At 23.9% G+C, this 131838-nt stretch overlaps 11 protein-coding genes across 13 annotated transcripts; 6 read left to right on the plus strand and 5 right to left on the minus strand.

Annotated features, from left to right (window-relative positions):
* The first annotated feature begins 2619 nt into the window (after positions 1-2619).
* LOC129611905 (probable dual specificity protein phosphatase DDB_G0281963) lies at positions 2620-72644 on the plus strand. Its single transcript, XM_055525329.1, has 4 exons — positions 2620-3214; positions 14937-15053; positions 32376-32600; positions 71257-72644. Exons 1-4 carry the CDS (start codon positions 3148-3150, stop codon positions 72225-72227), a joined length of 1380 nt encoding a protein of 459 aa, XP_055381304.1. The 5' UTR covers positions 2620-3147; the 3' UTR covers positions 72228-72644.
* Positions 72645-76465: 3821 nt separating this feature from the next.
* Positions 76466-78772, minus strand: LOC129611926 (zinc finger protein 729-like). The gene is made up of 6 exons (XM_055525350.1): positions 78572-78772; positions 78159-78516; positions 77725-78103; positions 77420-77620; positions 76950-77328; positions 76466-76864 (listed from the first exon to the last, which is right to left on the minus strand). The coding sequence occupies exons 1-6, from the start codon at positions 78692-78694 to the stop codon at positions 76700-76702; spliced, it is 1605 nt and encodes a 534-aa protein (XP_055381325.1). The 5' UTR covers positions 78695-78772; the 3' UTR covers positions 76466-76699.
* A 751-nt stretch (positions 78773-79523) lies between these two features.
* On the minus strand, positions 79524-81663 carry LOC129612003 (zinc finger protein 626-like). Of its 2 annotated transcripts, none has more exons than XM_055525446.1 (6): positions 81479-81663; positions 81141-81420; positions 80646-81021; positions 80390-80590; positions 79940-80318; positions 79524-79827 (listed from the first exon to the last, which is right to left on the minus strand). In XM_055525446.1, exons 1-6 carry the CDS (start codon positions 81599-81601, stop codon positions 79690-79692), a joined length of 1497 nt encoding a protein of 498 aa, XP_055381421.1. In that variant the 5' UTR covers positions 81602-81663; the 3' UTR covers positions 79524-79689. The 2 variants fall into 2 exon arrangements, with proteins under 2 accessions (XP_055381421.1, XP_055381420.1); XM_055525445.1 differs by having other exon boundaries at positions 81072-81420.
* A 532-nt stretch (positions 81664-82195) lies between these two features.
* LOC129611692 (translocon-associated protein subunit beta) lies at positions 82196-83312 on the plus strand. Its single transcript, XM_055524962.1, has 3 exons — positions 82196-82356; positions 82500-82874; positions 82929-83312. The coding sequence occupies exons 2-3, from the start codon at positions 82500-82502 to the stop codon at positions 83124-83126; spliced, it is 573 nt and encodes a 190-aa protein (XP_055380937.1). The 5' UTR covers positions 82196-82356; the 3' UTR covers positions 83127-83312.
* A 60-nt stretch (positions 83313-83372) lies between these two features.
* LOC129611689 (probable ATP-dependent RNA helicase DDX43) lies at positions 83373-91459 on the minus strand. 2 transcript variants are annotated; one of them, XM_055524959.1, is made up of 6 exons: positions 91367-91459; positions 85000-86115; positions 84666-84922; positions 84221-84611; positions 84012-84152; positions 83373-83956 (listed from the first exon to the last, which is right to left on the minus strand). In XM_055524959.1, the coding sequence occupies exons 1-6, from the start codon at positions 91370-91372 to the stop codon at positions 83552-83554; spliced, it is 2316 nt and encodes a 771-aa protein (XP_055380934.1). In that variant the 5' UTR covers positions 91373-91459; the 3' UTR covers positions 83373-83551. The 2 variants fall into 2 exon arrangements, with proteins under 2 accessions (XP_055380934.1, XP_055380933.1); XM_055524958.1 differs by lacking the exon at positions 91367-91459 and adding an exon at positions 86174-86341.
* Positions 88941-90514, plus strand: LOC129611690 (protein D2-like). Its single transcript, XM_055524960.1, has 3 exons — positions 88941-89138; positions 89228-89458; positions 90086-90514. Exons 1-3 carry the CDS (start codon positions 88983-88985, stop codon positions 90332-90334), a joined length of 636 nt encoding a protein of 211 aa, XP_055380935.1. The 5' UTR covers positions 88941-88982; the 3' UTR covers positions 90335-90514.
* A 1906-nt stretch (positions 91460-93365) lies between the features above and the next one.
* On the plus strand, positions 93366-95597 carry LOC129611691 (protein D3-like). The gene is made up of 3 exons (XM_055524961.1): positions 93366-93643; positions 94907-95247; positions 95304-95597. Exons 1-3 carry the CDS (start codon positions 93512-93514, stop codon positions 95455-95457), a joined length of 627 nt encoding a protein of 208 aa, XP_055380936.1. The 5' UTR covers positions 93366-93511; the 3' UTR covers positions 95458-95597.
* Positions 95598-96464: 867 nt separating this feature from the next.
* LOC129611813 (proteasome subunit alpha type-6-like) lies at positions 96465-97636 on the plus strand. Its single transcript, XM_055525175.1, has 4 exons — positions 96465-96652; positions 96711-96887; positions 96955-97110; positions 97228-97636. The coding sequence occupies exons 1-4, from the start codon at positions 96577-96579 to the stop codon at positions 97554-97556; spliced, it is 738 nt and encodes a 245-aa protein (XP_055381150.1). The 5' UTR covers positions 96465-96576; the 3' UTR covers positions 97557-97636.
* On the minus strand, positions 97625-98190 carry LOC129611814 (probable small nuclear ribonucleoprotein Sm D2). The gene is made up of 2 exons (XM_055525176.1): positions 98061-98190; positions 97625-98001 (listed from the first exon to the last, which is right to left on the minus strand). Coding segments are annotated over exons 1-2 (360 nt in total). The 5' UTR covers positions 98063-98190; the 3' UTR covers positions 97625-97643.
* A 552-nt stretch (positions 98191-98742) lies between these two features.
* Positions 98743-101448, plus strand: LOC129611845 (sphingosine-1-phosphate lyase). The gene is made up of 8 exons (XM_055525238.1): positions 98743-98812; positions 98888-99257; positions 99411-99835; positions 99892-100128; positions 100196-100405; positions 100462-100700; positions 100786-100932; positions 101002-101448. The coding sequence occupies exons 2-8, from the start codon at positions 99107-99109 to the stop codon at positions 101225-101227; spliced, it is 1635 nt and encodes a 544-aa protein (XP_055381213.1). The 5' UTR covers positions 98743-98812; positions 98888-99106; the 3' UTR covers positions 101228-101448.
* Positions 101449-103077: 1629 nt separating this feature from the next.
* On the minus strand, positions 103078-105485 carry LOC129611941 (sodium channel protein Nach-like). Its single transcript, XM_055525366.1, has 7 exons — positions 105208-105485; positions 104919-105125; positions 104487-104774; positions 103967-104415; positions 103718-103850; positions 103548-103657; positions 103078-103484 (listed from the first exon to the last, which is right to left on the minus strand). The coding sequence occupies exons 1-7, from the start codon at positions 105483-105485 to the stop codon at positions 103078-103080; spliced, it is 1872 nt and encodes a 623-aa protein (XP_055381341.1).
* Positions 105486-131838: the final 26353 nt, after the last annotated feature.

Below are 131838 nucleotides of genomic sequence, written 5' to 3' on the forward strand. Positions count from 1 at the left end.
TCTGCTCACATTGGTTTTAGTTACCACATATGCATATGTATGATACTTTTTAGTTGTACCTACCTATTGGGTAACAAAATCAGTTTTTTTCATATTGTTTTACAATAATTTTTTTACTATAAAGAGAATTTTGCAGTTTTTGAAGAGTTTTGCGGACAACAATACCCATCCGGTTGTTAAATACTATGGTAATATAAAACCTGCTACCCAGAATTTACTTAGTATTCACTTGAAAAGTACATTAATATGTATTGAAAATTTACTCTGGTTACGTATAAATACAAAGCAAATGACTGTTACTTTATCACAATCCGAACAATTAAAACAAACGTCAATTTCTCAAAACAAAAACATCTGTACACATACACATAAATAAATTCCATAAGTCCTATAATATTACTGATATGCTCACACTAATATACCTATTATTGCTTTTAAATAATTTTATGTAAACTTACCGATTAAAACTTTGTTCCATATTATTATATTAAACATTGTGATACAAATAAATAACTTCAGTCTTTAACATCTGTTAGTGCCGAATACTCTCTTACTGTTATTGTAGTACAAATGGAATTGTACAAATAAAATATTTATTTAAATTTCATACAATTAATAATTTTACAGGTAGGCAACCATAACTATTTTCATCTCATTTAATAAGTGTAATTTAGCAAATATCAACATAGTTATCCATGTATTGTAAACACAATTAAAAAAAAATAATAAATTTTTAATTTAATTGCACGTTTGCTTTAAACATTTGTTAATAATTAATTAAAAATGCAATAGAACGACGTAGTATGTACATACATGTTTACGTTATCATCAATATTAACATATGTATATTAAAATGACATACATAAATTAAAAATAATATTATTAAAATTTACACGAACTTTACCGAAGCCTTAATTCAATTTTATTTATTCATTTTTTATTATTTATTTTCAGTTTGCTCGTAACAGTGTAAAATAAGTTACAGATTTACTACAATACAACAGACAACAAATTTAAAATTTTTTACTTTTATTAAATTTAATATCAACATCCGAATTAAAAGAATTATTAACAGACTACTCATTTTTTCAATTTCTACTTCAAAAGAAAAAAAAACAAAATAACAGTACTACTTTAACAGAAAGAGAGAATCACACAATCAGAAAAAAGAAAGAGTAGTTGGGTGTATATACAGTAGTGACGCTATTAATATGCTAATAATCTTAATTTAAAATCAGATTGTTCTTCTAATAAATGTTTTATATAGCGAACTGTATATTTAATTATTTTGTTGTATCTTAAAAATGTTTCATAGCAGCCTTTAATAAAATCATAAATTCGGTATGGATGACTAACAGAACAACACACAGTCAACTCAACGAATAATCCAGATTTTAGAGTAACGAAAATATTCAAGAGGAAAATAATAATAAGAAAAGAAAAAAAATGTTTATTTTTTTTTTGTTTTCTGTAAAGTAAACTGACAAAACCAGTCTATTTGGTTCGAATCGTTTTGTTTTTTTCTCTCTTTCTAACTTTTTACTTTTATTGCTATATTTCTATTTTTTCTTTTACAAATTTTTTTTTGCTCATTTTTATTATGTTTTTTTTTGTTTTTGACTACTGAACGAGTGAAGTGCTGTGCTGTTGTGTGTAGTTGCTTTTCTTTAGTATAGCTTGTCGTGTCACTGTAAAAACTTTTCAATTCGATACGAATAGTTGACGGGTTAAGACAACCAATTTTATTTTGTTAAATTAACGGAGGAAATTTGTTTTACGGGATTATTTTTTTCTTTTTTAATTTTTATTTCTATTTCAAATTAATTACATATGCACATATTTTATTTTATGAAAATATAACAAAATATGTCAACCAAATAAATGAAATAAAATTAATTAATGTATGTTCGTTCTGTAAACAAATTTTTGGAGAAGAATCTTAATTTTATAAATTGAAATAAATTTATTTTTTAAGTAAAAATTATTATACCTTTAAATTATTTTTAAAATCAAAAATAAGAAACATAAAATAATTTTTTTTTTTTCAAAAAATTCACAATATAATTTATTTATATTTGATTATAGAGTGAGAGAATTTTGTGAAAAAATATTTAAAGAAAAAAAGATAAAAATTAATAAATTGTGAATATTGAAGGTTTCTCAACAAAAAATAAAGAATAGAAGAAAAAAAAATACATATTTGTATACCAAATAAAAAAAAAAATTAAAATTTCAACTCAATTTAATAAAGAATTTAATGTGCCTTCTCTCGATAATATCAGTTTTATTAATTTGTAAAATAAAAGTAAAAATAATTTTTCACAACTAAACTAAAAAAATTTTAAAACTATTATACTAAAAATAAAACAAAATCAAAAATTCACTGAGAAAAAATAAATCAAAAATTAAAACTACAATATTAATTTTCTGAAATATTTTTCTTGTTTTTGGAATTAATATAATACATAAATACTATATTAATTATTATTAATAAATATATTATTATTAAATAAGTTGATCACATACACGGATATAAACATTATACTTTTATATATTTATAATAAATGTACATGCATACCTAAATATAAAAAATACAAGTAAATCTCATTCATACCTGTTATACAACTTAAATACTCTGTAAAAATAAAAAAAAAAGCAGCATATAAAATTGATTAATACATACATACATACTTATACATTTTTGTGAAATTTCATGAATGTATTTGGATAATATAAAAGTTTTTAATATAAATTACAGTTTATGAAAAATATGAAAATGATTGAATTAAACCACTTAATATATGTAGATTGAGTTATTCAAGAAGAAAAAAAGAATAGCAAAAAAAAATGCTTATATAAATTTAATATTGAAAATATTAACAAATAATTTTCATTTGCTACAAAATATAACCTCAAAAAGCAAAAAAAAATATTTAATTAATACAAAATTTGTAGCCATAACACTACTACTTAAACAAAAAAAAATCATTTATCAAATTAATTATACTTCTTTATTAAAAATAAATAAATAATAATAAAAAAAAAAATAAACAATATTGTAACATCAATATTACATTTTACTAAATTGTGGCCAGTGTGACTCATAACGACAATATCGGTAACAATAACATAAATAATAAAAGTGAAATGAAAATGAGGATAAAAAGAGAATCACCGTGTCTGGTATTAAGGTTTATGCCAATAAATAAATTAGGTAAATATACATATATACATTATTTTTATTATAATTAATTATTTGATATATATATAATTTGATTTTTCTGCGTTTATGTAAGTAGATTATAATTGATTTTATAGTTATGTAATATGTACAAGTTTGTATAATTGTATGTTAGAAATTCTGATGTATATTCTGATTTCTGATGTAAACAAAAATTAAGAGTTCAAGTACTTAATTCTTTTCAGAATTCCTATTAGTAGTACTTATTTGCTATCGCTCTAACTCAATTCGATTGCAAGTTTTCTTTTAAACTTGCGATTTTTTTTCAGTCCGATTGTTTTTTATGCATCATAACACGGGTAAAAGTAAATAGTCGCAAAATTCTATGTCGTTTTAATCATTATTATATTAAATAACAAGTTATTTTGATGATTAAACCCTTAAGTATTTCGATTATTGTTTGTGATTAATACAGATTTTCCTTCTTACAAAAACAGTGCGAGTTTCATTAGTAATTCCTATGTAATATATGGTGGAAACACTATTGATCATAGTGTTTCCACCACATTGTTAAATACATTAAGTGCTTACTTACATATTGTATATATGTATACGTTTTATTGGGAATTTCAGAAAATAATTAAATATTGAAAGCCCTTTATTTAAAATAATTTTTAAATAACAAATTTTCCTGACTTCAAAATTGCAGTACCTATATTTAATACGGTTAATTTAATATCCAATTGAATTTATGATTTATAATTGCTGATTTGTGTAACAATAACACTTAATATTAAATACTATTAAATTTTGAACTCACGGATTAGCTTATAGTTTGTTTATATTTGTAATTACTTGTAAGCATTTCTTATTATGTAAGTACTAGTTACAAATTCACTTAGTTATACTTGTTAATTATAAGCGTGACTAGTATGAATGTGTAACATTATATTATTTCAATCGCTTACATTCATTGATTACGTTTCTAATAAATAAATGTCGTAATTGTCAGTTTTTAATCAATTTCAACAAACAAATAGTTTTCTAATTATTTTCTTAAATGTTATCATTTCCTTATACTACTTACATTACTTAAAAACTAAAGGACATTTCCGTAACAATCGGTCAATAAATCTTTTTGGTTTTATCAACAGAATTTCAATTTTAAAATTATTAATATAAGTACTTACTCATTTAAAATGCTAATTTTTTTTTAAATTAAAGTAGAACAAAAACAGAAACGCTAATCAAAATGATCTCACGTAATGTTTTTAATATTTTTTTGCTTTTTTTTTAAATTCATTTTTTTAATTAATGAGGTTCTGACTATAGTTAGCGGTTCTAAATCTACAATATACTTATACGCATATTACGAATCGGAGTAGTGAATGAATAGTAAATAAGTACTTATGTAATTAATATTCACTCTAAAAAAATGCTGACACTTTTTACATAAAGAGTACCAAAACAAAAATAATAGTGTTGAATACGATTTTTAAACATTTGTAAAATATGACGTCAACTTCTCGGTCCATTTTAGATAAGTTTTTGATTTTACGTTTTTTCTTTTTTTATTTTTATTTGTTTTTGCAATTTTTGCTCATTTCCTAAATTAAACATCCGAACTTTTATGAAAAAAAAACACATATTCCCAAAATGAGCGGAAAGCTTTTAGAAAAAAATTTGGTTTTTTTTTTAAATATTTTTGCATATAACTCGTTTATTTTCATTTCTGTTTACACAAACAACAATAATTTCATAGCATCAATAAACATCATAGCTTTAAAAATAGCCGAGGAACGCAAAGGAATAAAAAAAAAATACTTGGTTTGTTTTTATGATCAATTTTGATTAGCATATTTTATAAGCATAAAACTTAACGTTATAGAAAAACAAATTAAAATAGGTGTGCGTACTTATGCATGCGTACATTACGTAAACATTAGAAAAATATAGGGTATATTTATGTATGTTTGTAATACTTATTATGATTAAAATCTAAAAATACATTAGCTAATGTCAAACAGATTATTAATCAAAATAATATTGTCTAATAATTTTTTTCAATAACAAAAATAAATTCTAAATTATCAAAGTTAAGTAACAATTTTTTAAGTAAACATACGCTTCTCACCAGTTTTGCCCAAACATTTTGGATTTTCTTTCGAAATGCAATCAACTATGAATGAATTTATTATCACAATATATAAAAAAATTGAACGTAAGCCCGAGACATGTCATAATAATTATTTTCCGAAGTTATTAATTAGTTGTTAAATGAAATCATTTCTAAAATTGTATAAAAATATACAATTTGATTATAATATTAAATATTATTGAAGAATCCCACTTACGTTCATTATTTTGTTTTGTTTTTTTAATTTTCATATATAAAATAAATTTGAATATTATTTTATTTAATAATTAAAAAATATTACTTATTGACGTAAACAAATTTACCTAATGAAGTTTTTTATTTAATCACCTAAATAAATTTCAATTTTATTATAATTTTATTCAACATACTTATACAAATACTTACCCACAAATTTATTATTCGACTTGATAGAAAAATAATTAATAAGTATATAAAATGTACTTTTCATATTCAATTAAGTAATTTTTAATTTTATTAATACTTATTAAACAAATTGTGTTTTTGACAGATCTACAAGCCAGACTCACGTTTTTTTCTTTTGCATTTTATTCTTGTTTGTTATTTCATCTCTAAGTAATTATTATTCGTTACTTAGTAAGTAATCGAGAATTATCAACGTGATTGTGAATCATTTCTCATAAGCATACTTAATAATAAGTAAATAAGATGACGTATCAAAAAATTTATGTATATATGCTTCAGTAACATAGGTACAAATGTATATGTTTAAAATATTTTTGCACGTTAATTAAATTAACGGAGTATTTTTAGAAAAAAAAAACATTGTATAAGAAAAGCTTTATTTTAAAACTAGCTTAGTTACTCATTTAGTTATTCCTTTTATCACAATCGTGCTTACTTACTATTAGCTATACATAATATGTATAATAAATATACATGCCTCATACAGTCATGTATAGATTTTTAAGTGTGCTTCAAATTACGAATTTTATGTCTATATAATACTTAAGCATTAGAAATTTAGAATTACGCGCTTCTTTCCCATATTATTTTTTTTTTGTTTAAATGAATATGACATTGAATATCAAATAGGTACTTTTTTTATTCGTATATGTTTGAATATTTATGAATACTTAAGTATTATTATAATATGTACTTACTTAATGTGTGTACATGTATAGGTACATAATAATATTTAAAAAAAAATAAAAATTCTGTTACTTATTGTTTATAAAACAAAACTATAATTTATGCACATATAACTATAAAATATGTAACAAGGGTTATGAAGGAATCTAATTGGCGCCATATTTGTTTCATAATGAATTATTTCTTATACTTTTAGCTAAAATATTATTTTTTAAATAAGTTTTTTAAAAGTACTATTTACAAATTTTAAATGTAAATCTGAAAAATAACAAAAGCAATTTCCTTACAAGTTTCATAATTTAGAATCTAAAAAGTTTTATAAGAATATTATGAGAATATTTACGTTTGCATTAAGTATGAATAATAAAATTGTATATTTATGTACATATGTGTATGTACTTTCTATCTTGTATTCTACATTATTATGCGCTTAAATATACAATTTTTTTTTTTTGTGAAATTTTTAATACCACCACGATGATAAGACTTAAGGAATTTGTTTACAATCTCTTGATAGTAAGGTCAATTTTAATCATTTTCTTTAATAAAATTTTATAATGCTTACTCAAAGAAAAAAAAATTAAATAAATAAATGAAAATCATAATGTCATATGAGTACTTATGTAAGTACATTCTGTTCACAGGGTGTGTTAATATATCCGACATATGATTATTTTTTAATGAACTATTTTGCAAAGTTGTTTGAATTTATCAAATCTCAATTATTTGCAATTACTCTTATTCATATTCATTGTCATTTAAACGCGTTTTCTAAACATTAATTTAAAAATTCAGCTTCTTAAATAAGTAAGAATTTTATTCAGATTTATGTACGGCAAAGCACAATTTACTTTAAAACTAGCAACCGCTGCCACAATGTATTGGATCGAGTACTTACAAACAGCAATTTAGTACTTAAACTAAATCTCGTATTTAGCTAAATACTCATTTGAGTCTAAAATAAACAAAATTCTTAATTTTGAATATTTCTACTACTTATATTTTGGAGTAACCTGTACAGCAAATTCATTTTTGTTATTTTCTTTAAAACAAGCAGTACTTAAGTACTGTTACTCCATACCAAGCATTTACAGTGCACATTGATTAACTCTGTCAAATATGATTGAACACTTATTATTTTTGTAATCATATGTTTTAATAAGTTAGTGCTTACTTATAATCTTTTATAAAAAAAATTAATTAGTGATTAGCGTATTTAATAAATTTGAATTTTTCTACTTTAAATTTATTAATCTTTAATCTTTTATTTCTCAATGAAATTAATAATACTTATTTAAAAAAAAAATTGTTTTTTTGTTCTTTTGTTTTGACCTCCTTTCCTGATCTTATTCAATATTTTAATGTTCGTATATATTTAAATTTATATTTAGAATATTTATTACTTTTTTTATTTCGAAAAGGAGATAATTTTGTAAACGTCAAAAGGATGACTAAATTCCTTTTGAATGATAATGAGTCTGATTCATTTTTTTTTAACTAAGTAAAGTATAATAAAAAGTATGGTAATAAAAAGTATTTACTTATGTAAGAAATACTTTTTTTGTTGTCAATAGAATTGGATTTTCCCAGTTAAATCCACTTATTAACACAGATAAAAAATATTAATTGCATAAGATATTGAACATACTTGTATGCGTACAAATATAAAATTTGTATATTAAAAATGTGAACGGTGTCATTGCCAAATTTTCAAAATTTTGCTAAAAGAGCAACATTATTTTTTAATAAAATCTAAAATTTTATTTTTTAGTGGAAATTTCAACTGCCTCGTATAAAAGAGTGTATGTTTGTTCTACAATATCCGACCTACAACATGTTCACTTTAAAAACATTAATCCTTTGCAACATGTTCCTTTTACATATAACAATCAAACAAGTTTGATTGATATTTATACCATATAACTATTGTTGTAAGACAGTCAGATGTTTTCTCTTGTTTTCTTTTTTTTTGTAATTTTCATGATGTAAGTAAAGTTATTCCTTCAAAATATTCAAAAGATCATGTTTGATTTGATCACATCTTACACACATTTATACTAACTTCGAATTAAATAAATAAAGTTGTATATCAAGTTGTATTTAGTAAAGCTTCAATATCAAAATGTATGACTAATAAAATTACCTTACTACTTCATAAAGCTTTGATAATTACTGAAGATTAAAAGTCATTTATTTGCGTTTCTATTTTTGTTTTTGTTTTTTTTAACAATAATGCACGATACGCTCGCTTTTAACTTTGATAAAAATAAAAAGTCCTAAAAGTTTTGACGCACTATTGTTATTGAAAATTTCAACACCCGTAGAATATGAAATATACTAGTACTTAACTGTTATACTTGGGCTTTTTCTTTTTTTAATTAAAATTTCTTGATAAGGGATTTTAACAACATTTTTTAAGTACGTACACATTTTTTAGCTAAAAATAAAAAGCAATAAATTTAACTAAAAAAATATTATATAGTATCCATAGAATTTTTAAATAAAATTAGTTCAGGGTTTTTGACTTCTACTTCAAAATGTTGCCTACTTACCATTTTATCTTCATTAACTCTATTTTTACCTTGCATATTTTTAAATTCCAAAAGAGTTAGTGTGTTATCGAAAAGTATTCGAATTATCAGTATTAAAAAAAAATTTTTTTAAAGTGAGTTTTATATGTTTGGTGCTATTTTAAAACTTGGAAAACTCATAATTTATTCATCAGCAGAAAAATTATGCAATTTCAAACAACTAAGTGTTTAATTTACGATCAATCATTTTTTGACGTACGTTACTAGGGTTAATTATTAATAGCATACGACAGAACTATTTTAGTTTGTTAATTTTAGGAATGTAAGTAAATTAGAAAATGTTTTTAAGGGAAAATGATGTGGAGGAGAAAATGATAGTTTTTATAAATTTTCGTAAGATTTATGCTAATAAATTAATTATTATTATATATGAATCTGCAAGAGTTAACTGGGTTTTTTAATACTCATAACTTGAAGAGAAAAAAAAAAGGCATAAGAAAACTTGCAGTATAATTTAGAAATTGTTCGTTGATTTGGAAAAAATTACATAGCTAGATTTTTTGTGTTTTTTCAAAATTTCACTTAAACTCTATTTGTCTAATAATATCAATTTAATAATATTAAATTTGTTATACACATCTAGCATATTTATACCAATAAATTGTTGGTTATACTTAAGTATACTTAAATGTATAAAGCAAAATCGTGCTTGATAGATTTGAAGAGTATGTTGCTAAAATTGCAAATAAAGGTACTTTTACCTGTATATATACTTACATACATATTATATAAAATTTATTATACTTATGGCTGGCACAGGGGTATGTAAATAGATTCACATTAAATTTACGTAAACTCTTTTAAATAAGTATATACGTGTATAAGAATTGTTAAAACTTTTACCTTTAATAATATTAAAATTGTCAACATTAACGATAAATACTTACATATATGTATGTACATGTACATACGCTTATACCGTATTATTGAAAAAGAGTTCATTTGCATTTTAAATGCGCGGTGTTTATTTTTAATGAATAATTAAGTAAGTAAGTAAGTGTATGCGAACGATATGAACACTATTTAAAAATTAAGTACACAATTCTATTTTCATATTTACATATTTGTATTTATTTAAAGTAAATAGTTGAATAAATATATTAATGTATATATATATAGAATAATTATATTATATTTAGGAACTAAATATTAAATATATGAACCTTTAGCGTTTAATATACATTTTTTATATTTTTTTTTATATACTTACATACATTAAGTATATTGAGGCCACACCACAATAATGCCACGTGATTATAATCAGAAGCGAATAATAATATTAAAATGGCAAGAAAATAAAAATATATTAATTTTTTTTCATTTCATTCTATTTCCATTACTATACATACTTACTTACTATACTCACATATCGATAGTTCAATCGATCGATGAATAACATTTATAATATACGATATTACTATTGATGATACTCCTATAATGATTATTGGTGGTGATGGGAGCATAGGGCATAAAATTTTATTCAATTCTAATGTTTCATTTCTTTAACATATAAAACGAATATGTGCTGCCGTTTGAATTTATTTAATATTTACAATATAAAAATTAACTATGACGGTTTATTTTCTAATATACTAAATAAGACGCGTTTGTATGTACTAAATAAGTATACATTTGGTTACCTATGTGAAAATTTTTTAAATGAAAAATCACATTTTCTTTCATTTTATTCATTTTTGTGACTTTTTAACATGCGATTTTCTTTTACTTACTCATTTTAATTATTTTTTCTCCCTTTCTTTCTTTCACTCTATTACAGTGTTATTTCTGGTAACGCTTGCAATAAAATATACTTATAGTAAAAGAAAAAAGTTTTACATGCAAAGGTATTTTACTTGCCATAAATTCACACACTTTACCATGTATATATACATAATTATATACAAACAAACTAACTCTGTGTAGACAATATTCGTTCACCCCAAAAATATTATGTGTACACATTTACTCATATACACAATAGTGAAATATTTCCATTTCATTTTTTTTATTTTTTCAAAAAATGAAAATATTCATTGGAAAATACCTGTAGTAAAAGTTAGACTTACTGGGATATGGAAAATTTTTTTCTTACTACTTATACTTTAATTTTTGTTGTTCTTCTTATTTTTAGTTTATTTTAACTTTTCCTATGAGGTAATAGACACTGACACACATACAAATATGCAATAATAGTTTGAAGGTTTTTTATGTTTTTCATGTTTTAAAAGAAACGAAGGAAAATCAATGCATTTTCATTTTGACACAACAAAATTTTTACATGTATACATATACAATTTTTGATGACTCATATTGTTTACTACTATAATACTTACTTACTACTATATTTATAATTTCTCAACTGTCATAAATTGTTTTCATTTTATTACCCATTTAAGTATGCTATAACTGTTCATGTACAATACATTAACGTGTACAATAATAACTACAATTGTTATTGTACATTCGTTCATACTTGTATATATAAAAAATTATTGCTTTTATTCATTTTTATTTATTTGAAATATTTGTAACTAAGTTACTTTACTTTAGTTATAATATTTTTTTAATTAATTCTGAATATTTAAATGAAAAAAAAAATCTGAAGGACATGGAAATTTTTTGTATATATTAACAATGTTAAAGTGTATATATGTACGTTTATTTGTCATCGTATAAGTTTTGTTTTCCATATTTCACAGAGATATTATGGGAATGATATGAAAATTTTATTTAAATTAAAGGAAAATTTATTTTTACTTAAAAGTTTATTAAAATTTTTCAAGAAATAAAAGGTAATATTAAGGTAAATGAGTAATTAAGGAACTATATTTATTTTCCTTTTGACAAATTAGCATGGAGGCATGAAATTTCACAATTTTGTGCAATAATCCACTTATATAAATGCATCATATTCACTTTAATTATGCATTTTGAAAATGCAATATCGATTTGAATTAAAACTTACATTTTTTTTTCAAACAAATTTCAAGGTTTTTGTTTTTCTTTGAGTCTAAGTTTGAGTTTTTCTGAGGTCATTAAGTTATTTGTACAATATGAAAATGCAATTTTAACATAAATATCAAAAATAATAATTAAATTCAATATACTTAATTATACAGAAATTGCCCTACATTTGAAAAGTCTATGTGGATGCAAAACTTTAGCTAAAAACACGATGAATATTAGAAATAACAAAGCATCAAATCTCATTATTTTGAATTCCAAACCAATTTCAATAAAATTTTAAAATTTATGTAAGTTTCACGATTTTTAAATCCTTAAAATTTTCAATTTACAAATTAGTATGGACATACTGTGTAAAAACACAGATAGGGATTTTCCTAAAAATAAGCAATATTTTCATTACTTAAATAAATTTTGAATTTTTTAGAATATGAAATTCTGAACTTCTGTAGCGTACTAGTATAATTTTACTGGTTTCTGAAACCCTATTTAAAAAAAAATCCAAAATTAAGTTTTTTTCCTTTCTTCATAAGTAGCTATATCAAAATTATTTTCAATCTATTATTATCCTTTTATTATTCCACCCCATACGTAACCATGTATTATTCATGTATATACATATATGTAAGGTATCTGAAATATTTCTATTATAATGTCAAGAGTCTTAGCTCATAATCCAAAATTGTATAGATGACGTTATAAAAGTTTATTGTAATAAAAAAAGAGAGAATACCCATTCGCATACTTATTGTTTTTTATTTTTTTCTTTTTTCAATCAATAATGTATTCTAATAGATAAGAGTCCTTTAACTATTGAAAGGATATTAGTTTTTCTTTTTTTGAATTGGTTAAAAAATGTTCAAGAAATTGTGGTTAATGAAATTTCTTATTTTTTATACCCTGCACTTCGTGAAGGGTATATTAACTTTGGTATGGAGTTTGTAACTACTTGAAGGAGCCATCTGCGGTATGGACATATATATATATTCTTGCTCAGAGTAAAATTCTGCGTTGATTTAGACATGTCCGTCCGTCCGTCCGTCCGTCCGTCCGTCCGTCCGTCCGTCCGTCCGTCCGTCCGTCCGTCCGTCCGTCCGTCCGTCCGTCCGTCCGTCCGTCCGTCCGATCGCACGATAACTCAAAAACGAATAATGCAATCGACATCAAACTTTCACAAGTTGCTTCTTTTGTGCCAAGGACGAACCCTATTGTTATTGGACCAATTCGGACAACGGGTTCGGGTAGCTGCCATACAACTCAAAGAGTTTATTTTAATTATTTCAAAAACTAATAAAGGTACAAATATAAAATTTTGTATACATGTGTCCAATTATATTCTACATATGTTATAAAAATTATAATGGGGTAGCTGCACCGGTTCGGGTGGCTGCCATACAACTCCAAAAGCAAATTTTTTATATTCGGCAAAATAATAAAGTCAGATTCATGAAACTTGGTAGTCGTGTGTCCAATTATAGGTCAAAGATATTTCTGAAGTTTTGGTGGAATTGCTTGACAGGTTCGAGTGGCTCCCATACAAGTCCAAAAGCTTATTTTAAATATTTGGAAAAATAATAAAGTCAGATTCATGAAACTTAGCAGTTGTGTGTCCAATTATAGGTCAAAGATATTTCTGAAGTTTTGGTGGAATTGCTTGACAGGTTCGAGTGGCTCCCATATAAGTCCAAAAGCTTATTTTAAATATTTGGAAAAATAAAAAAGTTAGATTCATGAAACTTGGCAGTTGTGTGTCCAATTATAGATCAGATATACCTGCGAAGTTTTAGTGGAGTTGCTTGACAGGTTCGGGTGGCTCCCATACAAGTCCAAAAGCTTATTTTAAATATTTGGAAAAGTAATAAAGTTAGATTCATGAAACTTGGCAGTTGTGTGTCCAATTATAGATCAGATATATTAGCGAAGTTTTAGTGGAATTGCTTCGCAGGTTCGGGTACCTGCCATACAACTCCAAAAGCTAATTTTAAATATTTGGAAAAATAATAAAGTCAAGTTCATGAAACTTGGCAGTTGTGTGTCCAATTTTAGATCAGATATATTTGCGAAGTTTTAATGGAGTTGCTTGGCAGGTTCGGGTACGTGCCATATAACTCCAAAAGCTAATTTTAAATATTTAGAAAAATAATAAAGACAGATTCATGAAACTTGGCAGTTGTGTGTCCAATTATAGATCAAAGATATTTCTGAAGTTTTGGTGGAATTGCTTGACAGGTTCGAGTGGCTCCCATACAAGTCCAAAAGCTTATCTTAAATATTTGGAAAAGTAATAAAGTTAGATTCATGAAACTTGGCAGTTGTGTGTCCAATTATAGATCAGATATATTAGCGAAGTTTTAGTGGAATTTCTTGGCAGGTTCGGGTACCTGCCATACAACTCCAAAAGCTAATTTTAAATATTTGGAAAAATATTAAAGTCAGATTCATGAAACTTCTCAGTCGGATGTCCAATTATAGGTCAGACATATCCGTGAAGTTTCTATAGAATGACTTCACAGGTTTGAGTAATTGCTATACAACAATGAAAGGTGCAGGGTATAATTCAATCGGTTCATACCGACTGAAACGTTTTTACTTGTTTTTTCTTGTCATCGTAAATTTTTCCGATATTTTTTTTAGTGTTGTGCTATTATTGTCCTTGCTTTGCAATTAAGGTTGTAATTATCTTGATGTTGTTGCTATTGAGACTGGTATGAGGGCTACATTGAATATGTTGTATAGTATTAAAAAATTATAAATAAATAAAATTCAAATGTATATGTAGTACATGAAATATTAATTAAATTATGCTCAAGAAAAAATGTTACACCGCTATAAATAACAGGTTTTTAAATGTGTAGGTTACTATTTCTATTTAAATTATTTCAAAAACTCTAAGACTAATTTGGTTAATTAATAATTTTTTTTCATTTTTTAGGAAATCACAATAAGGATTATAATAACAAAAGAACAAAAGATCCATCAACACCATGTGATGAATACGGTAATGGACGTGTACCATTGTCAAGAAGTTGTTCTAGTCCAGCAATATATGGTAAGTTAAATGCATTTTTTTTTAAATCAATGAGGGTTATAAACTGATTTCATTCTTTGATTCTATGGTTTTCAAATTTTCATTTTACTGATATAAATTTGCTACTTCTAGCATTGATTTTATTGAAAATTGAAGCCCTTCAATCAAAATAAATTTTATATATGTGGCATGTATTCATTATATATTTTGCTTTCAGATATAAAAATACAAATTTATTGTTTTCTAAGAGTTTATTTTTAATATTCAAGACCAAAGTATTTAAATTAGAGTTTTTTATTCTCTTTATTAAAACCCTTTTTTTTTATTTTATTAACCCTTTTATAGAGCATCTTTTTATAGAATTATGTAGTTAATGTTTCGTTTTTTTTTTTTCATTTTTTTTTATTAAATTGAATGTTACGCATATTAATCAAAATTTAAATTGAATAAAATTAACACTAAAAATTTAAAATGTAGTGTTGCATATAAAAAATTTTGTCTACAAGTATAAGGCACTTATGATTATTGATAATGTACAAGCATAAGTAAGCAACAATGTGTTTAAGTAGCTTGTTTTTAAATGTTTCTAATTGGAATACATAAACTGTATGTATTCATATGTACTTATGTTATTTAAGTATAGGCACCTAAAATGAAAAGACAAAGGAAAAAAATAGAAAAAAATCTCTTGTAAATGTCAGAATTTTGATGAACATTGACGGTTGCCGGCTACTTATGTACATTATTATGTAGCCAATTACATGTATAATGTCTATATATTAATATTTTTTTTTTAATGTTGACATTATTAGTAATTATGTGTTTGTTTTGCTTATACTTTAAATTTGATCATTTCTTTTACAAAATTTTTAAAAATTCAATTGTAGTTTTGAACATTAAATTATTGATTTCCGGTTCCTTTTTAAATTTGTGTTTAATTTTTCTGCTTTTTTCTCTGTTATTTCGACACCTACTTATAAAAGTTTTTATTGTTCTCAGATTTTTTCAACTATAAGTACTTACATATATTATTTTTATGCTAGAAGCTACAACACTGTTAATTGGTCAGGAAATTGTGTTTTAAATGAAAATGACCTTTTTAAATTTATTTAGAAATTACTTACATAACAATATTTTTGAACCCAGCTATTCTGAATTAGTTTCAGTAATACTACTTGCTTATTTACCTTTATATGAAGGTTAAGATTAATTATTGCTTCATGGAGGATGTTAATTGGATTGATAATTACAATCATCCACAATCATAAAATTACTTTGTACCTACGTAATAAGCACTGATCTTTTAATTGTAATTAAATATTTATTTAATAATTTCAACAACATTATACCTCCATTTTTTGTTACCAATGTGATTGGGTGCCGATTTATAAAAAAGTCCAAAAATTTTAATAAAAAAATCAAGGCAATTTTAATAAACTTAAATTTTATATTTCAATTCTATTTTGATTAGTACGAGCATATATATGTACATATACATATGTATATGTATATATGCAAGAATGTATTTATAAACCATTTATTCATTTTTGTTTTAAAGATACACCCAACTTTTTTCCTCGTTTCCTTTAAAATTTCATTATTTAATAAAAGAAAAATATTTGAACACAACTTTAATAGATTTAATTAAAACTTTGATTTTTGAACAGACGTCATATAAATTCTTTTCAAAAATTAAAGTTTATATACTATACATACATATATGCAAATGTGTACGTATATCTTATATCAGTGGTGAATATAAATTGTAGGTACATATGTACAACTCCATACATTGCGCCGTTGTCGTATTTTTTTCTTTACTCAGCTTGCTTTGTCAATGTACTCATAATAAATTTTTTTAAATTGGCCTAAATATAAATTAAAATGTAAGGAGAAAATAATTGTCACAAAATAACAAATGATTGTAGATTTGTATATTTATGTATGAATGTATTCTTGTTATTTTGTATTGTGCTCAAATCAAAAATTATTTTGATTCAATTGTTATTGAAATAAGTATGTTGGTATCCTAATGCATCTAAATATCTAAACAAATCAAAATGACATTAAAAAAAACTTAAATACGAAACAGTTACGTATGTATGAAAAAAATCATACTCTTTTTTCGCGAGATCACCAATAGTGATAGTAAACGACAAAAAAATCTGCTTTCATAAATTTTTCTACATTGCATGAAACTGTTCAATTTTGGGTATGTATAGGTGCATAGTAACCTATATGTAAATATGGATGCATTTATGATAATTCCATAATTTATTCTAATTTACATACCTACATAAATTTGATTGTGCCATAATAGTATATAAATATAAAAATAAATATTTGTAAGGTTCGACTAGTACTTAAATTGCCAGATGGTTTGAGAGGAAATTGTCTCAGTTTAAAATAATTTTTTAAGTCTCTCTCAAACTTAAATTTTTTTTTAAAGAATTTCATTTAAATAGACCCTATACTAATATTGGTATATTTAACAATTTGCAAATAAAATAGTTCAAATATACGAGGTACTTTAAAGCCCTATTCGTGTAAGTAGTTTTCAATTATACATATTTGTACAATACCATGCATACATTCCAAAACGCTTTTTTTTTACCTGATCTTCTCGGAGTAATAAAAAACATAAGTCAAGAGTGATTCCTGGCAAATAATTTATGCAAATCTATGATTACATTGGTAATTTTCATTCATAATTGAGGAAATGTATTGAGGACACGCACAGGACAATTGAGGACAAACCCCAATTACTTCAAAGTATTTGATCATACAAAATTTTTGTAATGATTTCGAAATCAATTTTTCTCCTGTTGTAATCAATGAGTTTATTCATATAATTTGAATTTTATATTTTCACACATAAAAATATGATTTTATTCATATCATTTTGAATTTTGCTCCGTTTTCTCTTCAAAATATGTATAATTTTTCATCAATCTGGTAATCTTAATTCTACAATATTTACAATCTATCTTTTATATTATGTTCAAATTTCCACATCAATACTATTATTATAAATATATTATAGATGTAGGAAAAAACTACTATATGAATGATTGTGAATTAAAATTAAGGTACAAACAAACAAACAAATATACATAATAATATTGTGTACATATGTACATGTGTTTGCCTTATTCATGTATAAATAAGTACCTACAGTTACTTGGCCAACCAACCAACTGAAAAAAAAAACGAATAGCTATAATAAAATCAACAAAAACGAAAATAAAAAATTAAAAAAAGAAAAAACGAACACTATGAAAAGAAAAATAACAAAAATTTTTTTTTTTTCTTTAGTGAAAATACACCACGAATGACTCATCATCAATACGAAAAAATCACCAACAAAAAGCATAAAATTAAACCGAACAGAGAAAATAAAAGAAAAAAAAAAATAAAAATATAACAGAAAAAAAAAATCACAGAAAAAAATAGCATGAAACCTGCTTAAAGATACACGAAAGCAACCCAACAACAACACAATAACAACAAAAACAAAATACAAAAACAACAAAAATAACAAGCAAAATAAAATTTCTATTCTCGCACTCATAATTTTTTTTTTGTTGTTTTGCTGTTTTTAATTTTTGTTTTTTCTTTTTTTTTTCTTTTTACATAACTTAAATGCTTCGTGTTTGAATTGAATGTATAACAATATTGTGTTGTTGTATTTTGTGCTATACTTAAACATAGTTTATAGTGTGCAATAGATAGAATATGATTTTATGTATGGGCTTATTTTAGTTTACCTATTCTGTTATGTTGCGATATCTGTTGTATATTATGTATGTAAGCATGTAGATTATAATAATAATGTAATGTTATATCTGTTAAATAAACTTCGTGAAATATGTTGTGTTGTCTAATGTTTGGTTCATTTGGAATAATAATAAAAAAAAATTAAAAGCAATTGTAAAAATCAGGCTAATTGAATAATTTATAATGCGGGCCAAAATATTAATCTAAGTAGTTAAAACTTTTAGCTAAATTATGTTGTAAGTGAACGGTAATTATGTTACAATTTTATTTTTTCGCATAATTATTTGACTAATAATGGTAATAACTAAAAAAGGTAAAAAATTAAATTGTGTAGCAGTTTAGGAGCAGTCGGAACTTCCGAAATAAATTTAAAAGGTCATAATTATTTTTCATTAAACTATAAGTAGGTACCAAGAAAAAATTATTCAATCAATGAAGTTGGCAAATTGCTTATATGATTTTCGGCTTTTGTTTTTTAATTATGAATCAAATAAAAGTGGAAGAGCAATGATCTCTGATTACCTTTCCAATGTTGTATAAGTTAAATGAGTAGAAAAATGCACATGCAGACTTTATGCAGTTTCTTGTTTCAAGTACTTATGATTTTCTTCTTTTGGTTTTTTTTTATTAAATTTCTTTGGTTTCTTTTATTTTTAATAAATTTGCTTTTAATATTTTGGTTTTCATACTGTGATTGTATTTTATTGTAGGTACAATACAAAAAGCAAAATTTAAAAAAAAAAAGAAATTATATTTTTTTTTACTGCATTGTTATTAGTCATCATCATTTTCTACTTTTACCATTTTGAATTATGTACATACATACATACATACATACGTTGTATGTGTTGAATGTATTTTTAAAACCAAATCAAGAAATATGAGTTTTTCCGCTTTTTTTTTTAATATTTATTTAGAAATTTTTCTTTCTTTTGATTATTTTACAAAAAAAAAAATTTTCTTTTAAATTTTTTCGTCTAAAAATAATTTTATTTCATTTTTTAAATGATTTTCTTGTACATACCTCATACTTACATACACAAGTACATAATATGTATATTTATTTCTCTTTTGATTTGAAGAGGATTCCCCATTTTTGGCAATTTCTCATCAATGTAAAAGAAAAAAAAAATCCATAATAATTTATGTTGCTTTCTTTTATTATTTTTGTTGTTATTCTTGTGTTTAAAGAAAATTTGCATCCACATATTCTGTAGTATGATGTGTAATTATAGTAAAACCATATTTTTTCTAAAATGTTAAAAATTTCCACAGGAAAATTTTTGTTTTAGATGTACATATGTAAGATTGCATACATACATACTTGTATGTACAAACTTACATAATAATGTATTCAACACTCCATAGTTATATGCATATTTATAAAAGAAAAAGTAAAAACTAAAAATAGATTTTTTGTATTTTAAACATTAAAAATGAAAATTAATAAAAAAAAAAGCAAAATTCATAAAACACAACTAACACAAGTAAAAAAAAAATTGAAAAAGACAAACCGAATAACATGAAAAAGAATTACCACATTGACTTTTACATCTTCCTGACTATTTTCACATTTGAAGAAAAAGAAAAACAATAAAAAAAGCAGAAAACGAGTAATTTTCTGGCGAGGCGATGTGATATGAAAAACACTTCAAAAATTTTGTCATATTTTCTTCTTAGATGCCAAAAAAAAAAATAAGTGAAAAATTACAAAATAAAGAGAAAATTTTAAATTCATTTTTTTCTTATTTTGACAAATTAAATAAGAATGTTTTGTTGTGAATGTATTCTATAGGTGTTCATGCATTTTAACATTTGAATTTATGTATTAAGATATACACCTACATATGTATAATCTATAATATAATGCACTTACATAAACTGATTGTGATCAACTCCTAAATCGAACTATAATTTCAACATTAAAATATTTAATTTAAATGTATAGCTAATTCTGTAAAATTAATGTTAAATCTCTAATAAATAATGAGTTATTAGAGATTTAACATTAAAAAAATTTATAACGTGAATTGGTATTTGTGTCGCTATGATTAGAATTTTTTAACGTGACCATTATTCGATTGTAATACGAGTAATAAATTTTAAATTCATTTATTTTGTTTCGCTTATACAAAATTTTTTAAATTTATCAACATGTTTTATAATTTAAAGAAAAATTTCAAAAATAATTTAAGAGTTAATGATCAACTAAGAAGAATATAAAGAAAGCTGCAAAGATCATCTTCGTGATTTGTTTTAAAAATAACACACCATATATTTAAAAAATATTTATTGTTTTTGAAATACTCTTTATGTTGAAATTTGAAATATTTGTGTGAAATTTTAATTATTTGAATGAAAACGAAACAGCAACAAATTAATATTTAAAAGAATAATTGAAAATTAGTGGAAGAAAAAAACAATTATGTTGTTTATCGTGATTACCATAAGAATACAAAAAACACAATAAGTGAACATTTTTGTACAACAAATAAGTAGAGAAAATAATTTAACTTTCATTTCTAATATTTGTTTGCAAATACAAACGACTGATAAATTTTTATAAAAAAAAAACTTGTGTGTTTAAATAATTTAAAATTTTTTTTTTTTAGTTTTTCATGTTTTGCAATCAATCATTAATTTCATTTATAATTTTTATATTGAGGTTTTCATATTCATTTTTTTACGCTTTCTTTTCAAATTTATGATGATATTAAGTTTTGTTGAAGTAGGAATTAAAAAAGAAATGCCTAAGGTAATTAAAATTGATGAGAAAACGTTTATTTTAATTTCTTCAAACATTTTTCGAATACAAATTTGAACACACTTACATTTCGGCACAATTTTTTTCTTTCAAACACACAATTTTCTGTTCTCGTAGAAAGCTAACAAACTATTTTTGTACTTATTTAATAAAATAATGAGATTTTAATAAATTTCACCTATTATAACGTAACAAATTTGAGTTTTCGAGGTTTTGCATACTGTATAGATGAAATAAATTAATGTACTTGTAGAATCAAATATGAAGGTTAAAAAAAAAAAATTGAAAATTAAATTGGTTAGTTAATTGTTGATTTTATTTTTTAAATTTGTTGAAAACTTTCAAAATTTGTTAACAATAAGAATAATTAGCCTGGGGAATTTTTATGATTTTCTTTTTGGTTACTGGCATCATTTATTTGATTTTTTAAATTAAATTTAATAATACGAGTAAGTTGTATAAATGTTGTCCATATATATTTTGTTAAAATTTATTGTAAAAATTTTGTGAAATTTAATATGAGTTCAATATATGTAAATGTTAGTTGGAATTTTGAATTGCTAAAATTATTAAATAATTCAAACTTCATTACTATACTGGATAAAAATATTAATTTGAGTTAGTAAAAGAATTATTTTTATGTAGTATTTATTGAGCTGATCACATGCAATCCCAATATTTTTAAAAAACATTGTAATTACCATTTTGCGTCTCTTATTTCTATAATAATATTAAGTATAAGAGTAAAATTTCCTACTGAGATAAATTGAGTGAAAATCAATTAATTGTTTATTTTTATTGATTTTAATTGCCTTAATTTATACCTACCTTGGTTTATGACAAATAAAATTTCTCTTCATATAAGAACAAACGATTGACTTCAAAGTCAATGTAAGTACATACAAACATTGACATATAAATATGTACATTAATATACAGGCTTATGCAATAATTTTGTTTTGTTTTTCTCTCTTTTTTTTTTAATATTACTCATAAAATTTTAATAATTAAATAAAACAAAAATTTCGATATTATCTATCAAACCAGCGGCATCATACAATATAAAACTCCGTCTCGCCTTATTATTTTTTAACCTATATTATTTTGTAACACACATGTCTACATTCATACATACTTACTTTTACTATCATTATTATTATTTTTTTTATTACATTATTTATAATAATTATTTTGTTACTTAATATTATTTTTATTATTATTTTTATTTTCATTGTTCAATTATTATATTTACCGTTTCACTCTACATATACATACATATGTACATTGTATGGACATGCATACAAACGAGTATAAAATATGATAAAAAGTAGTGTTCTTATAAAAATCAAATTAAAAAAATAAAAACAATAAAAAATAATAAAAAAATTTCAATTGTTTTATGAGCTTGAATTTGATTTTATCATTAAAAAAGTATTGACGACACACCCCTGCTTCAAATTTCTAATTTTCTGTCATTTTTTTTCAAACTATAGATCATTTTCTGTTGTTTTGTTTTCTTATTATATTTTATTGTTCATATGATTGTTCTCATTTTTTTTATAAAATAAATATTACGCGATATTCGAATAAATATTGATAGCATCTTAAATATTTATTTATTTTTCAATATACTGACATACTCACAATTCACAAACATATGTACATGTTTGCATAAAAATCTATAATGTATATGTATGCATGTATGTGTATGTAGAAATCTATTTTATATTTATCCGATAAACAAAATACGACCATTATAAAAGATTATAAAAAGCTTAAGTAAAATAATTTTATTAAAAATTTTTATGATCATGATGATGATGAAGTGGTTGATGATAATGATAATGATGATGATGATGATGACGATGATGAGTCATTTGCGCAATTATTATAAAACGGCGCAATTTATTTCTACTCAAAATTTTTATTATTTGTTTTTTTTTTTTTGATTTTTTGATTTCCTTTTTCTTATTTCTCTTTTGATTCCAATTTAATTTCAATTCAATTCGATATAATCAACAAATTATGAGAAAAAAAACAAGAAATAAACCAAAAATTTTGTATATTTACTTGTACATACAAACACGATATAAAGTATTTGAACATGTAGATCTCTACAAATTATGCTTATGTATGTATTAATTTTGAATATAAGTATGTACATACATACATATGTGCAATTATTATTTAAATTAAAAAAGAAAAGGTTTAGTGATTGTGATTCTAAAGGAAACAAAAATTCGAACTAATTTTTAGCATAATTTTGTTGAGAACCTTATTTTTGTAGCTAATAATTGAGTTACAAATGACTACATAAAGAATACAACAAATAAAACGTACGGTCTTAATAAAAATTAATTAAAAACATTTGTACAAGTCGTAATACAATTGATTACTCATAAATATGAGTTTGTTATAACTTCCAGTCAATTATGTGTTTAAAACCTAAAACAATTGAAATACGTATCCATTTAGTTATTTGCTATTTTGCTGTACTAAAAAAGAGGACTTTGCGAAATGTGAAAACTTAACACATATAATCAGACATACATATATCTTATACATTATTAATATATCTTTGTGCAGATACATATGGATATGAATATCATTGTTGCCATATTTTAATCAAATATCAAAAAATATTTTTTAATAAAGCAATACCCATAATACGTTATTATAGACTATTATTATGTCGAAATTTGATTTACCACAAATCAAAAAAAAAAAAAAACACAAAATTACACAAGCCTTTAAGAGAAAACAAAACCAATAAAAATTTTCGTTACACTTTTAATCCCACATAAATATTTTTTACTAACGATATTATAATTTATGACAAATATGTACATTTGTACATAATATAACCATATGTACATAAAATATTAATTATGGTATGGAATATAACATGAAAAATATAGAAATTCGATTAGGTTACGTTATACAATAACCAGCGACAATAATTAAATTTAAATAAATTTTGAATAAAAAGAGTCTTTAAAACCTTTTACAAATATTAAGTTTTCTTAAATTAGAAAAAATTAATTTACATAATTGTTATATTTTATTAAATAGACGAACTATTAGTATACGAAATGATTTTCAATGAATAATCTAAGAGAATAGAACTTTTTTATGAAATAAGAGCTTGCTAGGTTTTGCTTGTAAAGTTATGTGCAGGTGAATTACAATTTTTATAATTTACAAAATTATTTGAAAATTTTATCTGTTTTTCCTCCCCTATAGCTATTTTGCTTTAAATTGTTTTGAGTAACCTGCCCCATGTCACTGAATAAAAAATCTTAAAAATTAGGATTAAAAAATTTTTAGTAAAATTAATTTTGATTGGAAAAATTAGAAATATTTCTAAAATTATTATTTATAATAATTTTTGTGTAAATAAAGAACTCATTTATTTTTTTAAGATTTTTTATAAATTAATTCTATTTTGTGAAAAAAAATACCTAAAATATAAATTAAAAATTCGGATATAATTGAAAATGTACTCAATATACGCTCAATTTGTAAAATTTAAGTAGTATAAATTTAGTATCTTATACACTTGCTTTATGTATTTAAAAAATTCTTAAATTTCGAAGGTCTGGTAATTACAACTAAATCCAGTTTAAATACTGAATTCAGGTTATAATTGAAAATGAGTTACTTTTTTTTTTTAAAAGAATTTGAAAATGTGCTAATCAAAAGTAAATTATAATTTAGTTTAAAAATAAATATCAAAATAATTGTATAAATTATTCAAAAAATTTTCTTAACATGTTAACAATTTAGATTTATTATTAAAATAATAATTTTTAATATTGAATATTGTTATATATGAATATTGCATGATAGACGGGGAGGAAGAAGTTAAGTAATGTTAACAATGTTTTTTTAATATTTATAAATAATCAGTTATAATTGGCTTAAACTTCATTTAACGGCAATTGAATTACTAAAATTACTCATTAAATTATTCCAAATACGAGAGCGATGAGAAAATGTCACTCAATATATGAGAAATTATTCATAAAATAAGAGAAATTTGGCTTCTCTTTTTTAATTTTTTCAATTCAAAAATATTAAAACATTCAAAATTCAAGCATTTGTACTCGTAATTTAACAAATATTTTTTAAATTAAGAATTTCATTAAAAATTTTGTCTTATTTTTTTTATGTTCTAATAAAATTTGTTTTTAAAAAATACAAAATACTATTTAAATAATTTCATACTAAAACCTATAATTCAATTTTATCAAAAAAAAAAATGAAATTCTTAATTTTATAGTATAAAAGTTTATAAATCTATAAATTTGCTTTTATAAAACGAAATTGTTTTTTTTTTTTTCGCTATTATTATATTGTATAACAGATTTTATTATTATTAGTATAATTTATACAAAAATCATTAAATAATTTAATGGGTAGCACGTTTTCTCATATTTTATTTTTTCATTTTTTTTTTAATTTTTTTAATTTCTAATTTTAAATTTAAGAAAATCAAAGAAAAAAAATTAAAAAAAAAGTATAAATAAATAAAATTTAATTCTTATTTTTTAATATAAACATATGATTTTAAAAAAATTTCTTCCTCTTATTAATTGGATGAAAAAAAAAACATTTTTAAATGTTTTCTTTTAAGAAACACTTTACAAAATCAACATTTTAACAAAATGTTGTATTGGAACCAATTCAATTATTTTTTGAATATATTAAGTATGTATACGTGAGTATATGACAAACATGCTGTTATGTATAAATTCTTAAAAGTACGACGATTTAGTAGTCAAGCTACTTCAAAGAGAAAGGCCCAGTAATTGATAAAAGCGCTGTACTATTAACAAAATCGCACTGGCACTATAGAAATCTAATTTCAAAATGGTTTCCTCTATTTTTTCATTTCTCTGTTTCACATAAATAAAAAAAAGAAATTAACAGTTTAAACCACATCAATGGCAAATTCTACAATATATTAAAATGGAAATTGCAATAAAGTTGAAATGGTAATGATATTTAACAAAAAATGGTCATTCCTTACTTTCATGTAAGATAAAAATATTTATTATTATTGAACGCCTAACATATTGAACAAGTCTCATTTATATTCAAAATTCACAACAATTTTTGCTTCATTTCTTGAAAATTTGTGTTTTTTCAATTACTGCGTTTTGTCTTTTGATAGTGATGTATTCATACATATGAATGTTCTCAAAATATGTTATAATTGTACCATACCCATGGAATGGCACCATGTACAAATTTTAAACAAAATTTGACTAAATGCGTACATTTTTATAATCATTCACTTTCATATGCGGGCACATATATATACATAAAATATTTCCAAAATAATTTAAAAACAAATGAGCCAATAAAATACAAGAAAAAAAAAACAAAATTGGTTAAAATTTTAGAAATAATATAAAATTAAATTTTTTTTTTAATTCAAAATGATTTATATTACTCATATGCTCTTGGGATATTCTTTAAATTCTACGTTTTATTGCTACAATCATCACTATTCAACAAGCATACTTAAATATATTTACTTATTTATAACGATATAATATGAATTCAACTATATGTACATATACATACATATATGTATATATCTGTAGTCTACTTTAATAAACATTTATTAAACAATAAACATTTTGGTGCTTAATTAACTAATACATAGGTACCTATTCTTAATTGTATATAAAATTTTACTTTTATATCATAAATAACTAATAAATATAGACACATATGTGAGTACGATCTACATATATATGTATATATATATGTATATAGATTTAAATACATAATTTGTATGTGTTGAACACAATAATATGAAAAATTTTCTCAATGTTATCTAATTTTAATTTGAATATTGTTTTAAAAATGAAAGAAAAAAAAATTGTATTTTTTTTTTATTAACCTTTAAATGTCGGTCATACATGCAAAAATATTAAAAAGTTTTTTGATTGAAATGAACGGAATTTATTATTTTAACTTGTTATTTCACTAAATATCGCACGCCATTCATAAAAATATTATACATTTTTGCTTTTATAATAAAATTGTTTTGTTTCTTTGGAATATCTCTGCAATTTCAATATCACAATTCACCGTTTTCGTATTTTAAATTAAAAAATTAAAATGTTCTTGCCATTATAATCTGAAGTCTTCATTAGTTTAATGCCTGTTTATATGTTGTAACTCCTTATTTATTAGAATTCATTGTATAATTTAACCAGATTATAATATAAGGTCTAAACTTGCGATACTTTTTTATTTAATAAAACATTTCTTTATACTTGGCTATTTAAATAGTGGGTAAAATAGCCCTGACTTAATGCTTAAGGGATAAATACGAAAATTAAAAAAAAAAACAAAAAAGTTGACACGTGCGATAACCACTACTTTTAAAGACTCGTCGGCATCCCAATATATTTTTTATTGTTATACTTATAAATAAAATAGAATAATAACATATTAATGTAAATGTGTTTAGATACGCCATATTTATATATACGATATAAAGTAATATAAAAACTAGTAATAGAGTTTAATTACAATGAGCAGGTATAACGTTTTGTGTACATACAGATATATACATAAATAGCACAACTTTTAATTTTTTATAAATTGTTAATCCATTTTTGTACTATTTTTAAATTAAGTTGTTATATATTCTTAATTCATTGATCATTATTTAAAATAATATATTTGGACATAAGCGAAAATAAAAATAAAATATTTTTAAGCTTTTTAATTTCAATTCAAGTAAATAACACAATGTTGTATTAGTAAAAATCAACTCGAAATTTCGGAAATTTATAAATTATATTTCTAATCTAAATTTAATGATTTCCCACTGAAATTTAATTTAATGATTTGATTGTAAATGCCCCCAAAAATATGCAATTTTCTTTTGGATTCAAAAATTATGTGAAAATGTATTTTTAATTCATTAAATTTATAACTCTTGAAATATAAAAAAAATTGGAATTTTTTCTACTTGTACAAAATAATTGCTCCAATTACAGACTCAATACACTCATATAAATGTTTTAGCCTCTTATTATAATAATTGCAAAACATATAATGGCTTAAACTGCACTCTTTCAATATTATATATACAACAGTTTTCATACTCCAATTTTAATTTTAGTTTTAGAATCGATATTAAACCTCCTACAACTCATTTAAAATTCAAATTAAAAACTTTCGAAAAAACAATACGAAAAATATTTATGATTTTTAGAGTGTCTTCATCTACTTAGAAATTAAATTGTTATACAAAACTAAATTTCTAAATATAATAAGTGCGATATAATAAAAAACTATAAGACGAATTTAAATAAGTAAAAATAAAACTCATTTGAATTACTCATTCAAATTTATTATGAATAAAAAAAAACCGTCTAAATTCATCTCATATTTCATAAAAATTCAAAATAAAACAAAAATAATGAAATTTTTATAAAGTATACATAAAAAAACCTTCCCACTTCAAAAAACAAAAAAAATGCACATTATGCAGAAATTTTCATAACTTTTATTATATAAAAATTAATGCACATATAAAAATGTTCTTAAAAAAATTAAAATTTCTTAATGATTTTTCATTTAATAGTTCGTGTCATTTTATGAAAGAAAAATTGAAATTCGCTTAAAAAACACACACGTCTAAGATTACATTTTTTTTTGTCAACCTAAACTAAATCGTATTATTATACTTTTTTAGTATACTACATATTATGTGTATACGTTACAGATACATTGTTATTATTCATACATTAAATCGCATACAATTTCCACACAGGAAATATATCCCAGAATTTGATCTTTATTATATTTCGAATACAAAATACATACTTGTACAATTTAATAATTATAAAATGGATGTATGGTATTAAAATATAATGTTATTGTTAATGGTGTTAAATGAATATTTGGTGTCATATATTAAGTGTGTATATGGTAGGAAAATAAACTTACAGTCTAATTAAAAATTATGCAAGTTAGGCAAAATATATTTTGGATATTAAAATACTTTAATTTTGAAGTTAATGTGTATATACCTACTATTTGCAAAATCGATTAATTTTGTAAAATTTGCAAAATTTACTCTTTGCAAAATATATAAGATTTTGGTGGCGCAAGAAAATTACGTTGTATCTGCTCGGACTGCCCATTATTAATTGGAGGTTAATAAAATTAGCTTTACTAAATAGTTGAACAATTTATTTACATATGTAGTTCTGATTGAGACTAATGGAATATTATAAGTACTTTTCTTTTTTCTACTAAAAATTAAAATATGTTAGATTTGAGCGTCTTATTAAGTATAAACAAAACTATGATTTTCTTTAAAAAACAATTTTTACACTCTACTGTATATATACATACATATATAACAAACATATAAATATTATGTATTCGTGTACAAGGCGCACATGCTGAATTTTATGCTTATATTCAGCAAAAAAAAATTAATGCTGTTTTTTTATAAAATAAACACAAAAAAATGCATTGTGACAAAATTATGCTTTTTATGCAATTGTTTTCTGTTTTTTTTTTGCCTCTCTGTTATTTTTATTCTTGTTTCTTCGTTTAATTTTTTTATGCTTTCCTGTGACAAATTATTATAGGAAAATAAAAAACAGCAAACACATAATGAAAAAGAAAAAAAGAAATTAATTGTATTTTTTTATTTTTATTATTTTTTTGTATTATTTCATTAAAGAAAAATCAAAATCCCACTCCAATGAAATTTTAATAAAAGAATTTTTTTTTCCAACTTTTTTGAAAACAACAATCATTTTAATTTTTCCTTTATTTTCATATTTAATACGGAAATTATGTTGTGACATAATTTAGTTTACTGAATTGAAAAAGTTTTTATATTAGGGCACAACCTCGGTATACGTATAAAAATGAAGTTATTGAGAGTAAGACCGTGGCATCGAAATTGGCAGAACACCCTGAATTTTGAAATTGTTATAATTTCTTAATTATGTATTATATTACAATACATACTAGACTTCCGATACCATGAAGTGTTTAATACACAAAGCAACAATAAAATTTGCAGTTTGTTATTATTTGGTCAACAACGAGCAGTCCCAGCACATATTGCATACTTGCATATATGTATCTAATTGCATAAAAAGTATTTTAACCTAATTTTTCGGCTCTTCCACTTATGGAACGGCTGGTTACTGACTATTTTACCCTTCTAATGCAAATAAAATCATTTACAATTGATAGGTCTTCACTTATCGAAGTAGGTACCTGTAATTCATTTCGTTGATAATTTCTTTTAAATTTCATTGAAATTGAGTAAGTACATTTTGTTCTTTAAACATTTTCTCGATTTTGTGTATAAACTTGCCCATATTGTTATTCCTTTCAAAACAAATCTCAATATTAAAAATACATGCAATTTTTTTTATAGGTACTTATGAATGAAATTTAATAATATGGCACCGTACACTCACCGTTATAAAATCCATACATATTAACATATTGTATATATGAATATTTATATACAAAATATATAAAAGAATTCATTCATAAAATGAAAATATTATTGTTTGTAACTGTAATGTAAAAAAAGAATAACAACTATTATAAATCCTAGCCAATCCCTCTCCACCATCCGTCGCTCAGTTTTTCCTCATCACCTATATCTTTTTATGTCCCCTAATATTAAAATCATTAAATTTTGTTTTCATTATATGCATGTACTTATTACACATATACACATACGATATGTATTATTAAAGCCTTAAAATAATAGGAGAAAAAAAAAGTCTTTCATTAAAAAACAAAAAAAAAATAAAAATTGTAAAAATCGCGTTTTGCATTGTGATGATTTAATTTACAAAAAAGAACAAAAAGAAAATCAAAAAACACAATTATAAAACACAAAATGAAAAAAAAAATACAATGAAAAAAAAACGAATAAAATTCGTTAAATAGACATGCTGTCTGGTTAGCATAGTATCGCCTATATATTGCCTATTTATGTCTCGCTTTCAACATACGTACAAACATACATATGCACACAATATGCTTATGTTTTATTTTTAAATAATATAGAAATACATAAGCTTGCTTATATTTTGCAACAATGCTACTATTTATTGTGTTTATATCATTAAATTTTAGTTACATACATGCATACATGAAAACATACAAAAATATATAATTAATATAATTTACATACATTCAAACATTCGCATTTACTAATGTTCACTTTTTATCTTCATTTTTAACAAAAATTTTCTTTTTTAATAATTTTTTTATTTTTATCAATAGACCGGAACTTTGATAGACAAGAAAATAATATATTGTGTACACATCTTTTACTGTCAATACATATATTTATACATCTATATATATGTATATACAACGCAAATATATATAGGCAAATAATGATATCAACTCCAATGCTACAGTTGAAAAATGACAGGAGAAATTTTAATTTTTTTCTCTCATTTTATTTTTGTTATTTTTATTTCTAATGATAATTTATGAACTTGAAAAATTAAGTGAATATTCGTTTTCGCAAACATATACACACATACATACAGGCATACATACATGCATACATAAATGTTCACTCACTCAATATTATCTTAATTATCTATATTACATAACACAATTTATATGAGTTCATTTGCACTTAAAATATTGGTTGCGCCTTTATGAAATTTTCTGACATTAAAAAATAACAATTTATTTTTTAACTTGATTTATAAAATCTTATTTAAAATCATTTTATAATTTTTATTTATTTATTTATTTATTTTCAGACATTGAATCACATCCAGCATCACCAGTTTTTCCACATTTATTATTAGGTAATGGACGTGATGCTGTTGATCCAACATCTGTTGGAGCTAATTGTGTATTAAATGTTACCTGTCAGCCACCACAAAATACACCAAATCCTAGTTTAAAATATAAACAAATACCAGCTAGCGATACACCACATCAAAATATTAAACAATATTTTCAAGAGGCATTTGATTTTATAGGTAAGTTTAATTGAAATAATTTTTAATATTTTGTATAAAATATAAAAAAAAATATTAAAATAATTAATGAGAATCAGAAATTAAGGAAGAAGAGAAGAGAAAATTTAATAATTTTCAAGATCAATTCCAATTTTTTCTAATTCAAAAAAAAAACTAAATCAATATTCAATCATTTGAATACTTGGTTATGTGTACTCAAGTACTTTATTACTATGCTTTGTATAAAGATTATCGAACGAATTTCAGAAAAAGGAATTAAGATAATTAAAACAATAATGATTTTTTTTTAAATTTATTGGAACTAAAATTGCAAACGTTCTCTAAATGAAATTTTATCAAGTTTAAAAACAAATTATTCTTACTGTGTAAATGAAATAAAAATATTAAAAATCTTACAAGTACTTGTTTGCTTGTACTCGTATAGGTAAAATGTAAATTGAATATTTAGCACCGTTGAACAATAATTAATTATTTTAGCCGTAAAACGTGTCATCTCTATATAAATTTTAATTTTGATAAAAATATTATTAAGCACAAACACATTGTAAATTCTTTGGATTAGTATAATGAATTGTGGCATTATAAAAGGTCCATGTACATATATACAATGTATATAGACTTATTTTGCATATGTAGATATATATGAACATATAATTATCAAGTTATTTGAAACAATAAAAGAAATGAACTTAAAAGAGACTTAAAAGATAAGATAAAATTTTGTGAAATTTTATTATTTCTAATAAAAACTTTATTTTATCATGTTAAATTTTAAATATAGACTCTAACTAAAGCATTACCATATGTGAATTGTTATATTAAAAAATCATCTGGAAACAGTTTTTATATCATATGATTAATTAATGACGTTTAATTATTGATGACGCAAGCTGTTATTTAAACAATAGATTATTACTTATCAAATTTAAGTAGAAATTTATCATGTTACTTTTTAAAAATCATGCTGAAATTGCATTAATAAAGTACAGTGACTTCAAAATTACAATAAAATTGTAATTCTATTTAATTCAGCAATTACAACTCATAAGCTGAATTGTGTAATAACTATCGTATTACTGTTATTTTGAAGTCACGTGTATTTATACAAAATTCAGCATAAGAGTTGTGACGACTGAATTGTTTTGTATTACAGTATTAATGCAATTTCGCAGTCATAATTATTTTCTATTACAAAACCTCCTAATATATAATAGCTGAATTCAAGTAAAATTAATTTTCGGGTCATTTATCAAAATGATATAAATATAAGTCATAGAAGGTTGCTATTGGAAGTCACAACTTAAATTGTTTTCAATTCGATAATTAATTTTCAAAATTTAATAACAATTATTACTTATAGCTGGAAATTTCAAACAAAAATTTATTATAATCTTTTCCTTTTTTTGTGCGTGTGTGTGTTCTCCCCAAAATACAATTTTTTTTCTCAAACTTGATTTCATTGAAATTCAATAAGGAAATGTTTTTTTTTGTTTTTGTATTTATTTGCACTACACTACAAATATGCAATTTAATACTCAACTATATTCAATAATCTTTTCATAACATAAAAAAAATATTAAAAAAAAAATTTGTTTTTCCTATATGACCAAATTTAATCTGCTGAAAGTTTAAGTTCAAATGTCAAAAAGAAAAAAAAACTTCCTATATTTGGACAATATTTATCTATAAAAATCTATTAAGACTATTACAACAACAGTTTGTTCTGTTTCTTTTTTGTATGCTTATATTATTGCCTTATTGCGCTTATAATCAATGTACATTTCCTTCGAATCTCCTTTAAATTTCATTTCTAATTGAATTCCTTTCTCATGTGTTTATTTGGCTAATTTAATATCCATTAAAATGAATCCACAAACATAACATCCGCATATAGTCAATTATAAATTTTGTAAATATATATTTTATAAATCATACCATAAGTACAAACAAAAAAAGGGGGATAGATAGTTCTAATCCCTTATATAATTTGGAATTTGCAGTAATAACAATATGAAAAAATTTCTTACATACTTTTTCAAAATGTTCTTAAAACCATCATGTCAGTATCAATTTACTTCTGTTGTTTTATTTAATAAATTATTTATAGGAAGAAGATGAAATTTCGACATTAAAAACATTTAGAGGAAAATAAGAAATTGTCGTTTTCATACTAAATAACATGATATTTCTTTGTACATATGTATATATATATATTTGACTGTCACTTTGTGAGACTCTTATGAAAAGAGAGGAAGTTATTTAAAATCGATTTTATAATATGAAATTTACAAATAGTGCGTTGGTGTGTATTAAAAAGTTGTATTGTATTGTTTTGAAAAGAAGAAAACCCTTTGGGGATTTAGTTTTCCTGTTAAAACACTATACAGTATTAATTCTTTAGCACTTCAACTATGAAAATAAAGAAAAAACAAAAAAATTCACTTAAGGATTTTATTGTGTCTTCCTTTTTCCTCATTGCCATTTAATATTTTTGATCTTATTCATACAAACATATCATACAAACATTATTAGTACATACATGTTATGTATGATTTATTCTTATATTTTTTTAATCACATTTTTATAATAAATGGCGACAAAATGATTAATGAAGATTTTTATTCAATTTTTTAGATATTATTTTAACAAGCAAGAGGATTTAATCTATAATCTTCCCTTTGCGTATAAATATATTATAAATATTCATTGTTTACCAAAGGATTTGACATGTTTAACATAGAAGTATAACAATACAAAAATTTCTAATATTTCTAATAGTTTTCAATATTTTTGTCTTCAGCAATCAAATAAAGAGTAAGCCATTATTTATTAGAAATTAAAGGGGTGACATCGTCTCTTATTAATGATTCTCTTGGACATTTTAATAATTAAAACGTTATTTAAAATAAAATTTATTAATACTTAAATTTCGTTATTTGAATATAAAAGAGAGGCAAAAGAATTTTTATTAAAATTAGTTAAAAAATTATAATGTTAGTGCTAGTTTATATACTTATGTAGTAGACTCATTTTGTACGTTTGTTCTCACACTCTATTTAATTGCAAGTAGGATTAACATATCAATGCATATTTATTATAACGTTGAAAGAGTTTAAAAAAAATTTTTGAATCTCGTGTAAATATTTTGAAGAATAATCAATTTTTTTCTACCATATTATTGCAATTTTTTTTACTATTATGGAAAATTTATTGAAGAAAAGCTTTTTCCTTCTCATTTTGTACAAAAAATTCTACCCCATAATTTACCTATTACTTATTTTCATTTAAATCTTTTATAACTTTACACTTACTCATATTCTTAAGTGTTAATAAATATTCCGTATACAACTATTCGCACTGTATAAGTATATTCATTTTACTTACGTATAGCACTGGTGCTATTTACGTACATAAAGTTTTTCGTAATATTCCATTTGAAGCATATACAAACTATTGATGACTCATTTTGATGTAAATTTTCATTTTGTTTTCTTCTCTCATTGAATTATTTTTCATAAGTTTTTTTTTTCTTACTTTATACTCATTTAACTGTCGAGGTTATCAATAATATTTACTGTTTTTTAATTTTTTTTTATACACACATATATTTTTGCTTTAAACCATATTTTTTGTTTATTATTGCATTTATTTCAATCATTAATCAAATTTACAATATAATTAAGTTGTGTAAACTCAAAAAATAAGAAAAGGAAAAATCTGATGTGGTCAGCATAAAATAGACCGCATTAAATTTATTCTCCGAAATAGCGTACTTTAACATATCTACTCGTACAGTAGTATGACGACTAATTAAAATGAGAAACTAATTTTTAATTTGAAGATTAGTGTAGAAGATACCTGTTAAAAAAATAAAAATTAACCTTCATTAAGGTTCTGTTTTACCTACCAGTTCACAATAAAACTGAAGGTTCTACAAACTGCCAAAAAATAAGCAATTTAACTTTTTTTCAAATAGATTACATGCATTACCATGTTTCTTTTCGTTTCCCTATGACATTAAGCATTTCTGTTATACATTCAACATATAATTTAATATTATCACAATACCTTCCTTACTGTTTGCAGCACGACTGATGAAAATATTATTGTTTGTTCAAAATTTAAGTCAATATTTTTGTTGCAACATATTTACAATGCACATGCCGCAATCATTTCAACCGTATTCTTACGTAATTTTGACAACAATTTTTTTTAAATTTTTGTAAACGTTTAAAATATTATTTTGTATTTAATAAATGTTACATAGTTAGTTAGTTTTGATAAGAATTAATTAAATTGTTAATTAGTAATGAAAGTAACAAAGTATGTGTAAATTTTTTTCAAATTAGCGTTTGATGAGACAATAATAACTATAATGCTTCTTCCACAATTAGTTTTGCACAAATAATTGAATATTTCATTTATTATACTTGTACTTTTGTATTATGTAAGCTGATACAATTTACTATGAGATTTTAAAAATATTTTCAATACCTCTTACGATAACAGTATAATTAAGTCTACCGTAACTACAATTCACAATGTTCAACCCCAACTTTAATTCTGTATGATTTCAAACATGTATGATATTAAAATTTAATATTTAAAATTAAATAAGAAGAAGTAAATTATGGAAACTCAAATTATATTTTGAAAAATTTGTTACACTTTTATTTGCTAAAACATCCTTGATTTCCTCCCAAAAAAAAAAATAATTTTTTTTATTAATTACCTATAAATACTCGTAAATACATTTTTAAATTTTATTCATTGATAAGTCTGAACTCATCACATCAAGTCTTTGTGTAGATATTATATATATAAGAGCTTTATATATATATATATACCCTCATTATATTCCCATAAATAGTAGTAAATTAAAATATAATAATTGCTAATTGTTCTCCTAAACATACTCCAATTTTTTGTTTTGTCTATTCAAATTTTGAATTTGTTTTGTTTTTTTTTAATTAAATTATAATTAACAATGGCTTTATAATTTTAGTTTTAATAAAATCACAATTCAAATAATATGCTGTTTAAAATTTCGTTTTATCTTTTTTCACCACATATTCATATACTTACATATTATGTACTTATATAGATTTACAAGCCTACTTATATGGTCTTGTATATAATATATATTAATTTGTAAATATATATACATACATATACCCAAATACTTATTATTAATAACAATTAGATTAAAATTTAAAGCTTTTCACCTTCATCTATTTTCATAAGCATTTTAAAAACTTAATTATAAACAAAATTTTATTTTATTGTTATAAAATGTTTACATACACATATATATATGTAGAAAGTTTAGATACAAATTTATAAATATATGTATATATATATAACAAATTTGCAATTTTGAACTTTTCAAGTTCAAGGTGACTATACTTACATATATGGGGAGAGAGAGAGATAGAGAACAAATTATATATTAGAATAATAATTATTATATAAATATGTTTATAGTTTTGTTATACAAACATGAACAGTGTACATTATATGCACATACAAATAATTTATAAGTTACACACATATTATATAAAATAAATATGTTAAAAATTTAATATAGAAGAGTAAGCGCAGTGACGTAGTACTCTTCTATATTACGCCACTATACTGCGCTGTTTATAACATTCTTAATTGTTGCCATTTTCATTTAGAAATTCGCAAACATTCACTTTTGATGTTTTATTTTTATTTTCTAATTAAATTAAATTTTTGTTAAAGAAAATTTATTTGTTCTTATTTTTTTGTTTAAATTTCTATAATTAAAAGTCTATTATCTAATTATAGGTTAGCTAAGCAAGCATATTGCTATGCGAAATTTATAATATAAATATAACATTAAAACAATAATTAATGTAGGTACTAAATATATATTTAGAAAATCATAAAATTTTATTTTTATAACATTAATTTCATTTTTTTTGTTTTGGTTTTTGAGTTAGTAATTCGAAATGAATTTTATTAATTGTATTTGCGTATATATAGGCATTGAAAAATGATTAAAAAATTCGAAGGAGGTCACCTAAAGATAATAACACTTACTGCTCTTCATTCCAAATTGAACAGGTACATGCACTTTAGGTTAAGCATCCAATAGAAATAAAATTTAACGCAAATAAATTAAATACAATATTAAAGCCATCCAGCAGAATAACTAACAATTTTTGAGTTTTGGAATATTGATTTCTGCGACAAAAAATTACTATGTATTAACAAATTATTTTATTAAAAATGTACTTTTTCCTAGTTCGCCACACTAACTCCTACGATGCTTGGTTTCATACCGCATTTCAATATTTATAATTAACTCTTATATTTGTCATATAATAGAAATTACTTAATACACTACGCCTATTTTCTCTCTATTCTATAAATTAATTTAAAATATTATAACACACAAAAATCTAAAGAATAGCCATTGGAAAACAATAGAGATTACTCATACTCTAATACCACAAGAACAATTGACAAAAACAAATAAAAGAAAAATAAAACAACAAAAGCATTTTAAGGATATTCTTTAATCAGCTCAAACATTAAGAACCATTAAAAATGAATAATCATAATGTATAAGATAAATACAGAAAAAAAACAACAAAAAAAGAATAAAAATGCATTTTTCAACATCTTACTCATCGTCATCCATCATCATCACACGCCATCTATGAGAAGAAGAGAAAAAACACAAGGATGTGCATTTTTCTGCTATTTTTCTAATATTTCTTTTTTTTCTGCTTTGAATAAGAGGTATTCATACATATATACAGACATAAATAAATTTCTGTTTTTAATGTGTTATCCTTTTTTGGCATTCTGTCACAACCACCCTCATTTTACTGTTTTTTTCTGTTTTTGTTATTCTAAATTTAATTTCATATCGCTTTCAGTCAGTAATTTGTTGCAGACAAAACCACTTTAGTTACAAAAAACAAGCAACATATAAAATATTAAAAATTTATACAAGATACGGTAACAGTATCGGGAAAGAGAGGATAGAGACAGAGAGAGAATAATTTTAAATATTGTACATAATATCCCTTCAGGATATTATTTTATGTGGTTTCTCATCCTTGCTATATTCTTGTACTCGTTTTATTTACTTTTTGTTATTTCACTCATCTGGCAACAAAATTTGATGATTACGGTTTATATCAGTGTTGAGTAAGCATTAAAATTGTTGTATATTTTGATGTCTGTTTACTATTTACATCACTTCCTTTTCATGTTATTGTTATGCTTTTGGTCCTTTCATTTAACGAATAAATAAGAAAAAAACATCTTCAAAAGGAACATTTGTACATGATGCATTTGTACATTTTATATATCTGTACATAATGTTGACGTATTACTGAAAAAGAAGCGAAAGGGGGAAATTAATTTTAATGTGGAACTGTGGGAGAGATAAAAAAAAATTTATTTTATTACAAAAGTAAAAGGAAGATGCAGATAGTGAAATTATTTGAAAATTCTAAAAGTAGATAGGAAATTTTATATTTGTTGTATTTATTACGTGTAATACGGTAGATGAATGAATGCACGCGGTATATGCACATAAAAGGAGGTATGTGTTTACTTTAAATAAGATAATAAACATTTATAAGCATTTTGTTGCTATAATATGCTTACGCATCAGAGTAAAATGTAAATGTATGCACAACACTGTAGATAAGAATTTTTATATTCGGTTAATGCGTTCATATGCTGTAAATTAGTGAGACTGCAGAGATAAGAAATAAAAACAAAAATAACAAGAAAAATATTGAACTCAAGAAAAAAGGATATTCACGGTTGAAATTAACAGAAATGCGTTACAAATCGAGGGATGAGATGAACACAAAATATGAATTTTTTTCTTTTTTCCATTAAGAATTTTGTGTTTTTCCATATTTAAATGTATGTGCTTTGTAAAAATACATTATTTATTTGCCTTCAAGAAAATTTTATCCCATCTTCCTTTTTTATGTTTTTGCCATTAATTGAAAATTTTATGTTTGTAGAATGATAACTGGTTGACTAGTTGGTGTTGTAAACAGCAAGCAAAAATAAAAAATATTATATTCTAGAACTTTGATATTTCGAATGATTCATCATCAACTCTACAACAGCAAAACATAGGCACACACTGTTGTATTGTAAATAATGATTCTGTATATACGTAAGACAAGATTGCATCATGGTAATTAAGGACATTTAATATTTTTGTTGTTAATATTAGAAAAATATTTAAAAAGGATATATGTAGTCTGTCTGTTGATATGATAATACTAATGTGTATGCTTTCATGCTGTCGTAATTTCTAGGGTGCCATTAAAATATGTAAAAAAGAATCAAAAATAGAAAATAACAGAAAAAAAGGACATAATAATGTATGTAAGCCATAAAAATGTTAATAGACTCTCATTTTATAGACTGTAACACAGTAAGATTTTAAAGATTCAATTCTTGATTTGAATTATAAATGTTAGAAAATTAAGTAAATTTTCAGGCTGACTCATAATTTTTAAAGAAAAATCGAAACATATTTTATTGGAACTTTAAATATTAGTCATGTTTTTTAAAGGAAAATCATAGAAACTTACTGGAACTTTATATGAAAAATAGTGTTAAGTGATTCATATATTCTGAGTCAAATACTTAAATGTGAGCTAGTATTGCTTCCCAATTCTCATTGAACAATGTCCATAAACAATAATTGCTGGCTAGCTTGTATTTTAGTCCAACAATTTAATAAAATCTGTCAAAAGCTATGTGTTCACGTATATTTTATATATATATAGAAATATTTTATGCAACTCGACAAGGAAAAAGGGTGAATTTTCTGTCATACCTAATAGCGAATTTATATAAAAACAAAATGAGGAAAATTTTTTTTTTATTTTAATCGAGGAAAGGAAAAACATGTCACGTGTTCCATTTTAATTTTATCTTACAAAATGTGATATATTTTATGACTTTAGTCATTACCAAATGGATGATGATTAAATTACACAGCTTTGTCTCTGTATACTTCTATTGCATTTTAAAGATAAGTAAATTCAGAAAAGATTATTACTAAAGAAAATTTCTAGTAAATTTCCTCCAAATAAATCTTGATAAAAATAATTCGATAATTTGTAGACTAATAGTATTAAAATAGGGAAATGAAATGCGGTTTATTTTATCAAAAAACGCAATTGTAATAAATTGATGGATTAGAAAAAAAATATCAATAAGAAAGCAGTGCCATTCACAAATAAACATAAAAAAATATTTAAATTTGAAAAATAATCTTTGAATTCTCACTTCTGCAACAATAGGCAAGATAATGGATAATCAGGATTGGCAGCAGTAAGAATAATAGATGATGTAAATCTATAAATTATAAATTTCTTAATTCCAGCAATTTTCACAATTTTAGGAACCCAAAAACTTCACATTTTCTGCATTTATGTAACCTTTAAATTTTAATTTGTCGTAACTTTTGTCAGAGGCATGTTGATTTCTTATTTATTAGTGCTGTTTGTGCCTTAATATACATAAAAAATTCAAATTTTATCTTCAAATCTGAAGTTCCAATTCAATTAATTTATTGTATATAGACAAACCTATAATTTTTGTAAATTAAACGTTTACATTCCAACATATATGATACCTACAAGAAGAAAATTATTCTAGCTTTAAATTTCAGCTTCTGTTTTGAAATTATTTTAAAATCAAAATGAAAATTTTATAACAAAAAAAAAAAACACAATATAATTTTTTCTTTTTTGCTTCCACATTTAACACCTATGTATGTTTCTCTCTGTTCTTTTTTTTTTTTTGCTACTCACTATTGCAATATTTAATCCCATAAAAAAAAAAACTTTGAATTTAGAAAAAAACCTTTTTTTTAATAAATTTTCTTTTTTTTTGTTTTCTACAAAAACTCGTTTACATAACGTTAGTATGTTACCCATTCGTAAGTACGTTGCACATATACAATGGTAGGTATGTGTAGCTTAAAGAAAACACAAAACAAAAAATTACCTTGCATTCAGCCTTGCCTTTAGGCCTCGTACTAATAACTTGGTAACTTTTTATTACATTTACACCGAAAACAAAACAAGAATAACAAAATCAATTTTAAAATCGACCAAAAGAGCAAAATATTATTGGTATTCGCATTCTGTGATAGTATCGCTTAACTTGTACTCCAAAAATAATTTCTGTACTTTTTAATAACAGTATGAATACATTAAAATACCAAAGATATACCATAGTATTTAAAAAAAAAAATAGAAAACGGGTTTAATAAACTGTGTGTTTACAACAAGAAATAACTAAAAACAAAAAAAACTTGGTCTGAATTTTAGATTATCGCTATTTTTTCTCCTCTTTTAAATTAAATTTAAAATACAAAAAAAAATGGCGATATTTGCATTACAATAACAATTCATTCAAGCATAACTAAAATTTTGTATGCAATTGTAATAGGCAAAATTCTATTCACTTATACTTAATATACAAGTATAAATATATAAAATAATTCACACATATGTGTATGCAATTTTATAAAAGAAAATCAAAAAAAACATTTCTAAACTCTGGAAACAGCATTCAGACAACCTTGCCGATTGCGCAAGATAAAACAACAACAATAACAGCAACAGCAATACGAAAAATGAATTATGTGTGCAAATGAATAATAAACGAATTTAAATTTTGTTTTCCCTCCCAAAATAGTTTTCCTCTTAAAGTACCATAAGCAAGTATAAACAACATTTTACCACTATTTTTCTTCTTAAACTTACATTTTTTTTTCTATTATTACAAAACATAATGCACATATGCACATACATATGTCTAAAAATTTAAGTATTACATGTAGGTACGTTAGATTTTTATCCAAGAAGCAGAAACAATAATATAAGGAGCTGCTTAATATATAAACTCTTATAATAGTGCAAATAACCTGCTTTATGTAGGAACTTAGTGTTGGCATACAATAAAAAGCAAAGCAAAGAATGAAAAAATAAGACAGAATCTTTATGATCGTTAAAATGCATAACAAACTTAAAATGCACAACATTAAATAAATAATAATTAATGCATTTGATAGCATTTATATATTTACAATGTTGTATATGAATGTAGATGTATGTATGGTAGATGTCATGTATAATATTTTTGTGTAAATACGCAATGAATTTTATATTATGCATACCTTTATAATGTTTTTTGTATTTTTATGCTTGTTAACAATGTTGAAATAGAAAATATGTACATGCATAGTTGTTTGATATAAGAAAAATATTTATGAAAACTAAATAGTTTCACTGGAATATGTTCCGAATATTTTATTCTCTGCATGATTTTCTATCCAAATTTTAAAATAATTGTTATTGTTTTTGATAGCATTTTAATATTTTCAATGCATCATACTCAAAATTAAATTGATTTCAAAGCAATTGTTTAAGTTTAGTTTAAATCAAGTGTTAAATTTGTCCTGTTTCATTCTGCATCTAGAAAATAAGAATATTTTTAAAATGATATGGGGGTATTGTTCAAAAATATTTATATTTTAAATTGAGATTTTCAGTATAGAATCTCGTAGAATACTTCGGGAATACAGTCAAGTCTTGGACAGTTTATTTACATACATGCATTAGTATTAATAGAATTTCGATTTATAATTTTAATATTACAATTATTTAAAAATTTTAAAATACATACATACTTGTACTACTTTCTATTAAAAAAACATACAATCTATTTAAAATTTCTGCCACATAACATACAGTACATAAATGTCAAAATCAATTCTACACTCAGCAAAATATTTCATTCAAAACAAATATAAAAAAGATATAGACGTACATTTTGACATATGCAATTTAGTGGGTAGATGGCGTGGAATAATTCTTTTATTTTCAATGTTTATAATATTGAAAAATTTTCTTTGTTTAGGAAAAAAATATTTAAATACATTCTCTTTTTGCACTTATGTGTGTCATTTATAAAATTAATAAAATTTTTGTCAATAAAAAAAAAAGACATTTTTGTGAATCATTATCATGAAAACAAAAATGTCAAATACAACATCGTAATAAAACAAATCAAAATTTTTGTCTTAAAGGAAGTCTGTGTTGTCCGAAAATTATTACTCTTCTTGTACATTTTTAATATTTTCTGTTTTTTTCTTATTTTGTCTCTTATATATTTCTTTTCTCTTATATGTCTCTTTAATATTTGAACGACCAAACCAAAAGTGGAAATTGCGGTCATTTAAAAATAGACCATTTTTATTATTCATGATTTTTATTTTTATTAAAAGAAAAACTTTTTTTTTTATTTTTGCAAAAAAAAACAAAAGTTTTTCCTAATTTTTCTCACACCCAAAACAAATATTTTCATTATTAGCAATTATTATTTTAAAGTACAATTCACACTAACATTGTTTTGAATACTCTCACACTTTGATTCACAACAAATTTTTCTTTTTTTTTCACGCATACGGTCAATGCCTTCATAACTAATTTTACCAAATGTGATCTATTTTTTTTCTAAAATAAAATATATGTAATAAAACCATTAATATAATTTCCATCGGGTATAAATAATTATTGTCAGTTTTATTTAGTCCAAAAATGAGGAAATTATTCTGTCAAAATTCATTTGAAAATGTCAAAAATGTGGAAATGTCAATTTTAAAATTTAGTTTAAACTAAAAATTTATTACTTACCATAAAATAAATTTTATAATTCTTTCAAGTTCAGTTATTTACAGAAAAAAAAAAGAAAAGAAATTTATAGGAAAGAAAATATTTTGACATTAAATTGCAGTAAATTTCGAAAGTAATTTATTTGATTTCAACAAGAAGGAAAAAAGAAAGAGAAAGAAAATGTACAAAAGCCTTTATTATTTTGAAAATCTCTTCCTCTTGGAAATTTTAATTTATTTCTGTTTTTCTGCTTTTACTCTTTTAGCTTTCGTGCTTTTATTTTTTTTTTGTTTTTTTTTTTGGCATAAATTCAATTAAAGTTTATAATACTTTTCGAAATTTGTTATTTCATATTATATGATTAACGAGTTTTTAAAAACTCAAAATAATTAAATTAGACATATTCTTTTAAAATTAGTTTTGCCTTTATAATAAAAAATTTAAAACACTTGGTAAATATGCAATGACATTTAAGGTTGTTTTTAGTTGATGAAATTAATAAAATGTAAAAATAATTAATTTCATTTATAATATATATATACATATATATACATATATATTATATTTATAGCTACCCAGTTTATTTTAAAATAATGAAAATGATGACAAATAATGATGTGTTATTTTTTGTTTTATAACAAAATAATTTTTAAATTTGTATAAAAAAAAACAATAAATTTTAATTTTAATCAAAAAAAAATTAATTTTTTTTTAAATTAAATTATTTTAAATCGGGTATATAGTGACAATAATAAGCACTTTAAAATTTAGTATGAAAAATTAATATTTTTTAGATTTTATTTTAATAAGTTTTGCATTAGTGCCCTTATTTTATATACAATTATTATAACTGTTATACAAAATCACAATCTTTCCATATTAGATTATGAAAGAATCGGCCAGCTTCATATCTATAAGGCTAATGCCATTTGTAAAAAAATTATTATTTAAGTATGACATGAAGTCTAGATCTACTAATTAATAATTAAAGTTTTCACATTTACTCTATTTAATCAAATAGTTAAAAATTTATTATAATTTATACGAGATTACAATGTCAAATCATAATGGAAATGACATTTGCTACATCATTAACGCTCTCTTTATACTCATTCGTATTTACACTCTCTCTATATTAATTGTGACTACTCTATTTTTAAATAGATATGAATAAATTAATATGCATATACTCCTTTTATATATTGACATTTGTGCACAACAGCAAGCCCTAAATTATTATTCTAATAATTGAAATACGAAATATATGTATACGTAATGTACTAAGGACAGCCTTTATATTTAAGATTTAGTCATAACAACGATATAAGTGATTTTTCATATTTTATTCGAAACACAAAAAAAAAAATTAAAAATGGAAAATCTTTGTATTCGTCATAATAAATTACGCAATCTGTGCTTCTCTTACCGTTATTATTATTATTATCGTCTGGTAAACTCTATTAGCATTAATGGCGACAGAATTCTTTCTCATTCTTTTTTTTTTTTAATATTATTTTTAACATTTTCTGAATAGAATTCAAAAGGGTTTGAAGAACTTTATGAAATATTTAGAAATCAAAAGAATCCTTTTGTATTATTAGAAAGTAAGATAATAAAACAGAGAAAAAAAAAATTCTTGATGAGATTATTTTGGCTATACGCCATTCCAAACAATTGATGCAACAACCTATATGTATGTTTATTTAAATACATAGATACACGAAATAAAAAGAAGGCATTCCCAAAAGGATAACATTAAAAAAAATGGATGACTCATACAATATCATTTTCCTCTTTTAATTTTGATACCGGAAACTGTGTTTGCCAACCTAATACTTGTGTTTTTTATTACAATTTTTTTTTTTTGCGTTTACTACGAGGGTTTTTTTTTTTACTTTTGTTGTGTAATATTTTTTTTTTGTTTCGTCTCATTTTCTCTTTAATAAATGAATAGATCTTAAATTTAAATCAGTTCTTAATATACTTCTCTTCCTCTACTACTCTACTGAATATTTTCTAATATTAGTAAAATAATACATAAATGATGTTATTATATGCCTGAATAAAACTAGATAAAAGGTACAGAATTTATTTAAAATATTTTTAATTTTCTATTTTAGATTCAAATACATTTTTTTAATAATGAAAGACCCCAAAGAAAAAAATTCTTTTCTATTATATTTTTTTTTTTGTAAAATTCTCACAAATCAATTTTCTTTGAGGGCAAAAAAAAAATTCTAAAATACTTTGCCAAAAGATGTACACACTTTTCATTAAAAAGGGGTTGTTTTTATATACAAAATAGAAAAATAAAGGGTCTCTTGAACGCGTCTTGTTAAATCCGAAAAAGTAAAATCCTGACAAAAAATCATCAGAATATTTACGTTAAGGCTTTATTTTGATATTTTATGGTATGTTACTAGTATTACTCATCCTTTTTTTTAACAAACTTATGTTGTTTAGATTTTGATATTGTTAGTACGTTTTCCTTTTGTGGTAAAATAAATTAATGAAAATTTCATTAAACAGAAATTGTTTACGTACTTTCCTTTTTTTTTTTGTAATTTTTGGAAAAAAGACCCCCTTTTTACACTATGACAATTTATGTTTAGACGCTTGCATAAAAAATTTGTGTATTTATTTGTAATTTTGAAAATTTTCAACAAGAAAAACACACTATGACAACACTTGTTTTTTTAATAAATGCTAATGATATGCAAATATCATTCTTTAAATTTATGCTAATAAATTTATCTCTAATTGCTTTTAATTTTATTAATATTTCCGGGAAAAATTAATATTATAAGCCTTAAATTTGTTAAAAAATAAATTTTGGAAATAAAAAAACAGCAACATAAGATTAAAAGATTTAGAAAATTTGCCAGATGAAACTCGTTGGAAATTCTATATTTTTTTTAAATTAAAATATTCTAATAATAAAATAATAAACGTTTACAATAAAGTTCAATATAAAGAAATTGTATCAAAAATTTAATACGATAAAAAATATTAAAAAATGTAAGGTTTTTTATGTCTAGATCTTGAATCTTAATACTTCTAGTTTAGTTAAGGTTGTTATTTTAACTAGGCAAAGGTATAAATCAGCAGTTCTCATTCACTCATTCAGAGAGAATGGGAGCTCGTAGAACTTTCAAAATAAAATTCTTCTCCTACAAACTTACGACAACGCATCATGTTGGCAAAATGGAACGCAAATATTATTACATTATAATAGTACATTATAATTATTATCAAATTACCGAGATATAAGTACAAACGATTTAAGAAAAAATCTCTTCAATATGCAAGTACAAAAAATTTTTCAAACGTCAGAGAAAAGGTATAGTGCGAAAAAACGGGTTGACGTTATTATTTTTATTGCATCTTGTTAATACACAAAAAGTGTTGACGTTTGACTATTTTTATTTAATCGTTTTTTTTTTATTATTATTATTGTTATTATTTAATATTTAAATAACTTGTTTTTTTATTATTATTCTTCTTTAAAACTTTATTTTACAAAATGAAATGAAACGTTGCAAAAAACAAAAAAAAAAATAACAAAAGATGTGAACTCTTTTTTTTTATCTTTTTAACCTAAATTTATTCTTTATATTTACTGAAATATTTTAATATTATAAAAAAAAAAATAATATAAACAATGATGATAGAGAAATTTTATCTACAAAATACTTTTTTATTTTTTAATTTTTTTCTATTTTATTTTATCTAGAAATAGAATCTCTTATTTTAGTAACATAAAAAAATTCTACAGCCTAAATTTTTTCTGGACAATGATCTTTCATATTTTGTTATTTAAAATATAAAATATGTATAGGTACTTTATGTATGTACATACCTACATGCACAATATCCAAAATGAAATATGAAAATGTTAAAAAAAAAGTGTTTACACTCATCTATTCGAAGAGAATAAAAAAGATCATTTATATTTTGTTTTTCAAAAATGAAAAACAACAAAGCAATACCAGAAAAAAAGAAGATGTACACGGCCATACAAAAAATGGATGATTCATATTTTCTGATTTTAGATGATCTCATGTCATTATAGATATTTTGAACTGCTGAATTTATTGAGGTTTTTAGCTTATTTTTTTCGACTATAGTCGATTTCTTATTTTATTTTTTGTTATTTTTTTTTCGCAATATTGAAAGAAAAATGAAAGATTTTTTTTTGTGTTATTTTCCTTTAAACATTAATTAAAAAATATTTCAAGCATTTTATATATGTACATGCATATAGTGTGTATGTATACCTATACAATATATATATACGCAATATTTCGGAAATATAACAAATTGTGTATAACTAAAATGTATATGAAAAAAAAATATTATTTTAAAAACATTTTTACAAAAATAAAAATAAAAAACTTAAAGAAACGAATAATGTGTGTATAATATAATAAGGTGGGTGGGTGTTTTACCCTACAAAGAATTCTCATATACAAAAATAGAATAAAATTATTTTAATTTTGAAATTTATTAAAAATAAAAAAATGTATAAAAAAATACAAAATTCATACATAATTTTAAGAGAGAAAGAGAAAAATATTGAATATGTGCGGTGCTCGGTGCGGTACATACAGGCATTGAAAGAAAATTAATGATTGATCTAAATTCAATTAACATGAACATAAAATATCTAAATTATATGTAGTAATGTATGTATATAGGAGAGTATGCAATAACAAAATGGTAAAACGCGAAGCAACTTCAAACCGGAAAGAAAAATTTTCAAATAGAAAAAATAATTATAAATGAAAAATGTTTTTTTTTTGAATGATTTTAACAGATTTTATATTTTAAAATTAGATAAAATTTAAATGTTTATTTTTGTAGGTCAAGAGTTGTATATTTTTATAAAAGGTTAAAATGCAAATAGAAAAAATTTCAAAGCTCTTAAAATAAAAGTGAAAAAAAATATTTAATTTTTGAATGGGATTGCAGACTTTTTTGGTATTGGCTAATATTTATGCAGACTTATTCAGCTTGAGCTGAATAATTTTTTCTTCCACATTACTCAAAATTACAGCTATTATTACATATATATGAAATTTTTGATGTATTGTTTTGTACACTTAAAATTAGGTGCAAGCATTGTTAACTTTTACGCTGCTGTCCAATTGCTTATGTTCCAATTCATATTAATTATTAAAGTTAAAATTGCTGAATTTCACATAATTTTATTACAAGAATATTTTCATTTTAAATACAAATAAATATTAAATTATCCCTTAAAACATTACTGTTTAAACAATAATCTATAAATAATTCAAAAGATGACTCATTTTTTGAATATTTCCAATTTGATACAATTAAATAAAATTGATAACGATTTTCACCTATATATACGCGTTTCTTATATATGAATAATTTGTTATTATAAATAACAAGCACAAGCAACTGATCAAATACGAAAAAAAAAAACAAAAAAAAATAAACCAATTTCTATAAGGATAAAAATCCCTTATTTACTTGCATACAAATTTAAATGAAATTTTTCATCCCTTTTCTACAATGTTTATGAAATTTAGTGCATCTGTGTACCTACAAACGTATACAGAGAATAATTTAGACACCCTTTTTTATTTATACTTCCAAATGTCATTTTACTTGTAACTTACTTGCTTTCTTGTTATTTTTCGTATATGGCTAATAATTTACCGAGCAGAGTTAAAAAAATAAAAAAAGGAATAAAGCCCAAATCCTTTGTCAATAATAATTTGTGCGATAGCATAAAATAAAGAGTACTTATATGATAATGAATTTTTTTGTCTTTGTTTTTGTTTTTATCCTTCATGCTTGATAAATTCTATACATTTGTATTCCAATTCCTTAATATTCTTACATTCAAATTTAAAACGAATCCTTGTTATTTAAATTTCTATTATTCTTTACTTTTTTCTCTTTCTCCGGCATAATCTTAAATATAAATTAAAAAACGTTTTATTCAGATTTTTATAACGTTTTTATTACGCATACACACACGCTTTTATTTTAAATGAAAATTTGACATTTTCCTTTTCCTTATTTCCTTTACTTTACTTTTTATTTTTTTATTCTTTACTTATTTCCTTTAAGAGGGTCCTTGTTTTTGTCTTCATTTGCATTTGATTCCCCAAAGGAGAACTTGATGTTGAAAATAAAAACCTCTCTGAATATGGTGAAAAAAAAACCAAAAACAAAAAAACTTATTGAATACTGTTTTGTATTTTGTTAAAAGGATATGAAAAAAAAACATGAAACATTTCCGTAACGATCGCATAATACTTGCAAATGCATTACAAAAAGGTATAAAAATATATACGAGTATATATACGAATAATATTAAAATGCAAGGATATTTGATATCAAAAGTAATTTTAATAATAAAAAAAAAACAAAAATGAATACGACATACTTACATAATATTGTCTGTTTCTACATGATAGACTTTCAATTGAAAATTTTTTTTTTATAACAATATAATTGTAATTAAAATTATAAAGGTTACGGTCATTTTTGGTTACGCTCTACTGAATTTGAGTCATTCATTAAAGAGACAAGAACCAGACAATATGAAGAACTGTTGAATGAAATTTGTAAATTTGAGTATTTTATATAGTGTAGCTATATGTGTATTGTTTCGGATTAAAGAGTGGTTTAAATACGCAATTTAAAGTATGAAGAGTGTATGTATACGCTTTATTAATGTATGTGTACGTGTAATTTTTTATTTTTATTATCCTTTTTTAAATTAATGTGTGTAATAAATATAAAAATTTTTATTACATGAAGAGTATTTCCGGTTTCATGACATTGTATAATAAAATTTTAAATAAAGTTTTAAGGTTCTTCCTACCTTATAAAATTTCGAGTGTACCCATTTATAGTTAATAATCTCATATTAACTATTATACGCCTAATTTTATGCATTTTAAAAAATTTTGACGTAGTAATCGAAATAATACTGGTGTAATAATGAAATCAAATTGACGTACGATCTACATTTAACTGTTCATTCTTGATATTTTCATAATAAATTAGCTATTTTTAAATGTATATACGTATATTTTCGAATTTTGTTGAAGACCCGTATTTTACATTATTCAATATAGTGACCATGTTTCATATTACACTAAATTCCTAAGCGACCAAAATAGAAATCAAATTTTTCAACTAAAAAAAATAATAATTTTTAAATTGCATTTTTATTTTACCATCACTATAAAATTGATTGACTTGTTTTCACAGTTCATTGTACATGTACATATACAATAATTCATTTTAATTCACAATATTTTTCTATAATTATCTTGAAATAAAATGGTAGAATTGGCAGACAATACAGCGAAGAAGAAATAGTGCCACTTATAAATTATGACTCAGAGAGTATAATGAAATAATAATTAGTAATAAACTTTTATAACATGGTATATTAGTCTATCTATATGGTGTTGTGTATACAGCATAATAATATAAGACAGAACTTCAATAACTCAAAAATAAGTGGTGTTACTTCAACTCTAAAATGAATACAACACACAGCAGCAAATGCAAAAACAAAAACTTAATGAAGAAACAATGAAGAAAGAAAAATGAATTTTTTTTTTCTTGTATTATAATTCGGCCTTTCGAGGTTTTCTGGTTTTCAACATACCATACCATACATTTTAAGAAATTCGATTGCTTTTTTCTTTTTGTTGTATACCTTTGCTTTATACCAGTTACCTATCTCTAAAGGTATTTTACCTTTATAGAATTTAATTTTTTTTTCCATTTCTTGTAGTAGTAGTAACATGAATAGTATGTAGGAACATAAGTACATAACTGGATTTATTATATTTGCTTACTACAAGAGAAAAAAATATATTTCTCATATTATTACATTCACCTCTATTGTATTCTCATACTACATACATATGCATTTATGTGTGCTCTTGTATTTATGCTTTTGAAATAATTTAAAAATTTTAAATCATACTTTAAAAATTGCAACCATCTTTTAAATTCATATTTTATGTTGGTACAACAGCTTTATTTTTACAGAGATATTGTTGATGCTAAAAAAAAAGTCATCCACTATTTACCATTAAAACTATACAGTACAGTAATTTTTATATTATTGGCCTTCGAAGGTAACAGACAAAAACCAGGCTTAGGTCAACATTTTTTAAAATGTTAAATGTTAAAATATTTGTGTATTAAAACCTGTTAACATGTTTTTTATGCTATTACATTATAAAAGTATTATCAAAGTATGTTGAAACACTAAATTTTTGTTTTATTGAGAAATACTGTTCACAATGTATGTGGCATAACAGTTGTGAGCAATGGTTTTGTTAAGTCATTTAATCCATAGTTGTGTTTGTATTTTATGTTTTAACATTTTCGCATGTATTTAGAGCGTGATCTGTTTTAAAATTTTTCATAAATGTAGTTAGTATCGCTATGAGAAAATCAACATAAATAGAATTACTACAATAATACTATAAAGGCGAAATATCAACATTTAAAAACTTCAACTACTTATGCTTAAAGAGAATGGTTAAATGGCATTTTGTTTTTGTATGAATGAGTTTAAGAGGTTTTTTTTTTGTACTGTTAAAATGTTAAAGTATATTAACAGAATGACCTTTCAATTACATTGACGTCATTTTAAAGGACGTTGTATCACTTTAGTTTTTGAAAAGAAACAAGAAATATGAAACTTTTAATACAAACACACATTCACCAAAAAAAAAAGGTAAAAGGTGTCAAATCTTGTTAAGATTTAGTTTTTGTTTCTTTTCTATATTTTATTTGTTCTTCGTGTCTATGCTTTGTACATATATTAATAATAATGTTGAATGTGTTGGTAAAATTATGTTGTACTACCGCTTTTTATGCTGTAGCACTAGATTTTTTTTTCTTTTATTTAAAATGTCTTTTGTTTTAAGAAAAAAATGAAAATATTTTCTGAATTTTAAGAAAAAAAACTGAACTGAACGAAATTTTTTTCTTGAAGTCATAATGGATGTTGATGTTTTATGCTTATTTTCTTATATGAATGTATGTGTATTGTAAAACTTTTAGCTAAGTTTTTAAAAATTAAAAAAAATTATTTGTATATTGTAGAGGTATTAGACTTTTAAATACATACTCGAAGACTTTCTCAATGGTAAAACATTGTTGATGAAAAATTAGAGAAATTAAGAATAAAAAGTGGAATAAAATTGAAATAGGTATAAGAGAAAATTTGTTATAAAAAAATAAAATGTAAATTTTTTTTTAAAAAGTATAGCTATCCCCAACTAGTAACACTTTTGATAAATAGCATACATAAATTGTATGAAATATTATACTTAAGTACCTACAAAACATGTGTTTGAATTTTTGTCTAAGAAGTTGAATTGAAAAGTTTAGAAAGAGGCGAGGCGAATGTTCTCGAAATTATGTTGATTTTTTGTTCTCTTCTCCAATTTTTTATAATTTTCATAGATTTCAGCAATGTATAAGTGAGATATTTAATGCTTCTCTAATGAATTTATGCTTTATAACCATAATGTTAGAATTTGAGATATAAATTTTCATTCAAATTAATAAAAATTGTTAAAAAAAATTTTACTAATGCAAAATTTTTGTTGAAAACATTTTTTAATTTCATTTGAAAATCATCCTTTAAAAATTCAAAGTATTTCAAAAAATTATTCTTAACAAAAAAATTGAATTAAATCAAGCGAATTTTTGTATAAATTTTTGCAAAATATTTTCCGTTTTTTTAAATCTATCAATCATAAATCCATTCAATTGTATACAAGATAGTTTAAATGTTATACATACTTATAAGGACTTATGTATGAACATATTATCATACATAATACCATTCTTTTTTCTTGGAATTTTTTTTGAAATTTTCTTATATAATTCGATAAAATAACGAAAATAATTTTTTTTTGTTCTATTTTATTTACAATAATTTTAATCTCATCATCAATCTAATATTCATTGAATTGGAGAAAAATGTCAAAATAAAATTTGCAATATGTACCCTACATGTACATTACATTCATACATTCATACTAATGTAGGCTAATTTGTTCACCCATCTGCTAACGTGCACATAATATGTACATATCTATGTACGTTCTGAAAATGTATTTTGCAAAGGTATTTTGCAAATTTTCAAAACTTACATACATTGTACGTACTTTCAATATTCATTACATATGTATTTAGTATTTGAAACCGAAACGATCCAGTTTTATTGCATAATTTAGAAATCACAAAATATAAGCGGAAATTTGTATTTATTTCAATACCTTTTACCACAATTTTGAAGTTAGGGAATGTCATTTGAAATCTTTGATGTCAGCGAATGCTGCAGCAACTCTTGCAGCGATTGTTTATTGTCAGTTTTTTTTTTTTTTAAATCTTATCAAATCTTATAAAGTCTTTAGAAATTAAAAATTTCTTCAAAATAACGAAATATGCAGCTAATAAATTTTAAAATATAGTCCAGATAGGTGCATTATATTATAATAATTGTAATATTATATATATTGCAGCTATTACTATAATTAATAATGCAATCACACTTTTATATTTTTCTTAATATTAAATAAATAATTAAATCTTGACGAAAATTATATACAGCACATAATGTTTGTATGTATACGTATGAAATTGTGTAACAGTATAATATATGTATGTACGTATGAAAAAATCACCTAGCCAAAATTATTAACGCACCAATTAACAATGAATTATTCATTATAATATTATACAAATTGTACTAAAATTTACAAAAAATTTAAAAAAAAGCAAAAAACACAATTAATGTCCTTGAATTCTAAAAACTAAAATTAAATTAATTCATACGCACAATATTTACATTAGAAAAAACGTAATTTAATATTTACAAAATCTTTTTAATTAAGTAATTTAATTACGTTATTAATATTTTACGTTTAATATTGCTACTCACTTATTCATGATATAATAACAATTTTATAGCATCTTTATATGGTTTTATTTACATGCCTAAGTATAATTTGAAATTCACTAAAAGACACAAAGACTCTCAAATTCTCAAAGATGATGATTCAAAATAAAAAAGCATCAACAAAACCTCATTTTTACCATTTCATTTAAAAAAAAATTTTTTTGTTCGTTTGTTCGTTCTATTTTTTTTTTTTTTGTTATTGCTTTTGCTCAAAATGTCTCATTCTATTGTGGCGTTGATTGTTAATTTTCGGTGAGGCTGATACTGACGCTAGAGCTGCTGCTGAATCATTCTTAACTTTTAAGATAAAATAAAAAAAAAGAAACGAGTACAAATCAGACAAAAAAAAGTATTGGGAAAGCAAAACCAAATACAAACAAAACATCAAAAAAAAGAAAAAGAAAAAAAGTTCAAAGAGCTTTTGTGGTCGTTGCCAACGACAATGGCGATAAAATTAATTTGCGCAGATAATATTCACAGATTTATACATGAATTTACATATTAATTTATAAATACAAATGTAGATATAAACATAAATATGTACACAACACTTTATCTTACCTTTTGATTATTTTAAACAGGAAAGAAAAAAAAAATCACAAATTTCAATAATAATTTCAAAAGGTAAATTAGAGGAATCACTTTTTTTTTTAAATATCAACACACAATTTAACAATAAGAAAATGAAATTGAATAAATAAATAAAGAAAAAAAAAAATATTCGAGGCCGTCTCCAATAAGCATTTAATTTCTACTTATATTTTATGTATGTATGTATGTATGTACTTGAATTCAGCCAATATTCAGTTCTGTCCATATACACACACCTAAACGTGTGTACATTGTACATACATTATGCATGCCCATTACATTGTAGAAGTGTAAATTTGAATAAATATTTTTTTTTTTTAATTTAATTTTTGTCATTCAATTCGAATGAATCACAAAACTTCATTTTTACTTTTTGCTTTTTTCGTAAATCTCAAATGTACAGATTTAAAAAAAAAATAATAATAATTAAATACTTTAAAACGTGAGCAATTTTATAATACAAATAAAAAAAAATATGTCAAAAAAGTGAATATCAGTTTGGCAATGAATTTTGAATGAAAAAAGAAAAGATTCACCTTCATATTAACCTGTAACTGTTAAAGCAAAAAAGTATGCAAGCAGTAAAAATGCATGTAAAAAATTCCAATTAATATTTATCTTTTAGTTAAAACAATTAAAATTTTTTAGGAGAACAACAAGTTTTATTTTTATTAAGTTTTGTTGAGTATGATAGTTAAGTATGTCATACAAATATGGTCATTATTGTGTTTGAGGTTAAAAATTTCAAGAAAATAAAAAAAAAGATTAGCGGAATCCGGTAGAAGATCAAAATTTTTTATTTGTAATTTGATCACCATTCCGAATTGTACGTACATAATTATCAACCATTAATAATAATCGAATAATAAGCACATTTAGCTGATTTTGATTTCTCGAAAATCAGGACACCGTAAGAGATTTTCCTGTACCAAGAGAATCGTTCATAATGTAATTATAGATTTTAACAACATAGATTCAACGAAATCATCTTTGATTCAAAAATATTACTAAAATACGAGTATATAGGAAATAAATTGTGATTCCAGTTGAGGGTTAAAATACAAAAATTTCATTAACATTTTTATTTTATTACCTGTATTAAAAATGTTTACAATTTTTAAATATTTTCGTTTTATTTTTTTTTCTTTTCACCTCTACCTTCATTTTACCCAAAACTAAAAGAAGTAAAACGTTTTTTGCTTTCAAACTCTTTCTCATTTGTAAACAAAACGTGTTCATGTTATTAGCACAATCGTCATTCACATATTTGTATGATAACAAATTATTAAAAATAAATAAAAGCAAAGAGTACATACATGTGTGTATATACAATGCAAACATGAAAACTCAACTCATATGGTCACAACAATTTTTAATCAATCATTCAATTTTTATAGACCTATCAAAAATATTTAAGCTACTTACTTTAAATTTTTTTTTTTTTGAAACGAAAATGATTTGGATTTGAAATTTTTACTTTTTGATTTTAGATTCGTTTTATGCTTCTGAATTACTTTAATATCAAAAGTAAGACATATAAAATTTTAAAAAAAGGTTAAAAGAAGGAGGAAATTATTACAATATTAAATTCACTATACTTACTAAGTTTGTTTAGTCGAAATTTCGTGATAAAATGCACTCTTTTTGAAAAAAAATGAAAGAAAAGAAAAATAAAATGAAATCAAATAAAAATGACTAAATACTTGTTTTTTTTTGTTCTTGCTGTGCGTTTTTTATTTGAAAATCTTTTGTATGATGAGTTGATCTTGTTGATTATAAGTTCAAGGAAATTTATTATTTAATTTTTTAGATTTTATTGTTCACGTACGCGCTCGTATTATATTTAATGAATAGCTATGATGAATAATTAATTAAAATAGATATTCTTTTATGATATTATTTAAGAGTAAATTATTTTCCCATAATTGAATTTTGTATCTCCTCATATTTAACCGACATAACTCCAACCCTTGGATATTCACATGCATATAAGCATAGAGGGTATACGGTCAGAAATAAAACTCTGCAATAGTTTTTTACTCAAATATGCGTAATTTCAACTGAATATTTTTTTTTACAATTTTCTTTTAAATAAAATTCAATGTGTAAATATTTGATTTAATATTTATTAAAACTTTCCCAAGAATACGGTTAAATTTCCTATTAAAAAATAAAAAAATAATATAAAAAAGCATGACTCTACCAACCAAGTAGTCAGAACTGGGAATGAACACACTCTAAAGGCAAAAAACTCATACTTGAAATATTTCCGGTTAAAATAAAAATTTCTATATAATGTACAACATTTTGTGTGACGTGCTTAATACATATGTACATATACAAAAGGTATTCCTTTGTACAAAAGGAAGTTATTTTATGAATAGTTTATAATATTCTAACCGTTGTACACATACATACATGTACATTAAAGGCTCAGCTGATCAGATATTCTTAGAATTTTTAGAATTATTCTTTAACATACATTTATATATGTATATAACATATTGTGTGTTTTTGTTTATTTATCTTTATGATCTACAGATTTTCATATCAAAAATTTTAGAATACTGTTGACTGATAAATAATTAAAGTATATAATAATAGTCTACTTAATTGTAATATTAATAAATATATTATAACAGTTATGTACACAATAATATTGTTATCAAAAATTATGATTACAATATAATTTTTCTCAGTAATTTATTATTGCAGGTTCTCCATTTTTCTTTTTTTTTTTGGAAATTATTACGTACATTGCAAATATTAGTATGATAGAATTAGATTAGAACTAAATAAATAAATATCAACACTTCTTTACTTTCTATATACGCGTTATTTACTTAACAAATTGTATTGTATACGAATGTTTCAAATTTATTCATTTTTTTATATAAATTTCTATTAATAAATAAATTATTGAATTTATAGAATTTCATGTGAATTTTATAAGTTTATACCATACACATGCCATAATCAATAATAATTAAGTAAGTATTAGGAATTGAAAATTTAAACCATCGATAAAATTATTAGAGAAATTTCTAATGTATATGAAATAGTAATAATTTTAATATTTAATATCAGGAGCCACCATTAACAACAGTTTAGTACGAAAATTATAATCTAATTGATTATATTTTATATTCAAATTTGAAGTACACACTATTATTATAGGTAGGCACATGCTTTTTAAAAAACGTATTCAAATTTTTAATTTTCATACATTCACTAATATGAGTATAAATATAATTTTAGTATAACAGTAACAATGAGTGGAACATTCTTTTTATAATATGCATAAAATAAAAATGATCAAATAAATGAAAAATGTTAAATTTAATTTAATCAAGTTTTAAAATAATTGAACCCCCTAAAACTTGCTTTTCTCATTATTTTATTAAATTAATTATTATAATACAAGGAAAAACAAAACTTTTATAATGACTCAAAATAATTTTAATGTAAATTAATCCAAAATATTTCTTATTAAAAAGTATATACGAGTATATAAAAGTATATATATACAAATATTTCATTTAACAAAGAAAATAAATTCTAAGTGAATCATTTTAAATGTTTTATAGATTTTTTATTATTCAAAATATTAAATTAGTATAAAAGAATGCCGCGAAATTAAAGCTACATGGTCGTCATATTGATGTGTTCATTACTCGCGCACTGTCATTTTATTTTGTAAATCATAACAAAATAATTATAGTCTTTACTACAAATACATACCTATACACAACACACTTATATACTTATACCAATATACTGAAATCATGCACATAGGGTATAAATGATTCTAATTTATTCTAATTAAAAACAAAATACATACTTACATATACATTTTACGTTTGTAAATTATATTCAATTCTTAAAAATTCAATTATAGCTTAATTTTAAAATTAAATTTTATCATCTTCGAATAATTTTAAAATTAAATAATTTAATCTTACTCATAAATATTATAAGCATAGCACAGGTAATTTCTTGTTCAATAATTATTTTAACCTTTAATTTTTCAAATGAATTAGGCATGCAATATATTCCACATATATTATATAAGTGTTTGAATCCAATACACACATAGTTGTTGAATAATAATAAAGGTATTAAATTTAGTTACTGCATAATATTTTATGCAGATACACACATGATAAAAAATGTTAATTATTATTTATTTTTACTTATTAATAAATTAAATAATCATAATCGTTCAAATAACACTAATTAACATTTTTTTCTTAAAATACAATTTAATAACTCTGCAAATATGTAGTTTATTTATTTTTACTTAAATTATTTGATTTTTATTTGAATCTAGCAAATCAGAATAAAAATACTAGTTATAAAAGAATAAAATATTTGAGAAATAATTTTAAAGTAATTATTATTATATCGATTATAGTAGAAGGAACCTAAAAATTATTTGGAAAGAATCGAATGAACTAAAGTTTTAAAATTATTTTAATTAACATTTAATACAGCAAATTTTGTTTAATTAAGGTCTCTTAATATTTTTGAAACAAGGTCTAAGAAATCTCAGTAAATAATTATTGCAAATTCATACATAATTATTATTAAATGTTACAATTATTATGAATCATTCACATGATTGCTGTTTAGCATTGAATAGGAAAATTTTGATAATAATTAAAATTATAATAATTAAATGGGAATTCCATGAATAAATAGTATTGTAGACGATTTCAATTATTATGAATTTCCTAAATTAACTTTAATTATTGATCAATTGTTAATTTTTTTTGAAATGATTAAATCATTTTAATTAAAACACGGTAGAATTAAATAATTTATAATGAAGCTGATGTACTCATTAATTCGCATAAACTTATAAACAATGTCACGGTATCTTTTAAATAAATGGACATAAAATGCAAAATTATTAATGAAAATATTCTAAGAAAAAAGTTAGGTTTTCTTGTTTTAGTTATAGACTAGCAAGGCTATTGTAGTTGAAATTTCAATCATTCAGAATATTTTAAGCAGAATTTCGGCACAGTTGAGAGTTTTAGAGTTATTTCAAAAAACGTTGTTATTAAAACCACGGCATAAACATTCTTATCACTTCAGACCTATTACCATTGTTTAATTACACATAACGTAGCTATATGTACATATATTTTTCGCTTTAACACAAAGTATTCTTAGCAGTTTTCAGTTAAATAATTATAAAAGTTTGAATTTACTATGGCAATATAAAGTCTTATTGTTTGCTGTAAAGAAATTCAATGTGATATTCTTGCTTAATGTTTTAAGTGTTGCACTTAACACAGCATAATTCATCTATTTGTACAATACAATATTGGTATACATATGTATATGTATGAGTCCATAAAGGCACTTTACAATAACATTTTTTAATTTGAAAAGCGCATATTAAATATTTCTTTTTGATATTTTTTTTTTTAAATATTAATTTTGATATTAATTCCGGGTATATACAAACGCTGAATTTAATATGAAAAAAATAAAAAAAAAAACAATAATCGTGTTTTCCATTACAATATTCTTACATACCTACATACTTATGGATTCCCTTATTGTTTTGTACAAATAAAAGCGATGAATCATAATTTTATACAATGCAAATTTCTATAAAAGCAAAAACAAGAATAAAATTAATAAAGTTGAATATGAAAATTATAAATTCTTTTTTAAGATTCTTAAGAATCTTCTTAGAAATCAAACAAAAAATAAGAAATAAAGGGAAAATAAAACACGACAACCCTTGAAAATCTCTTAAAATAATCTAAAATGAGGAGCTTAGACTTAGTTTTACTTGCATTTTAGAACATATGATATTCATAATTTTTATTAAAAAGAAAAGCAGAAATATAAATTAATTGCATTGTCAGGAAGATCTAAGTTCTTAAGAAAATACGAATTAATTTTGAATAAAACTATGTAGGTAGGTATAGATATGCAGTGTACTAGGAAATATGTATGTATGTTTGTATATGCTAAGATAAAATATTTGAAATTTTGGCAATTTAGAATTTAAAAGGAAAAATTTTTTTTAGAACTGGAGGGGTTTTGTTTTACACCCTTTACTATTATATTTTAAAAATTTCTTAAATTCTTAACCCAAAATCACTCATAAATCAAAATTTTACATCATTTTACAATTATGTACACATCTACATATGTACATATCCTGCAGTATACATATATTTATTTAAAAAATCTATTTTAAGGAACAAAATATGGATGTATATATAAACACACCTTATATAAATATACTAACGATTTATGAGTGATGTGTGAATCTGGTCCCGAATACGAGTATATAAACTCAGATGCATATGACATAATATAAAAATAAAAATCTGATTCTTTTATAATTTCAATATAATTTCAAAGATTTAATAATAAAAAAAAAATTTTTTTTTTGTTCTTATAAATAAATTTCCCCCTTTTAATTTTTTTTTTCTAAAAAAAATTAATTCTTTTGAATAGAATGCGCTCAGGTTCGCTTATGAAACAATACATAATAATATAGGAAGTCATCAGTATCGTCATCATCGTCATATGGCAGTATGGCACATACAACATTTGTCAATTATTATATTTTTTATTATTTTATATGTACGTATGTATTTATGTATGTGCTTATGTAACTGAAGATTTTAATTTTATTTTTTATTACATTAATAAATTTTATGCTGTTTTCATATAAACCTTTTTGAGAAAAGAAAGCACAATAATAAAAAAAATATAAACAATATAAAATTTTTGTTACGTAAACTATGTAAACATATGTACGTACATATATGTATATGTATATATGTACATACAAATACAGTTATTTTTTTAAAATACATTTCAATTTCCTTAATTCAAATTCGCAAAGGGACCGTCAGAACCATAAAAAAAGAATTTTTATTTAGAAGGAAGACAAAAAATAACTTTTTAATAGGGCCATGGAACATCGAATTTTGAACTTCCTGTATAAATTTGTATGTATGTATGTCAGTGTAATGATTAAATTTTTGTTAAATCTCATAAATTTCTTATACCAATTATAATTGTTCTTATTTCTTCAATACACGCAACTCCACAAAATTTCCGCATTTTATAGTTTGATGGCAGCACTAATTAAAAATTTTCATTTTAAAGTATTGTAAAATGAATTGACTGTTGATTATTGTAATAATTATAGTGATTTTACTACATTTTTAATTCTTGACCCAAAATTTGATTGTCATAATTTTAATAATTAATAATTAAATCTCGTTCCGTTTATAATACGTTTAAAGTATTCGTAACTTATATTACGTGTATAATTTTTTTGATTTAACAATAATATGTACGTATACATATTTCTTTACTATTGTAATATAACATATTTACAAACTCATATTTCATACATACATGCCTTCATACATATTTACAGAAAATAAAATTTTCTCTTTTTTAATTCAAATTTCACGCAATATGATTATTTTTTATTACATTAATAAATTTTATGCTGTTTTCATATAAACCTTTTTGAGAAAAGAAAGCACAATAATAAAAAAAATATAAACAATATAAAATTTTTGTTACGTAAACTATGTAAACATATGTACGTACATATATGTATATGTATATATGTACATACAAATACAGTTATTTTTTTAAAATACATTTCAATTTCCTTAATTCAAATTCGCAAAGGGACCGTCAGAACCATAAAAAAAGAATTTTTATTTAGAAGGAAGACAAAAAATAACTTTTTAATAGGGCCATGGAACATCGAATTTTGAACTTCCTGTATAAATTTGTATGTATGTATGTCAGTGTAATGATTAAATTTTTGTTAAATCTCATAAATTTCTTATACCAATTATAATTGTTCTTATTTCTTCAATACACGCAACTCCACAAAATTTCCGCATTTTATAGTTTGATGGCAGCACTAATTAAAAATTTTCATTTTAAAGTATTGTAAAATGAATTGACTGTTGATTATTGTAATAATTATAGTGATTTTACTACATTTTTAATTCTTGACCCAAAATTTGATTGTCATAATTTTAATAATTAATAATTAAATCTCGTTCCGTTTATAATACGTTTAAAGTATTCGTAACTTATATTACGTGTATAATTTTTTTGATTTAACAATAATATGTACGTATACATATTTCTTTACTATTGTAATATAACATATTTACAAACTCATATTTCATACATACATGCCTTCATACATATTTACAGAAAATAAAATTTTCTCTTTTTTAATTCAAATTTCACGCAATATGATTATTATAATTTTTTTTTTTTTTTTTGAAAGAATAACGGAAAAGATGAAAAGGGAATATTAAAATTTATAACTCTTTTAATTTCTTAATAGAGTAAAATTCACAACAAACCGTTACATACTTACATTGTACATATGTACATACATACAGATATTACATGCTATACGTAATAAACAAAAAAATAAATGTTGTTATGGACGAAGTCTTATTTTACTTCATTATTTGCTTTATGCTTTTTTGTTGTTTTTTTTTGGTATTTAATCGTATGACTCATACGTACAACTCTTACGCAAAAATAGACGTGGGCATTGCGTTATGATGTTTAATTTATTTGATTTTTTGTTTATTTTTTAATTTGCTTTTAATATAAAATGAAAAAAAAAAATTTATAAAATGAGATTCTTCTGGATCTCTTCATTTTTATTTCATCTATAATATTGGAATAAAAAAAAAATATAGGAAAATAATTGAATAAAATTACCTACTTTAAAAAAAATTAAAACGATTAAACGATTCTCTGATGAAATTCACATCGGCCTGATTTTTAATTGATATATTTGTTACATACTAATAAATTAATTAAATTTAATTAGATCTACATATAAAATTTATGTATATAAATTGCTCTTACATAATTGTTGTACATGATTTTAAGTCAAAATTATTAAGATTTGTAAGATAAACACATTTTTATTTTTTTTTAAATTTTATTAAATATTTTTACACCAAATTCCAATTATTTATTATAGAATTTTATTAGACACAAAAGTCTATGGAATAATTTGTTCTATACTGAATTTACTTTGAGCTTTTACTATTAAAAAAATTTAGTTATATTTGGCAACTCTTGTTCTTTTACAAATACCATAAGTACGTCAATTCCAACGAACCAACTTTTGCATGCTGGAATTCCTAAAAATTATCCATACTTACTTATACCTATTTTCTTAATGTTAATGTAAACGTATGTAAGTCTATTTATAAATGTGTTCATGACCCAAAATGCACTTTAAATACTTATACTATACCATAAAAATAAGATACTCGTATACTGCCTTATTAATAATTTTACACTAGTATTTATAGTGAATGTACCAGAAAAAATTTCAAATATTTAATTAAGTGTTTCTCTTTTTTTCTTAAAAAATTTAATACGATAAATGAGAACAGATGTTAAAGACTCTATAGTAAATTATCATAATATAAATTTTCTACCAAATTTTCTGATATTATATTTTAAAATTATTACATAAAAATTTTTAATATTTTAATTGCACTTATCAGCTTAAATACTCCAAAGCAGCAAGATCATTAAAACATGTGTATGTATGTTTTTCAATTCAAACACATCAAATATTCTGGATTATACCAAATCAGCAACATAAATTACAAACCATATTAATTACTTAATAATTAATTTAATTAAGTATATAAATGAATTAAAAAATATTCTTATTTTTTTTTAGAATTTCTCAATTAACTTTCAATCAGATATGATTTTTTATTTAAAATTTGAATAAGAAGTTATGGAAATTTTTAATTACTTTAATTATATACAAATATTAAGCATAAATTAATAAACAACGTTTAGTCATCACAATTTAATTGTATTCATATTAATAATTTAATATACATATATATATACATAGATAGTAAACACAAATTATTAATCAGTGATTAAGTTATCTAGGTATTTTAAATAAAATCACAATGTTTAAATCATAAGGTATATTATACTTGCTCATATATTCTGTATGCATGTCCATATTATAGTATAACAACTTAAAAACTTTGTAGAATTTTAAATTGAAATTATAATTTACTATCTGTGTAATTTATTATAAATTGCATATTTTTATATTTAAGTAAGCATTAGAATCTGAAAATAAATATATTAAAATTTCAACTAGTATGATTGAAGGTCAATTAATTTTAAGTTATGGGCATTATAAAAATTATTCTAAGTAATTGTATATAAAATCGATGACTCAGTAAATAAATATTATATTTTTGTGCGTCCAATTATTGTTTGATTTAAAATATTGCTAATACATACTTACATGTATACAAATAAAATATTATATAAAATTTTAAATTTTCATTAAATTAATTCAATCACTTAATTTATAATAATTTTTTGTAAATATACAATAGAAAATATTCTTATTTAATTTGAATTATTGATTAATTCAAAAAACGCGTGTATTTTTAATAAATTGTAATGATAATTTTATTTTAATAAATCGATTACTAATCAAAAATAATACATTTACTTATATTGAACAAGTTTAGTACACAATGTGATTATAACAAATGGAATGTTACTCATTTTTTATAATAATATACAAGTTATAATAATATAATATTAGTTATATTGTAAATTTTAAAAAATTTTGTAATACTTACTATTTGTTTACTATATTTTCAATTCATTGAATATAATTTTGATTTAAAAAATTCTTGATTTCATAAATATATAAATAAAAATAATTTAAAATTATTTTATAGGCGCTCATATTTCTATATTGTTTAATATATGTATACTAAACTTAATTTTTAAAATTAAAATTCTTTAAATTAAATATTCTAAAATCTTGTTTAATAAAGAATTAAAAATATACATATATTTGTATGTATGATTTTTGTTCTAGATAATTATTAAATAAAAATAACCAGATTTTTTTTTATTAATCATTGAATTTTCCGAAGCTTTTTCATGCAAAATTCCATAAGAAACAGAATATTAATACGATATTTTTAATTATCAATAGAAATATTAAAATAATGATTAAAATAAAGTGTTATATCTATATAAAATATATTTAGAATTATTATACAAATAATTAAAAAAAGCAATATGTTTAATTAAAAAAATATTAAACTAACCTCAAAATTTATTTAAATAACAATAATACTAATATATAATTTTAAAATTCCGCCACCAGTTCTATACAAATTTAAATTTATAAGTGTATTATCAGTTTAAATTGATTTCAATGAATTATTTAAGTATCTTAATGGAATTTAAATATAAATTTTGAAATTTTGAAAGTGAATGACTTTCAAATGATTAAGAAAATATTCTTTTCATATATTTAAATTAAGTTTTAAAAATTTCATGTGATTTTCAATTTCCAAAATCAATTCCTCCTCTTAAAAATAAGACAAACAGAATGAATTTATATTATAAATAAATTCATAATATTATTATCATCATTTATTAAATAATTATTTATATCCGTGTTATAAAGATTGAAAACATAAAATTTAAGTTTAAGCGACACCAAAAAAAAAAAACACAAATTTGGGTCTCTAAGAACATCAAAATCTTGTATCGTAAATTTTGTTTTCATTTAACATAAAGCATGAATACATAGTTTGATATACACGTTTACTTTTGCTCTCATACTTATAAATACCAAAGCCTCTACTACAATAACAATTTATAAAAGGAATGAACTTTTAATGAGAAATTATTGTTTCCCATCATTAAAAACTTAACTTTTACGTCATATAACAATTTAAAAATGTACTGAAAGCATTTTACTTCATTAATGCCATGATAGCAAATCGTCGCTATAAATAAAAAGTAAAAGAGAGCGGAATCCCTTTCTTTTATTGTTGTTGATTTGTTTTATATATGTACGTTACGTACGCAATTTTCTTATATTACAACAGCTTTTTTTTTCTCTTATTTAATATTAAATACATACATATACATATAGATACATATACATATTATTGAAAAAGAAATAAAAAAAAATTTTGTATGCTATAGCATATATTTTCATTCAAAAGTGTAATTGAATTAATTTAATTGGAAACGTATGTATTTGTAACGTACATACAATGTACGTGTAATAAACGTATACTATGTTTTGATAAACGTGTCGTATGTTTTTACTTCAACTTTCTAAATGAAAACGCTCAGAATATGTTCATTATTAAATAAATTTCTTAAATTTGGATGGAGCCTTCCATATGGGTTTTTGGATCCTAAAAATATTAAAAAATTTAGAGCATCAAATCGTAGCACATTTAGATCAGTAATAATCACTAGTAAATATTAATTATTTGTAGAATCGGCGAATTAAGTACATACTTACATACCTCTATTTATTTATTCACCACCCCATAAAAATTTATTTAAAAAACCAGGAGGTGAAGTTCATTTTTCCTGTGTTCAAAAAAAAAAACGTAATCCGTACAACAATCCATCTCTTTCAAATCAATTCGAATTCAACAAAATATTTTAAGAATGTCCGGAAGTTTTCTTAAAAAACTTATATTAATTTACTTGTTTATTTTAAAATTATAGGAAAACAAAAAAATTTAAAACAACGCATATTTTACGCTTTATTTTTATTATATTCTTTATAATAGAACAAAAAAAAACGTAAACGGAAGTGAAATTGCAAGAAATCTCAGTATACAAAAACAAAAACATTAAACAATTTTTCATTAATGCAACAGAAAATCAAGTTTATATGCGCATTTGAATGTTGTAAATTATTAATTGTTATACAATAATTTTACAATTTTTTAGTACAAAATTTTTGTATGTATATGTATGTGTATAAAGTGTAAACAAAAAAGTTGCCATATTAAATTAATTTGATAACATAAATTCCTGATTAACTTCAATTTAAAATGTTCCAAGTCATATACAATATTCTGTTATATGTCCATATAACAGAATATTTTTAATTTATGTGTAAATTCAACATAAATATTATGTTTTTTAATTAATCATGCAATTTCCTCTATCTTGTTTTCTTGTTTTTTTTTTTTAATTTGATTTCCTCTATATTTTAAAAAAATGTACACGCTCTATTTAAAAAATCTAGACAAACTATTAAGTATGACTCAAAAATCACCTGTAATAAAAAGCTTTTAGCAATGTACATGCATACAAAATTACAATTTCAAAACATATAAATAGCTAATGCTTAAATAATTGGAATAAAATGGATAACTGAATAAACTCTAGCATACACGCATACGTATAACACTTTAATAAGTTTTAGTTGTCTATTAGAAAAAATAATTTTATGTTTGTCTTACAGTTTACGAAATAACGTTTATAATCTTTAATATTTTAACAATATTATGTAGGTTATGTTAAATACCAACGGTAAGCCTCAATATATTATAAGTTAGATAATAGATACATACATGGCTCTCCAACAGGTCCACAAACCAATAACAACGTAGGACGACTTATTCTTATTCATATTATTTTCTATGTACTGCCAACTGCTACTGTTCCTGTAGCTTACAATAATTTTTAATTATAACAAATTTAATATTAAAAATTTTCCTTTAGCATTATTTGTATATTATAATTAGAAACAAATTTATTATACAGATTGGATTTAACTTTTTCCCTATAGAAGACAGTAATTTTCCAATAATAATGGAACGCTTATGGAAAAAAAAATTTCTCACTTTCATGCTAAATTTAATAAACAACATAGAAGAGTAAAGCATAACCTTCATTTTTACATTATTAATATTTTGTTGCTTTTCTTTTATTTTCAAATTATTACTTAGTTGTTAAAAGTTTTTAGCAAAAAGCAAAAAAAAAAATTGTTAAAATTTTGCAATGATAATAAATTTATTATATAAAAGTTAAACAAAATTATAGACAGTAAAAGAGGCATTCGAGGCAGCGGGATTTGTATAAAACTTTTTATATCTGAAAATAATATTATTAATCATAATTGTTTTATCGTAGATAAAGGCTACTCGTGCTATAATTTCTTGTTTTCATTTTTAATTGTGTTATTATTAAAGTGTTAATTTTTTATTTTTATTATGGAATTACAAACAGTTTTATATAAGTTTGATTCATAAGTAGGTGCAATAACATATGATTAATTGGCATGACTAATGATGAAATTTCTAACTTGAATGTAATAATAATTGAAATCGTAAAATGATAACAAATCCTTAAAAAATTCATTAAATCGATTTATTAATTATTGATTTTGTAACTCTTCTTCCTTGATTCTCAAAATTATAAAATAATTAATTATATATCAAGAAATCTTTTAATAATTGTATTAATGGTATATTTTTTATTTCTTTATTTTTTGTAGAAGAAGCACGTAAGAAAGGATCAACCGTTTTATTGCATTGTCAAGCTGGCATATCACGAAGTGCAACAATTGCAATTGCGTATGCTATGCGTTATAAATCACTATCATTAATTGAAGCTTATAAATTAGTTAAATTAGCCAGACCAATAATATCACCAAATTTGAATTTTATGGGACAATTATTAGAATTGGAACAACATTTACGAGAAAATGGTACATTAGAACCACAAAGTGCTACACCACCACCAATTCCAACTCAATCACAACATTTTGAATTCAATTGTAACACTAATAATAATAATACAAATAGTATCGATAATACAGAAAATCAACAAGAAGATGCCGAAATGGAAAGCGATAACGATTATGATATAGATTCAATGACAAAACATAAAAATCAATTAAATTTAAAAAATAACAAAAGAAATTTATTTAGTAATTATGAATGTACATTATCACCAACATTAACAACAACATCATCATCATCAACATGTTCATCACCATTTTCTGGTGCATCAACATCATCAATATCATCATCATCATCACCGGCAGCTTTATTAACACCATCACCATCATTATCATCATCAGTAACATTAAACTCAAACAATGGTACCTGTTTTCCATTACCACCACCAATTGGTATAGAACAAAAATTATCGGCAGTTCAAGAAGATAAAATATTAAATAATTTTAATATAATGGGAACATCATCATCATCGGCTGCAGCAGCAGTAATAGCAACAACATCAAAACATCATAATTTTAATAATCATAATAATAATAATAATAATAATAATGAAAATTGCGATTCAGTATCCGTTGATATATTAAATGGAAATAGTATGATAGATGATGATGTTGATTCAGTTGTAGAGACACGTACAATAGCACCGTTAACTAATGATGAAATCACATTAAAAATAATTAATAGTAGAACAAAAAGAAGGCCTAGGCCGTCATCTCTAAATTAAATTGGAAAGGCATACATTTAAAACAATTTATCTTTAAATAAAACAAAAAAAAAATTCAAATACATACAATTGTAAAATTTAAAATATTCAATGAAATGCATATATAAATTTGTTTTTTTTATATAATTATGTAATAAATTTTGTATCACCAATTCTACCACCATTATCCAGCTTATTTTAAAAACAAAACGTAAATTATAAGATTATAAAAGTTAAATATTGAATAGAATAAGCGAATTTTTAACGAAAATTGTAAATAGAATATTTTTTTTTAAATCAAAAATATAAAAAATAATTTGAAAATAACTACATATACTTGTATATATGTGTGTTTTTCAAAAAATTGACCTGACCTTATTTTCGGTATTATCAAAATTTTTATTATTTTCAAAAATTATAAAACACAACTAGATTACATTTTTAACAAAGCCTCGTAAAATTTTAAATTTTAATAGCTATTGTATTTGATTTAAACAGTCTATAACTACACTTTATTTTCTTAAAACAATTATTTCCTTTTTGTACATACTGTATGTAATTAATTATTATTAATTAAAAAAATAAAATAAAAATGAAATGCAAAACTATATAAAAAAAAAATCATTAACTTATTTATTTTAGAGCTTAAGTGAAAATAAAAACAACATAAAATTAAAAAAAAAATTACATATTTTAAATTATAATAAATTAAATAATAAAAGATAAATATGATTTTGATATACACATGTATAACAATAATTATTACTTATTCAAAACCTTATTATTGCAAAAAAAAAAGAAGAAAAGAACAAGTCCCTTCATTATTGGAAAATAAAAAGTTAAAGGGAAAACACTTTTTGACCAATTTAAAAGTAAAAAGTCATTCAATATTGAGTAACTAAAATATAAAAAAAAATAACAATTAAAAAAATTAAACTAATTAAGAATAAAAAAAAAAGTTTTATTTTTTAATTATAATTTTAGAACCTTATAACTCTATATGTATTCTATATTTTATATAAAACGAAATTTTAATTACACAGAAGAGGAAAATTTTAACTTGGCGATTATTTTGAAAAAATAATGTTATTTCTTTTACTTGGATCCACATGCACCACCCCTTCTATTTGTTTTTTAATCAATTAATCAAAAATTTTGCAAAGTTTGTGTTGCATCAAGAGTCAAAACACTATTGAAATTTAAAAAAAAATATGTAAATTTTTTTTTTTAATATTAAAATATAAAAATAACAGCAAAAATTACTTTTCCAAACATTTTCAATTTTTTATAGTAAGTTTTTGACCAATTTATATTTTTAATAACAAGTAAGAGAAAGATCCGTCTTAAAACTTATTCTGTTTTTGGTAAAATTTCAGTAAAATAAATTAAATTTTTTATTAAAATAAAATTCCAATAAAAATTAAAATTTTATTTATTTTCATAAAAAAAATCTTTAAATTTTTAATTTTTCTTGCGCTCAAATGATATTTTAAAATGCTTGCCTGTTTGAGAAGTTCCAGATGTAAACTGAGATTATTAAAACAAAATCGCAGGTTTACAATTTTTATTTTATAGCTGCATAAACTCTTTTCTGCAGAATATTAAATTTGGAGTCATAGAATAATACTTTTGCTGTTAAAGTTATTTAAATTCGAAGTTAAAAATGCAACCCATATTCTTCTATGTAATTGAGATTCATTGATAAGATGTAATGTTAAAAATATTTATGTTTAAAATACAAAAAAAAAAAATTTATTCAAACATAAAAAATAAAATGAAAAAAAAAAAAATTAAATTGCTTTATATTTGCCATATCACTTATTTATATAAGATGAAAGAAAAAAAAAAAGCTAAAAAATTTACTATTTGTTTTGATTATTTTTTGTAATTTTTTTTTTTTTTTTTTGAAAATGTAGTACAAAAGAAAAAATATTGAAAATTCTTATTGAAAAACAAAAATACATATTTAATATTTACAACCTTTAACAAAATAATCAATACACACCATATATAATTAATTATATATAATGATATATTTGTAAATATATACCTATATAATGCTTGTTTTTAATTTTTTCTAATTAATTTTACTAAAAAAAAAACTTACAACCATTATAAATATTATAATATCAATTATATAATTAAATTATATAAAAATTTATACTATTTTAAGGCAAAATTAAAAAAGAAACACATACACACACACATTATTGTATAAAATGATTTTATATTATATAATATTATAAATTTTTGCTATTCTGTACTTAAAAATGAAATTATTGTTACAAAAATAGAAAAAAGAAAACAATCCTTATGTTAAAATTATGATAATAATGATTTTACAAAAGAAATTAAGATTGATGACTGCTCATTTGATAACTAAAAATTTTAATAATATTGTATTTAATTAAACATTAATTTCAAAAAATTAAAAAAATTTAAACAGAATGAGATGTTTTTGTTAAATAACTATCAAAATTATTTATTAATTGCATAATAAATTGGAATTTGTTCTCAAATATAAATTAATGAAAATAATTAAAAAACAAAATTTTAATACAACTTTTTAATATTTACTTAAATTTTCGCAAATATTTTTGAATTATTTATAGTTATTTTATATTGTGCAATTATTTTATGTAAAATTAATTAAATCATTTTACTCTATCTACTTGGTTTCTCAAACTATTCAATAAGAATGTTCATAATAAACGTTAATTTTAATTTCCTTATTAAATAAAAAAATTTCAAATTAAATTCTCATTCTGTTTATTTTTATATAAATTAAAAAAAAAATTAGAAAGAAATTACTAAAAATTAAAATCATACAATACTTTTTACATACATATATATGTATATATATACGATTTATATATCAAATACATTATAACTATTGAAAATCACAAGATTACTATTATTAATTTAATCAATTTAAAAATAATTCTTTAATTAATTTTAGTTTTGTCTTTGTAAAAATATACTTTCTTTTTGTGTATTCCTCAAAAAAAAAATAGGAAGAAAATGACTACCAAATGATTATAAACTACAGACTATTAATAAACTGTTTTAAGTTTTTAAAAGAAAAATTGTAAAAAAAAAACAAAAATGCCCCTCCCGCCCCCCAAACCCCTAATAACATATTATGTAATTTAGAATTAGACAAATTAATATATTAAACATAAATATTTTAAATTAGCAAAAACAAAAATGGATAATAAGAGTATAAAATAAAAAAATTCAATAAAAATGTGACGAACGTTTAAATTAAATTTTAAACTCTGTTTATAGCTGAAAAATTTTTAAACAACCTGTAATGAAATTTTAAATATAATTAAATTAATTCAAATTACAATTTTCATCTATTCACCGCTTTAATATTTTCGAATTTACACCAATTTTTAAAAAATTTGCGTCACAAGCACAATAGTTGAATTAATAAAAAAAAATTTTTCCTCAATCTTAAGTTATTTAACTTCGTTTTGCTTGAATTTTTATTTTTTAATTCTACTATATATTTTATACAATCTAATTTATTAATTTTTAAGGAATCTAAAAATATACGTGTCAATATATTAAATGAAAACAAAAAATTAAAAACTAAAACTGAAAAAAGATTTAAAAACTAAAAAAATTTATATTGAAAAGAACTTGTATGCATGTATTTATAAGTATAAGAGTATAATGAGAATGTTAAACAAAAATTTATAATAATTTTAAAATTATAGTATGAAACCGAATTGAAAAAATATATATACAAAAAAATTTAATTTTAAAAAAAAAATTAGTGTTTTCTTTAAATTTAATTTTAGTATTAGAGAATTTCGAAATTATATTAAGGGTGCGCCCTTAGACCCTACGCCCTTATTAGGCAATAATTAATAACTGATTTTATGTTTCTTTCTAGGACATCGGTCATCACTTTATTCGAAAACTTTTCAAAAAACAATTTCACACAACAAAATATTGTTTCAAAATATTGTAAAGAATCTAATAAAGAAATATTCCAGCACTATCTGATTATGTAATATGTAATTTTTGTTTCTACATCGTATAAAGCAGTAGTTTCCCATCACTAAATAAAAAATAAATTGCCCTCATTGTTATTTTTTTCCAATAAAAACCTTTTAGAGTTTTACATTATAAATTCTTTTTTATTATTAAACTCAAAATTACATTTTTTTCAAGTTTGCCAAATTACATAATATGTAGGGAAACATACATATGTATAGGAATTTATTTAATTATAAAACTTGAACTAAACACAAATATGTTTTAAATATTTAATAAAATTTGCTTTCCAAATTAACTTAAATACATTACGTATTTAAATTACTACTTACAAAAAGTTGCATACATTCATCCTTAGAATACGTTTTATTAAATTACAAAAGAATTTTATAAAAACTAACGTAAGCACTAAATATAAAGTATCCAGCGCAATGATGATTACAATAAAAAATTAAAAAAAAAAAATAAAAATTCTTATATTATTTTCACTTATTGTCCTTTAAACTTAATAATTTAACTCTTTTTTCTTCTGCCCATTCCTCTGCATGTTGACTCTTCTTATGTTTTAAATAATTTGATCCATGTTGGAATGTTCTTGGACAATAATTACACGTATATAATGGTTGGCCGGTATGACAAGCAGTATGTTCCTAAAATATACGTGAATATACCCATGTATATGTATAAATAAAATTCAGTTTGTTGAGATAATCACAAAAGATTTAATATTCTTACCAGCAAAAGTTTTCTTCTCTTAAATGCTTTATTACATATATTACATAAGAAATTTCTTTTTTCAATTCTATGAGCTTTTTCTTGATGGTTTCGTAATGCAAACATTGTTTTCAATACTTTATCGCATTGCTTACATTTAATTATTGTACCCTCAGGTGGATGAACCATTTTTTTATGAAATGCTAATCTATTAACTAATTTACCACATTTATCACATTCTTGAAGTCCCTCTACTTTTCGTTTATGTACTTCATTTATATGTTTATAGAAGCCACTTGAACTTTTGTAAATTTTCCCACAAAAATCGCAAACCCGCGGTGCCCGCTCTCTATTGCATATTTTTTCCTCATGAAGTCGTAGATTCATTTCACCTTTAAATCTTTTAAGAAAAATTTCCAAAATAATTATTTAAATTTTTAGGACAAAATTACGGCTAATCCCCTAACGATAACATGGAGAAAAATACTTACGTTCTTTTACATTTTAGGCACTCATATTTACTAGTTGTATGCACCTCATATTTGTGTTTCTTAAGATCAACACGATTAGAAAATGATTTGTCTGGGCATATCTCGCAAGGATAAAGTTCTTCCTTTTTCATTTGATGAACACCTATTAAATGTCGCTTCAAGCTTCGGGTGTTGACAAGTTTTTTGTCACATAAATGACACCTAAAAAAATAATGGAAATAAACCGTATAAGCAACACAATATCACTGTATATATATTAAAAAACTTTAATTTCGTAAGATTAACTACAACTATAGATATCTTACTTCAGTCTATCAGAATTGAAATGATTGCAATCAATATGATCAATTAGTTCTTCTCGAGTGTAAAATTTTAATTTACAGCAATTTATAAAACCTCTTGTTTGGTGTATGTTATTATAGTGTCGTTTTATTCCATTGAATGATGTAAATTTTTCATTGCATATTGCACAAATGAGATTCATAAAGCTACAAATCTTATTATCCTGATCTTTATCAGTATCGTAATCTATATTTTTAAAATTTTCTTGCTTTAAAGATGAAATATCCAATTCAAGTTCGTCTTTTATGTCTGTTGGATCGATATCTTCTTTAATCTTAGTTTTACATCGTTTTTTCCTACTTGGAATTTTCTGACTCTGGCTCCAAAGTGGATTAATTTTGTCTAAAATAAATAACATTTTAAATTTTTTTTTTTTTTTCACAAACTTAGTAGTTACTTTTCTCCGGTTTTACATCCAAATCACTTTTACTATCCTCACTTTTTCCGTCATCCACAAAATTATTTCCGTCTATTTTTCTAACTTCAACATCATTAGATTTTTCAGATTGAATTAAGTGTTCAATTAAGACATCAAATATCTCATTTGGCTCCTCTTTCACACATTTTATGTTGTAACTTCCCGCTGAAGAAGATACTTTAAAGTCCCCTTTTGTCTCCTCTTCATTATTATCAGCACTAAATTTGTTTGTGTTCGAAATGGAAAACGTTTTTTGAGTTTCGTGAACTTTTTTGTAATACTTATGAAATGATTTTATTTGTTCAAAACATTCTACGCACAAGAAACTACTTTGAGCCTAAAATAAACAGGGTAACATTTTTAAAGACTTTTGAAATTATTTAGTTGCTTACCTGAATGTGTAAGTATTTTGTAATTAAAACGTTAACAGTGCTTTCTTCACAAAAACTTTCCAAAATATTAAGTAGTTCACAAGAACTTTTAACGCCACATAATGTACAAACGCTTTCAAGCATTTCAAAATGTATTTTACTTGTGAAAACCAATTTTGAATATTAAACAATTTTTCCAATAACAGAATGGATAAAATTATGTTTTTCATTTGTTAATAACAATACGAATCAGATGTTAATCTGTCATTAACAGAATCACACAAATTAATCTACCAATATATAGATTCTCCCAATAAACCATTTCTGAAAGACATGTGTCGCCTTATCTCAATCAAGTATGTACCAATAATTTCTCATTCCCTTCTGGTTCACACCATATAAAATTGGTTTTTTTTTAATCGGTTTTGAATTTGAATTACAAGTTCGAAAATGTTTTAAAATTGAAAACGTTATTTTTAATTTATATTCACTTTTCCCAAATTATTTACAAGGATTTGCGTATAGTCTTAAACGCAACTTTCTTTACATGCTGCACAAATTCAAAAGTTTAGTTTGTCATTTATCGCTTTTTCAAGTTCAACAAAAAATCCGATTTTTAATCTGCAAATGTTTTAAACATGTCACATAGAGCAAGCAATTTTGTATTTGATTTTAATATGAAACCATTTGTTGCATTTTAGCAAATTTTGCAAGGATTTGCATAAGTACCATAAAGTAGATGCTATTAAGTATTGAACGCAACCAAAAACCCCAAAAAAATAGCACCTGTTTATGGTTCTTAAAATAATTTCTTTTAATATACATATATGTGAGTATTCATACATATGTGAGTACATACCTGCATTTCTAAAGATTCTGTTTCCAACCTTAAGAAAAACAGAAATTTTGTAAAATAAATTTCCTTTTAATTACATTTTATTTTTAATATAAAAAAAAATGTTTAACACAAAGTTTATTTTTTCAATAATTTATATACAAATAGAAAAACTTATTCTTCGTATCACAAAATTCTCATACTTTTGGAAAAATTTAGTTTTCGTTGCTTAATGAACATTGTATTGTTTCCAATAGTTCTTAATTCTGAGTTGTTTGTGAAATTTTAATACATATATACATATTTAGCTTTTTTTTTCTTTTGCCCATTCCTCTGCATGTTGACTCTTTACATGCTTTGAATAATTTGATCCGTGTTGAAATGTTCTTGAACAATAATTACACGTATATAACGGTTGGCCGGTATGACAGGCAGTATGTTCCTAAAATATAAATTTTTATATTGTGTTATGTATGTATTTTCATAACACAATATATACATATGTAAGTAAAATTCAGTTTGCTCAGATAATTAAAAAAATTTGATTTTCTTACCAGCAAAAGTTTTCTTCTCTTAAATGCTTTATTACATATATTACATGAGAAATTTTTTTGTTCAATTCTATGAGTTTTTTCTTGGTGATAATTTAACGCAAACATCGTCTTAAAAACTTTATCACATTGCTTACATTTAATTACTGTACCTTCTGGTGGGTGTACCATTTTTTTGTGAAACGGTAGCCTATTAACTAATTTTCCGCATTGATCACATTTCTGAAGCCCTGCTAACTTACTTTTGTGTACTTCATTCATATGTCTATGAAAACGACTTGAATTTTTGTATATTTTTCCACAAAAATCACAAACACGAGGTGCAGGTTCTCTATTACATATGTTTTCCTTATGAAAACGTAAATTTAGTTCACCTTTAAAACTTTATAATAAAATGTTCATGTATGTATGTATTTCTTCCAAACTTTCAAGAAAATAAAAAAGCAAACTTACGTTCTTTTACATTTTAAGCACTCATATTTACTACTTGAATGCACTTCGTATTTATGTTTCTTAAGATCAACACGATTCGAAAATGATCTGTCAGGACATATATCGCAGGGATATAGCTCCTCTTTTTTCAACTGATGAACGCCAATTAAATGCCGTTTCAAATTTCGTGCGTTAACAAGCTTTTTTTCACATAAATGACACCTAAAATAATAATTGAAATAAATCATATAATCAAAAAAATTTGTGGATATCTTACTTCAGTTTATCAGAATTGAAATGATTGCAATCAATATGATCAATTAGTTCTTCTCGAGTGTAAAATTTTAAGTTACAACAATTTATGAAACCTCTTGTTTGATGTGTGTTATTATAGTGTCGTTTTATTCCATTGAATGATGTAAATTTTTCATTACACATTGTACAATTGAGATTCATAAAACTGTAAAGCTTGTTATCTTGATCTTTAGCAACGTTAAAATCAATTTTAGAATTTTCTGGCTTTAAAGGTGATACATCGGGTTCAGTTTCATCCCCTATAATTGTTAGATTGGAATCTTCTATATTCTTAGTGTTATATTGCTTTTCTCTTATTAAAGTTTTGTGGCTTTCATCTTGAAGTTGTGTTATTTTGCCTAAAGTAAACAAAATATTAAATTTGTTTTATATTCATATGGATATTAACTGTTTTCGAGTTTTTGTTCTAAATCATTTTTGCTTCCTTCGCTTTTGCTATCATCATTCTCATTATCACTTTCTTCAACTTTTATAGATGTGTTATCATGCGATATTTCGGATTGAATTGAATTTCCAACAAAAACATCAAATACTTCATTTGACTCTACTTTAATAAAACCCTTAGCCGGTGGAGATATTGTTAAATCCTTAGTTTTATGCTCTTCATTTTTATCAGTGCTAAATTTGTTCGTTTTGCGAAAGGAAATATATTTTTGAACTTCATGAACTTTTTTGTAATATTTATGAAATGATTTTATTTGTTCAAAACATTCTATACACAAGGAAGTACTCTGAGCCTAAAATAAACAGAGGAACATTTACAAAAAAGAACATTTTAGTTTTTTGGACACTTGCCTGGATGTGTAAGTATTTGGTAATTAAAGCCTTTACATTGGTTTCTTCATAAAAACTTTCCACAATATTGATCAGTTCATTAGCGCTTTCAACGTTGCACAAAGTGCAAGCATTTTCTAGCATTTTTACTTTTTTAACTTAGGTTACTACTTTTCAGTTTTTTTACAGTAAAGAAATTTAATGTTGCTTTGGTGTATAAAAATCATATGTGTACTTGTAAACATGAATTTCATACACAGCAATTTTTTGCAGCTACTTAATAAGTATGTCAATTTAATTTGCTTACATTTGGCTGCGTTTATATTGCAGCTATTTAGTTAAAGGTTACTTTGCCACATGCATCTCTGTGGCTTAAGCGGGCATTTATGTCGATAATACTCGTAATTATTACGATAATTACATAATGGTGATTTATGATAAGTAACGCAAACATTTAAATTTTGCATACGTTTTTTTTTATTTTGGTGTCGTTATTTTCTATCCTTTTATCTTCTGAAGCACTTTCAGAACAGACTTCGTATATTTAATCTTAGTTTTTGTCGTGTACGTAAACCATCAGCATCTCAGGACTCGTTTTTCATAGTTTATTTGGTATATTTACATACATTTTTATAGAACAAGTACTATTGTGAATGTAAAGAATACAGACAGAGAAATTTGTGTTGGCATTTTTACAAACTATATGACATTTTACAATGAGTTGGCAGCTGGTTGGCATTTTGGCAGTATGTCGCTAACTCTGACTGGTTTCATACAAAATAATCTTTCCATTTTCAACACTTTCACATTTCACATGTAGAATCGGTCAGGTTGTTAATAATAATTTGAATTTAAAGTAAATAAATTTGTGGTGATAATTTGTGAATGAAATATAAAAGGTTGGCATATTTTAAAACTTTAAATGTAATACTGAAAAATTAAAAACATAATATAGCTCTTTAATATTTATGAATTTAAACTCATCCTTTGGTTTGACTTCGTCATCAATTTTTTATATAATTACATTTCGTTTTTGTTTTAGATGTTCAGATACGGAATTTTAAGTGTTGTTCTGATAAGCTGTTTATGCTTCGCTGCTGCTGAAGATGAGACCAAAGCACGCCTTTTGGTCGCTAAACAAATTATGAATAGATATCTTGTAGAAAAGAGCGATATTATAGTAAAATATACACTTTACAATGTTGGTAATGGGGCTGCTATCAATGTACAGTTGACTGATAATAATTTCCATCCAGAAGCTTTTGATATAGTTGGTGGAAAAGTTAGCGTAACTGTAGATCGAATCGCTCCACAAACAAACTATACTCATGTTGTTGTCGTAAGACCAAAATCTTATGGATATTTTAATTTCACAGCAGCTGAGGTTAATTACAAGCCTTTTGAGGAAGCAAAAGAAGTAATTTTAAAGCAATGTTTATATTTGTTAATACTTATTCAAAAATAATTTCAGATTCAAATTGCTTTAACTTCTGAACCAGGAGAAGGGGGTATAGTTGCTTTGTCTGAATACAATAAGCGATTTTCATCACATTTCTTCGATTGGGTTGCATTCGCTATAATGACTTTACCATCATTAGCAATACCATTTGCGTTATGGCATTCTTCAAAAACAAAATATGAAAAACTTGTGAAGCCAAAAAAGCACTAAATTTGCTTTGGATTAGAACAAATTTATTTTCAGATTTTTTAAATTCCTTCATACGTTCACGTGTTAAACTAGTTGAGTCTGTACTCTTATTTTGAAATTTGTACTAAATTATTGCAAATCTTTGATTTAAATTAAAGTTCAAATTCGTTTTAGATTTGAACAATTTTTCAAAACAAAACGTTGTTTTTTTTTTAAATAAAATTTGAAAAAATAAAAAAAATAATTTATTTTGATATTTAAACACTGGTATAAATTTTTATCCATTTATTGCATACATACATAACTATGTATTTTTAGAAAATACAATTATGTATGTGTATCAAAAAAAATTTTATAATAGGAAATTAATTAAAAAAAGAAGTACTTCAAGTAAAAAACCTTAAAAATGCACGTTCAACAGTATTGTTCCAATGAAATATGAAAAGTTAAAATCCTTTTCCATGTCTGAAACCTCTACCGCCTCCCCTACGATTGCGTTCTCCAAATGAGGACAATTCGTTTGCTCTTCTTTCACGCATCGCTTGATAACGTGAAGCCATATCTCGCAATTCCCTCGGTACTTCTTGATTAGCTTCTTCTAATATTTCAATCAAATCCTTAGCGGATGCCCAATCTTCACGAGTCAAATAACTTATCGAAATTCCTTTACGTCCAGCACGCCCTGTTCGGCCTACCCTATGAACATACTCTTCTATGTTCTTGTTTGGAAAATCGTAATTTACAACATGTGTAATATCTTCGATGTCGAGACCTCGAGAAGCAACGTCGGTAGCAATTAAAACACGTACTTCTCCGGAAGCTATATCAGCTATAGCTTGTTCGCGATCACACTAATAAAATAAATTTGTTTTAAATTGTAAATTAATAAAATTATTAATTTTTTACTTGATCCCTGGAACCGTGTATACATTGTACCATAAAACCTTTTAAGGTCAGTTCACTAGATAAATCGTCAGCTCTAGCTTTTTTGCCACAAAATATAATTGCTTTATCTTGAGGTTCCATATTTTTTACGAAATCGATTACCTATTAAAATAATTGTTATGCCGTTAATAATAATTGCGAAATCCAGAATTATAAACTCCAATATTTACCCTGCAATATTTTTCATCTTCATCCATTATTTCAATGACTTGAGTAACAGTTTTAGCAGCTGCTAAATCCAAGCTACCGATACATACCTGAACTGGATTGTTCATATACTGTTGCGCTAATCTTCGAACTCCAGGAGGCCAAGTAGCGCTAGTCATTACAGTTTGCCTATCTGGTCTTATATCTAAAAGAACTTTGCGAATTTGGGGCTCAAATCCCATATCTAACATTCGATCGGCTTCATCTAATACAAGATATGTAATACTGCTAACGTTAATAATTTCATTTTGTACTAAATCGTTTAAGCGACCCGGAGTAGCGATTATAATTTGCGTTCCTTTTGTTACCAAGTTTATTTGATCTTTTCGACTACCACCACCATAAACGCAAACACTTAAATATTTTATGTTTATAATATTATTGTTGAATACCTATTTTATTGCTTACGATTTTATTCCTCTGAAAGAATACTTTGAAACTTCTTTCTCTATCTGCAAGGCTAATTCTCTAGTAGGAGCCAAAACTAAAACATTTGGACCCTCTCTTTGATTTCGAGCTATTGGTTGATACTCCGTATGTATAAACGCAGGGAATAAAAATGCAAGGGTTTTCCCCGTTCCAGTCTGAGCAATACCAATTAAGTCTTCCCCTTTTAGTAAAACCGGCCAGGCTTGCATTTGAATGGGAGATGGCTTTTCAAATCCCTAGAAAATCGTTCAACAAAAGAATATATTATGAAAATACCTATACACTTTAATGAAAAATCAAGCGATATGCTTACTTGTTTTTTAATTTCTTGCATAATGTCTTCATATTCTTCAAAACAATGTTCGAATTTCCAAATAGGATTTGGAATTGGTTCAGAAGATTCTTTATTTTCCAAAAATAATCTCGAAGCAACAATATTCATGTTTTCCATGCGCATTCTTGAAACTTCTTCTGCGGGGCAATTTGATACTTCAGCATGTTCTTTGTAAAAATTTTTTAATAATGGTGGACATTTCGCCCACTTTTTACGGCGTTCCTCTTCTGATTGTATGTAAAGTGCATGCCAGTCTATTGGGGCGGAATTGTCGTTATCATTATATGACTCTTCTTCATGTTCTACTTGAGCATATTGTCTTTCAGAATTATATTTCGAAGAGTTTTCATTGCTAAAATCATTCCTTTTGTACTCTCGATTTTGATTGCCGCTTGATAAGTCATCTTTATAAAAACTTCTTTTTGTTTCGTAATTATCTCTATTAGAGGAATAATTTTGTGATGGTTGTTTATACCTATTTCCAGTTTGGAATGCAGTTTTTAATTGATTTTCAATATGAACTATTGCATTATCTATATCTAACTTGGAACCACCAGAAATATTAACTTTGCTTTTGCCATTATTTTCATAATTCCTATCAATGTTTACTCGTACATGAAATTGAGATTCAATTTCTTTTATGTTTGAGCCTTTTGAACCAATCAAAAGACCTTTTTGAGAAGAATTGATCATAATACATTCATTGTTTTCATTGGCCATATCAATTTTCTCTTTGCTATTCCAATTTGTACCTTCCTTTCTGAAACCTTCATTTCTATCTGAACGGTTTCTGTTATCACGCCTTCGATCAAAATCATTTCTATAAGATGATCTGTTAGAATTGTCTGAATTCCAATTACTATTATTTGATTTTGAATAATTTTTTTCAGTATCATTATTATCATCTTGGGTCCAATCTTCTATTTGGTATTTTACATTTGAATATTTTGGGCCACGATGCCCTCGATTAGAATATGATTCATTCAATTTAAAAGCATTATTTTGGAAATGTGTATTGTTCGTGAAAACCTTGTTATCAACTGTTGTTTCTTCTTCATTATCCCAATCTTCAGACATTTTACGCTTCCGTTGAACCTAAAATAATTTTTAAAATAAATTTGATAGTTTCGATTTTCAAATTTTATAATTTTACAGAATCAGATTTCTGCGAACGCTTTTCAAAATTATTTAACATTTACTGTTAGAAATATGTAGTTTTTTCAGCAAATACTAATCAAGTTTCCATGCAAAATATGTCGTTAGCAAGTGTCAAAACATCACTTGTATATGAGTATAATTTGCTATTGTTACTGTACGTACTTTATCAGCAACGAAAAATAAAAATATATAATTAGTGTTCAACTTGCTTGACATTTGAAGGACGATTTTGAACTTTTATGAAAACAAACATTTTTTTTTTGTTTTTGACACATGGAATAGCATGAAAGTGCAGCAGCAATTCGGAGAATGCATGCAATATATTTTTACATTTTTCTTTTATTTATAACAGTGCTGCAAGTTTAATATCAAATATGCTATTTGAGAATAAAAAAAACGGAAATTTAATATAAATCAAAAGTGGTAATTCGGAAAATTATTAAAATATGAAATTTTACTCCCAAGTTGGGAGTCGCAACTGGAAAGAGTGTTGTATTCCTAATTGTTCCAAATTATACTAGTCATAAGTGAGAATGTAGTTTGTTAGAATAGCTCAAAAAGTTAAGTGAGAAATAGTTAGTTCCATTCGCAAACTACTCCCTACTAGCACGTTTCTCTGTACGTTTAAATATAAACGAAAAGAATTAAGTTAATAACACTCTAACTTACGTATTAAGTTGAAAACTCTTCTTCTGTTTACAAATGAAACAGCAACAAATGTTAAAATTCATATAGAATACACCTGATATAAACGGGATCGCTCAAAATGAAGCGAAATTTCCGCAAATTTTTGAACAATAGTTTTAGTTGTTCTGGGCTAATAACAGAAGTTTTTCACAGTTGCCGTTCACTGCTTTGGTTTTGCTTTTACAATTTAGAAATTCATAATTTTCTAATTCTAACATTAGAGAAACTGTAGAATAGAACATTATATATTAACTGATTAATAATAAGCTTTGCCTCAGTAGCGTCTTTTTTCACGTTTCACGTTTTCCAAGAATCAAATTATTATTTAATTTTTTGACAAGCCTTATTGCATTAATTTTAACATTTACTTTGACGTTTTCAAAAAATAACTCTTTGTTTACCAAGGTATTTTATATCTTGTTATAGGCTTAGAGGTTAAAATAAAGCCTTTGTTTTTTAAAATTAAGAGGAAAATTTTATGTTTTAAAAATTATACAGTATATTTCTAGTTCACTGAGTAAGAAGGTGGTTAATTCCTTCCCTCTTTCCTGAAATAGAACTGGATGACAATAGAACTAGAAAAATTCCAATATAGCAAACTATTAATTTATTATTAACTTTACCTCGTAGATATTACATCTACGTTAATTTTTAGTAGGTGGATTAATACTAATACGTTAATGTATTTTAAATTTTGAATAAATTACATAGAATTATATAAATTGAATATAAATTATCTGCGTCTATCTTGTTATTTAAAAACAGTGCACGTTGCATTTAAATAATTATTGTTTCGATTTAATTAAGTTATTAAAATTGAACATTTCACTTCTGTATGATGCTACTAGAAGCAAATAATGAATCGTTTATTAAAATTTCTTCTTCATTTCAATTCTCAGTAAAGCTTTTCGTTCATTTAAATTTTATGTTGTCTTTTTTTTAGCAAATTTTGTAAAATAAATTTAACAACTGAATGGTAACGAAATAATGTAGTCGATATACCGTGATAAAGCTTAAATAATCTTAATATAGGGAAAACTTTTGCATATCGTCCAGTTATAATTTGCTTCATATGCCGCTTTTAGACCTAATGGTAACTTTCTCCATTTTACAGCTAGTTTTTTTCTAATGTCGTAAACAAGGGGTCTCTATTATAACTGGTTACCAAGTAATTGAGTTAAGTCTGCCCAATATGCCTCAAATTTTTAAAGTTATCGCATATTACCGAAATGGGACAAAAGAGGGTTTATTTTGTTTATTTGCTTCGTGTATGTATGTGTATATAATTGTATATATGTAGGTATTATATGCCAATGTAGTAAGAATCTGAAAAGTAAACTTTTAAGTTTTGCCTTCAATCATTTGGTCTTCTATCATGTTGACCATAAATCCTTCGCCACTGAAGAAATTGCATACTCTACCTAAACATGTATGATATTGGTCACATTTACTTTGTTTGTAATACAGATCGAGTACTTGACTTGACTTTCTTTTTCGATTTTTTAATAGAAATAACCGGTAGAAAGTCAAGCTAATAATTTTATCATCCGACTTGAAAATTTCAAATCAAGTAGAGTTTATGTGATCTCGAAATTTGCTTGAAGGGTGCTTCAAGCTGCATATAAACGCAGTAATTGATAAAATCTTATAAATTTTTCAAAAAAATGACAGCTGTTCTTTGAATATAACGTACGTAGTTGAATGAGTGATGCATCAAATTTGTGTAAAATTTTAAAAATTGACTTTTTGGCGCATGATGCAACCACTTCCTGAGGCGTAATATACAAAGCTGTACATATATTTTTTCAATATAAAAATTTTAAAGCAATATGTACATACATACTTATATCTAGACACGTACATTCATACAAAACTTCTCAAAACTTTATATAATTTGTTTGCCTACATACATACATATGTACATATTTGTATTTCCACAATCGCGGTTAAATTAGTTTTAATTTACTTTTATAGTATGAATGTTTTTGACTCAATAACTTTATTTTGTGTTTTGCTATTGAACTATCAACACTATACTTATTCAGCTCATAAAATTTTATTTCTTACAAAGTAGAAAAAATATTTAATAATAATTTTTGGTTTAAGAAATTTTAAAAATGAAGTTATACTTAATTTTAATTTCAACAATAATTACTCTAGTTAATTCTCATGAAGGTGGTCATCATAATGAGGATTCGGATATTACGAAATTTATGAAACACTTGGAAGTTATACCGGATGTAATAACGGAAGGACCAAAAAATTTTTTAACAGTTAGTGCACTTATATAAACTAATAAAGTTATCGTATTAAAAGAATATTTAACAAATTTATGGCTAATCATTTTTATCAATTTACATAGATTAATTTTGATAGCGGTGTTCAAGCCGATAAAGGAGTTGAATTAAAGCCTGTTCAAGTTAAAAATCAACCAAAATTAAAATGGGATGCAAATAAAGATTCATTTTATACAATAATAATGACCGATCCAGATGCACCAAGTAGTGAAAACCCAAAGATGAGAGAATGGCATCATTGGTTAGTTGGAAATGTTCCTGGTGATGATATTGAAAAAGGAGAAATTTTAAGTGAAGTATGTTTAAAAAATAAAATTTTTACTTTATTGATTGATTATTTAAGCATACAGTGTGTTCTACCTACTAAAGGCAATTTAATTTCAAATATTTTAATTGGAGTATAAAGATTTTCTTTTCAATTTTCTCCGATTCTTTAAAAACAAAATCTTCACAGTGTTATTTTTTAAATTATGTAGTATTTTTAAATGCAGAAGCCTATATGAATTTCATATTACATTTCTATCAGTTTTCTGTTATACACGCTTTGTAACACAATGACTTATTCATTTGCAATATACGAATTAAGAAATTATTTTTTTTAAATTAAAATTGTTTTGTATTCATTTTACAAGGTGCTTTATGTTCCATTACTATAAAATATAGTTATATTTTACTTACGTACATACATAGATATCTCAATTATAAAATTAAATCAAAATTATTTTAACAATTTTTTGGAATTAAGTTCATTCAAAAGTATTTACTTTTAGAGGTACAATATACCTAGATTCATATTTTTTGAATGTATTTTAAATCCTATTTAAAAGAATTTTATCAGGACCCATTCCATTATTACATGGCATATTAGGTACATACGCCTAAATTTAAATTAAGTTTCTTTTATATTTTTTTTATCATTACAGTTTGTTAGCTCCGCCCCACCAAAAGACACTGGTTTACATCGTTATGTATTACTTGTTTATAAGCAACCAGATGGTAAAATTAATTTTGATGAGCCACGTTTAAAAAATAATAGTGCTGAGGGCCGTGGAAATTTTTCAACTAAGAAATTTATTGAAAAATATAAATTTGGTGCTCCGGAAGCTGGTAATTTTTATCAGGCTCAATATGATGATTATGTACCAACAGTTCATAAGCAACTTGGTTTTTAAAAACACACACATTCTAAAGAACCGTTATTTCTTTTATTTCATTTTTGTTTTTTCTGATGTTTTTTTTCTAAATTTTTTTCAAAATCTAGTTTAATAAAAAGCAGATATTTTTTTATTTTTTGCTTTCTTTGTCAAAAATTTTCAATATTATTTGAATACCAATGTGAGGCTATAAAAAAAGTATGGCTAAAAAATTTTGTTTTTCTTTTTTTTTTGTTTTGTGTTTTTGTGATATTTTTGTTTTTTTATAGTGACTTGTTTGATTATCACACTATATGATTATAAAATTGCTTTTTCTAAAAAATTAAGTAGATTTAAAATTAAAATTGTGATGAAATAAAAAGATTCGTAATTAAAAAGAGAAAAAGAAAGAAATAAATCGTATTTTATTTATTAATTAGCGAGTTGTGCAAGTTTTTTACTTTTTTTTTTTATGATAATATTAAAATTAAAAAATTCGTGTTATCATCAGATTATAACGATTGAGTTAAAGTGTAGACTAGTAAGAGATAATATTGAAAGTATCTTAAAAATATGGTGGTGCTACTGTACACCAAACGAAAGATTAACAAGCTAAGAAAATGCAAATTTTTTTTTTGTTAATTAATTTTTGTTTTCATTAAAAATATAACGGTATACCGCAATATTTAAAAGATGAACTGAAAGTGGGTACCGAAATAAAATTTTTATTTTAGTGGATATTGTTATGTAACCAGGTGTGTTGTCTTGAATTTTAATTGTGAATATTATTTCTACAAAGTAAACTAATCATTTAAATAAGTTAAAAAGTATATTATAATATGCCTACACAAGTATAAAACAAAAATATTAAATAATTATATACAAGTGTGTATGTATGTACATGTATTTTAAACTTTTGGAATATTTTATTAAAACTAGTTCCACCCAGCAAGTAGCAATTATTCAAAATTGTAGGAATTAATTTTAGATCTATTCATAAAATATAGCATAAATTCATTTAAAATAGATTCTTAGATTCATAAGAAAATATCTTTGGAAAATTATATGTACCTCCATGATCCTGTTTTAAATTTTGAGTTATTGTTTCACTGCAGCCTTAGTAAAAGTGTACAATTAAATATAAAACTTTTTATATAAATTTGTTATGTAACGGATTTTTTTTGTTTTATTCCAATTCCTAAATTTAATATAAGGAATAACGCATCGCTGTGATATAAATGATTCAATTCAAATGATTCCTTACTGATGCTGATGCAATCTTGATACTGTTGCTTTACTTGATGATTGACGTTTTTGGAAATTCTTTTTTCCAATTTTGATAGTAAAATCTGATTTTGAATTCCGTAAGTTTTAAATAAATATGGACAAGAAAATTATTAAGGAAGCAAGTGTTCTTAAAAGTACAGTTTACCTTTTTTCCATAACTATAACACTTTTTAAACTAACGCAAAATGAACAATAAACACAAAATGAACAAAATCTGCAAATTAACAATTGCACGTACAAAATCGAATGTATTTTGACAGCACCCAATAATGTATAGTTTGCTTAAATTTGTACACCAGATGCAATTGTGACGAAAAAGAATTTTAAACTTTATTGACATGATGCATCAAAATATTTTTGAATTTTAAACTAATGTGATACGCTCCGTCACTGTATTTTTCGTTCCACTAATTAAACCGGGTATTTTTTATTATAACAGAAAAATTCAATAAAATTATGTGAAGTTATAAATTTGTAAAGTATTTGAATTTAATTCTAGATATTTTATTCATAATTATGGAACAAGTTCAAAATTTAATATTGAAGCACTTAATAATGGTACGTCACTGCATTTGACACTGCATAAAGACAAATGTCTTTACATTTTTGCATATATTTTTTTTAACTTGTAGAACACTTAATTAAGACCCTATATAACATACTTTTTTTAATTTAAAGTTCAAAAATATCAAGACGAGAAATTTATGTTTTCATGCATTCATCAGTGTATATGCATTTATAAGTATAAGTATCTATACTTTTGTAAAATAAAAAACCGGTTAAAGCTTTCAATATGTACATACATATATATAAAGTATGAGCACTTTCAAAATGAATAAATTGATATTAAATTAAATTTCTTCACACCTATAATGTTAATTTACCGGTTTTTATTTTTACGCAAACTTCGTGTTTATAACTATGTGTATATTAATACTAACATTCACCTACAGCCGTTATTCGACTTGATTTTTACTTTTTTTATAACACCTACAACAAAATCGTGAAATATAAATACTTAATAATATCAATATAAAACCACATTAGCTATTAGGATTGCCAGATAAACAAAGAGTAAAACGGGACAGATATGTATGTATAATCGGCGAGTAAGTGTTTTTTCAGTATTTTTCAGTCTTGCCAGTTTGATGTTAATTTGTGAAGAAAATGTTTGTTGTAAACATACAAATGCCTTATTTCGAATAAACTAAAATATTTGAATATTGGTTAATTATTGAATATTATATAAAGTAAACCTTTAAAAGTGAGTATTTCGCCACGTAATCATTAAGCATCTCGCCGAAAAGCGAAATAAACATCTTATAACGGCAAATAAGCAACTATCAGTTCAACAAGTAGCAGACGTCATCAATTACAGGAAAGGTATAAAAAAATCTAAGGAGCATTCTGCAAAATTAACTCTAAGAAACTAGCGAATTCAATAATTCTATTACCATTGGTTACGCGACATCTTTTGTATCTATGGTTGATGTTTAATTCCTCTTGCTTGCAAAGCTGATGTTTGATTCCTCTTGCAAATACAACATTTAATAAACGTTAGAGAAAATTTAATATTATTAAAATTGAAGTACATTTGGCAGTTCTATTCCATGTTTTAGTTTTGTTATGTTTCTTCTATTGTACTGTAGCAAATATTTCTTGTAGATTCATCTATGTATTTATGTATATATAACACAATATTACTTAATTTATTACATCTTAACTGGGTTTGGGTATCAAAATAAACTTGTAACATTTTTATTTTAGTTGCAAAATAAATTACAAATAGAATAAGTCGGGAGAAGTTAAAAGACAAATTTTTTAATTTTAGCAAAATAAAAGTAAAAAAAATATTTGCAAAAATATTTGCTATAATAAAAAAGAAAAAGCTTTCTTATCATCATACCAAAGCTCCGAAATATTTGAAAAATGTTGAAGTTATTTACAATTTTTATAGTAGTCGGCTTAGTAAATTCCAACAAAATGGAAGTGGATAAAGTATTTGTTGAAAATGAAATTGTACCTGATGTTATTGACGTTGCACCAAAAGAAATAGTTGAGGTATGTATGTACATATGTACATAGGTAACTAAATTACAAAAAACTATATTTAAAAATTAGCCGGAGGAATAAATAATATGTCAAAGAACAAAATATTTCGTATTTATGTTTCTAAATGTACTATATGGACTGTATGACTTTAGCGCATTCATTTTAGTTACTCAATATAAAAACTCTAATTGCTATAAATAAAAATCAATGAGCTTTTATAATACCGGCGTTTCACATTGTATAACATATGGAGTACTTTACATTTCATTTCACACTCTAAACTCAAAAAGGGAAAAAATTACTTATATGAGAAAGACTATGTGAAATTACTTATAAAATCACGCAATCCCGTTGGGGAGTTGTAACAGGCAAGTAGAATTTTATATCTGTTTAAAAATATTCTGTTTTTACATGTATGTACATAGGAATGTATAAATTTTATCAAAATAAAAGTGAAAGTATTACAAAAGCGATTTTACTGCGAATCGCAAATTTCAGAGGAACATCGAATCGCAAATTTTGCAGGAAAATCGCTTTTTCTGCCCAAAATGAAGCGAAATTAAGCGCCGGCGAAATAAAAGCCTGAAATCCTATTTTTTTGACATCACATGTTTCCATGTGTACAAAATACTGAATAGTTGATTTTGCCGTTCCTCTGTTATTCTGTGTCAACAAAGGAAATCGTCTGCCGTTTTTCTTCTCCGCTTTGGTTCTGTTTTTATTTATATTTGTTTTTAAATATATCATAAAAAATACGAAAGAAAAAATTTTTTATGTTTATTAACAAGCTGTGATTTAAAACTTTTGTTGTATAATACTGTATAATCTATTCTATACAACTTAATTAATCAGTATCTAATTGATAATGATAGTCTATTGAAACTGCACGTAAAACTTGACTTCGAGTTGTGAATTTTAAAATTATTTCTATTAATTATTTTGCATGACTGTCTGTTTATCTTCTGAGTGAGAATTAATGTGTATAATAGGTTTTGATGTACATATGTATGTAATCTTGAAAACAAGTAAACATGTATATACATACATACATATAAGTATATGTATGTAACTTGATTATATGTAATCGTATTTTAATAGACGAGGGGACCCATAACCAATCAAAGTCTCTGGTAACCGTGAAAAACAGGGAAATAAAACAATTACATTAAATCAAAATGTTTTCCCTTAATTAGTAATATTAAATTTAATTTGCTTATTGTTACTGCTGTTTATATGAATTTATAATTGTGCTTATAAAATAATTAATTTAAGGTTTCGTATCCAAGTGGAGCAAAAGTAAATTTGGGTAAGGAATTAACTCCAACTCAAGTCAAAGATATTCCTGAAGTAAAATGGAGAAGCGAATCGGATGCTCTATATACATTGTTGATGACTGATCCAGATGCCCCAACACGTAGTAATGCGACATTTAGGGAAGTACGACATTGGCTGGTTGTGAATATTCCTGGTAATGATATTTCGAAAGGAAATACTCTATTTGAGTATATTGGTTCTGGCCCGCCCAAAGATACTGGTTTACACCGATATGTATTTTTAGTGTTTAAACAAAAAAAGGCGATTGAAACTGACAATTTGCCAGTTACATCTAACAAGTAAATTAGTCGCAATTGTATCGCTTGCGCTTTTTCATATTTAATTTCAATTGTAGATCTCGCGAGGGACGATTAAAATCTAAGGCAAGGGAGCTTATTGAAAAATTCGAATTACAGGATGTAATAGCAGGCAATTTTTATCAAGCTCAATTTGATGATTACGTTCCAATACTACACGCACAATTAGGGGGTGCACCACCAAAACCATGATTTTTTTTATGAATATTTTTATAATTTGTTTGTCTGTTTTAATCGATTTGTACATGCATGCATAGCTAAGTATTTATATGTACGATGTAATTTTTTTTATTAAATAATTTTAATAACATTACTTTTGTACATATGTATGTACATATATCAAAAATATGTTTTTAACTAAAACTTTAATTTAACCACACGCTGATTCGAGGCTAAAATACATTGTATATGTTCGCTAAAGGAATGAAATTTATTAAAGAAACCTGGAATAATTTGAGATTCTTTAAATAAGTTATACATTAAAAAGTTTCATCTTTAACCAACATTTTGTCTTTAACTTCTGGCTTAACAAAAAATTGCAAACCCTTGGAAAAGAACAGGCCCTAAATATTGCGTCAAGAGATAAAGCTTATTATTTTTTACTATGATTTTTAAAATTTGATGCAGTAAGCAGTATATTATTTCCGTGAAGTAGGGATGCAAGAAATTATTTTTTTTTGAAAAATCGCATTTTGTAATTCGTCACCATTATTAAAAAAAATTAGTCCGACGGTGTAGTTGCATATTTAAACACAAAAAATAAGTCTTGGAGCGCTAAATTTTTTCCCTTATCACAGATATTTAATTTCTGGATACCTAATAGTATTGGAAGAGTACTCTATTGGAAAAATATAACATTTTTCGACCCATTCTTTTCCTATTGCTCTTTATTATTTGAAATAATTTCGATCCTAATTTTTAAATTTTTACGAAAACAAAAAATATGCAAACGAGGGAATCATTTATATCAACAAATAAAAGAACAACAATGTTTGTTGCATTTAACAATATTTGTTTGAAAAATTATACAATTAAAATTCAAAAGCAGAATAAGTGTTCAGGTTCTAAAATTATTTGATTTGACGTTTTGACGGTTATTTTTTAGTTTTGTGTTTTGGTATCTGGCATTGCTGACATTGTAGAATTGTAAACAGGCAATATTGTTGAAAAAAAGTATTTGTAGTTGAAAATAAATGACAAGTTACTTTTATTATTTTACTTCAATACAAAAAGTAATTTCAGCTCACTGGATTTTGTTAATATTATTGTAGTGTTTTAGGAAAAATACGTAAAATATAAATTTTTATTACAATGTCAAGAGGAAGTTCAGCAGGTTTTGATAGACATATTACCATATTTTCCCCGGAAGGCCGTCTATACCAAGTTGGTAAGTTTATAAAGAAAAATTTGCATCATCATCGATTCTAACCTCGTATTGTATTCAGAATATGCCTTTAAATCAATTAATCAAGAAGGAATTACTTCGGTTGCTGTTAAAAGTGAGGATACTGCTGTAATAGCTACACAGAAGAAAGTAACAGAAAAATTGATTGACCCTTCAACTGTAACTCACATGTTTAGAATAACTAAAGCTATTGGATGTGTTATGACTGGAAGAATAGGTAAGATATTAGACGCTTTACTAAAATTTCACCAAAGTCTTTGTTGACTAAAAACTGTTCATTTTAGCTGACAGTAGGTCTCAAGTGCAACGTGCGCGATATGAAGCTGCAAATTGGAGATACAAATTTGGATATGATATGCCGGTTGATGTTTTATGTCGCAGAATTGCTGACATAAATCAAGTTTATACGCAGAATGCTGAAATGAGACCGTTAGGTTGCAGTAAGTATTCACCTTCAAGATTTAGCAATTAATTCGTTATTTATACAAGAGCTTTTGTGCTTTGGTTGACAATTTAGTTTTGTTAGAAATCTAATTTTTTGATATCTCAATTTAAAGGTATGATTTTGGTTGCTTACGATGATGAGAAAGGTGCCTGCATTTATAAAACCGATCCAGCTGGTTATTATTGTGGTTTTCGCGCTTGTTCGGTTGGAGTAAAACAAACAGAAGCCAACAGCTACTTAGAAAAGAAAATGAAAAAACCTCCTACTACTGGAGAGGAGGCTATTCAAATGGCTATTACTTGTTTGTCAACTGTATTAGCTGTAGACTTTAAACCAAATGGAATAGAGGTCGGTGTAGTTACAAAAGATGACCCCAGTTTCAGAACTTTAACAGAAAAAGAAATTGAAGATCATTTAACTAAGATCGCAGAAAAAGATTAATATGTAATCAACTTTTTATTTTATATTGGAAAGGAAAAATTCTTAAATTACAATAAAAAATCGTGTAATATACATGAAAATTTTTTTTTATTTCCCTGATGCGGTGGCGAGAGGATTTCTTAAAACTAAAATTACTGAATCTCCTCTTAAGAACATTTTCGAGATGAACCTATCTTTATTTACAGGTTTGATTTTCTTTTTTCCTTTACCGGTTCTTGGAACTTCTGTCCACATTTCTTTGACGTTTTCTAGAACCATGTTACAATGGCGGTCAAAAGCTTTAACTCGCCCCAATAATTTCTTATTATTACGGCAGTTGATTAATACTTGAGTATTATTTTTAACAGATTGTGTTAGAACGGAAAGTGGTCCTGTATTGAACTCCTCTTCCTCTTGTCTAGCAAGTTCTTCTGGTGTCAATTCCGATTTTGGTTTCACAAGAGCCCTGTAATATTATTTTATTAAATTTTACTGATTTTTTTTTAAATATTATTATTCACTTACATGTTAAAATACAATAAAATATGTACTTAGAAAATATAGCGGCTTTGGATTTATAATTTGTTAAATGGAGTTGGAGCTGGGTTATGTTATTTGCTAATACTATGTATAAATTTGATTGATATGATGTTTATGTCAAGATGTTGTTTTTTTTTCAGTGCTGCCGCTAGTTTAAAAACTTTTTTTGATAGGGTGCTTTTGTTAAATGGATGCAAATAAATTTTTGAGTACAATATTGTCTTACTTTTTCCCATTTACATTTATTAAACATTTATAGCTTTTCACAAAAAATTTTTTATAAATGGTTTATATACGATTTGAATTCCCTTACAATAAGCTTTGTAGTGGTGTAGACATAGGCAATTATCTAAAAAAAACTTTCCCATTTTTTTCTTAAACAACATACAGTAAAAATGTAAAAGAAAAGAACATTTCACGTTATTTCAAGGTGTTAATTTTTATTGCGTTCCTAGATGTAAATGAACATAGCATATTCATTGTTTTGAAGTTAATGATAGAACAGTGTAAAAATATTTATAGCTATACCACGGCGTCAAATGAATTAAATTGGATTTTTCAAAACCAAATCAATGCGTCACACAAACAAATTTTTGGGATGGCAATACTCTCCTTCACTATTGTGAATTCTAATTCATTTAGTTAATCGTGACGTTTTTTACCCTGGTTTTGACATTCTTTGTTGTTTACATTTTTTTTTGTGTTATAATAACTAAGTATTTATTTCTTTATTTTCGGTAATTTAACAAAAAAATAATTTGCATAAATGTATTTGGCTTATATATGTATATATTTTGATATATGATTCATAGATAGTTCAAGCTTCGTTTTGTGCAGTTAAATACTTTCAAAAAAGTAAGATGAAACTATAGGTAGACTACACCAATAGCGCTCGAAATAGTACAATCACCCTATAAGGATAATCTTATCAAAAATAAACTAATTGCCGCTATAAATTAATCTTTTTTTAAATATTTATAAAGTTAGACTGAATATTTTCAGTTTAGTAAAAGCGCAATTATCTAACGCAAATGATGCAGTATTTTTCGGATTGCGGGAAGTTTTTAGCAGAGAGTATAAATAAGATTTTTGGTGATAGAGAGCCATGGCAAATAGCAACTTTAACTGCATCGGGTGTAATTAGTTTGCATTGGTTATGGAATACTTTAATTCAAGATGAATGTAAGTAACTTTTATAAATTTCATTTTTTATACTATAAAAATCGACTTTTAGACCCCCCATAAAAATTATATAACAATCTGAAATAATATAACAATATATACATACGTATGTAGCTACATAGGTTTTTTATAAAAGTTTTTTATATTTTGTAGGTTTATATGAACGAAGTAAAAAATGTTTTTTTAGTTATGCGAAAAAAATTCCATATGTGAGGGCCAAAGTCGAGGCAGAAATAGATAAAATTAATTCCGAATTTCAAAGAAATACATTGGAAAATACAAAAGATGTAACGTATTTGATTAGATTGCCTGAAAAAGGACTAAATTATCAGGAAATATCCAAAAAGGTTGATCAGCATTTAAATTTGGGATCGTATGATTGGAGAAACGGTCGTGTCTCTGGTGCTGTATATTATTATAATGAGGATTTAATAAAATTGACTACGGAGGTGTATGGGAAAGCTTCTTATACTAACCCATTACATGCAGATTTATTTCCAGGCATTTGTAAAATGGAATCTGAAGTTGTAAGAATAACTGCAACATTATTTAATGGTGGTCCTAGTGTTTGCGGAACCGTAATATATTTTAAGATTTTCTGTATTATCGAAACTATTGTGAAAAATATTTTTAGATGACAACTGGGGGGACGGAGTCCTTGTTAATGGCTTGTAAAGCTTACAGGGATTATGCAAAAGCGAACAAAGGAATAACTAAACCAAATATTGTCGCGGCTACGAGTGTTCATGCAGCAATAGATAAAGCTGGACAGTACTTTGGAATTCATATTAAATCAATTAAAATTAATGAAAAAACTATGGCTGTGGATGTTCGTGCAATGGAATCAGCCATTAACAGAAATACCATAATGGTAAGATTTTTAAGATAAATTCAATGATTTTTTAATGAAGGAGTGAAACATGTTGTAATTTTTGTAGTTAGTCGGTTCAGCTCCAAATTTTCCTTACGGAACAATGGATGATATTGAAGCAATAGCGAAACTGGGTAAAAAGTATAATATTCCTGTGCATGTAGATGCATGCTTGGGTGGATTTGTGATAGTTTTTATGAAGAAAGCGGGTTATAAATTACCTCCGTTTGATTTTAGTATTGATGGTGTAACAAGTATATCTGTCGATCCCCATAAAGTATGTGTAGATTTAACGGAAAGTTATTCTTATTTGTAATTTTTTGTAATTTCAAGTATGGTTTCACCCCCAAAGGCTCATCTGTGATTTTGTACTCAGATAAAAAATATCGTCACTATCAATATACGGTAACTACTGATTGGCCTGGTGGCGTTTACGGATCACCTACTGTGAATGGTTCCAGAGCTGGCGGTGTTATTGCTGCATGTTGGGCTGCCTTAATGAGCTTCGGTGAAGAGGGTTATATTGAAGCAACGAAATCTATTGTTGATACAGCCAGATATATAGAAAACGAGTATGTATTATCAAGCAAATCAAAATACTTAGATCAAACAAATTTCTACATTTATTTAATTATTTCTTCTTAAAAATACTTTAAGATTACGAAAAATCAAGGGGTTGTTTATTTTTGGTACTCCAGCTACAACCGTTGTAGCAATGGGTTCACACGATTTTGATATTTTCCGTCTATCGGACATGTTGTGCCATAAAGGGTGGAACTTAAATGCGTTGCAATTTCCATCAGGGTAAAGCAGACAAAAAACCTTTGTAAATCAATTAATATTTGTAATAAATTTTGTCAATTATTATTTTAGAATTCATTTCACTGTTACTTATATGCACACAGTTAATGGAATTGCTGAAGCTTTTGTTAAAGATGTTAAACTTGCTGTAAATGATATTCTAAAGAATCCAAGTGAAAAAGTCGAGGGTAAAATGGCAATCTATGGCGTAGCACAAAGTGTACCTGATCGCTCATTAGTTGGTGATTTCACAAAAGCGTTTATTGACAGTATGTATTATGTCCCACCAGAATTATAGAGTAATAAAAAATTTATTTTTAAAAATTAATTTGAAAGAATCACAAATTATTTAGATGAATTGTTATTTTTGTCTACATTCCTATACAATACTAAATAATTTTGTAATAAAATTTTATAGATACTTTAAATAATAAGCTCAGATATTATATACATATACATCTTCTATAAAAATCACACATTTATTTTATATACAAAATTGGTTTCTATGTACTTTAAATGTCATTTATAAATGAAATGTTGTATACCAAATGTAAAATAAGTTTTTATTAGAAATAAAATTAAAAGATTATTGGTTGGATGAGAAATTAGTTTTTTTTAGACCTCAAACCTTAACATATGGACCAAAATTTTGCGTATTTATATAAAAATATACATCCACCCTTTAAGATATAAACTAAAAATTCTGAATGAGTTAACCATTAATTTAAAATTTCCAAATTAGAATGCTAAATATTTTTAATTAACTTGATGTCGGGACGTAACTATAAAAATTTAAAATGGCTTTAAGAAGACTGCAAAAACAAATGAGTTCAACGCAGTTTAAAATTTAATTAATTGATTGTGACCTCTTAATGAATAAAAAATATAGTACATATTCGCATGAATACATGTATACATATTCGCATGAATACATTTGTATTTTTTATTTTTTGGGTGTAGCCACTTTATTAGAAACCTTTTAAAAAAGTTTTCAAAAGCTTTCTCAGTATGTTTAAATAAAAACGTTATAATTATAACGTCTTTAGTTCAAATTGATCCATTATATTTAAAATTTGGCAGGAAGATCAACAGATTAATGTTAAAAAATCTAATATGCAAAGGTGTGACTTTCTTGAAAATAATTTAATTGTGTTGTAAATTTTTTTCTCCAAAATTAAATGCTCATATTATTCCTGAGTTAGGTTTCTCTTTCTGTTAGGTTCTGCCTTGTATATGTATTATTTTATGGTTTTATTTAATTACTAGGTTTTATTTTTAAATAATTAAGTAAGATTATTATTTTTTTTTAAAGACAAAGTTTGCAAACAAATTGAGTTGCGATAATTACTCAAAAGTTGTTACTGAATTTATATGATTGTGTTTAGTTAGTTTATACTCGTAGTTAATTTTTTATATCACAAATGGAATTGTGGGAATTTCATATACCTTAATTATGATTCTAATTGATTATGATACTAATGTTTCAAGAATTAACACTCGGTAATCCTTAATGCTTTATGATGGTTTAAATTTTGTGTTTCTGATGTAGTAATAAGCTAGACAAGCCTACGAGTTGTTATTCAATATTTATCTACTGGCGAACTCTTTACTAGCCGAATATTTTGTTGTCTAAACTTCCTATATTGTCACTATACAATTCAAATAATATACCCACACTATTCAATAGAGCTCTCTAACTCGCAAATTAGAAAAAGAAAAATTTTTTTTAATATTTAATAACTAAGAATTTATTTTGTTTTTTCTCCTGTTCAACCCAGGTGGGTGACAAGCCTATCGTAGTAATTAAGAATTTATTAATTTAATTTAATTAAGTTTCAGTTTGTGCTATATTATTTGCTATGGTACTCATCTGGATGCTTAGGTGTATGTTTTTTGTGCATAAATTTATTTGTACAAATATCTTATAAGGTTATTTTGAATCAGAAATTTTCAGTTTACTTGTGAATGATCAAAGATTTGTAATAGATTTACAATGATATTTACAGATTTAAATATTTTATTTTCCACTTGTTCATGTTCAAAATTTTGTTGTACAATTTCGATATTTTTACAATTTTGCCGTTATATTTTAATTCATAACGCTTTGGTTCTCGTATTTTAACACCCCATTCTCTCTTAAGAATTGAACTACATTTGAAATTTTATGTTTCCATTTTCATTTTGAATTGTTTTATCTTCATTAGTACTATTTGCGCTTCTGTTTTTGTTCTCCTTCTTGTCATAGTCCGGATTTTTCGCAAAACTTAATTCCTTCTCGATTAAATCTTCAATGTTTAAAACCTCCATATTCACTTTATCAATATCAAATTGATTACCGCTAATGGTATTGATTTTGATAACCGAAATATCTTCATCATATTTTACTTTTTTAAGATTTGGTTTCTCAACTACTCTTAAAAATGCTGTAACCTTATTATGACATTCCAAATGTTCTAAATAATTTCGTCGCAATACAAATGTAAAAAAATATATAAATTCAATAGCTGAAACTGTACTAATACCCAAAAATAAACTGTAAGAACCCCCGAAGTTAGCTAAAATGAAAGAAAAAAAAATAATGTACGAAATGAATAAAATTATTGTTATAAATTACTCACATATCAAATTAATGATGTTGTAAATAAGATCACGTCGAAAACGGGTATAAGTTTGGGAATCCATATAGATATGTATAACTGTATTATTTGTTTTATCTTTCATATCCGAACTAAAAATAAATTTTAATTTCAATAATGGGATAAAAAACCACAAAAATTTATAGTTTTACTAGAAAGGTTCAACACATTCAGGCATTTTTTCCAATGGTACTTGACTTATAGTTGTTTTATAGGTGATATCAACGCAATTTGGTAGACATGAACATTTATAAAACGAGGTACCTTCTTCAGCAAAATTTAAATCTTGAAATTATATTAAAAACTGATTTGAATAGTATTGTAGTAATAAATCTTTAATAAAGAATTAAAAAACTTAACAATTTATTAAATAAAAAAACATTTATTTTAAATTGTCTTACCATAGTTTTCCACTAGACAAGGTACTTTAGAAAAATTACAGATCTGATTTGTACCAGCTATTCCAAAAAAATATGGTGAACAACCACAATTTTGTATAACATTATTTATCATACATTCCACTTGGCAATTACTTGAATCATATTCAGGAAAGAAAGCCAAGGGTCTTTCATTGCGAAAAACACAACCACGATCTGATACTGATAATTGCTTAACTTGATTTGAACAAATTATTTCTTGAGCTTGAATACCAATAAAACTTTCTAATCCAAGTCCAATAAATAATGGATCGTCAAAATGTGTTGGAAAAACATCATTTTTATGTATTATTAATCTAAAACCACGAGATTCAAATTCAGTTACAGCTTTATCATCCATTATTGGTGATAACATCACTGATAAACCACCAAAAATTCCAGCTTCTAAAGAAAAGATGTTCTTGTATGGAATGCTAGTTAAATATAAGATTTAAGAAATCTAAATTAAAACATTTATTCATATTTAATATTCTGATACTTTTACCCATCTTGTTTAATATTAAATGAACAACATTCTCCAAAAAATGTTCTTGCTTGTGTAAATAATTTATGACAGGGTATAATTTCTAAACGCCAACGGCATTTAACAAAAAAATCTTCACATTTTTGACGTAAACTTGACATAAATACTGGAATTGTATAACGGTTTGCTTCCATAATTTCTTGAAGATCTACTAGCATATTTTCATCATAATTAGCTTTTAAATCCATTCCAGCAGCTTGATAAACAGTATTTAAGGCTGTCATATTGGTAACATTTTTTGGTAATTTTCTAATCAAATTGAAAATTTTAGAAAATTAAATAGGATAAATGTTTTAATAAATTCGAACTTCATTTGCTTTAAGGCTGTTGCACATACAAATATATTTAAACTGAATGATCTTTAAAAATTCAATATCAATAACTTCTACTTACAGTGCATTAACTAGATCTTTTGCCACCAAATAACTTATAACGTCTGCATTACATATTGTTACTGCTGGAAATTCTAAATTTGGTAATTTTGCATGAACTGTATCGATATTAACTCTCGTAGGATTATTTATGAAATCACCATAAAATGTTGAAACCAATTGATTAGCACAGCAAAAAGATACAAAAACTATAACAACCCACACTCCTCTGCCCAAGTACGATGTAAGCATTGATTTAAAAAAGAAAATTGTAACTTTTTTTTTATCACCACAAAATATAAAAATTTTACCGCCAAAAATTGCTTGCTTCCGGATCAGTAATATATTTTAAACCTTGTATACTTGTTGTTTGTGTAAAATCAATAAAAGTTTTTTTAAATGCTTCGAAAAATATGTGACGTTTTGTCTTGTCCGGTTTTTTATTTAGTTTCGGATCAGTTGTTTCAATAGATTTAATAGGATCTAATTGTGTTTCCCATGGTTTTAGTGTATTATCTACTATGGTTTCTAAATCTGTTTTTGGTTTTGTATCCAACTGTGGTTTTGAAGCTACTGTTTCTGATTCCATTCCAAATTCTTATTTGAGTAATTGAGAACAATATAGTGTGTGTAATGTGTATACACCAACTTAAAAATTATAGTATCGGTGAATTATACTCTGAGTTATTCTGAAATTTCTGCCAGATCTTAAGTGGTGCTGTTTTGAACTAATTTACCGACTAATTCTTGAAAAAATTTTATATTATTATATTGGAATTGTATGCAAAAATGATCCGCCTTTTTGCTGTAAATGGAGTGTTAATTAAGTTAGTAATCATGTACGTACACATATACATTTCTACATTATGTAATCGCAATTATTGATTTGTAATTATTACAATATGCACCTCTTATTCTAATTTTTATAGATTTTTGGGTGAAATGTGAGGCAGGTGGATCCTGTTATTCTTTCAATTATAATCATGCTAAATAAGAGTTTTATTCTGTTAAAATTTGCCTTATAAGAGTTTTTCCGAATAAATTCCAATTCGAAAAAAATGGTTTCGAATAAATATGGCTAACATTGAAATAACTACGAAAAAGCTGTTCATAAATAGAACATTTTGGAAATGATATTAAAATAAACTAGAAAACCCTATACTCGTATTTAAGAGTTAAGTTGAAAGGTATGTAATTAAATTTTATATAACACTATTAAAATTGCGGTTTAAATTCTAATTTTCTTAGCACCTATATCTAGAAGATACTGAAATTATTGCGAAAACTTTTTTATACAAACTAAATCTTAGTATTAATGTGTGTTATAAGTATTAATCTCTTACGTATTGATTGGCTTTAATTATTGCTATTTTTAAGATGTTTGCTATTTAACCCTCTAAAATTAGTAAGGAGGTAATTGCGAAAAAAATATTTTACATATTTTTTTGTGTTTTAAATTATATATGTTTCCTGTTTCACTAATTTTATATAAGATCAAAACGCTTTTGGCATATCAAAAATCTACAAGTATAATGTTTGGCCGCTTTATTCATATAAAAAATTTACTACAATTAACATTGTTTTCCCCTTGTGTTATTGATTTGTGGTTTCAAATTTGATTTTAGGTATAATAATTATCTTTAATTAAAATACAAATTGTTATACCATTTAAGTTCTTGTATAATAATAATGTACATGTGTGCTTATGATATACTTGCTTTTGCAAATTCGTCTTCTGTTTCTGCTTCTTTTATAAATCATTAAATTCCAACTATCTTTATATGTATATGTACATAATTATAAATAGTCCCAAATTTATTTTTATATCTTTTTTATGTAATATACGTATTCCAAGTGAACCTATGTATAAAATGTGTTTTATGAATTATAACGTAGATATTTATTTATAAATGTATATTGAATAATATACAGTTTTACGCACAGGATATTATAATAAGTATGGCTCGTTAGAGAATTACACGAATCGTTAAGTTAAATACAAAATTCACTATTAATAACTGAAATTTACATACACAAACAAGTATTTATATAGGGACATAAGAAAAGGATAATGTGGAAATATAATGTGTATGATATAGTGTTGTATATTTTGATGAAAAGAAAACCTTAAAAATGAAAATACTTAGTACATAAATGTATTGTTATATAAGAATATTTCAATTCTTCGGATTAACTTCGTATTACAAGCTTCTTAGAAAAGCTTTTAGGAACTCTTTTAAGATTTTATTTAAGACAAAGACATAGGAGTTAAATCGAATGTCATACATATTGGTAATCGAATTACATCTTTATAAATGCCGGTGATGTGTGTATAATGCGGTTGTTTAAGGTGTAAATGGTCTTGTTTTCACTGGATTCGATTGGTTATAAAATGAATTAGAAGTAATTAATTTTAATATAAAATTAATGTAGTCAATAATATCGCCAAAAAAAAAAATTACTTTATTACTCATTAATGGTTATGCATTTCATTTGTTGAGTATGCTTGAAAACTATTGTCTATTGGCAGGGTCTTAGTAATTTTTTGAAGAAGTTAAATAACAACGTTTTAAATTTAAAAAAATTACAGCATGAATTTGGGCGTCAAATAAAATTTCTTTTGCTTTTCTACGATGATTTCTTTTCCTTTTAAGAATGTACTTTCCCATCCCACCTTGTAATAGTTTTTGGATTTGAGAATAACATTTATATATTTTGACGAAACAATATTTTCCTGACATTTCCATGACTTACCCGTAAAGTAGTTATTTTATATGAGAACTTATTGTAAAAGAATTAAATTTTAAACAATTAAAATTGAAATTTTATTGCAAATCTGTTGAAAGGAACTGATATAGAAGAAAAATATTTCATTGTTTAACCGCAGCCGCATAAACAAAAACTATACATAAAATAAATAAGATAACCTTAAACTATGAAAAGCACATTTTATCCAAATACCACCATAAAGGTGGGTGATCCTTATCAAAGCCAAAAGAGAAAAAAATACAAAAAAAAGGAAAAATTAAGAACTTACAAAAGTCACTATCAATGGAATTTAAGGACACATAAAAAGGAGACCAAAATAACCACAACTGAGAAAACTATGCATAACTAGATAATCTTGACATTGACAGCATAAGTAAATTTTGGTGGCTAACAAAAAGAACAAAAAACATAACAAATAGAAAAAAAAATCATTTTTGTTTTTGTATTCGACCCATTTTCCTTCTCATTTTTGGTTTTTCCTTTTAAATGTACGAAACATCAATTCTGAGGCAAGTTCTTCAACAAATTGAGAATAGGAAAAAGGATAATAAAAAAATATTTTTTATATTCTAGTAAAAAATAACAATAACAGGCGGAATTATTTAAGTTATGGGTTTAAAAAGATTTGTACACTTTATGGTATAAACTTTTGGTGACAGAATACAATGGTTTCCATTTCTTTATAAAGCTTATGCTGTGTTAATTTCTTTAATGAGTTATGAAGCTGTTTTAAGAGATTATTTTAGTAAAAATTTTTTTTTATTCTCAAATAACTTTTATGATTATTACCAGATTACATGGAATTAGTGTTTTATATGCTCATTTTTTTATTACAGTCATTTTGTTGGTATGTAGAGTAGTTAAGAATTTATTTTACAAGTTCTTAATCTATATTATCACCGGTAATACAAACAGGATGGGTGATTATTATAACCATTTCATGTATGTGAATTTATTAAAAAAATTTATACATATATACTCATTCATAATTGAAACAAATATCGTATAATTAGCTACTACTAGAAGGTATAGTTAATTATATTTTAATATTATTGATATTTTATTTTTGATTAGCTTTAGTTTGTTATTGAAATTGACGCAACTTTGAATGCATTGTTGAGACGAAAATTGCTGGGGGAATTAATTAAAAGAAATATTCTATGTAATGATTTTTGTTTCCTACTTCACCCTTGACAGGAGTATAGGACTGGTACATAATATCGTAGATAACTATGCCCCAGTTTCTTGCGTCATTGGATTTGATGAGCTCACTGTAGTTTTTTCTTTATATGGAATATTTAAGGTTTAAATATTGAATATTGTGTAAATATGGTAATTAGTTAATATTCATTTTGTTTGTTTGAAGAATTGAATATAATAGGGTATAATATGGGTAATATAATAATGCAAAGGTAATACAATATGGCTAAATGCAGAAATAGGGGAGTACATTATACAATAAACAGTGCAATTAATCATAAATAAACTATAAGAGTGCCTTCAATCAAAAAACCACACGTGCATATATTTAGGCACATTTTGCCTAACTTTTCTATACCCGACGGAAAGTTTACAGAATAATTGAATAATATATTGAAAGATGATCCGCTAATAATTTGAAATACCCAAAATTTTATGTTTACTCAAATCACATCAATAATTAGACAATTGATAAGCTTTTTAAATAGTTTTCTTTTTAAAAATTCGGTTTTTGGATTAGTTTTAATATTTCGTTATTAAATTCTACAAAAATTTATTTAATTCTAGTATCAACTTAAATACTTGTTCAATGTTAAAGGAAATTTTTTTTAAATTTTAAAAGTTTTGTGTGTCTATGGTATAAAGTTGTCATACCTTCCTTTCGTACTTTTTACTTTTCAAAATATTTTATTACAATCAAGTCTCCTTATGACGGTATCATGGCAGTAAGTCAACATTATCTTATTTTATTTTCAGTTTGAGCACATTGATGTTATAAATATTAAGTAGCGACACGTTTTTTTTTTGAAGTCCTGACAGAGAAAATTTAAGATTTCTATGTGTGTCGTTTTTGCTGTTTGAAATTCATGTTTTCGTGTCTAAATTTTTTGTTGTGAGGAATATTGTCTCACGATGAAAAATATTAAAGAAAAAGTTTGTAGAAAATAAAAGTTTAAAGAACAAAGTAGAGCACGAAATTAAATGAATTTAATTTATTTTTACCGACTGTATTGCATACCACAAGGGAGGTTGTATGATGGCAGCAAATTTATAAGATGTAGAGTTGTAGGTGAGAACGCACTTCTTCATGGCAGAGAAGCATAAATAAACTATTCTAAACTAGAGAGATGTCGGTGTGTCAGTTTGCGGGTCTGTCTGTCGGTCTGTCTATATCTGTGTGTGCACAAATTTGATATGTGAATTTATTTCGGCTATGTCACGAATTGATCAGTTTTGAAATATACCAGGATTCGTGAATATTTTAGTTCTAGTTGCTATCGAAAATAACTGGCGAACTGTCGTTTAAATTCAGATGACCCAAAGCAAGACTCTACTAATAGCCAAATTTACATTTTTCTAGGGATGTTAATAAAAAGCTTGCCAACTTCTTTCAAATTCGAAGGAAGTGTTCAAAAGGCATTTTAATAATCTTCTGTAACACCTTCGTCAAACTTGACAATAAACATTGGTTATGTGCTGACCACACCAAATTTTTTTATTGTTGTTATAATTTTTGATGTTCACTTTTTGGCGAATTTAAAAATTAAAAGTTGTCAGCATTGGTTTTTTTGTTTTTGGAAATTAAATTTAAAGTTTGAATTGCTTTTTGGTTGAGTCTAGAATTTTAGACAATAATGTATTATTTAAATGATAAAAATGAACTAAGGATAAGCGTGATTGAACTAAGAAAAAATTCAGATTTAGATTTAATTTTGGAAAAAAATCATAAATTTTTGCCATATAGTCGAAAAATATCAAATTAATTTAAATTGATCAATGTGACTTTAAATTGAGAATATTCCACAAATATAAGAAAATTAAATACAGAATAACATACATTTCGAGAAAGTGAGCTGCTAATTGCAAAAATTGTAACTTATATATTAAAGAAATAACAAAAAATTCTTTAAAACATCTCGTTTACATTACAAACCTTTACAGTCCATGGTATGTTGAATACGAGCTGTTAAGTGATTTAATAAAAGTTCTAAAATATCAGTGGTAAAATCACAAACACAATGATGCATAACTCAAATTCGACTCATTTTTTACGATTTCTTTCATTGGAAACAAAAATCAAATTCTATAGATTTTATATAAGTTTTTTTTTTGTTGAATTTCAATAGGAAAAGTTTTACACTATACAGGTGCTATTACAAAAAAAAACAAAATAAAATTCAAGTTCCTATTTGAGTCTTAAAACTTTTCGATAAAGAATGGGGAAAAATTTTTTTCTTTATTTTTTTTCGATGATAATGGTAATAGTGTCAAAATCAAACGTGCGGAAAGGCGGAAAAACAAATTTTGAACAATTTATTTTCTGTTTCGATTTTTGGTTTTTCATTTTCTCTTCAATTGAGGAAGGAAAGATAGATATCTAGTGGCATACATGAAAAATCAAAAATAAAGGAATTTATATTTCAAAATCTGTTCAGATTTAATCCAGTTGGTGATTTTCTAGTGTTAAAAATTGTTTCCACTATGTTGCAAAAACAAGTGAACTGTAAGCTGTAAGTTATGATGAATAATTACAGTTTCTTTTATTTAAAATGTAAAAATATTTTACATTTTTTAAAATTTTGGAACGATTTTTTTTTTTTGTGTAGAATTTCAACTGACCCATATCAATGACCAACTGACTGAATTGTACTAGCAAGATAAATTTCAATTCATTAATATGCAAACCTTTTAATTTAATATGTAAATGATTCCACCTAATTTTTCCATAACATCAGCAGATCTTTTCACACGAAATTCATAAATAATGGAATGTTGTTGAAGAATTTAAGGGTCAAGGAACTTTAAATACTTAATTATTTTTATAATTTGACCAGATATGAGCATTTATTTTCAGATCCGCCCCAACAAACAAAACTATATTGAAATAAACTATCCTCGAAGCATTTATAGAATAGTGCTAATTTAGTTGAAAAAGGTTTCTTACAAAATTTCCAAAATACTTATTCAAATAACGTGAGTGTTCTGACCGATTCGTCATATTTACAAAACAGGATGCAATAAATATAAAAGCGTATGATAAAGATTTAATGAAATCACAAATCGTTTTGGTAAATGATGAAAGAAAGTTCAGAATCCAAGTTAGACTTGTGATGGAGCCATAGACGTAACCGGCATTTAATAAAAAGGACTTATATCCAAAACTACACACGGTCATTTACTAGAAATTTGAGAATATTGAACTTAATAACTTATTCTGTCAATTTTTAATATACATACATAGTATATGTATGTACAAAAGTTTATAGGTAGGTTCATATACATTTTACGATTATTGATTTTTTTAATTTTCAATTGAAATCTTTAGCAATATTTTTTTTCTTCCGAAAATGTGATTATTAATTAAAGCCACATAAGGAATTCCTATACATACTTAAATTCATATACTTGTAAAGGAAACAGAAATAAAACTGCATACTTACATATATATGTATACATAGTGTGTAAAATATGTTACCTGTGTTGTGGAAAAAGAATGAAGTAGGTTAGAGATTTGTCATTGATTTATTTTTATAATAAAGTTATGGTGTATAAGAAAATATTTTTGCATCCTTTTTTAACTTTCTCATTACTATATAAGTAGAATTATATGCATAATATATTAATATATTTATATATTGTATTCAACTCATAGTTGTATAGTTAGGGTATGTATACAGTGTACAATATGGTCTTTGATGAGATATTTGCTCCTTATTTTTTACACTCTTAACACAATATTAAATATGTTTTCTTATTTTTTTATAGGACTTTAGTTTGTATGTACATATACAATACTCTTGATGAATACCCTCATACATTTACTTGTTAACCTTTCAAATATTTTAATGAAAAATGTAGTATACAAGAAAAACAACAAAAATGCTCTTTTTTTTTTCTCCTATAATAAAATTTATTGGCTAAATTCCCATGATAAAATATCTGAATGTGGCTTTTGACGAAGGTAATTTATCCATTGTAATATTATTAGAAGTGAACTTTCCATACAATATTTTTTTTTAACTGTAGATAAACACATAAGGGTACAAGTTGTCTAATTAAGAGTAGTGGGAGTGTATGAAATTATCCGAAATGAACAAAATGTTGGCAATACCAACGTTCAAAATGTTTTTTTTGACAAATTATTAGAAATGTTTCTGTTATTATGTTTTGCCTTATTTAAGTTTTTTGATTTAAAATAAAAATGCTTACGTCGTGTCCAAATCATCGTGCGGGTCATTGTGATCATTCTTCAGGTTACTCGAGGGTATAGCTACAGCATATAACATGTATTCATTGTAAATTCGAAAATTTTTCTTTAACTTTCATTTATTTTGCATGTCTGGCGGAAATGTTAAAAGCAAGAAACTTCGAAAAATTTGTACTAAAATAAAGTTTGAATTGCGTTTCTTGTCAAAGAATAGGGGTATAAATTTTGGGTAGTAGAACTTTAAATGTTATATTTTTGCTTCTACAGCAGTTCGACAGAGCATAATAGTGCCAAAATATTAGAAATCGAAAATTGTCATTTTGAAAACTTTAACCTTTAATAATTTAAGAAGGGGAGAAATTCCAAATAAATTTTGTTCCGATTAAATAAAATGTTTGTTGATGCCTATGTAAACCGTTAAAATTTGAGACAAATCCGAATTTAAACAAATTGCACTAAAAATTAGAAATCAGGTGTGTAAGATGTGAAAATGAAATACTCTGTCTCCGTTAAAATCTATTCAACTTATTGAGGTTAAATTGTATCATTTGTATATTAGTAAAGTTTACGATAAAATATTCTCATAAGGGAATGTTTTACAGTGATGGGTTTCTCACCCATCAGAAAGTAGAAAATGAAGAAGAAAATATAAGAATACCTTAATTTCCGGAAAACTTATTTCAATTATTTTATAGTATTTTTTTTTTCTTTTTTCGTTTTTCTTCTTATTCTATATAGCTTATCCGTTTTGTTAAAATTGATTGACTTCAATTGTTTTCACACCGAATAAATATCAGGTGAAATTATAAAGAAAAAAAAATACAAAACACCTTTACATAAAAAGGAAAAATATAATGAAAAGTAGTTAAGGACTTCAAGTTTATGTAGTTATTGGCACTTTTGGATGACATTTGGAAAATTTTTTTAAAATTAAAAAATTTCTCTTTGTTAAGAATTTAAGATTTATTATATTAAATTAAATTCCAAATAAAATAAAATCAAATTTTGTCAGGAGGAATGATTTTGCGAATTTTTCGAATTAAAAAATCAAAACTTCAATCAATTGAATATAAAGAGAAAATTCCTTTTATGTCACAATTATTTTATTTTTATTCACGGACGTCATTCTCATTTCAAAACTCAAATTTTAACTTTAAACTTATATTAGGAATTGCTTAGCCTCTTTTCGTATTGAGAATTTTCGGTCCTGGTTTTGTAAATTCCATTCAATTCCATTTGTAACAATTCAGAAGCTTGTGCACTAGTATTTTTGACAACGAGTATTCTAAAACAGCGTTAAAGATTTTAATATACAAAATTTTAGCAGACCTGACCTTCTCTTAGAAGATTAAAAATATTATTCAACATATTATATTTAGAGGCACTATACGTAACACTTAGGTAATTCAATATTTTGAAATAATTACCATTTAAGGAAGCCAATAATGTTCTCTTCAGAGCAATTTATTTAAGGATATTGTTACACTTGACGCCTTCATGAATTTCTTTAAAATAAATAATGTCAAACACCTGTTTGATTTAATCTTTTCGTCAGATTTTCTATAATACAACATTTTTATAAAAACTCAATATAATTGCGAAAAATTCTCAATTACTTAATTAAGCATTTAAAATACTTAGGATCTGAAACAAAAAATTTCCTTAAAATTGCCACTTTTGTAATTCAATTCCTTTGATTCTCAAAAAATTTGAGTGAAAAAAAAAGAACAAGAAAATGCTTTAAGGCAATTTTTACTTTAATTTAAATGTGAAATCAAGATCACGTGTATGCAATTAAAATTAATTTTTTATTTGAAAAAAGAAAAAGAAAAATATCCGAAAAAAAAAATAATATCCTTGTAGGCATACACAATTATAAATAATAATTTTATGCATAAATATGTATGTACGTATGTATGTGAATGCGAAATTTTATTTTTTTTAAGAAAACTTTTGTGATTATTTTCATTCTGAATGAATAGAGCCAGAGTTGCCTTTAGAAAATAAAAGTTTATTCTAGCAAAAAATAAATTAAAAAGATTCAACTACTTATAATGCGCACATTTATTAATCATTCATGTGAAATAATTGGAATAATATTGAGATTAAAGTCCAGCCATATAAGATTTTCTCATAAAAAAATGAAAATTGCTTCAAAATTTAATTCATAAAGGTTAATAACCTTTTAATTTTCGATTTTATAACACGGAAGCAAAATAGAAATTAAGAAATCAAACATTTCACTTTTTAATATGGAAAATAAAGGTCAATTCTTGCATATTTAAATTTATAAGGCAGGTTTTAATCCTTTATAATAAGATTTTCAAGCAAAAGAGCAAATCAATTACAAAATTGCTCCCAACTACTTTGGAGCGTTATATTTTTAATTTTATTATCGTTAAAGGGAACATACCATTTATATCACTTTATGGGTAGATAATTTATAAGATTTTTAAAATTCTGTAATTACTGATGGCTTCCAAATTTCATTCAGATCAAAAAATATTAATTTGTTCCATATAAAGTTGTATTGTATGAATAACATTTAGTATTCTTGTCTGGTGGTTTTAATTATGGTATTTAAAAAATTTTGAATTTCAACATCTCCTTATATGTAATTTTATACAATTTGACGCCATTAATTTAAAAATTTTTAATTATGGTTTTTATCTTGAATGTCATGTAAAGCACATATTGTGATAAAATATACGAATATTTCTTTTAAATGCATATTGCAAACAAATTATAAATTTTAAATAAAAATTTTACATATATTTCTAGGGAAAAAGCGAACAAAATTAAAGTTTCGATATTAAATAATTTGTTTCGAATTTTATTCTGGTTGCATTTCCAATTAAATCATGAATTACATTTAATTCTAATTTAACCCCTGAAGACTAGGTATGCTATAATTTCATCTTCTGAAGGCTTTGTGTTATGCAAATGAAGAAACTTCTTGTGCGTAGTTCAGAAAATTTCTGAAAAGTGTAATATCCCAAAAAATATTTAATTTAAAAGCTACACATTTTTCATTAAACCCTAAATGTAGTATTTAATGTGTTGTTCTTGCAAAAGAAGGCGAGAAAACTACAAATATTTTATGGTTTTTTTCACCGACTGAATTGCTCTCACTCTTTTATTTATGTATTTTTTTTTCTACCACATTTTTCCATCGCTATATTCATATTCACACATACACATACATAAATTAACAGTATATATTTTTTACGAGATCATTAAGCTCATAGGAATTAATTTGGACCACTGCTATAACACAATTATTTACTCTTTTTTGTTCTTTGAAACCAAAAACCATAAGTAAAAAGGAATCTGGGGTATATGGTATGAATCATATTTTTGAATGGAAGCGAAAACTTTCATTTTCCGCAATTGTATATGAGATTTCCGAAGGTTGGAAAAAGTTAAATAAAAGGATAAAATATCAAACAACAGGAAGAAAGAGAACTAAATACAAAAAAATGGAAAAGCCAAAAATAAAAAGAATGAGAAAAATTATTTATTCACAGCTTCTGTTTTAAAAATTTTCATTTTGCGGTAAAAAGAGCCTTATGATTTTTAATTTTTAAAGTGTTTTTAAAAGTTAAAATAGAGACTGATTTCCAACCTGAAGTAAATATGGAAAAAAAAAACGGAATGGAATACAATTTTAACTTGTCATTTTTTGAGGGAAAACAATAGAAACTCACAAAAAATAATTTTAACATACTTTGCTCTTGTATTTATTTTAATTTGAGTAAGAAGAAATGGAAAAGGTGGCTAGCAATTCAAATGAAAGTTAACAATTACCAAAAAATTAGATTGAAATATTTTTAGTTTAAATCTATGCAAGGATATAATGAATAGCGCAGGATATACAGGGGTGCAATTAAAATATTAATTGCAAAATGTTACTTTATAGGCAATAAGAGGGTGCTGTACTTTGACAGCATATAAAACTTCTTAAAAACTTCCAAACTTTGTAAGAATTGAAATGAAATCATATCGGATTCTATACACTTTTTAAGTTTAAAAAATTTTGTACGAGAATTCACTTATTACATATATATAGAATTTAAAACTATATGTGTTGTGTTTGACAGTATAAATATGCATCTTAATAGTGGTTTTAGTGTCTCTGTTATGTTTCATAAATTATTTTCTCCATATATGCAATAACATTAAAAATATAACCATATATTATATAATATAAATAAAATTTTTTACCACAAATGTTACAAATATATAATAATTAAAGTGCTGATAAGGATAATGACTTTAAACCAAATTTTAGGGTTTAATAAACTGATTAACACCATAGCTCGTTATTGACCATTACATTAAAATTGAGTTAAGTATTTTCCTTACCAAATTTATGTAAATGTGTACTATGTAAATACATACATATATCTTAGTATACATAGTATATGTAGTACATATATACATTCATTAATTTAACTTATAAAATTTTGGACAGATATTTTGTTTGCATACATAAAGGGATTTTCATGATATATGAATAAGCTGCAGAGATATTCGTTTCATACGTACTGTGTCTCCATGTTTATGTATATATAAACTATCGATTATGTAATTTTTATGTTGCGGTTTTTTTATGTATATGCGTATACATAGTATATTGCACAAATATCCTATATATTTGTTTTCAGGACATTTTGTATTTAAGGGTTTTACTTTTTAATGCAATATTTTTAAAAATTGATTTATACTTTAATAGATAATCGTATTTAATGTATGAAATGAAATTTTTGACATTTAATCACAATAAATAAAAAATAAAAAAAATCGGGAATGGTATTATGCAAATGACATGTAGGGACATTCAAAAATTTAAAGTTTTTTAAAGTCTATAAGCAATTAAATTACAATTTAAAATTTTATCGTAAAAGTCTTTAGTTTCTTTTTAATTTAGAGTAATTTGTTAAAGCACTTTATTGGTCCGGCGCAAATATATTTGAAGTACAAAAATTTGTACTATAGAACTATCATAATTGAATAGCATCTCTATTCAAAAATATTTAAAAAAATAACAAGAAGGACTAAATTTTCAAAATTTGAGATTACTGCTGAAAATTGCGGGTGAAATTTTTGTTTCTGGAGCTTCTGTTCATTACTTTCATTCGTGTAAGTTTATAGTTGAAAATAATACTCTATTTAAATATTGTGCATTTTAAATACAAGAATTTGAGTTGAGGCCTTTATGTTTTAAACCAAATCGAAATTCGAAACCGAATTCATTTTTTTAATTACTGACGCGAAACTTACAAAAAGTCTTTAATAAATTTAAAGGTATTTCTGTTCGAATGGGTTCCTTATTTTAAAAGTGAGAAACTGGTAAGAAGATTCGAGTAAGGAATGAGCATTTTTTTAATGATTTATAAAATATAAGAGCCGAAAAATATACGACAATTGAAAAATATACGACAATCTGTAATTAATAATCAATGTGAGTATACGGTCAAGAGGGCAATTTGTGATTCATTTATATTTGGAAAATATTGCAATATCTTCAAAATTTGAAACGAATTCATTAAACATGTTGAGTTAAAATTGCTAAAGTTTTAATAAATTTCGAAATAATATTATAACAATTTGTCTTTAATAACAAATAAATAAAAAGTCAAATTTAAAAGTAAACTGTTATACAAATTAAAACTTTTCTAATCACTCATATATTCCGCAGCATATTCTTATAATATAAAAATTACAAACAAAATTTGTGACCTTAATTTAAATTCTATGAATGAATTGACTTAAAAATTTCCTATTAAAAATCATTATAAATAAAAAGAAAAATCAGAAAAAAAAATGGTAATGTTTTGTTTTTCTCATAAAGCGTATAAATTTCATTATTTAAATAAAATGTTAAATATCAGGTAATATTTTAATTTTATAAGAGTTTTCAGAAAAAAAAAAATGGAGAAAAAAAAAACACAAAAAATATCTTTGTTCCTTTTCAATTTTTATTCTTTTATCCTTGAATTCTTTTTTGTATTAAAAAAAAAATATAAGTATAATAGGGTAAGTAAAAATTTTGTATACCTCTGAGCTCATATTACAAGAGTATATGTACGTTTGCAATTGAAAACCTCTCAAATAAGTAAAGAAAAAAAAATTTAATTAAAAAATTACACGAATATATTACATAATATTTATATATCCGTTTATATATGTACGTTTAAATATACATATGTGTATATGTATGTGTATCAATATTGTATATGAGCTTTTATAAATTAATATTATTACTTTACATGCATTTAAATCTAAAAGTCACAGAATTTATTAAGTTTTTCATATTAAAAATTATTTACAAAAAAAAAATTTTATACCAATATTTTTTTTTTGGGGGAGGAAAGATCCTATATATAAAGGTATATATATATACCTTTTGTTTATTGTCTTCTATTCAATAATTTAAAATTGCATTTTACAGAACAAAAAAAAAAATTCATATAAAATTCAGAAATTAAAATATCATCGGAATAGAAGATAAAACCAAAAATGTTCTTATTAAAAAATTATTCATAAAAAAATATTTTGAAATCCAAAGAATAAAAAACACAAAACTCACTTTTATATACCTATAAAATATTTAATAATGTACATATAGTTCAGGGTAAAAAAAAAAGGATATTTTCCATAAAATATACATGAAAATATAATTTAATCCAAGCCTTAGGCATATTGTAATCATAGTGAAATCTTTTGACATGGCATATTAAAATTTTAAATTAATAATCTCAGTCGATGAAATAATAATAATATGTTGTTGTTGTTGTTGTATAATAAAACATTAAAATTGAAATTTTTAACCTATTTCATTTAAATTTTTTGATAATAAATTAATTTAAATATTTTAAATTTTAAATAATATTATTTAGGGTTTAAAATTTTTTTTTGTTCTAAATTAAAGTTTTTGATTTTATAGTTATTTGCAGCTATTTAAATTGTTAAAAATGAAAGTGTGATTTAATTGATTCATAAATTTGAAATTTCTTTAAATAATGATGAAAAATTCAAGGATAAAAACAATATATTCAAAAAATTAATTATTGTGGTTATATGGATTCTTTCTACATGAGTCTATATCTTTTTTTAATTAATCTATGAATTATTCACAAAATAACAATGCAGCAGAGTATTTCAGTAGTGCTCTTGTATGAAAATTATAAACCAATTATGTTGCATAAATTTCGATTTCAAAAGAAGCTTAAAAGAGGCGTTAAATTCTTAGTATTACAGAACATGAGTATTAATGAATCATAAATTGATATTTGTGGAAGAGATGAATTAGAATACACAATTGGTTTTGATTCAGTTGTGGAGAAATATCTGATATATATATAGAAGAGTTTAAATGACTGACAAAGTTCAAAATAAATTTTGTATTAGATCTCAAAATTTTGAAAATAATTGATTTTTCATTTTAATCAAAGCATAGCTAGAAACTCTTTTAAAAGAACCCAAAGTCATTGATATTCAAATAAAGATTATTCATGAATTGAAGGTCCTTTATACTCTAAATAACATTTTTATTATTAAAGTATAGTTAAAAATCACTGTTTTCAGTTCTTTTAATCTGTATATGTGATAGAACTGTTTGGAAAAAAAATGTTAATAAATACAAAATCCATGGGGATAAAATCAGTTTCATAATACTAAGGATTAAATACATTATTTTTTTTTATTTTTGAAAATTATATATAAAAAATCTGAAATTAAGTTTCATATATTTTGTATCGTAAAATTAAATTAATAATTAATTATATGAAAATTTTATATTCAGCCTTTGTATAGGTCTTTTTTCTCATTTTTAACAATTTAATTAAATTGATTAATTTTTTATTTATTTAATATGAAATTACGTTATTATATTAAAAAGAAAAGGACGATAATTATTATTTCATTATTAAATTGCTAATATCAATTTATTTAATTTAATGTAATAAAAAAAAATATTACAGGTTGTCATGTAACAATAACAGAAAAAAATTATAATTTATAATTTTATGCACATGTCAACAAACATGTTTAATGTAATTTTTTTATTAAAATAAATCCAGTTAATATTTTTAATATGAAAATAGTTTTTAATTTATTTAAAAAATTGTATTGTAGAAAAATTATCCTTTAATTATATTAAAAAAGTAAAATTGCATACTTTTAGGGTTGAACAAATTATATAATATGTTGAAATCGGTACAGCAGTTCAATCGGTTTGCATATCATAGACTACTGTAAAAAGCTATGAGCAAAGGGACATATTCCCTTTGACCATCGCAAAAAGTCATTGCTCTTAAAGCAATGCCCTCATATATTTCACTTACAAAAAAACATAGCCCTCAAATATTCCACCTATAATATCCCTGTCGATAGTTAATACCCGATTGATTCCTCTGGTAGCTAAAGCGGAACATTTAGATAAAATATGTATGACCGCTTGAGTGATATATATTTATACCGAGCTTGAATATCACCGGAGAATGTAATTAGTAACAGCACAAATTCAATTTCGATTGATTCCCAGCAACTTTGTAAGGAAAACTTTTAGGCTAGGACCCTTTCTGCGCTAATATGTCAGCAATTTTGATTTCGATTCCCAACTTGACACTTTATTGAACGTCACTCTGGTTTGTTGACGTCAGTTCAATTAATGGCTTCTAAAAACTTCAACGATTTTTAAATGTTATGAGTGGAAAGTATAAGAAATTATTATCTACTATTAGGAAAGTATTGACTACTAGGAAAGTATTAACAAATTAACAAGTTAATATCGTTTCGGTAACACGATATTGGTCGTTTGCCAATTCCAATGATTATTTGCGTTTAATATAAATGCACAACAGTATAAGTTTCAAGTTTTACAGCTGTTTTCAGTCTTTAACAAAGCTTTCAATAACAGACCTGTATCTACATATATAGTGAAATTGACTTAAAATTCTATTCTGAGCATTTATGCTCTGTGCATGTACCGTGTATTATGAATGGGCGCGTATAAAATGCTTTAAATTATCAATGTGATTCTTAAAATGTGAATCACATTTTAACAAGGATTCGAGATGTAATTTTATATTTTCTTTTATTTCTCATTAATCATACACTCGTATGTAAAAATCATGAATCTGGAATACAAAAAATTTTTTAATTCTCTTTTATTTACTTTGCCATTCTATTAAAATATAGGTACGTGTACACACGTAACCCTTCATATTTACATTAATAAAACTTCATGTTATACTATTGATTTTTTAAAGTAAATTTGTGTCTTAAAGGTTTAATTTTTTTCCCAAGATTTTTCATTTAAAGGAAACTACACTAATTATTGACTGTTTGCTTAAATTGTCTCAAGGTGATTATTATAAAAAAAAAAGAAAATTATCCTTAAACATTTTTGTCCTTGTAAAGCAAATAGAATTTTTTATTATTTTATGAAAAAAACGAAAAAAAAAAACAAAAGCAAAACAAGAAAATTAGAGCACTTATTAAAATTATTGCGTGTTCTTTTTGTTTTTTATTAAGAAAAAATTAATTAAAGTAAAATTTTCATTTCTTTAAAACAGTGACAAATATAAATTAATGTAAAAAGGATTTTTCGTAATAAAAAAAATGTGTTTTAAAAGTTTTGCCTTAGGTTCGAGGCCTTTGAGAAATTTGTAATCCTAACTGTTTGAAGAATTATGAACAGCTCACTTTAAATTAAAATTGAAGGTTGGTTCTAGAGTCAATGATGTTAAACCGTTGACAAAAGTTTCAAAACAATTGTTGATGCTAATGCTTGGGATTTATCGTACGAGAAATATTTTTTATATGCCATTTAAATGCTCTCTCCAATTAATACGATAAAATTAGTAAACCAATTGGAAAGTGCAGCTTTAGTCACAGCTTTAATGACGATAAGATCTAAATAAATTGTCATTGCAACAATTGTTTCATCTTTTTTCGACATTAATGGTATCTCACCCAGTTATCATACTATGAAAAATATATCACGCGCTTACTGCTCACACAATAAAATAAAATTTACCCAGAACATATAAGAAAAATTTGCCTTTTATAAATTTAAAATGCTGAAGAAAATTTTTATGTTAGACATGTGATGTTTGATGTTTTATAGTCGTTTTTATTAATAAACAAAAAATTAAAAAAAAAAATCTTAGAGAAAAAAGAATAATCCTTGCTTGTTGTGTGAGATTTTTTTTTCATTTTAGTTGTATAATCTTTTTTATATTTGTGTAATGATAATTAATCCTTAAGGACATAAAATATTAACACGCGATATACTTAAGCTGTTGTAATTGACATAAACGTATTATGACGTAGATTTACTCTTAAACACCATCACCAGAAGTATAATTGAGGATTTGCTTATTCAATTGAGGCCAAGGAATGATGTACAGTATTCATTTTAATTTTTAGGAATTAATGTAGAAAAAAATTATTTTATTGGGAATTTCATAGTCACAATACAATTAAATGAAAAAACTTTCTGTAATTTTTTAGATTTTTGGATCTTATAAAATTATATTCAAATATGAAAGGACGCAGTAACAGGATTTAGAGATTGTAGTTAAATTGTTTGGGATTTCTTGAGTTTAGCTTCTTAAATTTGTCAAATAAAATTTTCAAATTTTCTAAAATGAATCAAAATTTTGTCAAAAACAATCTTGTCTTCTCCTTAATCCTATTTTACGGAATTCTTACAAAAAAATTTAAAGTCCTTGTGATAGTAATAGGATTAATTAAATCCAGTGGAGACTCTTATAAATTTGTTTTCATTCTATTTAAGTGGAAATATTCTTCTAACCATCGCCTTCACTTATTTTATTTATTTTCCCTATTTCTTTGGGTACATTGTATACTTAATATTCGAAATTTTGACTTATAATTTTCATAAAATGAACATTTAATAAACGCATAAAGAAAAAGAGAATAAATTTCCCAAATTTAATTTAATTCAAACAATATAGCTTAATAAAATTTTGCCTTTTTACCATACATACACTCATATAAACACATTTACATGCATAATATTAATCACTAGACGTGAAATAATTTTTCCTTTAAACAACAAAGAAAAATCTTTTAAGAAAAATAAAACATTAAGCAAACATATGAGAATTTTTCTTAAAAACAAAGGATTATAATATCCTTGTTTTCACAAAAAATATCTTTAGAAAGTTTTGAGTTGTTTCTGGCAGGATAATGATAAATGAAATGCTTGCCTATTTCTATATTATATGTTATTATAGAGTCTCTTAGTATTTTAAATTTTACAAATCCTTCTTATACTTTTTTTCTGTAAAAACTTCACATTGGTTTACTTAATTTTTTTTTCCACAAAATCATTTTTTTATTTCAAATTTCGTTTTGGACTTTACAAAAATGTATGGAAAAAGAATATTTTTTTGTTTTGTTTAGTTGATTATTTGACAATTCTAAATGTTATGGTTTGTTAAATTTGATCAATTGTGTTTTGGGGAACAAAAAGGGAAAAAGGTTAAAGAAATATAAAAGGTTAATTGACCATTTTGTGTAGTTTAAAGTTTTATTTGTATTTTATAGTTATTAAATTATTCTGGTCAATATAATATGGAATTTTAAAGTGTTTAAAGAATTCAAGAGAATTTAAAAATCAAATCTTGTAGAATGTTTATAGCATGATTTTGTTAATATTGATTTATAACAACAGTTTATTTGTACTTTATGAAAAAAATGCTTATTACATTCACTATCGCTGTCAAATATAGATTTTTATTATGGGAACTTATTTTTATTGAAGAGAATTTTTACCTGTTTTCCAACCTCTGAAAGTCTTAGTCCATACATTATTTAAATGCTGTGCAAAGAAGAGTTGTGAATGACTTCTTTAATTCTAAAGAATTGTAATTTGAGTTTTCGGGAGCTTTTATATTTCCGAAACCGCAAGCTTATTGAGATTTCTTTTAAAACAAGCTAACAGTAAAAGCTATGCTATAAAAATTTTAATTATTTATCCTTACTCTTTTACTTAACAGATGAATTCGACCATTATATACCAGGCATGTTTAAATTTTTTTCTCGCCCTAAGTGTATGCAATAATTTGAAATTTTTTTTTGAGGACGAGAAGAGTGCTACTTTTCAAACCATTGGTTTAATCCAACTTTATTTTTTATTAAATTTTATTTTTTGTCTAAAAAAATAAGTACCAGTAGATTGAAATACTATTTTATACGATTAACTTTGTTACAAAGTGCCGATGCTTAAATAATTTGCTCACTTGTTCATTAATTGTTATAAGAGTTGTCGTGTAAACAAACAGTTATTGTATTAAAAGTAATCTTAGAAATTATAATTACTCTAATCACTTCGCGTATGTAAGGATGAGAGAAGAGAGTAAGAGCAAGAGTTCTGTAAGAAAAGAAGAGAGCGATAATAGTCTCATTGTATTGTTTCTGTTTAAAAACATAATTTACATAAATTTGTTTTTCGAAAGGTGTAAGAGTGGAAACAGTAGTATTGCAATACCAAAAGTTTCTGTTGAAGAAAAGATGCTGTCGTTATTGTTGTCAAAAATCTGTCAAAAAAGATGTAAATGAGAAAAGCTCAATTAATAACATTTTCCTTTGTATATTTATTATTGTATTATATTTCCTCTTTATCTTAATACATTTTGCAATTTTACATTCACAGTTTTTTTTTTTAATTTTTGTTAATTTTTATAATATATTTTTTTTGTCTCTGTTATTTATTACATTCAATATTTTATTTTCTCTAATATAATAATTTTCATTTATCTAATTTTTAATATTTTTTAATTATTCACAATTTTTTATTTAATTTTTTTTTTTGTTTTTTGGATTTAGCATAAATATGAAGTCGTGGATATTTTTATAAAAATTTTGTTATTTAGTTTATAATTTAATTTTACTACTACAAATATTCTTAAACTTTATAATATTTTTAAGTGTATAATAATAATAATAATATTTTATTAAATTTACTTTGATGTTTTTCTTTACGAAAATGAAGCGTAATTTATTTATTCATTTTTTTTTGTTTTGTCTTTGTTTTCTTTTTTTTTTCTTTTAGCGTAAAATTATGTTATATGAGTTTTTTAGCCAGGCTCAAATATATTTTAATTTTTTGTTTGTTTGTTGGTTTTTTTTTAATTATTTTAAATTTAATTTATTTGTTATACAAAATTCAATATATTTTAAAATTTTGTTATACGTATAATATTATATTTATGTTTATTCATTATAATTTGAATGAATGTATAGAAAAGAATTTTGTATTGGGCTTTTTAGATTCTGGTTTTAATTTTTAAATAATTTTATTTTTATTATTTAAAATAATTCTTTACTTGAATTTTATAAGAAAAAAACAAATTTAAGGTACTTTTGTATATTTTTTTTTTGTGTTTGCCTTTTTAATATCGGAAAATTTTGCATTTTTCATGTTTGAAATTGGAATTTATATAAGAAACAAAAATATCTATTTTATATATCATAAACGTTGTTATTGTTAATGTATAAAAAATTTTTTATTTGTATGTGAAGATCAAAATGCGATTTCTCATCACCTTTGGGGCTCACTTAAAGGGCTAAGAAATTTTATCCTGATCATATTCACTTGATTTATTTATACTCTTTTAATAATTTATTATTAGTTTTTTTTTAAATAAACGAGATTAGGAAAAATGAAAAATAGAGAAAACCATAAAAAATAAATAAATTGGAACATAATTTTGATTTTATTTTTAGAAGGTTTCTTTAATTATTGATTTCTTCTTTTTGAGAAAACATTGAAGTTACTATCATATTATTATTAACAATTAATATTACTTTTAATTATTGTGAATGCTTTTAAACACCAACATATCTGACTTTCAACTTAAATTATTTTTTCTACTAACAGAGTGTTTTAAAATTGACATGACAAATGTCATACTATTTCCATTTGTGACCAAACTATAATAATGGATTTTATTGTTAACAACACATTTCATGTGCTGTCAAATGTTTAATAGAAATATTGTACTAAATAATGTAAAAAATCAGAGGATTTCCCAGAGGATCTCTCTTCTTCCTCTTACATATAATTATTTTATTAACAGCCTGTGTAAAAATATTTTAATTTGAAATAAATTGATCATTTTCGAAAAACAAAGAAAAGCAAAGCATTGTAAAGAGATTTTGTTTTTTAATATTGATTGGTAACTTTTTGCTAACTGCTTGTTGTGTTCTGTCAGATAACAGATGGCAGATAAACCTGTAAATTTTTTGAGTTTTGCTTTTTATATTTAAAATAAAAAAATAGTTGTAGTAAAAATAGGAGAATATTCATAGCTACTCGTATTTCTATAATAAAATTTGGATGCACATGCCGTTTAACTGCAGAAAGAGAAAGCAAAGGAAAATTTAATATAAATAAAGATAATTAGACAAAAATTTCTTGCGAATTTTTTGTCATTATTTCAAATTTTCATTATCTAATAGGGATGTTTTAAATTAATTGTTTGATTATTGTAGCGAAAAATGTAGTATACAGGACGATCTTTTGTTTGTTAAGGATTTACTGAGAGTTTTAGAACACAGTAAAATTAATAAATAAAAGAATTGTAATTAAATATTGCAATGCATATTTAAATTTTAAAATAAAATATTTTTAATTTTAACAATATAAATTTTTAAGTTTTCAAATTTAATACAAAATAACAAATACAATTGTTGATATTAAAGTGAAAAATAGAGAGAAAAAACATAATTTTTTTAAATAGAAATTTTATTTTCTTTAATTTATTAATTTATTAGAGTTATTTCATTAAATTTAGATTTATTTAGATTTATTTAGTTTTATTATTTTTTGTTTTCTTTGATAATATTGTTTTTTATTAATATTAATGTTTTTACTAGTTAATTTTAATAAAATATCTAATTTGTTTTATTTTTCTCTACTTATGCAATAATTATTAATTTTCTTTTAATTTCTTCTTTAATTCTATTTAATTAATTTCAATAAATTGTATATATTATTATGTTATATAGTTAATTTATTATATAATTGTATACTGATACATACTATATAAATATTCGATAATATTTTTACTGTTATACACTTGTTTTATGAATAATAATAATATTTTGATATTTTTTTTTTATTTTAATTTTTTCATAATTTATTGTTTAATAAATTTTTTTATATAATACTAAATTAATTAATATAATATACTTTATGAATTACTACAATGGTTTTTTTGTGTGTTTTATTTTTTCATATATAAATTTAAATTTCTAAAAACTAATTTTTAATCTATAAATAATTATTGTCTATATTGGTTTCAATATTTCATTCAATTTATTATTTTCCCTTAAATATGTTTGTGTTTTTCAAATTTAATGAATTTCTAAATAGAATGTTTCTTTTTATACATTAATTTTTATATTATTTTGTTGTTATTTGGTAACTACTTAGGTAAATTGGAATTCTCTCTTTATTATTTATAGTTTTTACAATAAATTTTAATTTTCAATTTCATTTCTAATGTAAATAATACAATTCTTTGTACATTATTGTTTTTTTTTAACAAATACTCAATCATTATTTCTCATTTTATTTACTTTTCAATGTAAATTTTTTCAATATCATTTAAATTTTATAGATATTTTATAATATATTGTATTTTATGTATGTAGGTATTTAATATTTTTGTTTTTAAACATATTTGTTTAAATTATACAATGCAAATATACATAAATGCATAAAATTATATACATTTATTTTATTTCTTTTATATTATTATTATTGCAATGTTATATAAAATTATAAAATATAATAATAATATTAAATAAATGAAAATTTTAATTAACTATAAAAAGAGTTGAAAATTAATTATCACAGCGCTATATAATTTATTATAAAAAGTTGATAATTATATAATTTTATGTTTATAAAAGTATTTAAGTGATTTTGTGTATTTTTTTTAGAAGTGCGTTTTAATATCAGAAATTTGTGTTATAAAATTGTATAAAAGTGTTATATTTTTATAGGAATTATTTTAAGTATTGTAATTATTGAAAACAAAATGTTTATATAGAATGTTCATAAAGAAAAAAAAATAGTATTGAAAGTAGAAATTAAAAAACAAGGGATTAATAATGTGCAAAATTTGATTTGAAATTTAAGATTCAAGAAAAACTTTTAGAAAATAAAAATTTTTTTGAAATTGTTTTGATATGTATAAAAGATTTTTTTATATATAGTATAATTGTATAATGTAAGTTATTGTGTATATTTAAATAAATATATAATTATAAAATAAATTCCTGTATGTAGGTGTCATTGTTTTTAATAATATTGTAAAAATGATATGAATTTAAAGTTTATAAAATGTGTGAAGATCAGATAAAATAGATAGATAGTAAATCAACTCAAGCCAGTCGCAATTCTCATATCTTGTACAAATTGAAACATATGTATATACCTATATATTTTGTGTAAATACAATACAAGGACACAAAACGAATAACTGTTGTATGTAGCTGCCGAGTCATAATGATGGTAAAATGACAACTTAAATGGATCTACTCAACTCTGAATAATTTTATGATTGTATTAATTTTTATAAATTGTCAAATTTAACCAATATATTAAAAAAAAAAACAAAAACATGATATAACAGTAAGTCAGACTTGATTTTTTAGTTTAATAGTCATTTAGCAACGTAAAGGTATTGTTGTTTTCTAAATTAATACAATATCAAGGGTATATCAAGATGAAATGTAAAATGAGAAATGAAATGATAGTATTTATGTAAAATTACAGGAATAATATCTGACCACACAGAATAAAATAGGAATTTTATTTGGATCTAATGGTTCAAGTAAACTTAGAGAGTTTGTTTAATTTTTAGGGAAATTTCTAAGAATACATTTTATGTTGATTATGTTAAAAAACAACTCGGGGCAGAAAGTGACATAGACCATTATATTACAAGCATTGTTTTTGTACCTGTAAAATTTTATTTGTCTAAATTTTTAGTTTGTACCTATATGTATGCTAGTCATTTCTGTTATAATCCTTTACGGGGTTATTTTTCTTTCGAGGGCTTATAACACTTAGGAGGAATAATTGAGAGAAGAGTAAATTCGCATATTTATTCTGGTATAGATGATGGATTTTTATTTTTACCTGGAAAATTTGTTTCAGAAAAATTAGAATTAAGTTATTAATTCTATTATTTAAAAAATATTTTAAATTATAAATGAATGTTAAAAGTATTTGGTATTCTGCCAGAAACTTTAATTATGCAAGATTTTCTATTGAAAATTTTTTTAAAATTTTATATTATAAAATTGGTTTAAATGTCATGTATTCAAATACACGTATCTGTTATACATATATTTTGTTCTATGCGCGATTGCAAAACTTTGCTTCAATCAAATTAAAATCACAATTACTGTGGTGTAACCAAATTAAAAATTTTGCTTTAACATTTATGCGGATAAAAGAAATGTACATATGTTTGTATGTATATAAAAATTGGGCGTACATACATACGTTTGTATTAAAAATGCATTAAAAATGCTGTATGTATATTTTGTATTAATTAAACTGTATGCACGTATAAACAAAGTGGAAATTTTCATAACAGCTGCATTTTACGCGTTAAAAAAAAAAATTCTTGAAAAAAAAATAAATTTTTTTTTTTATATGAGTATAGAAAAATGTGAATATGAAAAGTAAATTGGTTTGTTTTTTTTTGTTTTTTAAAACAACCATACCAACATCATCATTAAAAGTTAATAAATTATTTTAAAAGCAAATATTATTTTAAAAATATGACATTTATAAAGAAAAATACAAAACATTTTGACTTTATAAATTTTGGATTATAAAAAGAGTAGCTTCACAACTGTGAGTAGTGGCACAACTATTTTAATATCGTAACACAAAATTATTGTCGTAAAGTATAATAAAGTTATATACGGGAAATGTAGATGTATTTGGTAGAAATAGGGGTTAATACGTTAAAGTAGATGTTAAAGTAGCTTTCAAGAGTACTGTACCTAAATGTTGCAAAAAAGACAAGTTAAGTCAATTTTTGAACACGAACTTCAACCCCTTTTGAAATTCGACCTTAAGTTCGTTTAAAATTTAAGATGTAAAATATACAGGATTTTTAAAACAACTTAAGAATTTCAATTCAAGACTGGATTTTTTTGTGTTACTATTCTAATAACAGGTTGATTGATCATTTTCCCATGAACACCTAAAATCCTGTATGTTACTAAAACAGAAAATTTGTATTATAAAGAGTTATGAAAAACAGAAACAAAGGCAACTGAAAAGTAAACTATTCACGATTAAAAATATTTTTGTTAAATGGAAATTTTGTTTTAATTTTTGTTCGATGGAATGGAGATTCAACTGTCTATTGTTGTTTAAAAAAATATATATATATCTTATATTATATGCACTTGTACATTATTTATGAATACGTTATTGTTATGAAAACATACAAGTACAATATTTCGAATTTTTATTAAAACTATGTTAAAAAATATGGAGAATTTTAATTGTAAATCAACTTATTGCATTTCAATATATACACAACATTTAAAATTAATGCAATGTGATCATTTAAATTCATGGAATAAAAGAGATTTTTTAAATAAAAATTTATTACGAATTCAATTTCATTCTATTTAATTTTCAATTCAATTGTGAAAAAGCGAAATATAAGTTATACATTTTGTACGTATA

Source organism: Condylostylus longicornis, unplaced genomic scaffold (assembly GCF_029603195.1).
Source record: "Condylostylus longicornis isolate FDR11 unplaced genomic scaffold, ASM2960319v2 ptg000055l, whole genome shotgun sequence".
NCBI lineage: Eukaryota > Metazoa > Arthropoda > Insecta > Diptera > Dolichopodidae > Condylostylus > Condylostylus longicornis.

Bases quoted from the DNA above. Each gene is read 5' to 3' on its own strand.
- LOC129611905 (XM_055525329.1), top strand. From the start codon at position 3,148: ATGAAAATGAGGATAAAAAGAGAATCACCGTGTCTGGTATTAAGGTTT. The intron at 3,215-14,936 runs GTAAATATACAT...TTCATTTTTTAG, and splicing joins TATGCCAATAAATAAATTAG to GAAATCACAATAAGGATTAT. The intron at 15,054-32,375 runs GTAAGTTAAATG...ATTTATTTTCAG, and splicing joins TTCTAGTCCAGCAATATATG to ACATTGAATCACATCCAGCA.
- LOC129611926 (XM_055525350.1), bottom strand. From the start codon at position 78,694: ATGCTTGAAAGCGTTTGTACATTATGTGGCGTTAAAAGTTCTTGTGAA. The intron at 78,517-78,571 runs GTAAGCAACTAA...TGTTTATTTTAG, and splicing joins CAAAATACTTACACATTCAG to GCTCAAAGTAGTTTCTTGTG. The intron at 77,329-77,419 runs GTAAGTATTTTT...TTTTCTTAAAAG, and splicing joins TGCCTAAAATGTAAAAGAAC to ATTTAAAGGTGAAATGAATC.
- LOC129612003 (XM_055525445.1), bottom strand. From the start codon at position 81,601: ATGCTAGAAAATGCTTGCACTTTGTGCAACGTTGAAAGCGCTAATGAA. The intron at 81,421-81,478 runs GCAAGTGTCCAA...TGTTTATTTTAG, and splicing joins CCAAATACTTACACATCCAG to GCTCAGAGTACTTCCTTGTG. The intron at 80,591-80,645 runs GTAAGATATCCA...TTATTATTTTAG, and splicing joins TTCAATTCTGATAAACTGAA to GTGTCATTTATGTGAAAAAA.
- LOC129611692 (XM_055524962.1), top strand. From the start codon at position 82,500: ATGTTCAGATACGGAATTTTAAGTGTTGTTCTGATAAGCTGTTTATGC. The intron at 82,875-82,928 runs GTAATTTTAAAG...AAATAATTTCAG, and splicing joins CTTTTGAGGAAGCAAAAGAA to ATTCAAATTGCTTTAACTTC.
- LOC129611689 (XM_055524958.1), bottom strand. From the start codon at position 86,215: ATGTTAAATAATTTTGAAAAGCGTTCGCAGAAATCTGATTCT. The intron at 86,116-86,173 runs GTAAAATTATAA...AAATTATTTTAG, and splicing joins GTTCGCAGAAATCTGATTCT to GTTCAACGGAAGCGTAAAAT. The intron at 83,957-84,011 runs GTAAAAAATTAA...TTATTTTATTAG, and splicing joins TACACGGTTCCAGGGATCAA to TGTGATCGCGAACAAGCTAT.
- LOC129611690 (XM_055524960.1), top strand. From the start codon at position 88,983: ATGAAGTTATACTTAATTTTAATTTCAACAATAATTACTCTAGTTAAT. The intron at 89,139-89,227 runs GTTAGTGCACTT...CAATTTACATAG, and splicing joins GACCAAAAAATTTTTTAACA to ATTAATTTTGATAGCGGTGT. The intron at 89,459-90,085 runs GTATGTTTAAAA...TTATCATTACAG, and splicing joins AAGGAGAAATTTTAAGTGAA to TTTGTTAGCTCCGCCCCACC.
- LOC129611691 (XM_055524961.1), top strand. From the start codon at position 93,512: ATGTTGAAGTTATTTACAATTTTTATAGTAGTCGGCTTAGTAAATTCC. The intron at 93,644-94,906 runs GTATGTATGTAC...AATTAATTTAAG, and splicing joins CACCAAAAGAAATAGTTGAG to GTTTCGTATCCAAGTGGAGC. The intron at 95,248-95,303 runs GTAAATTAGTCG...TTTCAATTGTAG, and splicing joins TTGCCAGTTACATCTAACAA to ATCTCGCGAGGGACGATTAA.
- LOC129611813 (XM_055525175.1), top strand. From the start codon at position 96,577: ATGTCAAGAGGAAGTTCAGCAGGTTTTGATAGACATATTACCATATTT. The intron at 96,888-96,954 runs GTAAGATATTAG...TGTTCATTTTAG, and splicing joins TGTTATGACTGGAAGAATAG to CTGACAGTAGGTCTCAAGTG. The intron at 97,111-97,227 runs GTAAGTATTCAC...CTCAATTTAAAG, and splicing joins AATGAGACCGTTAGGTTGCA to GTATGATTTTGGTTGCTTAC.
- LOC129611845 (XM_055525238.1), top strand. From the start codon at position 99,107: ATGATGCAGTATTTTTCGGATTGCGGGAAGTTTTTAGCAGAGAGTATA. The intron at 99,258-99,410 runs GTAAGTAACTTT...TATATTTTGTAG, and splicing joins TACTTTAATTCAAGATGAAT to GTTTATATGAACGAAGTAAA. The intron at 99,836-99,891 runs GTAATATATTTT...AAATATTTTTAG, and splicing joins GTCCTAGTGTTTGCGGAACC to ATGACAACTGGGGGGACGGA.
- LOC129611941 (XM_055525366.1), bottom strand. From the start codon at position 105,485: ATGGAATCAGAAACAGTAGCTTCAAAACCACAGTTGGATACAAAACCA. The intron at 104,775-104,918 runs GTAAGTAGAAGT...CAATTTGATTAG, and splicing joins AAAGATCTAGTTAATGCACT to AAAATTACCAAAAAATGTTA. The intron at 103,658-103,717 runs GTAAAACTATAA...ATTTATTTTTAG, and splicing joins GAATGTGTTGAACCTTTCTA to TTCGGATATGAAAGATAAAA.